Source organism: Eretmochelys imbricata, chromosome 17 (genome assembly GCF_965152235.1).
Source record: "Eretmochelys imbricata isolate rEreImb1 chromosome 17, rEreImb1.hap1, whole genome shotgun sequence".
NCBI classification, from domain to species: Eukaryota; Metazoa; Chordata; order Testudines; family Cheloniidae; genus Eretmochelys; species Eretmochelys imbricata.
In genome coordinates, this window is record NC_135588.1 from 25,247,970 (window position 1) to 25,390,394 (window position 142,425).

At 50.8% G+C, this 142,425-nt stretch overlaps 2 protein-coding genes across 3 annotated transcripts; both read right to left on the reverse strand.

The window, feature by feature from the left end:
• Window positions 1-6,056: 6,056 nt before the first annotated feature.
• On the reverse strand, window positions 6,057-31,593 carry TBL2 (transducin beta like 2). Of its 2 annotated transcripts, none has more exons than XM_077836854.1 (7): window positions 31,419-31,593; window positions 28,784-28,914; window positions 20,869-21,053; window positions 17,741-17,892; window positions 10,139-10,265; window positions 9,266-9,418; window positions 6,057-8,681 (listed from the first exon to the last, which is right to left on the reverse strand). In XM_077836854.1, exons 1-7 carry the CDS (start codon window positions 31,531-31,533, stop codon window positions 8,225-8,227), a joined length of 1,320 nt encoding a protein of 439 aa, XP_077692980.1. In that variant the 5' UTR covers window positions 31,534-31,593; the 3' UTR covers window positions 6,057-8,224. The 2 variants fall into 2 exon arrangements, with proteins under 2 accessions (XP_077692980.1, XP_077692981.1); XM_077836855.1 differs by lacking the exons at window positions 28,784-28,914; window positions 31,419-31,593 and adding exons at window positions 23,458-23,622; window positions 24,288-28,729.
• Window positions 31,594-34,755: 3,162 nt separating this feature from the next.
• Window positions 34,756-91,888, reverse strand: MLXIPL (MLX interacting protein like). The gene is made up of 17 exons (XM_077836638.1): window positions 91,593-91,888; window positions 75,039-75,145; window positions 74,628-74,710; window positions 74,077-74,166; window positions 72,939-72,983; window positions 70,607-70,805; window positions 68,920-69,000; window positions 56,915-57,114; window positions 56,112-56,682; window positions 53,468-53,535; window positions 46,018-46,192; window positions 44,029-44,141; window positions 43,645-43,764; window positions 43,022-43,149; window positions 41,583-41,706; window positions 37,493-37,622; window positions 34,756-36,551 (listed from the first exon to the last, which is right to left on the reverse strand). The coding sequence occupies exons 1-17, from the start codon at window positions 91,886-91,888 to the stop codon at window positions 36,430-36,432; spliced, it is 2,652 nt and encodes an 883-aa protein (XP_077692764.1). The 3' UTR covers window positions 34,756-36,429.
• Window positions 91,889-142,425: the final 50,537 nt, after the last annotated feature.

Here is a 142,425-nt window from a genome sequence, read left to right on the forward strand (position 1 = left end):
ACCATCATAGGGCCTAATCACATCAGCCACACCATCAGAGGCTCGTTCAGTTGTACATCTACCAATGTGATATATGCCATCATGTGCCAGCAGTGCCCCTCTGCTATGTACATTGATCAAACTGGACAGTCTCTACGTAAAAGAATAAATGGACCCAAATCAGATGTCAAGAATTATAACATTCAGAAACCAGTTGGAGAACACTTCAATCTCTTTGGTCACTCGATTACAGACCTAAAAGTGGCAATTCTTCAACAAAAAAAACTTCAAAAACAGACTCCAATGAGAGACTGCTGAATTAGAATTAATTTGCAAACTGGATACAATTAACTTAGGCTTGAATAAAGACTGGGAGTGGATGGCTCATTACACAAAGTAAAACTATTTCCCCATGTTTATTTCCCCCCCCACCCCACTGTTCCTCAGACGTTCTTGTCAACCGCTGGAAATGGCCCACCTTGATTATCACTACAAAATGTCCCCCCCCCCCCCCCGCCCCGCTCTCCTGCTGGTAATAGCTCACCTCACCTGATCACTCTCGTTACAGTGTGTATGGTAACACCCATTGTTTCATGTTTCATGCTTTCTGTGTATATAAATTTCCCCACTGTATTTTCCACTGAATTCATCCAATGAAGTGAGCTGTAGCTCACGAAAGCTTATGCTCAGATAAATTTGTTAGCCAGAAGTACTTCTTTTCTACTTGTGTCTGTGTCCCTCCTCCATGCTGATGGAACAGTTAGAACAGACAAAGCTGAATTAAGGCATCAGCTGGAAGCTCAAGCTAAAAGGAATCCATGAGCTAAGAGCATGTAACCAAGAACCACAGTGTACATCAGAAATGCCATTGCTATTGTGCAAATTATAGCTGGAGACAAATTCCACACATTTGATGAATTGGTTACTGAGTAGTTGGAGGCAGGTCCTAAAATGACTTGAAAACACTAATTCTTTAATTGAAGTCTTTGACAGATATGTTAACAGTAACTCTGTGAAAACTGCAGAAAGACAGTGGCAGAGAGGATCTAAGGCTGAATGCAAAAAATGCCAGATGATTGGTGGATGCCCTGTGCCTCCACAGCAAAAGGTTTCTAAACATGATAGCCATCAAGCAGTCACTTGTAAAATTTCTCTGAATATACCGTTCAAAATGCATCTGAGCATACCAAACACAAACAATGTTTGCTGGAGGCTTTTCTAGTTGTGAAGTAGCAAAGTCCATCACCAGTAGAGGTGTTGAAGAAAGCCAAGATTTGCACAGTACTCAAGAGGAAGCAGAGACGAGGATGCTTCTGCATGCTGTATGTGCCAATATGACGTTTTGGGTCTCTTGGTGTCCAAGGAACAGTAGTAATTAGATCACATGATACAGATGTTTTGGTCCTTGCTCTTCACTACTTTCCAAAATGGAACACACAGATGACAGGTGGACTGAAACAGGCACCATTACCAAAACAACTGACAAGCATAGTTTCATACTGTGCATGCAATTTGTGACACACTCACTCTTGACTTTGCAACATACTTCCTCGTGTGCGCACATTAATAGGATGTGACTGTCATCCCTGTTTGGTATTGGGAAAAAGTCTGTGTTTAGTGCTGTCAAAACAAAGGGAGCTTACCGCTTCAGAGATCTTGCAAAATTGGCAGAATATGAGAGCCAAGCCGCTCTTTCTGTGGCAAGGAAGTTGGTAGCAGTGATGGATGAGTAGAAGAAGAAAAAAAAAAAAAAAAAAAAGAGCCAAAAGACCTGAATTACTTGTACCTCTATCTACCATAAAAAAGGACAAGCCACTGGCCTAACTCCAACCATGTGAGGACGGTTTTGAAGAGTATGTCAAAAGACCATCTTGACAAACAAAGATTTGGATGTCTTCACACATAGGTAAACCAGATATTGGATCACCAGTGCAACATTGATGGAAAAATGTAAAAGTTGAACTACTTCCTGTATTCTTCAAGGATCCAGTGGCATCTGAGCATCTAACAGACCTTATTTGTGCCTGTCCAGTAGGGGCCATTGCACAATCAACTGTGTCCGTAGTCAGAACAATCTTCCATGCACAGAACTGTGTACCTGCCAAGTCATTGAAGACTGTGGTGACCCACACACTCTCAACAGAGATCATAATGATGAACAAGATCATGTTGACTAGAAATGCCACTGTGACTTTCCCCTCTGGTGTTATCCAGACTGGTGATCTGCTAGGTCACCCCAATCCTTGACTCTGGGAGCCAGCCTTACCCTGCTCTGCTGTGAGAACCCCCACTCCTGGGCTGTTCACGCATAGCCTCTGGCATGTAAGCTGCTCCCAGCTACTTGCAAGCGAATGATACTAGCCAATATCTCCGGTCCCAGACACAACCCTAGGAACTTCCGTCTTGCAGTGCCCAGTTATGCCCGCTGGATGCTGCAAGCTAATATGAGTTTGTCAATTTAACAAAGAAATTGATATGTACCAGGCTTGTTATCCCAAGGGGAGCCTCTGCTACCCTTCAAACCAAATGCACTGCTTCAGTAGAATAAACCAAACAAATTTATTAACTATAAAGATAAATCTTAAATGATTATAAGTCAAAGTGTAACAACTCAGAGTGGTTACCAAAATAAAATAAAATATAAGCATGCAGTCTAAACTTTCAACCCTGTTAGACTGGGCAGCAACTAGATTAGGGGTGGCCAGCCTGTGGTTCCGGAGCTGCATGTGGCTCTTCAGAAGTTAATATGCGGCTCCTTGCATAGGTGCCAACTCTGGGACTGGAGCTACAGGTGCTAACTTTCCAATGTGCAGGTGCTCACTGCTTAACCCCTGGTTCTACCCCAGGTCCTGACCCCACTCCACCCCTTCCCCCAAGACTCCTACCCCTTCCCCAGAGCCTGCCATGCCCTCACTCCTCCTCCTTCCCCCCCCACCCCCCGAGCCTCCTGCACGCTGTGAAACAGCCGATTGTGACGGGTGGGAGGCAGAGGGAGTCGCTGATTGGTGGGGCTGCAGGCAGACAGGAGGCACTGGGGGCAGGAGGTGGGGAGCTGATGGGGAGGCTGCTGACATATTACTGTGGCTCTTTGGCAATGTACATTGGAAAATTCTGGCTCCTTCTCAGTCTCCAATTAGCCACCCCTGAACTAGATTAAGCAGTTTTTCTCACCCCACTGGATATTGCAGTCTTTAACATATAGGTTTGTTCCTTAAACCTGGGCCAGTCTCCTGTGTTGTCTTCTCAGTGTCTTGGTTGCTTGCAGTAGAGGTGGGGGAAGGAGAAGGGCCTTGTATGTGTCCAGTCTGTCTGTTTTATGCTCTCAGTCCACGTCCTTGTAGAACACAAGTCCAGGCATGTCTGTGGGGCGTTGCTGAGTCTCTCCCAGCAAGGCTGAGCAATTCTCCTGATGGGGCTTCTTGCAGGTGAGTCATTGCACTGTAGCTCCCTTGCTGGACAATAGCTATTGATGGGCTGTGTCATAAATATAAAGGGAAGGGTAAACCCCTTTAAAATCCCTCCTGGCCAGAGGAAAAATCCTCTCACCTGTAAAGGGTTAAGAAGCTAAAGGTAACCTCGCTGGCACCTGACCAAAATGACCAATGAGGAGACAAGATACTTTCAAAAGTTGGGAGGAGGGAGAGAAACAAGGGTCTGTGTCTGTCTGTATGCTGCTTTTGCCGGGGATAGACCAGGAATGGAGTCTTAGAACTTTAGTAAGTAATCTAGCTAGGTATGTGTTAGATTATGATTTCTTTAAATGGCTGAGAAAAGAACTGTGCTGAATAGAATGATTATTCCTGTCTGTGTGTCTTTTTTGTAACTTAAGGTTTTGCCGAGAGGGATTCTCTGTTTTGAATCTAATTACCCTGTAAGGTATCTACCATCCTGATTTTACAGAGGTGATTCCTTTACTTCTATTAAAAGTCTTCTTGTAAGAAAACTGAATGCTTTTTCATTGTTCTCAGATCCAAGGGTTTGGGTCTGTGGTCACCTATGCAAATTGGTAAGGATTTTTACCAAACCTTCCCCAGGAAGTGGGGTGTAAGGGTTGGGAGGATTCTGGGGGGAAAGACGTGTCCAAACTACGTTTCCCAGTAAACCCAGTTAGAGTTTGGTGGTGGCAGTGGAGATCCAGGGACAAAGGATAAAATTAATTTGTACCTTGGGGAAGTTTTAACCTAAGCTGGTGAAAGTAAGCTTAGGAGGTTTTCATGCAGGTCCCCACATCTGTACCCTAGAGTTCAGAGTGGGGGAGGAACCTTGACAGGCTGTTTCACACCTCACCTGGACATTGGTCACTTTCCTTAATGTTGCCTCTGGGGAGCTAATATCTTGCTGATTCCCCCAACTTACAGCATGTTTTGTTAACAACCATACTACACAATTCTCAACTTCATATGCGTTAATGATACACATACATGGATAGAGAAATGACTTTCAGCAAATCATAACCTTTCCCCTGATACATATAAAGCATGTCTTGTAAGATAAGATCACAATTATATGAAAATGAGGAATATGGGGTTACAGCATGCTCCCTCAAGGTATAGGTATTGAGCTCAGTGGTTTGAGCATTGGCCTGCTAAACCCAGGGTTGTGAGTTCAATCCTTGAGGGGGCCATTTAGGGATCTGGGGCAAAAATTGGGGATTGGTCCCGCTTTGAGCAGGGGGTTGGACTAGATGACCTCCTGAGGTCCCTTCCAACTCTGATATTCTATGATAGTGTGTCACACCTCCCCCCTTAGTTTACTGCAAGAGGGTTAGTCACTGACTACTTTGAAGGCAGTTTGTTGTTATGGTTCTCTTGGCATCCAGCGATTAAGGCCATGAGGCAGTGTGCCTCAGTTTCTCCATTCACACTCAGCAAACCAGTTTTTTTATGGTTCCTCTGCTGTGATAAGCTTTAAATCTGTTTACATGTATTAATTGAGAACTAGCGTTACCATAACATTTAACATCTGTGTCAAAATTCTTATCCCCAAAACTTAACATTAATATCAAAATTTTATCTTAGGGCTTGGCTACACTTGCAAGTTACAGCGTATTAAAGGAGCCTGGGCGCAATAGTTCATTACCTATCCACACTGGTAAGGCACCTAGAGCACTCTGTCTCGGTGGCTACAGTGCTGCTGGTATTCCACCGCAGCGAGTGGAATAACGTCTGCTGCGCCACCGCTGAAGCGGCGCGACGCCAGTGTGGACGCCCTGGTCTCTTGTTGTGCTGTGATCCGCCTCCAGAAGTGTCCGGCAATGCCTGTTCTAGCCACTCTGGTCATCACTTTGAACTCTACTGCCTTGCCCTCAGGTGACCAACCATCAGACCCGCCCTTTAAATTCTCTGGGAATTTTGAAAATCCCCTTCCTGTTTGCTCAGCCAGGTGTGGACTGCTCTCAGCAAATCTTTCCAGGTGACCATGCCTCCATGCGCCAGGCGATCCCCAGTATGGAGCAGTGGCAAGGTGCTAGACTTCATCAGTGTTTGTGGGGAGGAAGCTGTCCAGTCCCAGCTGCGCTCCAGCCATAGGAATTACAATACCTTTGAGCAGATATCAAGGGATGTGATGGAAAGGGGCCATGACTGGGATGCACTGCAGTGCAGGGTTAAAGTGAAGGAGCTGTGGAATGCCTACCGGAAAGCCCACAAGGCAAACCGCCGCTCTGGTGCTGCCCCTGCGACCTGCCATTTCTACGAAGAACTGGATGTGATACTTGGGGCCGACCCCACCTCCAATCTGAGTACCACTGTCAAGGTTCCTTCCCCACCCTGAACTCTAGGGTACAGATGTGGGGACCTGCATGAAAACCCCCTAAGCTTATTTTTACCAGCTTAGGTTAAAACTTCCCCAAGGTACAAACTATTTTACCTTTTGCCCTTGGACTTTATTGCTGCCACCACCAAGCGTCTAACAAATATATAACAGGAAAAGAGCCTGCTTGGAAACGTCTTTCCCCCCAAAATCCTCCCCAAACCCAACACCCCCTTTCCTGGTGAAGGCTTGATAAAAATCCTCACCCATTTGCATAGGTGAACACAGACCCAAACCCTTGGATCTTAAGAACAATGAAAAAGCAATCAGGTTCTTAAAAGAAGAATTTTAATTGAAGAAAAAAAGTAAAAGAATCACCTCTGTAAAATCAGGATGGTAAATACCTTACAGGGTAATCAGATTCAAAACATAGAGAATCCCTCTAGGCAAAACTTTAAGTTATAAAAAGAGACAAAAACAGGAATATACATTCCATTCAGCACAGCTTATTTTATCAGCCATTTAAACAAAACAGAATCTAACGCATATCTAGCTAGATTACTTACTGAGTTCTAAGACTCCATTCCTTTTCTGTTCCCAGCAAAAGCATCACACAGACAGAGAGAACCTTTGTTTCTCCCCTGCTCCAGCTTTGGAAGTATCTTGACTCCTGACTGGTCATTTTGGTCAGGTGCCAGCAAGGTTATCCTAGTTTCTTAACCCTTTACAGATGAAAGGGTTTTTCCTCTGGCCAGGAGGATTTTAAAGGTGTTCACCCTTCCCTTTATATTTATGACAACCACCATAGACACTTCAGAGCCCAATTCAACAAGGCGGGAGGAGGAGGAGGAGAAGCAAAGCAGGTGCTGAGGTGGAGGAAGATACCCCAGAATCCCTAGATGCATGCAGCCTGGAGCTGTTCTCAAGCCAGGAGGAAGGTAGCCAGTCGTGGCGGCCGGTGTTTGGGGAAGGACAAACACCAGAGGAGGTTCCTGGTAAATGGCTTGTATTTTGGGAAGGAAGTTATTCGGTGCGGGCTCTTGGGGTGAGGAGGGTTAGGGCTGCATGCATGCCAGATGCAGAATAGGGCACTGATGTGCTCTCTCACATCGTGGTAATCGGCCTCAGTGATCTCTTCAAAAGTCTCATCCAGAACTTGGGCAATGCGCTTGCACAGGTTTCTCAGGAGAGCCCCTGTGTTCTTTGTCCTGGTAAGGCTAACTTGTCTGCGCCACTGTGCCGTGAGGGGAGACCATTGCTGCAAACAGACAAGCTGCATATGGGCCAGGGCGGAATCCGCATTGCTTCCCAGGTCACCCTTAGCAGTGAGTTATCTTCCAGGACTAACTCCTGTGGAAAATGTGGGGACAATTCAAGCTCAGCAGTTTCTCGTTGGAGTCTGTTTTTGAAGCTTTTCTGAAGCAAATACTCACCAGCAACCACACACCAAAAACACTAACCTAGGAACCTGTCCTTGCAACAAAGCCCAATGCCAACTCTGTCCACATATTTATTCAAGTGACACCATCATAGGATCTAATCACATTAGCCACGGCATCAGGGGCTCATTCACCTGCACATCTAGCAATGTGATCTATGCCATCATATGCTAGCAATGCCCCTCTGCCATGTACATTGGCCAAACCGGACAGTCTCTATGCAAAAGAATAAATGGACACAAATCTGACATCAGGAATCATAACATTCAAAAACCGGTAAGAGAACACTTCACCCTCTGTGGTCACTCAGTAAAAGATTTAAGGGTGGCAATTTTGCAACAGAAAAGCTTCAAAAACGGACTCCAACGAGAAACTGCTGAGCTTGAATTAATATGCAAACTAAATACCATTAACTTGGGTTTGAATAGAGACTGGGAGTGGCTGGGTCATTACACATATTGAATCTATTTCCTTAAGTGAAGTATCCTCACACCTTCTTGTCAATTGTCTAAATGGGCCATCTTGATTATCACTTCAAAAGTTTTTTTGTCCTGCTGATAATAGCTCATCTTAACTAATTAGCCTCTCACAGTTTGTATGGTAACGTCCAACTTTTTTTCTTACTATATGTTCCATTCTGTGCATCCGATGAAGTGAGCTGTAGCTCACAAAAGTTTATGCTCTAATAAATTTGTTAGTCTCTAAGGTGCCACAAGTACTCCTGTTCTCATTTGGCACAAAATCTCTCATGCTGTGGCTCAGGCTTGAGGTGCAGTTTATCAGTAGTCTTCCTTCTCTCAGTTCTCCTCCCCAGGCAGCTAATTCCCAGTATGGAGCCCCACTAATCTCCCCAGACAAAGTAAAAAGCAGCAGCCACTCAGCTCTGTAACTCTCCATTCAACACTGTACAGAAATGACAAAAGGCAACCGCAAGGGGGCTGAGGCTGTCAGTAAACTCATTTATTACAACTCATTCAGTTATTAAAAACCCACCACACAGAGCATGAGGCTCCCTGACCTGGAGGAGTCTGCACATACCCAGGTCCCAGAGGGATTTAGTCCTTCTTGGCATAGATACCATCCAGCGCATTCTGGGCATCTGTGATCTGCTGCTGCAGTCTCTCTCTGGTAGCCTCGTTAATAGCTTTTTTCAGCATGCCTTTCATTTCTTCCACGACAGCCCGGTAACCCGCCGTGTTGTGGAACACCCGGACGGCCCGATCCCCACACGACACAAGGTAGCGACTGTTAATGTCAAAGGCCAAGTCCGTGATGTACTCTCCATGGACGTTGACAAAGTGTTCCTCCTTCTCTCCCCTCCGGGTGTTGTACACAGTGATGCTGGTGCAGCTCGAGATGGCCAGCACACGAGCATCAGGGGACAGGGCAATGCGACAAGGCTCCATCACTTCACACTTCCCTGTCAAGAGCAGATAAGGATCCTGTTGCTTCTTGTATTCTACATCTGTGTCCCACAGCTTCCAGGTGCCATCCTTCGAAACAGTCGCCATCCTATGGCAGGAGAGAGCACACACATCACAGCTGCAAACAGACGAGGCGGCACCATTCCTCTCTCCACCCCCACAAACCACAGCCCCTGGTATGGAACAGAAAGAAGAAACAACTCTCCTGAACAGTGCAGACTGCAAGTAGAGAGCAGCTGACCCCATTATCTGGGGAGAGGGGAAGGTTAGTGCTCATAAAAGCAATTCCCTTCAAACATGAGCATATGGGCCTGTCACCAATTGGGTCAAAACTGACGGAAAAGGAAATCTCAAATGTTAATATAAACACGAGTCTTCATTCTCCATCCAAGTGGGGAAGAATGGTTATGTACCAAGGTTAGCGCAATCTATCTGGAGTGGGGGAGGAAGAAGTGGGACCCTCCCTGGGTGAGCGCAGTCTCCATGCTGACTTAGAGATTTGCTTCCATGGATTCCTTTTCCCAAGCTTCCTATTGGTCAGGATGGACAGTTTTGGGGCACACTGCTGAGAAAGAGGAGTCCATACAGACTTACTGCTTCTAGACATTAGAAGGGGCCAGCTAACAAGCCACAAGGGAATGGGATACCGGTATTTTTCGGGTAGCTCCTTACCGTCTGGAGTCATTGGAGAAAGAGAAGAAGTACACACCAGCAGCATGGCCCTTCAGCTCAAACGCCCTGGTCACCTCCCGGAAGTCTCCTCCCTTGCCAAAGCACACCTCCCATACCTTCACATCAGGGGTGAAACCACATGATGCTACAAACCTTGGGAGGGGAGAAAGAGCATGCATGTTCATCAATTATGCCAGCCCAGTCACTAAGCATCTCCCAGGCCTGTGACGGCGTCAGCCCTCGGGTCAGATCCTCTAGTGCCTAAGCTTGGAGCCTAATGAGCCCATGGTCTCACTGGTGAGAGATCATTACAGAGTGATCTTGGTTAGTGGACAACGTCCACTACGAAAATCACATTTCCATCAGAAGATTTGGTAAAAGTAACCCCTACAATATTCTTAAACTTGAAAAAACAGAAACACAGCTGCACCTCTGACAGCACAAGTCTAGTCAGTCTCAGATCTGATGACATAAGCTTTTTCCCAGACTTCAGGAGAGTGGTTCGCAGTAACAGCAGCAGCAATGCTGAAGGTGAACAGGAAGCAAGCAGATGTAGAAAGGGAAGGAGAGATGAGCCAGAACATGCCTGGTGGTACCACTTTTAGACCTGCCCAAAGGCCCTTCTAAACAGGCAGGGGAACATAACCTTCCATAACTTCTCAAGGGTTTTTAGGGGTATGATGTACTGTTTAAAAGTGGATCTTTGAAATTTTAAAAAAAATCAATCAACTGCAAACAATTCGCGTTGATGCCCCTTTGGGAAAGGAGTGATGCTCCTGGCCCGTTCTATTTCTTTTGCCCCTCACACTCTCCGATGGGAGCAGATAGCATCCTAATCCCCCATCCCCTTGGCAGCTGTCTTGGGTTCCTCACCGCCCACAAGGAGATACAGCTGCAAAGGCATTGTTCATCTGGTTAGTGTTGATGTTGGCCAGGACTTCACCCTTCAGGTCCCAGATCAGGATGGTTGTGTCGCTGGAAGCTGTCATGATGAACTTCCCTAGGGAATGAAGGACAAAGATTAGTAGTCTCCAAAGTCTAGTGTTAGTCTGGCCACACAGAAGAACATGCTAGCAGCCAAACAGTCAGATCACTCAAGCTTCCTATGGGCTGTCCCACCCACCGCCAGGAGAGGCATGTCTAGTCTAGAAAGTGATCCATTCCTAGACATCAGGGAGCGGAAGGAAAAAGCAAAAGAACCCCACAATTCTGAGTGCTGTGGGGTGGGGAGAGATCCACTCTGAGCTCCCCTCTTCCTGGATGCAATAGCAGAGAGAGGCACAAGGCTAGCAAATGCTCATTAAGAGAAGGCAGTTTCAGCTGCCCTAGGACCAAAACTCTCCCCTCTGAGCAGGACCGCTGCACTTGACTGGGCTTAACATTTTTTGGAGGGGGGGAGGAGTTGTAAAGAAAAGGGCAGGAACTAAAGGTCCCAAATGCTTCTGTCCCGGGGCATGCTCCTTTTTGTAGCTAAGCAGACCATGGCCTTTCTGCATTCAGCCAGATAAAGCTTTCCAATAGTGCACAGAATATGCCAACCAGATTCTACAAGCTTCAGTGACATAAGGCTGTAAGTGTGTCCTCCTTGCTCATCACAGTCTTGTGAAAAGCACTTGCAAGAAGGCTCAGTTCCTGAGTCTGCACTGATGCTCAGTCCCTTTAGTTTCCACAGGGTGCACCAGGCTAGGAATGGTTGACTTTGAAATAAGACAGTTACCTTTTTCCGTAACTGTTGTTCTTCGAGATGCACTGCTCATAGCCATTCAACTTAGGTGCGTGTGCTCGCCACACGCACCGGTGCCGGAAGCTTTTCCCTCAGCAGTATCCACAGGGGACCAGCTCTGGTGCCCCTTGAAGTGGCGCGCACATGTCACAGCATATAGGGCGCTGCCGGCCCCCTCCACCTTCAGTTCCTTCTTGCTGGAAACTCCAACAGTGGGGAAGGAGGGCGGGTCATTGAATGGACATGAGCAACACATCTCGAAGAACACCAGTTATGGAAAAAGGTAACTGTCTTTTCTTCTTTGAGTGATTGCTCATGTCCATTCAACTTAGGTGACTCCAAGCAGTACCCCGGAGACAAGTAAGGAGTTCACGGACATGTAGATTACAACACAGCTCTGCTGAACCCAGCATCGTCCTTGGCCTGCTGCGTGATGGCATAGTGGGTAGTGAACATGTGAACCAAGGACCACGTCATGGCTTTACAGATGTCCTGGATTGGAACATGTGCCAGGAAGGCTGCCGAGGATGCCTACACCCTAGTTGAGTGGACACTTCCTGTTCTGCCTGGTGGTGAACAGATCCACTTGGGGAGATCCCCACCTCTGGAAGATCGCGCAGGCTACCTCTGGGTGAAGCACCCACTCGAGATGAGAGGAGAAGTCCTTGCTTAGGTGATCTGCTAACGTGTTCTTGACTCCTGGGAGGTGACATGCTTCTAGATGGATTCCGTGGTCGATGCAGAAGTCCCAAAGACGGAGTGCCTCTTGGCATAGGGCTGAGGACTGAGCTTCCCTAGTGTGTTGATATAGAACATAGAGGCTGTGTTGTCTGTCAAGACTCTGACCGACAGGTGACAAAGGAAGACTGCGCAAACCCTGCAGACCACCCTGAGCTCTTTGACATTTATGTGTAACGTCATCTCTTCCGGGGACCACGTACCCTGGGTCTGGAGATCGCTGAGGTGTGCCCCGAACCAAGATCCGAGGCATCCGAGACCAACTTGACCAAGAAGGGAGTGCTGTCAAAGGGGACTCCTTCCAGGACATTCCAAGGGTTGGATCACCATTGGAGTGAGGTATCGTTGTGAAAACGGTGACAATCTTTTCCAGGTGGTGCCTGGACTGGGAGTAGACAGTTGCCAGCCATTGCTGCAGGGTTCGCATCTGTAGCCTGGCATGGTACACAACATATATGCACACTGCTATGTGACCTAGGAGGTGCAGGCAAACCCTGGCCGTGGTCAGGGGAAATGCGGAGATTTCTGCGATGAGGTCCGCTAACGCCCTGAACCTATCCAGCAGCATGAACGCTCTGGCGGAGGCTGAGTCGAGCACTGCTCTGATTAACTGTATCCTCTGTACCTGAACCAATGTGGATTTTGTGTTGTTCACCAACAGTCAAGGCGATGGCACGTGCCCAACAGAACTGCAACATCCCCTTGGACCTGGAGTTGCCCTTGACGAGCCAGTCATCGAGGTACGGGTAGATCTGGATACCCGGACATCTGAAGTAAGCCGCCACCACCAGCATGCACTTGGTAAATACCCATGGTGGTGTTGCTAGGCCAAACGGAAGGACCGCGAACTGACAGTGGTTGGGACCTACCTTGAACCAGAGGAAGCATCTGGGTCCCTCAGAGATGACGATGTGGAAGTATGCATCTTTCAGATAGAGGGCAGCGTACCAGTCTCCCAGGGAAGGGATGATGGAGGCCAGGGAGACCACGTGGAACTTCAGTTTCACTAAGTAGCGGTTCAAGCTCCACAGGTCGAGTATGGGCCACAGACCACCCTTGGCCTTGGGGATTAAAAAGTATCAGGAATAGAACCCCTTGTTCCTGTACTTCACAGGAACTACCTCCACCACACCCAGGTGCGGTAGACCCTCTGCCTCCTGCATGAGAAGACTCTCGTGAGAATGATCCATGAAGAGGGACGGGGAGAGAGGGTAGAAAGTAACCGTAGGGTGTAACCCTGCACCACCATATTGAGGACCTGTCGGTCCGATGTTATAGACGCCCAGGAAGGAAGAAAGGTGATTGGCAAACACAGGGGAGAAAGGTAGTCTGCATTGTAGGTATCGGAGCTTATCCTGCAGCTAGGGAACCTCGCTCTGAACCTGAGCTAGAGCCCAAGTGATCTCTCCCCTGGGACCAAGATGGGGTTGAGAGGTGGGTCTGTCCTGATTGGTATACCGGTCACGCCTCCCGGAGTTGGATCTGGCTGACTTCGACGAGCGCCTGGATCGGGGCCTCAGTGACCAACGGCGCTCGGCAGATCCGCGACGGCCTTGGGCCAGCAATCTATGCCTCACGCTTAACGAATGGTACCAGGAACCAGAGCGGGCATGGCATCATGAAGATGAAGCTGCATGCGGTGATGCCGCCCTGGAGGATTGGTAATGGTCCAGAAAACGGTATCATCGGTTCCTCGACCTATCCCTGGAGTGGTACCAGTGCCGCGGAGATTCCAGGCACCAACTCCGAAACTCCTGCCAGGGGACGCGTGCCTCCAGAAGTCTGCACCCGGCAGAGCCACACCTCAAGTCTCTCTGCCCTTGTCCGAGGTCTGAAGACCAGATGGGGATGCGAAATTTCTCCCTATCATGGTCAGAAGCGTGTTGGCTGCGAGAGGGCGAGTGTTGGCAGGATGTCCCCAGTGACAGGGAGTATTGCCATAGAGGTGGAGACTGGGATGGTTCAAATGTGGGTTTACTCTATGACTGGGACCCCACAGAAACCGGAGTGGGAGGAACATAATCTCTTGCGCTGCTTGCAGGGCCTCCGGTGTGGACGGCACCTGGAGCTGATAAGGACCTCCATTGCTATCCGGGGTAGCCAGCGGGGAGAGGGCTGGGCAACACCGCTCAACGTGAGCTGGGGCCTGAGATCCTGAAAGGGATGAAGAGGTGCCCAAGACAGGGCCTTGATCCACCCCAGACTTGTCCTTTCCCTTGCGGGAAGCTGGAGACCTTCTTCACTCCGTCTTCTTGGCTAGTGCCACGTAAGGGGACCGGTGCCAGCTCACAGATGGTACTGACAGGGCACTGCGCACCGAGGTCACAGTGCTCGGCATCAAATCAGAGCGCGGTTCCGGCATCAGGGTAAGGGCAGACTCAATAAGGAGTGCTTTCAAGCGAATGTCACGCTCCTTCTTCATCCTGGCTTGATTCTGCAGAACTTGCAGATTCTGCACGTATCACTAATGTGACCTACACCCAAGCACTGTAAACAACTGTTATGTGGATGGCTAATGGGCATGGGCCTTTTACAGCAATCGCAGGGCTTCAAGCCTGGGGACCGGGACATGCCCAGTCCCGATGCGAAGTCCCATTCGGGACCGACTAAGTCTCTAACAAATAGGGAAACTAAAACTAGAGAGAAACTATATACAATAATATACAACAGGTAAATGGGTTTGAACAAATGAGACGCAACAGTGCTAGCTAAAGCAGCAACAGTTCTATGCACCGTCACTTGTAGCAAGAAGGAACTGAGAGTGGAGGGGGCCGGCGGTGCCCTATATGCCACGGCATATGCGCACCACTCCAGGGGGCACCAGAGCCGATCCGCTCCGGATACTGCTGAGGGAAAAACTTCCAGCACCTGTGCATGTGGCAAGCACACATACCTAAGTTGAATGGACATGAGCAATCACTGGAAGAAGAAGCCAATGTACAGGCTGCCATCAGTCTGAATTCTGAGCACTGCCTGGGAAGTCACATCAGCTTCTTGGGCCTGGTGCCTCTCAGAATCCATTGTCAGAGTTGGAGTCTACAGAGGCGGCAGGATAACGATGCAGTTAAAAGACTTGACTCCCCACAAGAAACTCACCCCAACAGGTGCAGGTAATTGAAGGGACGCTGCCCTCTTAAAAGTCATGGATAAAGAAACTGATTTGGTTACAACCCATGCTACTAATGCACTGCAGATTGCTGCTGATGCCATTTACTTCGTGTATTTCTCTCAGCTTGGACACAATGAATGTTTCCCATTTGTTCAGAGACAAAAGGTGGATGATGTAATGGCTTTTATTGGACCAACTTCCATTGGTGAGAGAAATAATCTTTTGAGCTTACACATAGCTCTTCTTCAGGTCTGGGAAACTTACTCAGGCCATGTCTGCACTTGGCATGCTGAATCAGCGCAGCTGCGCCACTTAAGTGAAGATGCTCCTACGCCAATCGGAAAGAGCTCTCCCATCGGTGTAGTTAAACCACCTCCCTGAGAGGAGGCAGCAACTCTCCCATCAACATAGCACTGTCTACATGGAGGATTAAGGTCAGTGTACCTATGTTGCTCAGGGGTGTGGATTTTTAACCCCCCTGAACAACTTAGTTATACTGACATAGCTCTGTAGCGTGGACCTGGCCTCAGAGTGTCACAGCTAAATACATGGTGAAACAAATTGTTTAGCGTTAAGTAGGTAGTTAACCCAAGGGACCATTCAAGGTGAAGTAGCCCATTAACACCCCTCCAATCACAGAGAGGAAAGGAAGGGTGGGAAGAGCAGGTGGGGGGCGGAGGGGGTGTGTTAGTGGGCTGGTTATAGATTGTTATAATAAGCCATAAATCCAGTGTTTATTCAGTCCATGATTCCTAGTGTCTAGTAGAGTTGATTTTAAGCTCCCAAGCTTGTGTTTTGAAAGTGTTGCATAGGTTTCCTTTGAAGATGAGGACTGACAGGTCAGACAGAGTGACTGTTGTGGTGAGAGGGTCTTTTTGTCTGTTACCATTTTCTGTTACCATAGTGATTGTCTGCCTTCACCCACATAGTTGCTATTGGGGCACTTAGTGCACTGGATGAGGTACACTGCGTGTGGCGATAGACATGTATAGGACCATGGATCTTGAAAGGTGCGTTGTGGGGGGCTGTTGATCGCTGTAGCAGTGGAGATAGGTCTGCAGGTTTTGCATCTGTTGTTCTGGCAGGGTCTGGCGCTGCTTTGCGTTGGGAGTCCCCTGGGCTGTAGGGAGCTTGCTTCTGATGATAAGCTTGGAGACATCATCTGAAGGCTAGAGGAGGGGGTTCAGGAAAGATTTCTTTCAGGATGGGGTCCCCATCGAGTATGGGTTGTATTTGTTTGATGGTACCCCACATGGATTCCAGTGTGGAGTGGTAGATGACAAGTGGGGTATGTTGTCAGAGGGGGTTTTATTTCTGTATTGAAGCATGTTCTCTCAGGGTAGCTGGGTGGCCTGTTCCATGATGCGATCTATTTCTCTGGTGGAGCGTCTGTGTTTGGTGAAGGCAGTTTTGAGTGTATTATGGTGGGGTATGTTGCTGACGAAAGCTTATCCTCAAATAAATTTGTTAGTCTCTAAGGTGCCACAAGTACTCATTTTCTTTTTGTGAATACAGACTAACACGGCTGCTACTCTGAAACCTATCCTCAGACAGGTGCACACAGGCATTTTCCTGCCAATGTGACTCAGTCTAGAGCTGGAAAGCCCAAGTCTCAGGTCAAACGGTAGTTCAGTATAAAGCCTTCTCCAACTGCAGTCATTCTAAGGAGACAGCCACCAAAGGAGCTAATTATGCAGTTATGAGCTTCTTATGGCACTAGAGTCCCAACAATAGCACCTCACAGTTGGGAAACAGGGTGGACAGCAGAGTTTTCCCACAGTAAAACACATTCATAGGGCTAGAGTGACGCTAGCCACCCTGGGATGGGGTTACTTTGACTTGGGTCTGTTCACTGCACAGCCCTCAGTTTGAGCATGGGACAGAAAATCCTTAGCTTAGGGTTAAAATGCAGTGTAGATGCTCAAGCCCAGAGTTCTCCGATACAGGTCAGCTGACTCGAATCCCACTAACCCTAGGCTTACATTGCTGTGTAGACATACCCTCTAAGTTTCCCAGACTTGAAGTAGAGCTCTGTATAAGCTTGAAAGCTTGCGTCTCTCACTAACAGAAGTTGGCCAATGAAAGATATTACCTCACCCACCTTGTCTCTCTAACATCCTGGGACTGACACAGCTACAACATCCCATTTGTTCAGTCAGGTTTGCCCTCAGATTGTTTGCTGCAATACTTGGGATTCCAACATCACAGCCAAGTGCTGTATTAAAAACTAACATTTCTCCACAACTCTAAAAACAGAAATCCAGTGAAAATACTCATTTCACTCGGGAGTCACACACAGTTCAACAGTGTCCCTTGAAATGCTAGGGCTCCTACAAACAATGATGTGACCCCTCTTGCAGCCACAACTCTGAGCAGGGTCACAGTACGTTCAGAGGTAAGTCTTAATCCATCAGGACCTGTGTGTATTAACAGTACAACAGCTGAGTTCCCACCATTGGGAACAATGTTTTGTTACATGGATCCCAGAAGCTCACGGTGAGCACCCCCTTCCTCATCCTATCAGCCTGCACTTGGAGATTCTTACCAGTTAAAACCACATCTGTGTGTCAGAATACAGCGTATACAGTTTTAGAGACCAGACCTCTTTGCAAGCAGAATCTCTGAAGAGTCAAGAAGAGAGAACATGTGCACTAGGAAGTGAATTTGAATGTTCCTGGTTCTTACAGGAAGAACTCTCTTTGTGGACATTAAATATAAGCACTTAACACATGAGAAGTGGAGACAGAAGCGTTAAGTGACTTCTCCAAGGTCACTCAGTCAGTTACTGAGCTGCAATTAGATCTGAGGTGTGACCAATGCTCAAACCAGCAGCTGCTGCTCTTCAGAAAGTACAAGGCAGATGGCTCACAAGCCCAGATGAAAGGGGGCAGCCCTGTCTCTGTACCTGTCTCAGCAATTCCGATGTTGATGATGGGGGCTTTGTGCTTCTTTGGGAAGTCTTCAAGGGCTGCAGTGAAAGTGAAGTTGCCATCCTCCTTCTTGGTCATTTTAAATACACGAATGGTCTCTCCGTTTGCCAGCCAGGTGATGAAGGCTCTGAATGAAGGAAGGACAGTCATTTCCTGGAGCCAACACAACGAACAAACCACTGCAGAATGTCATAGACCACATGTAGGCGTGCTCATCTCACACTAAGTTTATTTTTGTGCACCTTGCTAGATTGCAAGGGATATAGCTGGGTGACTAGAGGCAACCAATCCAGGAACTTGCTTAGAGCTTTCCTAGCCTGTCTCCCATTTGCAATGGTCTGAGTGTAGCTCTTTATATAGAATTTAGTGCTGGTGAGAAGTGCTAGATGGCAACTCTGATGACTGAATCCGCCGTTTGTCCCCAGAGTATGTACAACATGGGCAGCAGCAGCAGGGCAAGCTTCCCCATCACTACAGCTCTGAGATGCCTCTTCTCAGACACAGTCAAATAGGCCCCATAGCTCCTACTCCCTTTGTGAGAATGCCAAGTGTGACGCCTAGTGCCCATTTTGATGGTGGTTTTGATGATAACCCTAACCAAGACCCCCAGCTCACTCCATACAGGTCAAACAGTCATAGAATTATAGAATATCAGGGTTGGAAGGGACCTCAGGAGGTCATCTAGTCCAACCCCCTGCTCAAAGCAGGACCAAACCCCAACTAAATCATCCCAGCCAGGACTTTGTCAAGCCTGACCTTAAAAACATCTAAGGAAGGAGATTCTACCACCTCCCTAGGTAACGCATTCCAGTGTTTCACCACCCTCCCAGTGAAAAAGTTTTTCCTAATATACAGCCTAAACCTCCCCCACTGCAACTTGAGACCATTACTCCTTGTTCTGTCATCAGCTACCACTGAGAACAGTCTAGATCCATCCAGTCTAGATCCATTCCTCTTCCATCCTGCGGAAGAGAAGAATGAGGGGGGATTTGATAGCTGCTTTCAACTACCTGAAAGGGGGTTCCAAAGAGGATGGCTCTAGACTGTTCTCAATGGTAGCAGATGACAGAACGAGGAGTAATGGTCTCAAGTTGCAGTGGGGGAGGTTTAGATTGGATATTAGGAAAAACTTTTTCACTATGAGGGTGGTGAAACACTGGAATGCGTTACCTAGGGAGGTGGTAGAATCTCCTTCCTTAGAGGTTTTTAAGGTCAGGCTTGACAAAGCCCTGGCTGGGATGATTTAACTGGGAATTGGTCCTGCTTCGAGCAGGGGGTTGGACTAGATGACCTTCTGGGGTCCCCTCCAACCTTGATATTCTATTCTATGATTCTTTGGAACCCCCTTTCAGGTAGTTGAAAGCAGCAATCAAATCCCCCCTCATTCTTCTCTTCTGCAGACTAAACAATCCCAGTTCCCTCAGCCTCTCCTCATAAGTCATGTGTTCCAGTCCCCTAATCATTTTTGTTGCCCTCCGCTGGACGCTTTCCAATTTTTCCACATCTTCTTGTAGTGTGGGACCCAACACTGGACACAGTACTCCAGATGAGGCCTCACCAATGTCGAATAGAGGGGAACGATCACGTCTCTCGATCTGCTGGCAATGCCCCTACTTATACATCCCAAAATGCCATTGGCCTTCTTGGCAACAAGGGCACACTGTTGACTCATATCCAGCTTCTCGTCCACTGTAACCCCAGGTCCTTTTCTGCAGGACTGCTGCCGAGCCATTCGGTCCCTAGTCTGTAGCGGTGCATGGGACTCTTCCTCCCTAAGTGCAGGACTCTGCACTTGTCCTTGTTGAACCTCATCAGATTTCTTTTGGCCCAATCCTTTAATTTGTCTAGGGCCCTCTGTATCCTATCCCTACCCTCCAGCGAACTCTCCTCCCAGTTTAGTGTCATCTGCAAACTTGCTGAGGGTGCAATCCATGCCATCCTCCAGATCATTAATGAAGATATTGAACAAAACCGGCCCCAGGACCGACCCTTGGGGCACTGCATTTGATACCGGCTGCCAGCTAGACATGGAGCCATTGATCACTACCCGTTGAGCCCGACAATTTAGCCAACTTTCTATCCACCTTATAGTCTATTCATCCAGCCCATACTTCTTTAACTTGCTGGCAAGAATACTGTGGGAGACCATGTCAAATGCTTTGCTAAAGTCAAGGAACAACACGTCCACTGCTTTCCCCTCATCCACAAAGCCAGTTATCTCGTCATAGAAGGCAATTAGATTAGTCAGGCATGACTTGTCCTGACTTGTTAGTCGACTTGTAGAGATAACTTTTGATTCCTACAATCTGTGCTGGATTCAAACCAATAAGGTACAGGGTTACAGCTACATGTGATCAGGCACAACCTAGGAGAGATGGCTGGGGTCATTACTACAGTTAAGGGGTTTGGCCATTTTTTATATTTAAAGACCACAGCTTATCATGCTGACCAATATTCTCGCATTGTTTCCTTGGGTACACAGAGATGGGAATACATCTCATGTCTCGTCTTGCACTTCAACTGTAAACCTCTTGAGGCAAAGATGGTCTTTTTGTTGTTTGTACAGCGCCCAGAACAATGGGGGCTGGGTCCATGGCTGGGGCTTCTAGGAGCTACATTAATACAGGTCATAAAACAAAGACTCCAGGATCATTTGCACTTTGTGTGATGTAAACATGCTGAGAAACAGCTGCAGCTCTGCTCACAGCACTGGCCTGAGAGCCTGGGAAGTGCTGCAGCTCGCCAGCCTGCATAGTTAACCTGTTGCCAGGCCCAGACAGTGGGGAGAGGGAAAAAGAAGCTGAAGTCAGAGCCCAGCTTCTGGGACACTGGAAGCCTGCAGGAGTAGGAACAGGCCAATTCTGAACTCACTAAACCCTGTGAAAAAAGAGGAACTAATTTTCAGGTAAGGGAATTTATTTGTTCAGATCAGCAAGGACCTAATAAATCTTCAGGGGCAGAGTGTGCTGGACAAGATCCTGCTCCCCCACTTAGGCCTTTGGTAATAAGAAGAGCTATCCTGTCAAGCTAGGAAAAGAAAACCCTTCCTTTTTAAGTCTCGTGCTTTCATTTCCCAGCCCCACCCACAGCAGTCACTTCTCACCTGGAATCTGGGCTGAAGCAGACCAGTGTAGCATGGTCCAGTTCCACATTGGCTCGCATGCAGCGGTGCTCACGCTCCAGGAAGTCTTTGGTGCTCCAGATCCGGACAGTGCGGTCATCAGCGCAGGACACCAAGTACTTGCCGTTGCTACTGAAGTTGAGGCAGGTTACACTCCCACTGTGACCCTGTCGAAAACAAGCATGATCAGCACCAGCTTTTTGCGTGATGAATGGAACAGGTAATCTGCCTGTTCCATCCCAGGGCTCCAAGGCCTGCTGAAAGGAAATGTGGGAAACAAGCAGGGAGAACTGGAAGTCCTGACACAGTCAAGGAATTATGAGGTGATTGGAATAACAGACTTGGTGAGATAACTCACATGACTGGAGTACTGTCATGGATGGATATAAACTGTTCAGGAAGGACAAGTGGGGCAGAAAAGGTGGGGGAGTTGCACCGTATGTAAGGGCATGGCTACACTTGCAGATGCGCAGTGTGTTAAACCCGCCTTCATACAGCGCAGTAGAGAAAGCGCTGCAGTCTGTCCACACTGACAGCTGCAAGTGCACTGGCGTGGCCACATTTGCAGCACCTGCAGCAGCACTGGGAGCGGTGCATTGTGGGCAGCTATCCCACAGAGCACCTCTTCCCATTCTGGCGCTGTGGATTGTGGGAAGGGGGCAGGAAGTGCAGGGCATTCTGGGTCCTGTCCCAATGCCCCGTGATGCATCGGTTCGCATCCCAGCATTCCCTTTGCTTCTGTCCACATTTGGCGCCATCTTTCAATGGTTTTTGTATGGCGCGCTCTGTCTTCCCTTTCGGTCTGCGGGAATGGAGCCTGAACTGCTGAGGAATATGCTGACGAGTCTCACCAGCATGTCACGTTTGGCAGTTGAGTTATTCCTTAAGATCCAAAGTGACAGTGAGGACTCCGACGAGGATATCGACTAGAGTAACGCAAACGACACAAGTTTGCTTGTGGCATTCACGGACATGCTCACCACCGTGGAACGCTGCTTTTGGGCTCAGGAAACAAGCACTGAGTGATGGGATCACAGCATCATGCAAGTCTGGGATGACAAGCAGTGGCTGCAGAACTTTTGGATGAGAAAAGCCACTTTCATGGGACTGTGTGAGGAGCTCGCCCCCACCCTGCAGTGCAAGGACACTAGATTGAGAGCTGCCCTGACAGTGGAGAAGTGGGTGGCTATTGCAATCTGGAAGCTGGCAACTCCAGACAGCTACCGATCAGTCGCTAACTAATTTGGAGTGGGGAAGTCGACCGTTGGAATCATGTTGATGCAAGTTTGCAGGGCCATTAATCGCATCCTGCTCAAAAGAACCATGACTAAGTAACGTGTATGACATTGTGGCTGGCTTTGCACAAATGGGTTTCCCTAACTGCGGAGGGGCGATAGATGGCACACATATTCCAATTCTGGCACCAGCCCACCTAGCCTCCAAGTATGTTAATCGGAAAGGGTATTTCTCTATGGTTCTACAAGCGCTTGTGGATTACTATTGGCCTTTCATTGACATTAACGCAGGCTGGCCTGGAAAGGTGCATGACGCACGCATCTTTCAGAACATTGGCCTGTTCAAGAAGCTGCAGGCCGGGACTTTTTTCCCAGACCAGATCACAGTAGGGGGAAGTCGAAATGCCCCTTGCGATCCTTGGAGATCCCGCTTACCCTTTAATGCCGTGGCTCATGAAACCCTACACAGGGAGTCTTGACAGCAGCAAGGAGTGGTTCAACAACAGGCTGAGCCAGTGCAGAATGACTGTGGAGTGTGCTTTTGGTCGTTTAAAGGGCTGCTGGCACTCTCTGTATGGGAAGCTGGACCTGGCTGACGACAGCATCCCTGCAGTTATATCCACGTGCTGTACCCGCCATAACATTTGTGAAGGGAAGGGTGAACAATTTGCTCAGGCATGGAACTTGGAGGTTCAACACCTGGAGACTGAATTTGAACAACCAGAGAGCAGGGCTATTAGAGGGGCCCAGTGCGGAGCTGCAAGGATTAGGGATGCCTTGAGGGAGCAATTTGAGGCTGAAAGCCAACAGTAATGTCTGGCGTGGTGCCCTGCATGGGAGTGAAGTGCGGTAGGAATCTGTATTTGCTACGTATGATACACTGACTTGCAGTGCCTGTTGCTTTCCTGGGCTAAGGTTTCTTTTACATTATGCTATAATAAAGAAGGTTTTCAAAGCCAAAAAAAATCAAGAAACAAATGCTTGGGAAACAGAAAGGGCAAGGGGGTGGGGTAGGGAATGGTAAAATCACAGATTTGCGTATGGCCTGTCTGGAGTGCTGTGCAATGCAGGCTGCACTTCAGGATGATGGGGGTTCAGTGCTGTGGATAAAGGCTGTAGTTTTCAGGGCTGGGTGGTGAAGCTACAAGTGTTGGAGGCAGCGGGTGGAACCCAGATGTTGGGAAAACATGCTGGCACCAGGGCTGCAGGGGGTGCAGGCGTGGTAGTGCTCTGCCTGCATGGCTATGAGCGCCTGGATCGAGTCTGCTTGGTGCTCCATGATGCTTATCAGCTGCTCTGTGCTTTGATGCCGGTGATCCGCATTCTGCTGGCATACCCTCCTTTCACTCTCCCGCCACTCCTGCACTTTATTTTATTTTCATTAGTTGAATGCTACATGACTTCATGTAGCATGTCCTCTTGCTTCTATGTGGCCTCTTCCTGATTCTTTGCAGCCTCTTGGCCATTGATAACACGAACGGCTGAGATCTCAAGGCTGCATCTGTAAAGGTAAATGCAACACTTAACAGAGGCAACATTGTTCACACCAGACAGAGCAAGGATCCCCCAGTACTCAAGGGCAAGCACAGTCTGCACAATAGCATAATTTGCTCGTCCCAAAGCAAGCACACATAACCCACCGAAGCCCCAAAATGGAGAGTAAGCACAGGGGCAAGCGTGACTGATTGTTTCACGGCTGTACTGTCCTCTGGGCGTCTATGCCTTGGGGAGAGCCAACAGCGGCAGGGGGCCCCTAGATTGAACACTTTCCCCACATTTTTCACAGGAGTTCATCCTGGAAGAGATCTCGCTGCTAAGCGTGACCAGGGAAGCAAGGGAGGGTCTTCTACTGCAATGCGGATTCCGCCCTGGCTCATATGCAGCTTGCTTGTGTGCAGCAATGGTCCCCCCGCCCCTCATGGCACAGTGGCACGGACGAGTTAGCCTTACCGGGACGAGGACAACAGTGGCTCTCCCAAAAAACCCGTGCAAGCCATTGCCCAAGTTCTGGCAGAGATCTTTGAAGAGATCACTGAGGCCGATTACCGCGATGTGAGGGAGCACATCAACGCCCTATTCCGCTTCTAGGCATGCATGCAGCCCTAACCCTCCTCGCCCCAAGAGCCAGCACCAAATAACTTCCTTCCCAAAATAAAAGCCGCTTACCAGGAACCTCCTCTGGTGTTTGTCCCTCCCCAAGCACCGGCCGCCGCGACTGGCTACCTTCCTCCTGGCTTGAGAGCAGCTCCTGGCTGCATGCATCTAGGGATTCCAGGGTGTCTTCCTCCACTGGAGCACCCTCACTCCCGCTTTGCTGCTCCTCCTCCCGCCTTGTCGAACTGGGCTCTGAAGTTTCCATGGTGGTACTCAGAGTGGAGGTGGGGTCGGCCCCAAGTATCGCGTCCAGTTCTTTGTAGAAACGGCAGGTCACAGGGGCAGCATCAGAGTGGCAGTTTGCCTTGCGGGCTTTCCAGTAGGCATTCCACAGCTCCTTCACTTTAACGCTGCACTGCAGTGCGTCCTGGTCATGGCCCCTTTCCATCACATCCTTGATATCTGCTCGAAGGTACTGTAATTCCTACGGCTGGAGAGCAGGTGGGACTGGACAGATTCTTCCCCACAAACACTGATGAGGTCCAGCACCTTGCCACTGCTCCATACTGGGGATCGCCTGGCGCATGGAGGCATGGTCACCTGGAAAGATTTGCAGAGAGCACTCCACGCCTGGCTGAGCAAACAGGAAGGGGATTTTCAAAATTCCCAGATAATTTAAAGGGCGGGTCTGACAGTTGGTCACCTGAGGGCTGGGCAGTAGAGTTCAAAGTGATGACCAGAGTGGCTAGAACAGGCATTGCAGGACACTTCTGGAGGCGGATCACAGCACAACAAGAGACCAGGGCGTCCACACTGGCGCCGCGGTGGTCCAGCAGTGGCTCAGCAAACGTTATTCCACTTGCCGAGGTGGAATACCAGCAGCACTGTAGCCGCAGAGACAGAGCACTCTGGGTGCCTTACCAGTGTGGACAGGTAGTGAGCTCGGGCGCCGAGGGCTCCTTTCTTGCGCTGTAACTTGCAAGTTTAGCCAAGCCCTAAGAGAGCAGTATGACTGCTCAGAGTTCCAGTATGAAGCTTCAGAAAAACCTGAGTCTCTGGATTAAGTTTAGAAGTATGAACAACAAGAGTGATATCGTTGTGGAAATCTGCTATAGACCACCGGACCAGGGGGATGAGGCTTTCTTCAGGCAATTAACAGAAGTTACTAGATTGCAGGCCCTGGTTCTCATGGGAGACTTCAATCACCCCGATATCTGCTGGGAGAACAATACAGCAGTGCACAGACAATCCAGGAAGTTTTTGGAAAGTGTATGGAACAATTCCCTGGTGCAAGTGCTGGAGGAACCAACTAGGCATAGGTCTTCTCGACCTGCTGCTCACAAACAGGGAAGAATTAGTAGGGGAAGCAAAAGTGGAGGGGAACCTGGGAAGCAGTGACTATGAGATGGTCGAGTTCAGGATCCTGACACAAGGAAGGAAGGAGAGCAGCAGAATACGGACTCTGGACTTCAGAAAAAGCAGACTTTGAGTCCCTCAGGGAGCTGATGGGCAGGATCCCCTGGGAGAATAACATGAGGGGGAAAGGAGTCCGGGAGAGATGGCTGTATTTTAAAGAATCCTTATTGAGGTTGCAGGAACAAGAAAGAATAATAAATATGGCAAGCGACCAGCTTGGCTTCACAGTGAAATCCTTGCTGATCTTAAACACAAAAAAGAAGCTTACAAGAAGTGGAAGATTGGACAAATGACCAGCGAGGAGTATAAAAATATTGCTCGTGGATGCAGGAATGAAATTAGGAAGGCCAAATCACACTTGGAGTTGCAGCTAGCAAGAGATGTTAAGAGAAACAAGAAGGCTTTCTACCGGTATGTTAGCAACAAGAAGGTCAAGGAAAGTGTGGGCCCCTTACTGAATGGGGGAGGCAACCTAGTGACAGAGGATGTGGAAAAAGCTAAGGTACTCAATGCTCTTTTCCCCTGTCTTCACAAACAAGGTCAGCTCCCAGACTACTGCACTGGGCAGCACAGTAGGAGGAGGAGATGACCAGCCCTCTGTGGAGAAAGAAGTGGTTCAGGACTATTTAGAAAAGCTGGATGAGCACAAGTCCATGAGGCCGGATGCACTGAATCCGAGGGTGCTAAAGGAGCTGGCGGCTGTGATTGCAGAGCCATTGGCCATTATCTTTGAAAACTCATGGCGATCGGGCAAGGTCCTGGGTGACTGGAAAAAGGCTAATGAAGTGCCCATCTTTAAAAAAGGGAAGGAGGAGGAGGATCCAGGGAACTACAGGCTGGTCAGCCTCACCTCAGTCCCTGGAAAAATCATAGGGCAGGTTCTCAAGGAATCAATTCTGAAGCACTTAGATGAGAGGAAAGTGATCAGGAACAGTCAGCATGGATTTACCAACGGCAAGTCATGCCTGACTAATCTAATTGCCTTCTATGACAAGATAACTGGCTCTGTGGACGAGGGGAAAGCAGTGGACGTGTTATTCCTTGACTTTAGCAAAGCTTTTGACAGGGTCTCCCACAGTATTCTTGCCAGCAAGTTAAAGTAGTATGGGCTGGATGAATGGACTATAAAGTGGACAGAAAGCTGGCTAGATCATCGGGCAGTGATCAATGGCTCCATGTCTAGTTGGCAGCCGGTATCAAGCGAAGTGCCCCAAGGGTCGGTCCTGGGGCCTGTTCAGTATCTTCATTAATGATCTGGAGGATGGTGTGCATTTGCACCCTCAGCAAGTTTGCAGATGACACTAAACTGAGAGGAGCAGTAGATACGCTGGAGGGTATGGATAGGGTACAGAGGGACCTAGACAAGTTAGAGGATTGGTCCAAAAGTTCAACAAGGACAAGTGCAGAGTCCTACACTTAGGAAGGAAGAATCCCATGCACTGCTACGGACTAGGGACCAAGTGGCTAGGCAGCAGTTCTGCAGAAAGGGACCTAGGGGTTACAGTGAACGAGAAGCTGGATATGAATCAACAGTGCCCTTGCTGCCAAGAAGGCTAACGGCATTTTGGGCTGTATAAGAAGGAGCACTGGCAGCAGATCGAGGGACATGATCATTCCCCTCTATTCGGCATTGGTGAGGCCTCATCTGGAGTATTGTGTCCAGTTTTGGGCCCCACACTACAAGAAGGATGTGAAAAAATTGGAAAACATCCAGCAGAGGGCAATAAAAATGATTAGGGGGCTGAAGCACATGACTTATGAGGAGAGGCTGAGGGAACTGGGATTATTTAGTCTGCAGAAGAGAAGAATGAAGGGGGATTTGATAACTGCTTTCAACTACCTGAAAGGGGGTTCCAAAGAGGATGGATATAGACTGTTCTCAGTGGTAGCTGATGACAGAACAAGGAGTAATGGTCTCAAGTTGCAGTGGGGGAGGTTTAGGCTGGATATTAGGAAAAACTTTTTCACTGGGAGGGTGGTGAAACACTGGAATGCGTTACTTAGGGAGGTGGTAGAATCTCCTTTCTTAGATATTTTTAAGGTCAGGCTTGACAAAGATCTGGCTGGGATGATTTAGTTGGGGACTGGTCCTGCTTTGAGAAGGGGGTTGGACTAGATGACCTCCTGAGGTCCCTTCCAACCCTGATATTCTATTTCTATGGCCACAGCTGAGAGAGAGAGAGAGAGAAAACCATGTATATGAATCCCATCTGCTTCAAGGGCAAAAACCCACAGGACAGAGACCTTCTTCCCACCCAAGCATAGCAATGACCATCCCTTGGTCCTCACACCCATTCTCCTTCCTCCTGCTCTTCTTCTGTTCCAGGGCATACCTTTCACAGCCGATTCTCCAGGGCACTGGGCAAGTGAGACAGAGGGAATGTACACAGGATTGTGTGTGAAGAATGAGATGGGCTACAATAGCAAGAATAATAATTTCTAGCACTTACACAATGCTAGATCTCAGAGCACTTCAAAAAGGAGTTTGGGATAATTATCCCCATTTTACAGATGGGGAAACTTAGGCACAAGCAAGTCAAGGTCACTAAGCAGGCCAGTGTTAGAGCTGGAAACTGAACCCAGGTCTCCTGAGTCCCAATCCAGTGCCCTCTCCACTAGGCTACACTGCTTTCCAAAAATACCACCAAGCTGTTATGTAGCATTTTTCATATCATGTCATGCTACCCCTTGCCTGTGTGACTGCCTACAGCACCTCCTGCAGCTTGATTTCAGGAGGCAGCTGCTGACAAAACGAGACATATACCCATCATTAAGGAACTCTCAGCATTTCAGTGGGGACTGAAGAGAAGAGAAGAGCCTAGCAGAGGAATGCAGAGGCAATGAGCTCTGTGAGGAGCTGCAGCAATCACAGACTGGGATGGGGACAGGGACGTGACAAGAAGTGTTCACTTTTCAAGTGCCCAGGAGGAGCTGCTGGGGGTCACAGACATTAAACGAAACAGTCCCAAAGAAGGCACATCCGGGAATGGGCAGGGAACTTGTGCCTCATGCTTGAATGGCAGATCTCTGAGCAGGTGTGCGCAGATGCATGGAAGTCTGTTGGTACCTGTCCCCGTACATAACAGTAGGTCAATGTTTGTTGCCAGGCAAAAAAACAGGTGCTGATGCTCACCAACTGATACGCCAGTTACCTTGAGAGCAGCAGCTAGGAGTGGATGTGTGAAGTTGTGTTGCTGGGGCTTATCCTTGCGGCTTCGTTGGTGCTGCTTCTGTCTCTTTGGTCCTGATGTCTTACTTACTGCTTCTCCATTTACTTTCTGGTCTAGAAAAAAACAAGAGGAGAGACAAGCATCAAGGTGATTTCCTGACATCTGTATCTCATTAGGAAACAAAGAGACACACAAATCGAGTAAACCAGAGCCACCATGCGCACCGGGACACACAAAAGAGTTATGAAGCAGCTCTGATGCTAAGACGTTCTCTAGAAAGCCTGCTCCCTCCTCTTTGCTAAGAGATTCCCACTTGATAGATGGCTTAGACAGCCCCTAAAATGATATTCTCACAGTAAAGTGAAATACATCAGTTGTTTTTGGGTAGGGTGTGAGAAATTAATTTCCCCCTTAACTTGCCCTGACTTATCTAGGTATGAAAGCTTGTACATAACATAAGGAGCAATTGCTTGCACCACTTACTGTTAGAAACATAAAACTGCAAATTATTCTCAGTAGTTAACATACCATGCTATGGTATGCTAGAGTTCGGGTTGAGAGTTTTTAATCCGTAATTTGCAGATGCAAAGTTGTAGAAGAACATTGTAGTTATATGAAAAAAATCACCACTAGGAATTCAGCCTAGACTCCCCTTCCCAAGCTGACGGTATTCCACCAGTCATCCTGCACTAATATCCCTGTCCTTCTCCACATGTAGTATGAAAAAAAAGGCTCTTGGATTTCCACTTGAAGCAAAAATATGACTAAATAAGTCTACTGGTCTCTTTTTATCCTGGACACTAAGGCAGACAGGCTCCTGCCCTAAGCAAGGAGAGCAGAGTGTATTTACTGAAGAAAAGAACACAAAACAAGATTTTTCCAGAGGTAAAGAGAATAAGGTGATGTTAGCAAATTAAACACACACCACTATTCCGAAGAGTCACCTTGCTCCAGGGTGTGATGGAAACGATTTAACTCAGGTTTGCCTGGTACATTATCCTGCTCCACAAGCAGTGACTGAAGCTACATCAAGGTGGCGTACTGCACTATTAATGTCAGTCCTCCAGATTATGAGGACTGATATTAATATTCAATAGCTTCTGGGTCCCAGACCCAAAGAAACAGATAGAAGGCTTCTCTCCAGAAGGAAGAAAGCACTCACACCCTGGCAAGCAGATCTGGATCTTCCTAGATGTGGGTCATGACACCCAAGGCCAGCCACCATCAGTTCCTGGCAAACATTTACTTTTTTGAGCAAAATAATCTGGCTAGCGCCAGCAAAGCTACAAATTCCCACCAGAGCAAGAATGCATTTTTGGGGATCCCAGGAAAGGTACAGTCCTATTAAGAGTGTAATCAAGAGAGGGCAAAGCTACAGTGTAAGGTGGTGTCTCAGAGAAGGACTAAAACATCTGCACATGATGCTCTCTTGCTATGAGGCCTGTTAATTTAGTGGGTTTAGGCCTTGTCTACACTTAGAAGTTTTGCTGTTTTAACTGTAGTTAAGGCAGCAAACCCCCCGTAATGTAGATGCAGCTACACCACTGTAAAAGTACTTCTGGCAGTTAGTGGTACAGCTCATTTAGGTTTGGCAAAGTACCATATACCAGTATATCAGATCTACACTAGCGCTTTTATCAGCATAACTACACTGGTTAAAAAAAAAACCACAAAAATACAAAACGGCATGCCTTGGTCTGAATGCTGCTGTTACCAATCAGGTGGACAGCAGAAGGTGGATTTTTGAGTTCTGTCCTTCATCAAAACCTGCTATCCATTCTAGAGCAGTGGTTTTCAAACTGTGGGTCACGATCCAGTACTCACAAAAAGAAAAGGAGTACCTGTGGCACCTTAGAGACTAACAAATTTATCTGAGCATAAGCTTTCGTGAGCTACAGCTCACTTCATCGGATGCATTCAGTGGAAAAAACTTTCAACAGTTTTCTTCAACTGGGTCACCAGAAAAAAAGTCTGAAAACCACTGTTCTAGGCAGCTTTCCTGACCTGGAGAGCAGGCTTGTTTCACAGAGCAGGGTGATTTCGGGACTGTGGGTACACAGGCAGGCAGAACTTGGGGAGAAGGATGGCACTGGGGCTGAGGTACAGAATTAGGGGGTCGGAAACTCGGGTCTCCCAGTCCTGGGTGATTAGAAGAGCCCGAGTCTCTGGCTCCGGGCTGGAGGATACCCTGGCTCTGCCGGCCGGATGTCTGGGAAGCGCTGAGAGGAGCTAGCACCCTGGCTTTACCTCCAGGGGGCCTTCGCCTCTCTCCGTCCCCCTCGGGCTCTGCTCCCGAGCCGGAGGATCCCGCACCCCAGCCGGGCGCACCCAGCCACGTTTCCCGGGAACCGCATCCACCCCGGCAGCCCGCGTGCCCCTCAGTGGGGGCTGGCCTGGCTCCTCGGGGGTCGCCCGGTTCCGCTAGCTCCCTCGGCAGCGCCTGGTCCCCGCCGCTCTCGCAGGCAGACCGCTGGGCTGGATGGACCCAGCCTGGCTGGGCGTGGAGCCGCCTCCACCAGCCCGCCCCAGGCCCGCGAGCTCCCAGCCTTGCCGGGCTGGCGCGTCCCGCCCCCTCCGCGCACGGGGCCCGATCGACGGCGGCCGCGGCCCCGCTTACCGGCCGGCTCCCCGGTACCCGGCGGCGAGCCCCGGCCCAGCGCCGCCAGCAGCAGCAGGATCAGGGCGCCCAGGAACAGCGAGACCGCGATCAGCGCCTCCGCCGCCGCCTCCATCTTCCCGCCACCGCCACCTCAGCGCGCGGGGCCGAGCACGGCGCGGCAGCAACGCGCACGCAGAGGCCACGCCGGGGGCATTGCGATCCAATGGGCAGGAAACGACCCGCGCACGCGCAGTTCTCGCATAGTCTGGAAAGAGGCTATCATCACCAGCGGTTGTTTGTACGCCTGCGCGGAGAGGCTAGTGTGGGATGAGCCACTCCTGCGGACAAAGCGACCCGTGCCGAAGGAGGGCTGCACTGCAGCCAGTCCCCTTTGGGCATGCGCTCTGGAGGCAACGGGGGGACGCTTGGTGCGCGGCAAGGGTCCTGTGAGGGGCGAAGGCTGGAAACGGGGGTTCGGATACCAGCTCCGCCGCAGACTTCTGTGTGACCCTGGCAGGGTCTGTCCCGCATCTGCACCGGCGGGGAAGGGTGTCGTGTGGTTCTTGGTAGCAGTGCCCTGCGCCCTTCCCTCACCCTCCTGCACAGCACCCTCCCCAGGAGGCTGGTTCTATTAGCCTTGTTTGGCAGATGGGGAAACTGAGGCACAAAATGATGACATGACCGCCACGACTAGAACCCAGCACCCCTGTGTGCCAGACCAGTACCACCCTGGGCCACCAGAGCCGCTCTCCTACCTGCTGTTTTCTAGCTTCATGCCCTTCCCTCTGTGCACAGAGACAGTGGTAAAAACTTCAAACCCACTGTGACGTTGCACTCCATATGTTTTATGGAAATATGTTTATGTGTGAATATAATGTAACTGGAATATGCTTTATGCAAAAGGTCTTTTGTAAGGTATCATTACAAAGCTTATAATCTACTAAGTGTTTTCATCCTATTTGTATGAATGTATCATTCTTGTATCTAAAGCTAGAAATATGAAGTATTACTCTGAAGTCCTATTGTAACTATGCAAAGCGTGGGCCATTAATGCTGGCTTAGGATCTTGATGACTGCCATTGACTAGGAAAATTGGTTGTGAATGGGTTTATTTACCTGCAAGCCTTCCTGTGTACCTGACATGTGTAATGAAGAGTGAGGTCCACATGATATTGGAATCCATCTTAAACCTGGTGCTTTTCCATTTAGAAGGAGGGGTGGGGACCCAGAGAGACCAAGGATTCCTGCCTTGTGCCAAAGCTATAAAGGGGATGGAGCAGGACAAAGCGGTCCCAGTCATGAAAAAGCCCCTGCTTTTCACCTAAGATGCCTGCTGGAACTAACAAGGACCGTACCAGGGGAAAGGATTAGGCCCAGACTAGGAAGGAGTCTGGTCTGTGAAAGAAGGTAATTGGAAAATCTCTGAGGGTGAGATTTACCTGTATTCAGTTTCTTAATGTAGACGCAAAAAGAAAAGGAGTACTTGTGGCACCTTAAAGACTAACCAATATATTCGAGCATAAGCTTTCGTGAGCTACAGCTCACTTCATCGGATGTAGACGCTTAGACTTGCATGTTTTTGCTTTATTTTGCTTCGTGACTTACTTTGTTCTGTCTGTTATCATTTGAAACCACTTAAATCCTACTTTTTATACTTAATAAAATCACTTTTGTTTATTAACAAACCCAGAGTAAGTGATTAATACCTGGGGGAGCAAACAGCTGTGCATATCTCTCTATCAGTGTTATAGAGGGTGGACAATTCATGAGTTTACCCTGAATAAGCTTTATACAGAGTAAAACAGATTTATTTGGGGTTTGGATCCTACTGGGAACTGGGTGTCTGGGTGCTGGAGATAGGTAACCTGCTGAGTGGTTTTCAATTAAAGCCTGCAGCTTTGGGGACGTGGTTCAGATCTGGGTCTGTGTTGCAACAGGGTAGCGTGTCTTGCTCAACAAGGCAGGATTCTGGAGAGTCCCCAGCCATCAGGGAAAATGGGTTCAGAGGTAATTTCATTATGTCAGGTGACAGTCCCACCCGGGGTCTCTGTGACCGAGCCCATCACACCCACCCCGGGCTGTTCTCAGGAGATGCCGTGGAGAAACACCAACCCTGTAGGCAGCAATGCCAAGCAAGGGGAGCTCTGGGGGCTCCAGCACGGGGGTGGTGAGTGTGGGAAGGAGGCATGGGGAGGAAAAGGCACAGTCCAGGAAGGAGGGTGCAGGGGTGCATCACTACTGGCAGAAATGGCTCTGGTCTGGTGAGTGGCTTCCCTATCCCACTGCCCTGCGTGTGGCCTGCGTCCCTGGCTCCTCCTCTCCCAGAGCTATTATTATTCCCTGTAGTTGGACTTTCTCCTAATTTGTGACTCTTTTGCACCTTATATAATATGGGAGCATTTCCCCTGCTTCTTACACAGGTTGTGGCTCTAGCTCTTGGACCAGCAGGTCATATGCAGGCACAGTGTGCCCTTGTTGCCAAGAAAGCCAGTGGCATTTTGGGATGTATAAGTAGGGGCATTGCCAGCAGATCGAGGGATGTGATCGTTCCCCTCTATTCGACACTGGTGAGGCCTCATCTGGAGTACTGTGTCCAGTTTTGGGCCCCACATTACAAGAAGGATGTGGAAAAATTGGAAAGAGTCCAGCGGAGGGCAACAAAAATGATTAGGGGACTGGAACACATGACTTATGAGGAGAGGCTGAGGGAACTGGGATTGTTTAGTCTGCGGAAGAGAAGAATGAGGGGGGATTTGATAGCTGCTTTCAACTACCTGAAAGGGGGTTCCAAAGAGGATATGATCTAGACTGTTCTCAGTGGTAGCTGATGACAGAACAAGGAGTAATGGTCTCAAATTGCAGTGGGGGAGATTTAGGTTGGATATTAGGAAAAACTTTTTCACTAGGAGGGTGGCGAAACACTGGAATGTGTTACCTAGGGAGGTGGTGGAATCTCCTTCCTTAGAAGTTTTTAAGGTCAGGCTTGACAAAGCCCTGGCTGGGATGATTTAGTTGGTGTTGGTCCTGCTTTGAGCAGGGGGTTGGACTAGATGACCTCCTGAGGTCCCTTCCAACCCTGATATTCTATGATTCTATGACAGCAGATGGAGACACCTGCATAGTCATAAGCACCTGAAATCTGCCTGGGGCTGGTGCAGGGTTACTCTGCACGCTCCTTTGCAAATCATCTATTCACAGTATGTTCCACTTGGAGTATTACAGAGCCCAGGGAAAAGAGGAATCCTTTGTTGTGGGCTTTTGGCAGCAGGAGCCCCGTTGCTCAGTTCTGTGTATTTTTCCAGAGGCAGCAACAGGGTGAGAAATGCTGAAAAACTTAAGAAACACACCACCAAAATGGGAAGGAACAAAGTCTCTTTATCACAAAGGATCTGCCATTGCTTACAGAGCCAGGGCATGCAGCATGGGATATAGGAACAGGACATTCCTTTGGCAACATGACATCAAACAACATTCATGGGAAAACTCCTGCATTCTAGAACATCCTAAAATTAAAAGACAAAGAACCTTTGCTTGGGAAACACCCATGAAGGGGAAATCCAGCAGCTGCCTTTGAGCTACTGTTCCAGACATGAGAGACAAGAAGACACGTTGCTCACATTACAGGAAAAGGAGCGAAAGAGCAACAAAATGCAGCAGGAGACAACCGAGCAGCCCAATTATTCAGCTTAGCACAACAACAATATGACCAAGAGCTTTCTGTTGATTTGTACAGTATTCTCCACTCCAGAAGCCAGCTTCTGAGTTCAAATTGGACTGAAAGGGAGGTGGGGATTGACCAGATGTGACCAGAACAACCACTGCTTAGAATTTAACACCCACCAGCCAGAGTCGCTCAGACCTAGTGTGGACATGGGAGCTATTAACAATGGGCCGGAGACTAAAGCAAACACACACAGACTCTGGATAGAGTTGGTTATCCAGAGTCTAGGCCCTCCCATACTGAATGGAAGCAGCCATATTTGTGAAGATAAGGCTTGGGCAATGAGAGATGCTGACCTTCTCATGGGGCATCCTCCATGGAACCACAAAGAACTTCATGCACTAGCCTCATCATCAGCAACTCTCCAGGGGCCCTTCCATCCCTAGGGCCAGTGGGGGATGAGGCACTAGCATCTTGCTGCTGAGGTGGGCTTTTCTGCAGCTCTTGTGGTCTCTCTGTCCCTTGATCTCTGGGGATGCAGTACCAGGTTCCATTGCTTGCTTCAGAAAGCAAGGCTTCAGGAAGACTGAAGGCCCAAATCTTTCTCCTCAGGAACCAGAGGCAGCCGAGTAATTCCCTCCCATGGTCAGCGGTTGCTGCCTCTAGAGCTGAGCAGTGAGTAGGGGAAGGTGCTCTCCTCTCAGTGGGCACCCTGGGCTCCTCTGAGCTCCTTGGGGCCCTGCTCTCACTGGTCATCATCATAGCTTGTCGCTCCAAAACTGCAGCCAAGACCTGGTGTTCTCACTAATCTCAAACAGTTCCTTGGGAGTACAGGATGTTGCCAGGGCACTCCATCAGGCAGTGTTCAAATGTTTGCCTAAGCTCTCCACGTTCACATCTGGGGTCGTCCCTCAGCTTCCACTTGGTGATAGTCACCAGCCTTTGCCACTCCGCCTCTTGTTCAAGTTAGAGTACACCAGTGTTTTTGTTCGAAGTCAGCACCTGGAGGGAGTTGTTGTGAAGGAACAAGGTTCTCCAAGATCGTCAGCATTTCCCATCATTTTGTTACTCTGTAGCCTTGCACGGTGCTATTTTCAGGTAAGGGATTTTCCGAGGGAAAGTTCTTCTGGACGTCAGCATCTTGGGTGGTGGAACGTGTCCATGCAGCAGGTGTCCTGGATCATGCACTGATTTTGTCTCTCCTTTTGCTGATGGCCTCCCGCCGCATGGATGGGGGTGCAGTCCCCGGGAGACAGGATGGCAATGGCGGGACCAAGACTGCAATAGGAGACTCTTGCTGGTGAAGGTGAATGGTTGTTCTGCAGAAATGAATCATCTTACCATGTGTGAAGGGCCCCTCCCTTGTAACTAGGAGGAGTTGTTGCTGCGGTCTGTCCCCATCACTGCCTGGGTGGCCTGCTCGGGTACACATGCCGGGTCGGTCAGGATGGAGGTGGAAATGCTCAGCTGGCGGAGAGAGCTCAGGACAGCTGCGGAGACCAAACCAAATGGGACAAGTCAGTGTTCTCTGCTGATAGGCTCTGAGCTGCTTCAGGCAGTCTGTCTACTCACCACAGGGCCCGCCATGCCAGCCATCTAGCCCATATCCCAGCTCTCACACTGGCCTGGGCCAACTGCTGCACAGGAAGATCCCTGTTAATGGGCAGCTATGGCATAACCTGTCCCATGGGAGGTGTCCTCCCAACCCCTGGCAGGGCTTAAATCCTGTCCCATGTACTCATGGCTCTTCTCATTATCTGCACCTTTGTCCAATCCCCTAATTGAATCCTGCTAAGCTTGACCTTGGGGAGCTCATGTGGAAGGGAATTCCACAGGCTAATTGTGTGATGTGAAAAGTATTGCTCCTCCCTCTGGGTTTGCAATGTGCAGCCTTTCCCTTTGCCCACAGTATGAGACTGGAAAACCATTGATGTCTCTGTGCCATAGCTGCAGACCAGGACACTGTACATCCAACAAGCCAGTCTTCCCTTCCCATCCTTCCAATCCTGACCTTGCTCCCGGAACCACATCCCAGTGTGGCGGGTCCCTGCCGCTGAACCCCAGCTAGAGTAGAGATTGAACCTCCCTCTGACCAAGCTCAGGAGCCGGAGAACCAGGGCCAAATGGAGCTAGGAAGTGAATCCCTTGCTGACCCCAAGGAAGGGGGGAAGAGCATTGCCAGAGCAGCTTTGGGCAGCCCCAGAGCTGGCCCTGAGAGCACCACGCCTCCAAGACAGCATCCCCCCCTCCATGCAAGCACAGCCCCCTCACATGTCCCCCTCACAGTGCAGTTCTTCTGACCACGGCACTTAGCCGACCTCCCACCCAGCTCAGGCACGAACAGCAGGGGTTGCAAGCTAGGAGCACATGGCAGGCAGGGCCAGCCCCTGCCTTCTCCAGGGCAGGCAAGGGACAAAGTGGGACTACGTACTGGGCCGAAGTGCTGGGAGGGAGCAATACTGGTCCAGCCAGGCTAGTGATGTCTGGCTGAGGCTGTCTATGCTGGCTGTGGAGACCATGCCATTGAAGGACTCAAACAGAGGCCGGATGATGATGCTGAACTGATGCAAACAGAGCAGTTAAGGACTCCTCATCACAAGGCAGAACTGACTGACCAGCCCTCATGTCCCTCCCTCTGCTGCTGCCCCTTTCCTGCTGACTCCTGGCACTTGGGGAGTGACATGGCAGGCTGCAGAGTTAGTGCCACCCCGTGTGGTGCCAGACCAGGCCAAGGCTCATCTTGGGGGCAGGAACATGAGCTCTAAGCCCACAGCATCCTGCTGGGAACAAGAACTGGTGTCCGGGGACCAACACCGGGGGGTTGAACTACAGGGGATGTGGATAGCAAGAGTGGGGTGGGGGGGTCAGGTGATACCCTGTACCCCATGTTCACCACTTGTGTTCTGATACGTTTTGTACAAAACATGCAGTGCAAGGTATCATTTGAAAACTCAGGATCTACTGACTATCGCTGTGCTGTTAAAATGCGTATCGTCATTGTGGAGCGAGGCATGAGATTTTGCTATATGTTTGTTACTGAAAACCACTGTGAGTCTGAAGAATGCCCACAGACTAGGTCCTTCAAAATAACGAAAGGGCTGTAAACAAAGGCCTTGCATGTCATCCCTGAAGACACTTCAAACGTCAAGAACACAGATGGTGTCAGCAAGAAATTTATAATTTACCTGAAAGGGGCTTCAAATCTCATGGACACCAGAGTGATGGTCTGCACCCCAGCTGGGGGTGGGTGTTCCTCACAGAGAGGAGGAGGGTATAAAATAAGACAATGGCTTCCCCATTACCTTTCCTCTCTCACCTCTGCACATGGAAGCCAGATCGTTTGAAAGAGCGAGAGGGATCATTGAAGGGCGAAGGGGTCATAGGCACCAACTCCCTGGCTGCTCTGGGGCTGGAGCAGTGACAAGGCAGCCCCTCTACCAGAGCCACCCACCCCAGCGCCTCCCACCCACCGCCCGGCCTGTCCCTCAGCGTCTCCCACTCCCTCCCAGGCCTCCGGCCGGCCTGTCCCTCAGCGCCTCCCGCTCCCTCCCAGGCCTCCCGCCCGCCGGCCGGCCTGTCCCTCAGCACCTCCCGCTCCCTCCCAGGCCTCCCGCCCGCCGGCCGGCCTGTCCCTCAGCGCCTCCCGCTCCCTCCCAGGCCTCCCGCCCGCCGGCCTGTCCCTCAGCGCCTCCCGCTCCCTCCCAGGCCTCCCGCCCGCCGGCCTGTCCCTCAGCGCCTCCCGCTCCCTCCCAGGCCTCCGGCCGGCCTGTCCCTCAGCGCCTCCCACTCCCTCCCAGGCCTCCCGCCCGCCGGCCTGTCCCTCAGCGCCTCCCGCTCCCTCCCAGGCCTCCCGGCCGGCCTGTCCCTCAGCGCCTCCCGCTCCCTCCCAGGCCTCCCGGCCGGCCCGTCCCTCAGCGCCTCCCGCTCCCTCCCAGGCCTCCGGCCGGCCTGTCCCTCAGCGCCTCCCACTCCCTCCCAGGCCTCCCGCCCGCCGGCCTGTCCCTCAGCGCCTCCCGCTCCCTCCCAGGCCTCCCGGCCGGCCCGTCCCTCAGCGCCTCCCGCTCCCTCCCAGGCCTCCCGGCCGGCCCGTCCCTCAGCGTCTCCCACTCCCTCCCAGGCCTCCGGCCGGCCTGTCCCTCAGCGCCTCCCGCTCCCTCCCAGGCCTCCCGCCCGCCGGCCTGTCCCTCAGCGCCTCCCGCTCCCTCCCAGGCCTCCCGCCCGCCGGCCGGCCTGTCCCTCAGCGCCTCCCGCTCCCTCCCAGGCCTCCCGCCCGCCGGCCTGTCCCTCAGCGCCTCCCGCTCCCTCCCAGGCCTCCCGGCCTCCCGGTCCCTCAGCGCCTCCCGCTCCCTCCCAGGCCTCCCGGCCGCCGCGGATCAGCTGTTGGGCGGCGTCAGACTCCGCAGGCGTTGGGGGGAAGCAAGCGCAGCAGCGTTGGGGGCGGGTAGAACTGGGCACAGGCGGCAACTTTTTTCTGCGCCAGTGGGTGCTCCCCCCCCCCGCTGTCCCTATTGGACCCCTCCCCCAATCCCCGCCCCGGCCCCGCCTCCTCCCCCGAGCCTGCCGCGTTCCTCCTCCCAGGCGTGCCGGGCGCTCGGGGGAGGGGGACGAGGCAGAGGTGAGCTGGGCGGGGGGAGCTCAGCACCCACCAATTTTTCCCCCGGGTGCTCCAGCCCCCGAGCACCCACGGAGTCGGCGCCGAGGGAACTGGGTGGGGTGAGGGCAGGAAGCGATGGGGCGGGCCAGAGGCGGGAAGAAGCAGGGCGGGGGCGGAGCCTTGGGGGAAGCATTAGGAGGGGGGGGCCTGGGCGGAGCCAGGGAGAGCACCCCCCCGCAGATTAGACACTGGGCGCCCCTGGCAGGATTGTCCCAGGCTGAGAGGAAACAGCCTGTGAAATGTGTCGCAGTTTACGGTGGGACAAGCGGCTTTGCTTTTAGCTCTCTTGGCAGGGCCAGATTAAGGCAGGGGCTTAGGGGCCGCGGCTCAGAGCTGCGGACTGCGGGGGCCCTGCAGGCAGATGCGGCCGCTGCTTCTTCCATTCGGCCCGCGGGAAGTCTGCGCGCTGGCTGCAGCCGCGAGCACCCACTCATCGCTACGTCCCTGCGGCCCCCAAGCGAGGGGCGTCCGGGGAACCTCTGCGCGCTGCCCCGCCCCCAGCACTGGCTCCGCAGCTCGCACTGGCCTGGTACCGCAGCCAAGGGGAGCTGCGTGGGGCGCCAGCGGGCACGGGCAGCGTGCACTGTGCAGAGTGGCCTGGCCCCCTCTGCAAAGGGACCAGACATGCCGGACATCTCGGGGAGCAGAGCAGCGCGGAGCCCGGACAGGCAGGGATCCTGCCTTAGCCCTGCTGCACTGCTGACCAGGAGCTGCCCAAACTAAGCGCCTCCCGGCCAGAGCCTAGATCCCACACCCCATCCTGCAGCCCAACCTCCTACCCCAGCCTGGAACCCCCGCCTGCACCCAAACTCCCTCCCAGAACCTGCACCATGAACCTCCTGCTGAACCCCAACCCCCATCCCATCCCTGGCTCCACTCCAGAGCCCACCCCCATTAGAGCTGCACCCCCTCCTGCACCCCAATCCCCTGCCCCAGCCCTGAGCCCACTCCCCCACTCCAAACCCCCAGGGGCCCAACAAAATCTAATAGCCCCGGGCCCACAGGAGGATTAATCCAGTCCTGACTATTAGCTTACATTGGTCAAGGGGGTCTTGAGCAGTGCGAGATGCACATTTCTGAGGTGCAACGCTGGGGCTGGGGGATTTGCGGATGTCATCCTATATACAGTTAATGAGTGGCTGTGAGAGCATTCATGTAATTTGCTGGGTGTGCCTTCACATGCTTTTGGCTGTGTGAGTAGAGCCTGGATGGGCTGCTTTTCATCAGCAGAGCAGTGTAAGAGACACCCTGGGCTGGAGCAGTAAGGGCCTCATCCTCCCTGATTGAACTAACCTTGTTATCCCTAGCCTGATTCTTGCTTGCATATTTACACCTGCCTCTGGGAATTTCCACTATATGCATCCGACGAAGAGGGTATTCACCCACGAAAGCTTATGCTCCAATACGTCTGTTAGTCTATAAGGTGCCACAGGACTCTGCAGCTTTTAAGGGGACACTGCTGTTCAAAAGTCCAGCTTGGACCCTAGGTGATGTCACTGGGGCTGCAGAGGGGATCTGGAGACTAGCATAGGGGAGTGGGCTTCAAAGTCTTGAAAACCTCCAGCTGGCTCCAGGAAGCAGGCTGATACCTGTGGTCCCAGTGCGTGGGGTGCATGAGCGGGGCATAGAAGCCAGGGACTCAGAGCCATTTTCTAACACCCAGACTCTAGCAGGCACAGGGAACACAGGGCCCTGGTGTCTCCCCTCTAGAAGTGATGGAAGAGGGGAGGAGCTGTGAGGTGTCTGCCTCCAGGAGGCTGTCACCATGGTAACATCTTTGGCCCTCCTCAGCACCCTAAGAAGCTGCAGGGACCCCACATGTTTGGGCAGGGGGCAGTGGGGTGGGGCGCCCATCTCCAAAGGATACAACCCAGAACTTCCAGTTCTTCAGCGTGCAGGAGCGGACGTACTCGTCAAACATGTCACGCATCTGGTCGAAGCGCTGGCGGGTGATGGGCACTCCTGTAGCAGGCAGCTGCTGCTGGCACAGGCTGCAGGGGCACAAGAAGATGGTGCCTGTCTGCCTCGGTTGACAGGCACACACACAGAGAGATCGGCACTGGGGAAAACAGTCAACGTCCCGCCCCCAGGCCTAGCTCTCCAGCCACCCTCACCCCCTGCTGTGCTCCAGCCTCGTCCAGGAAGGATGCTGTGGCAGGGAGCGATTGACTGGCACCGTGCCCTAGGCATGGCCGAGCTGATCACCAGCGATTAGCAATTCCATGGCTGATGGTCACCTGGGGAAAGCCCCACTTCTGAGATGTGTCAGCAAGAAGTGGTGGTGGGCAGCACCCCCATTCCTGTGGCAGCAGGCGGCTCCTGCCCACCTCCCCGTGCACTTTCTCCCGCTGAGGGCTGCCCCATACTGATGGCCATGCCAGGCTCTCTAAGAGGTGCCAGGCTCCTGGTGCCACCCTCCACCTGGCCATGGGGGACAGGGCTATGGGGGTGGGGAGAGGGGGCTAATGCTTGCATCCGGGTGAAGCTGGCTGGGGCCCACCCATTGCTCCCCTTCCTGTACCTGCCTGTGCACAGCATCCTGCTCTCATCCTGCCCCTGGTACCTAGGGCCCACTGGGGTGGGCTGGTCAGGCTCCTCGGTTCCCCTCGGGGGGGGGGGTGATCCTTCCCAAGGCCCCTGTGTGTGGGCTCCAGGTTCTGCCCCTCTCTGGAAGGGCTGGCTCCCAGGGCTGTAGCAGAGGCAGCATCAAGCCCATTTCCTGCAGCCCCAGCCTCCCAGCATGACTACGTGGGGCATTTACAATCAAACCGGAGCGAATGAATTGTGGAGAGAGGAGCTGGGGCTGTATGGGGAGCTGTGCCCACACAGGCTAATCCACCCCGCATTGGCACCATGGCAGGTTGAGTGCTTCAGGGAAGGGGGCAGCGCACCTTGGCTCCATTAATAATAACCCTGCATTGCTGGGGCATTCTCCATCTCCGGGCCCCAAAATGCATTACAAACATAGTGGGAAACCTCCTCCCACATGACTGATGTGCCACCGCTTCTGGGGTGGAACACAGCAGCTGCTGATAGCACACACAGCACAGCAACACTGCACCGCCAGCTTCACAGGAAGGGCCCCCTTTTAGATGTGACATCTCATTCAGCAGACAGCAGCCTAGTACCCCTTTGCATCACGCTAGGGGATTAAGTTCAGCACTGACAAGGGAAGAGCACCCCCGATTGAGTGGTCACCCTTTGCAGCACACTCCTTGTCCGCTCCCCTCCCCAGCTTGGCTCCCTGCCCGTCTCTGCCCTTCCCGTCCTTTGGCCTGGCTCCCCTCCCTTCTCCCCCTATCCTACTTGATGGTTGTGTTGAGCTCCTCGATCTGCTCCCGCAACCGCTGCGTCTCATCCTGCAGGGCAGCCCTCTCCTGCTGCAACTTGTAGATGTACTCTGCTGTCTTCTGCAGCGTGGTGGCCTTGCTGACCTGAGGGGCCAGATGTGGGGGCTGAGTGACGCTGATCTCCTGTGGCTGTCTCTCAGCCCCCTCCCACCGCTCTGCCTCCCAGGAGGAAGGAGCTGCCCAGCAGGGTGCTGGGCCTTTCAGGGTTTTGGAGAGACATGGCCTCGCTCAGCCACCCCTACAGGGTCTCCGAGACCTAGGTGGTTGGACAGCACAGAAAGCCCCATTCCATGATGGGAGGGCCAAGGGACAGTCTATAGCTGGGGAAAGGTGCTGAGGGGAGCGGTTGGCTGGGGGCCTAGAGCTGCAGGGACACACAAGAGCTGCCTGGCCAGGGCAAAGCTGAATCACTGATGCAGCCCGAGCCTGGCACTCCCACTCCCAGCTCTGGGGACTCTCCTGGGGGTCTGGGGCACCGTAATTATGAGAGGTTTGGTACTTTGGGCACTGGGTGTCCCCTGGGGAGCTGCCAGTCCTGCCCTCAGTGCCCACTTTGGGGTTTGTTCCCCTCTCACTCACCTTGATGCTAGGCTGGGCACTCAAGGTGCTCACCAGCCCGTGGAGGGTGTCAAAGCCCAGCTTGATGTTGAAGCGTCTCTTCTGCTCGGCGGAGATGTGCGTGATGCGGCGGCTCTCTGTCTGCAGGGCAGGGGCAGAATCAGGCACCCCAAGGGGTGTGGGGGAGACGCCCAGAACCCCCAACCTGAGCCAAGGCCAGGACAGACCCATAGATGTTGCAACAGGGGGAGTGGGTGCGATGTGATGGGAGCACAAGGGATGTGAAGCAGGGCAATCTGGAGCCCTGAAGGGGCGGGGAGGAGAGGGCTGTGCCTGTTGGGTGGGCAGAGAGGAGACACCCCCAGGGAGGAGCTGTCCCCCTGGGAGCCCTGGACTGTTGCGTACCTTGCTGGACTCTGGCCTGCCCTGGCTGGGGGTGGAGTGATGCGGTGAGATCCTGGCAGTCAGCACTCCGACTGGCACTGGGGAGACTCGTCCAGGCTTCGGCCAGTCACTGGCTGGAAGATAAAACGAGACTGTTGGGCGGGGCTGAGTGGGCAGCGCCTACTGGCTCCAGGACCTGCCCCAGTGCAGGGGCTGAGATGGGGGCATGACTGCCTAGGCTGGGTCCTGCGAGCCTCCCACACAGGCAGGCTCAGGGTCCCGTCCCACTGCGCAACAGAGACAGAAGGACAGGTGCCCTGGAGCAGACCGAGAGCCCCACTGGTGCAGCGGCCCGGCACTGACTGGCCAATGCCAGGGACTTCAGGGAAAGGGATCACCTCTCCATAATGCACCACACTGAGCAAGGTGGAGCTGGGGATGGGAGGCATTGCTTCCTGACCACGCAGTGATAGAGCAGTCTGTGCCCTGAAGCAAGGAGATGATGGCCCTTGACACTGATCCCAGACACTGTCCCTGCCAATCCTAGCCTCACTCAAGTCACAGTCTAATCACTGCTGAATCTCACAAAGCCATGCGCCTCCATAATGTCCTGCAGCAGTGAGTCCCACAGATTATACACTGCATCCAAAGAAAGGAGTCATTCTATCCATTCTATGGTGCCTCCTAGGTTCACCATGAGTCCCCGTGTTCCCATATTGGGGTGTGTGTAAATTCATTCCTCTCTCCATACCTCTGTCAAAGCTCCCTGTGCTCCTTTCTGATCCCAACAGGCCTTGTCTTTGACATGCTAATAGCACCGTATCCATCGGTAGTGCTTTCCATCAGAGGAACCTCAGTGCTTTTACCGACTCTTCTCAATCCCACCAGGAGGCAGGCATGAGCTATTATCATTAGACAAGTTAAGTGATTTGCCCAAGTTCACACAGCAGGTCAGTAGCAGAGCCGGGAGAGATCCTACAAGCTCTTATGCTAACCAGTAGTGGTGCCCCTAGTACTTTTCATTGCCCCTTTCTGTTCTCGCTGTGATGGGTGATCCATTGTGGGCACAGGAACCCAGCAGGGGTGGGAGTGGGAAGATTACCACGAATTTCAGAGCTGCTTGAAAAATGCCTGTTATGTTCCCTGAGAAATTTTGAACTTTTGGGGGGTTTTTCTCCCAAAACTTTCAGCAAAAAATGTGGATTTTCAAAGAAAACCTGAAACCACCTAAAAAGGTTTGTTTTAAAAAATAACATTTCAGGCAAACGTTTTTGGTTTTTGAAAACTAAACATTGAATTACTTTTTCCAAAAAAACATACATTTTAACTCAAGTTGATATTTTTACTGAAAGAATAGTGATTTCTTTTTTTTTTCCATTGTAAAAGCAGAACCTTTCAAGCAGAAGGAAGAGTTACTGCAAGCATTTTCCATTTGGTGAAAGGCATATTTTTGCAGAAAAAATATTGAGAAAAAGACTCCAACCAGCTGCCCTGGGTTGCCCTGTTGGCGACCGACCCTCCAGCATTTTGCACCAGTTCCCCCTGGAACTGCCCACTGACCTTGCATGCAGTTGCCCACCAGGACCCTGTCAGCTAAGTCAAGCTGATTCAAGTTGTCTGCATGGTTCTGCCACTCTAGGGCAGCAGTATGGCAGCAAGGCTGGCTCTGGTGTCGTGTCCCTGGTGTGGCTCTGTGTCCTGGCTTTTCTGGGTCTCTCTTTTCTCACCTGCCTGCCTAGTCTCTGCTAACCTCAATCTCTCTGTATTGTCAACACCCACCCATCCATCTCCTGGGTTAATAAACAGAACTGAGGGGTGGGGTGGATCTTCAAGAGGATCTCAGGGGGGCAGCACCAGCAACCTGCTCAGCTCTGACTCTGGCAATACAGGGGGGAGCCTTCTTCAGCTGGATTTCCCCCACTGAAAGGTTGCTGAGCCTGCATGACCTACAGGGGTGTTTGCTCTCTCTGGTAATCAAAGAGAAGTTGTCAAAGACGCCGCACTGCTCACCACAGGCCGACGGGGGGGAGAGCTGCTCCGTCTTGGGGACGAGCAGGGATCCCGGCTGTGCCACAGCCAGTATGATGGGGACAGACTGGGAAGGGCTGGAGCCAGGAGACAGCCCCGGACTCAGCTGGGCCATGCGGGGCAGGAAGTCAGAGGGGACTTCGGCAAGGCCCCCTTCCTGCGAAGAGAGAAGCCAGAGAGAAGGAGTTTGCACTTTGGGCTCCCTGGCTGAAAGTCTCAGGCCTGCGACCCACAAGGCCAAGGGCGAAAAGGGGCCAGGGCTTTTCCCCAACCAGCACACAGGAGACAGTCTTTAAAGTACCTACAGCAGCTTGACTCTTGTAGATAAGGAGAGCTGGTCACTGCCCGTGAGGGTCATGGTCAAACTAGACCTACTCCATGAAGGGGATGGCGAGAAGGAAGGGCCCCCAACTCCTCACAAGGTTACAGCAACATGGCATGAGCCCTGGGGCTCCCAGGGACTGGACAAAGATCAGGCCCTGAGAACCCCATGGTCGGAAAGCTGACTGTGTGCTGGGCTGGTGGTTGGGCACTGCATAACTGGTGCTGCTGGGGGAGCCCTCTCCAGGGGAGCAGCGCCATGTGAGACGGCCCCCATGGGCGGCCAAGGGACCCTTTGCCAGCCCTGAGCCAGGCAGGGGGAAACGGGATTTTCTTTAACCTGAGGAAATGCTCTCCACTTGGAAATACAGGGCATAAAATACCATCCTGAGTGCCCCCCGAGCTCTGCCAGTGCCCCTCACTCCTGGGCTGGTACAGCCTGGGTTTGTCCAGTCCCCAGTGCCCCCCAAGCTCTGCTGATACCCCTCGCTCCTGCCCTGACACACCCCATGCTTGTCCATCCCCAATGTCCCCCCAGCTCTGTCAATGCCCCTCACTCTTGCCCTGACCCACCCCCTGCTTGTCCAGCCCCAATTCCCCCCAGCTCCACCAATGCCCCTCGCTCCTGCCCTGATGGTGTCACCGGGCACTTTGGTTTCCTCGATCATGGAATCCTGTTGTGAGAAGAAGGGCTGCTGAGCAGAGATGGGGGTCCACCTGTCTTGGAAGGGGAAGAGTGTCTTCAGATGCAGACTGGCTAAACTAGTGAGGGGGCTTTAAACTAGGTCCAACAGGGGTAGCAGACAAAAGCCCACAGGTAAATCTAGAACAAAGAGACTTGGGTGAAGCATCTGAATCTGGGGGGGAACATGGGAAATCACAGCATGGACAAAGGAGAGACCAGAGGGAATATAGAGGGGAAATGTAATAAACATGTCCATTGTCTGTATACTAATGCAAGAAATATGGGGAATAAACAGGAAGAACTAGAAATACTAGTGAGTAATCATAAATAGAACAGAACTGGCATCACAGAAACTTGGTGGCATTAGTCACATGACTGGAATACTGGTATAGAAGGGTACAGCTTGTTCAGGAAGGCCAGGCAGGAGAGGAGTAGTTGCCTTGTATATCAAAGATATCTACACTTGCCCTGAGACTGAGACAACAGTGGGAGGCAGACCTGTTGAAAGTCTCCGAGAAAGGATAAAAGGGGTAAAAAACAAGGGTGATGTCATGGTAAGGAGTCTACCTGGAAGAAGAGGTGTATGACACTGTTTTTTAGACAACTAATAAAATCATCCAAAGCACAGGACTTGGTGGTGATGGGGGACTTCAGCTACTCAGATATCTGTTGGGAAAATAACACAGCAGGGCACAGATTATCCAATGGGTTCTTGGGATGCATTGGAGACAACTTTTTATTAGAGAAGGTGGAGAAAGCGACTAGGGGAGAGGCTGTTCTGGATTTGATTCTGACAAACAAGGAGGAACTAGCTGAGAATCTGAAGGTGGAAGGTAGCTTGGGTGAAGGTGACCATAAAATGACAGAGTTTGTGGTTCTAAGGCAGAGGTGGGCAAACTACGGCCCGTGGGCCACATCCGGCCCGCGGAACCCTCCTGCCCAGCTCCTGAGCTCCTGGCCCGGGAGGCTCGCCCCCGGCCCCTCCCCCGCTGTCCCCCCTCCCCCACAGCCTCAGCGCACTGTGCTGCCAGTGCGATGCTCCAGGCGGGGGGGCTGCGAGCTCCTGGGGCAGCACAGCTGCAGAGCCCGGCCTGACCCAGTCTCTGTGCCATGCAGCGCAGCTGCCTGACCCAGTCTCTGGGCTGTGCAGTGCGTGGCTGGCTGCAGCTGGGTACCGCGGCTGCCTGTCCTGGTGCAGCCACATCACCAGCCACCGGTGCTCCAGGCAGCATGGTAAGGGGGCAGGGAGTGGGGGAGGGGAGTTGGCGAGGGGGCAGGGGAATTCGGGGTGGTGGTCAGGGGGCGGGGGTGTGAATAGGGGTCAGGGCTGTCAGAGGGCGGGGAACAGGGTGGTTGAATGGGGGCACGAGTCCTGGGGGTGGCAGTAAGGAAGGAGGGGGGGTTGGATGGGGCAGTCAGGGGCGGAGGTTCCAGGGACGGTCAAGGAGAAGGGGTGGTTGGATGGGGCAGGGGTCCTGGGGGGCAGTCAGGAAGGAGAGGGGAGTTGGATGGGGCGGCGGGGGGCAGTTAGGGGTGGGGGGTCTGGGGGCAGTCAGGGGACAGAGAGTGGGGGGTGGATGGGGCAGGGGTCCCGGGGGGGCCGTCAGGGAACAGGGGAGTTGGATGGGGCAGGAGTCCCAGGGGGCCATCAGAGGGCGAGAAGCACGGGGGGGTCGGATAGGGGGCGGGGGCCAGGCCATGCCTGGCTGTTTGGAGAGGCACAGCCTCTCCTAACCGGCACTCCATACAATTTCAAAAAAAGAAAAGGAGGACTTGTGGCACCTTAGCGACTAACCAATTTATTTGAGCATGAGCTTTCGTGAGCTACAGCTCACTTCATCGGATACATTCAGTGGAAAATGAATGATGAAATCATTAGTTAGTCTCTAAGGTGCCACAAGTACTCCTTTTCTTTTTGCGAATACAGACTAACATGGCTGCTACTCTGAAACCATACAATTTCAGAAACCCGATGTGGCCCTCAGGCCAAAAAGTTTGCCCATCCCTGTTCTAAGGAATGGTAGGAGGGAGAACAGCTGAATAAAGACAATGGACTTCAAGAAGGCAGACTTTACCAGACACAGAGAACTGGTAGGTAAGATCCCATGGGAAGCCAGTCTAAGAGAAAAAAGAGTTCAGGAGAGTTCGCCGTTTTTCAAAGGGACATCGTTAAGGTCACAAGAGCAAACTATTCCACTGCGTAGGAAAGATAGGAAGTATGATTAAGAAGCCACCCTGGCTTAACCAGGAGATCTGCAATGACCTGAAACTCAAAAAAGTGTCATACAAGAAGTGGAAACTCGGTAAAATTACAAAGGATGAATATAAACAAACAACACAAGCATATAGGGACAACATTATAAAGGCCAAGAAACAAAATAAGACTAAACTAGCTAGGGATATAAAGGGTAACAGGAAAGTATTTTACAAATACATGAGAAGCAACAGGAAGACCAGGGACAGGGTAGGCCTTTTATTAAATGAGCAAGGAAAGACAATAACAGAAAATGCAGCATTGGTTGAAGCGTTAAATGCCTTTTTATTTATAATGCATCCGATGAAGTGAGCTGTAGCTCACAAAAGCTTACGCTCAAATAAATTTGTTAGTCTCTAAGGTGCCACAAGTACTCCTTTTCTTTTTGCGGATACAGACTAATATGGCTACTACTCTGAAACCTTTTTTATTTCAGTTTTCACCAAAAAAGTTAGCAATGATCAGACAACTAACATAGAGAACATCAGTGTAAATGGGGCAGGATTTGAGGCTAAAATAGGAAAAGAACAAGTTAAGAATTCCTTAGACAAGTTAGAAGTCTTCAAACTTGATGAAATACATCCTAGAATACTCAAAGAACTGACTGAAGAGATCTTTGAGCCATTAGCGATTATATTTGAGAACTCATGGAGGACGGGAAAGATCCCAGAGGACAGGAAAGGGCAAATATAGTATCTGTCTATAAAAAGGGGAATAAGAAAACCCAGGGAATCACAGATCAGTCAGTTTAACTTCTGTACCCGGAAAGATAATGGAGCAAATAATCAAACAATCAATTTGTTAAGCACCTATAAGATAATAAGATGATAAGTAATAGTCAACATGGATTTGTCAAGAACAAATCATGTCAAACCAATATAATATCCTTCTTTGACATGGTAACAAGCCTTGTGGATGAGGGGAAATGATAGATGTGGTATATCTTGACTTTAGTAAGGCTTTTGATACTGTCTCACATGACCTCATAAACAAACTAGGGAAATACAACCTAGATGAACCTACTATAAGGTGGGTGCACAACTGGCTGCAAAACTGCACATAGAGAGTGGTTATCAATGGCTCACAATCAAGCTGGAAGGGCATATCGAGTGTGGTCCCACAAGGATCTGGCCTGGGTCTGGTTCTAATCAATATCTTTACCAATGATTGCATACAGAGTACACTTATAAAGTTTGCGAATGATACTAAACTGGGAGGTGTTGCAAGTGCTTTGGAGGGTAGGATTATAATTCAAAATGTTCTGGACAAACTGGAGAAATGATCTAAAGTAAATAGGAGGAAATTCAATAAGGACAAATGCAAAGTTCTCCACTTAGGAAGGAATAAACAACTGCACAAATACAAAATGGAAAATGACTGCCTAGGAAGGAGTACTGCAGAAAAGGATCTGGGGGTTATAGTGGATCACAAACTGAATATGGATCAACAATGTAATACTTGTTACAAAAAAAGCAAACATTATTCTGGGCTGTATTAACTGGAGTGTTGTAAGCAAGACACAGGAAATAATTATTTCACTCTACTCTGCATTGATTAGTCCTCAGCTGAAGTATTGTGTCCAGTTCTGAGCACCATACTTTGGGAAAGATGTGGACAAACTGGAGAAAGTCTAGAGAAGAGCAACAAAAATGACTAACGGTCTAGAAAACATGACCTATGTTTAAGAAGGATGAATTCAAACTGGAACAGGTACAGAGAAGGGCTAGTAGGATGATCCGAGGAATGGAAAACTTGTCTTATGAAAGGAGACTCAAGGAGCTTGGCTTGTTTAGCCTAACTAAAAGAAGGTTGAGGGGAGATATGATTGCGCTTTATAAATATATCAGAGGGATAAATACCGGAGAGGGAGAGGAATTATTTAAGCTCAGTACCAATGTGGACACAAGAACAAATGGATATAAACTGGCCACCAGGAAATTTAGACTAGAAATTAGACGAAGGTTTCTAATCATCAGAGGAGTGAAGTTTTGGAATAGCCTTCCAAGGGAAGCAGTGGGGGCAAAAGATCTATCTGGCTTTAAGATTAAACTCAATAAGTTTATGGAGGAGATGGTATGATGGGATAAGATGGTTTTGGTAATTAAATATTCATGGTAAATAGGCCCAATGGTCTGTGATGGGATATTAGATGGGGTGGGATCCGAGTTACAAAGGAAAGAATTTTCTGTAGTATCTGGCTGATGAATCTTGCCCATATGCTCAGGATTTAGCTGATTGCCATATTTGGGGTGGGGAAGGAATTTTCTTCCAGGGCAGATTGGAAGAGGGCCTGGAGGTTTTTCGCCTTCCTCTGTAGCATGGGGCATGGGTCACTTGCTGGAGGATTCTCTGCTCCTTGAAGTCTTTAAACTACGATTTGAGGACTTCAATAGCACAGGTATAGGTGTGAGGTTTTTTGCAGGAGTGGTGGGTGAAATTCTGTGGCCTGCGTTGTGCAGGAGGTCAGACTAGATGATCATAATGGTCCCTTCTGACCTAAATATCTATGAATCTAAGATTGAAAAAATTGGGTTTGTTTAGTCTGGAGAAGAGAAGACTGGGGGGTGGTGGTGTACTGAGACAAGGTGGGCGAGGTAATATCCTTTATTGGACCAACTTCTGTTGGTGAGAGAGACAAGCTTTTGAGACCTGCAGAGCTCTTCTTCAGGTCTGGCAATGGGGGACATGATAACAGTCTTCAGGTACCTAAAAGGTTGTCATAAACAGGAGGGTGATAAATTGTTCTCCTTAGCCACTGAAGACAGGAAAAGAAGCAATAGGATTAAATTGCAGCAAGTGAGGATTAGGTTGGACACTAGGAAGAATTTCCTGAATGTCAGGGGGGTTAAGCACTGGAATAAATTGCCTAGGGAGGTTGTGGAATCTCCATCATTGGAGGTTTTTAGATCAGATTAGACAAACACCTGTCAGGGACAGTCAAGCTAATACTTAATCCTGCCTCAGTGCAGGGGACAGACTAGACAACATCTCAAGGTGCCTTCATGCCCTACATTTCTGTGATTTATGATCTGATGTCCCCCTTGTTCGCCCAGCCCAAATGTCCCCCAGCTCCACCAATGCTCCTTGCTCCTGCCCTGACCCACCCCCTCCTCATCCAGCCCCAATGACCCCCCAGCTCTGCCAATGCCCCTCACTCCTGCCCTGACGCACACCCTGCTCATCCAGCCCCAATGCCCCCAGCTCTGCCAATGGCCCTCGCTCTTGCCCTGACGCACACCCTGCTCATCCAGCCCCAATGCCCCCAGCTCTGCCAATGCCCCTCACTCCTGCCCTGACACTCCCCTGCTCATCCAGCCCCAATGCCCCCAGCTCTGCCAATGCCCCTCGCTCCTGCCCTGAGACACCCCCTGCTCATCCAGCTCCAATGCCCCCCATCTCCACCAGTGCTCCTCACTCCTGCCCTGACCGACCCCCGGCTCATCCAGCTCCAATGCCCCTCACTCCTGCCCTGACCCACCCCAGGCTCATCCAGCGCCAATGCCCCCAGCTCTGCCAATGCCCCTCACTCCTGCCCTGACCCACCCCCGGCTCATCCAGCCCCAATGCCCCCAGCTCTGCCAATGCCCCTCGCTCCTGCCCTGAGACACCCCCTGCTCATCCAGCTCCAATGCCCCCCAGCTCCACCAGTGCCCCTCACTCCTGCCCTGACACCCCCGGGTTCATCCAGCGCCAATGCCCCCAGCTCTGCCAATGCCCCTCGCTCCTGCCCTGACACTCCCCTGTTCATCCAGCCCCAATGCCCCCCATCTCCACCAGTGCCCCTCACTCCTGCCCTGACCCACCCCCGGCTCATCAAGCCCCAATGCCCCCAGCTCTGCCAATGCCCCTCACTCCTGCCCTGACCCACCCCCGGCTCATCCAGCCCCAATGCCCCCAGCTCTGCCAATGCCCCTCGCTCCTGCCCTGAGACACCCCCTGCTCATCCAGCTCCAATGCCCCCCAGCTCCACCAGTGCCCCTCACTCCTGCCCTGACACCCCCGGCTCATCCAGCTCTGTCTGTTGTTAGGACTGAGGCACACAGAAGCGACCATCTCACTGCAGTCCCTTGCCTATTGTTGCTTGCCAGAGCACATGTCTGAACCCAGCATGTGGCAGTGAAAGGCCGATGCCCTTGGCTGCCCAGCAGATGGTGTTGCTGGTGAGCTCTTACCGGGGAGGCCAGCGACATGAGGGTGGTACTGGGAGTGGAGGGAGGGTCCAGGACCAGCTCTGGTTTAGCTGCAAGACAGAAGGCAGCAGACAGTGAGCATGCAGAATGACAGCAAAGCCAGGCTGGGGCTTCCTGACGTCCCCTTCCACCAGAGTGAGCGGCCAGCATCAGGAAGCCTTGCAGGGAGATGCAGACTGACTCCTGCTGCCACCTCCTGGTTCTCAGGGTAGAGGGTCTGGGCCCAACAGCCCCAGGGAGGTGCTGCAGGGACTGACCAAGCCTGGGAAGTAGGGTAGGGCTGGAATGCAGATTCCAGCCTTTGTTTCTTTGCAAATCAAGCCAAACAGGGAAGGGGCAGGGGGCTGAGTGCTGACATGCCACAGCTGATCTGGACTGTGTTGACCTACTCACAGGTACTCCTGGGACCTGGGTACCTGGTGTTACAGAGACAGAGCTACAGGCCCAGGAAACTGCAGGATTTGTCAGTAGAATGAGGCACCGCATCCAGGCAGGGCAGGGCTGGCAAGAGGTTTGAGGTGATCACCAAACGTGGCAATCCATGATCCCTCTGCATGCTGGCACAGACCTTGTCATGTGCTCACATTGACATTGGCTGCAGACCCCAAGGCTTGGCATGGAGCAGGTAGCAGGTTTAGAACAAACAAAAGGAACATTTCTTCACACAACGCGCAGTCAACCAAAGGAACTCTTTGCCAGAGGATGTTGTGAAGGCCAAGACTATATAACAAGAAAAGAAGTACTTGTGGCACCTTAGAGACTAACAAATTTTGAACTATAGGGTACAGATATGGGGACCCGCATGAAAGACCCCCTAAGCTTATTCTTACCAGCTTAGGTTAAAAACTTCCCCAAGGTACAAACTTTGCCTTGTCCTTGAACAGTATGCTGCCACCACCAAGCGTTTTAAACAAAGAACAGGGAAAGAGCTCACTTGGAGATGTCTTTCCCCAAAATATCCCCCTCCCCCAAGCCCTACACACCCCCTTTCCTGGGGAGGCTTGAAAATAATACCCTCACCAATTTGTCTCGGGCTGCCCCTTCTGCTATTCGCTCCAACTGCTACTCGTTTTTTTTCTTTTCTGCCACCTCCACCCATTTGGCTCCAACCTCTCCAGCCTCGATTACAGTTTTGGTCTTCCCATCTAGGATGTACCTTTCTATTTCCTCAGGAACACCCTGCATGCATCCGATGAAGTGAGCTGTAGCTCACGAAAACTTATGCTCAAATAAATTTGTTAGTCTCTAAGGTGCCACAAGTCCTCCTTTTATTTTTGCGGATACAGACAAACACGGCTGCTACTCTGAAACCTGTCAAGACTATAACAGTGTTCAAAGAAGAACTAGTTAAATTCATGGAGGACAGGTCCATCAATGGCTATAAGCCAGGATGGGCAGGGATGGTGTTCCTAGCCTCTGTCTGCCAGAAGCTGGCAATGGGCGACAGGGGATGGATCACTTGATGGTGACCTGTTCTGTTTATTCCCTCTGGGGCACCAGTCTTTGACCACTGTTGGAAGACAGGACACTGGGCTAAATGGACCTTTGGTCTGACCCAGTATGACCATTCTTATGTTCTTATGAATGTCTGGCCCAGACTGTGCCTACTGAGGTACTGCAGCCATTGAGCTCCTCCTCTCTTCCGGGTGGTCACCCAGACCAGAGGGGCCACAGTACCCAGCCTGGGGCAGAGCAGCTCCCCCCATATTTCTCAGCATGCGGGGCCCCTGGCTCTCCCAAGAGGATGGGTTCCCTCACTGTCATGGGTTCTGGGGCAGGGCGCTGCACGGGGAGGTGAATGATCCCAGGTGGTGAAACAGCAGCGCTAACCAAGCTCCCAATCTGTGTGACTAGCATTGGGCCCAGGGTTCAGATCCTGCCCCACAGCTGGGCACTCACAGCACCCTATGGACAACTGTACCCGTCCTGCCCTTGCCAGGGTCGCCAATGGCCTCCTCCCAGCCAAGGTGGAGTCACCGCAGCCCTGCGCTCTTCTGGGTCTCCCTGCAGCCTTGGATACAGGTGCTGTGATCACCCGTCCTCACCTGCCTGCTGAGACACCGCTGCCCTGTCAGCACCCCGTGCCCTTAGCCAGCGGCTCAGGGCTCTCACTCCCAGTGCCTCCTGCAGGCAGCGATTCCCAAACTCAAGCTCCCGGGTGACTCCTCCTACAGTTCAGCCACCATCTCAGACTCATTTCTCTGTACTCCTCCTCCTCTGCCGAGCTCCTGCTCCCCCCAGCTCTCTCCTGCCCTGGATGCTTCTTCCACATCATGGTAGCCTGTGGATCAGCGGGCCAGGGAAAGAGCGTCGCTGGCATGAACAGAGGAGGCCAGGTGCCTGCAGCAACACAATGCCATGGAGTGGGGTGTGGCAGGGGAGTGGCATCAAATGAGATGAGTAATGAGCCCAAAGATGGGGTGCTACCAGCCCATGCCCAGATATCAGTTCCCCTTCCCCTCTCTGGAAAGCAGGGTCAGCCCATCTGCCACCATCCTCCGGCCGAACAGCCTGGTACCAGCTTCCCACTCCATCTGAATGAAACCAGCTGGCCAGATGGGGGCAGTCAGACGCCCTGAGCCAGCGGCAAATGGCAACCCCCCAAAGCAATCCCCCACCCTGTTACCTGCAGTCAGGAGCTGGGTCAGGCAGGGGTTGGGCACAGCCATGCGTGGGGGCACAGGGAGTCCCATGGGTCTCTTTGTCTTGGGGCTAGCTGGCTTCACCATTGGCCTGCTGCCCCCAGGCGGCGACTGCTCTTTGGGGGTGGCAAACCTGGGGCCGCTCAGCATCACGGGGGGCAGGGGCTGGGCTCTGGACAGAGCAGGGTATGCTGTTGGCAGAAGGTCCACGCTGTAGCCCAGGCCTGGTGCGTGCTGGGTAGAGGATGGCATGGAGAGCGAAGAGCCACTAATGGAGCCGGAGTAATGGAATTTGGATCTCGGTGCTGAAGCCGGTGGGTACAGGGGGTCCTGACCCAGCAGGAAGGCGCCTGGGGGGGCTGCTGGGGTGCAGTAGGAAGGGCCGAAGGGCTCCATGCTGAGACTGTTGCTGGGGAGCCCATAATGGAGCGGGGGCTTGTGCTTGAGGTCAGCGCACAGGCCGCTGCAGGGGTCCACGGGCTGCGGGGCTGGCTGGAAATCGGGGCTGAGGAAGGAGCCAGGCAGGCAGAGCTGGGAGGAGCAGTTGCTGCTAGACTGAAAGAGACAGAGGCAGATTACAGAGCATATGCTCCTGGACTGCTGGATTGGACCAGGACCGAGAGGGGCAGGGATAACAGACTGCACGGGAGATGGGGACAGAGCCCGCTGTGCAGCAGCACGGCAGCCTGGCACCATTGCTCTGGTGAAGAAAACACAGAGGGCAGAGCAAACCCAGGGCCAGAGAGAAGCAGATCAGGACGTGATCCCTGCCTGGAGACCTGCTCACCTGTAGGTGGCCATTGGGTGGGACTGGGGCATCAACGTAGCTGGCAGGCAGGGCTCTGGAGGCCATCAGTGGGTTGGTGTGGCTGGCAGGTGGGACACTGCTGCTGCTGTATAGGGTGTCAGCCATGGGCGTGAAGCAGGGCTGCTCTTGGTAGTTCAGATGCATCTGTGAAGGCAGTGGGCGGTGGCCGGTGAAGAGATCTGCAAGGCAAAACAGAGATATGTAGACCCCCACCTCCTGAGGCAGCCCAAGCCCATGCTAGCCAGCCCCATGAGCAGGTACAGAGTTTACCCTTACAGCACAGTCCCAGCCAGAGCACTGGGCCACCCGAGCTGACAGCCTGCCTCCCGCAGCAGCCCACCCTGGTGCAGAGAAAATGTCCCATGAGCCTGAGCAGTTGTGCAAGAATCGACATGGGGAAAATCATTCCTCCCTGCCCCCTGCAGGGCAGCTCACCCCTGCCCCCCAGCCCCTGGCAAGGGACCATTATCCTTCTGTCAGAGACCAGCTCCACACATTTAAAGCCATGCAGGCCTCCAGCCCACCTTAACCCAGCTACAGTATGTACTCCCCAGGCTCCTGCCTGCCAAGGACCAGCCCCCTTCATATCTCCTGTCTGAGAGCGGCTGGGGGGGTTCTCAGGGGGAGGGGCTGCTTGGCTCACTCTCCCCTTCCCAGCATCATCCCTCCATCAGTCCCCCAAAGTGCCTCCTTCCCAGGCCCCATCAGCCTGGGCTTTGCACCCTTTCCTGGCCCAGGCAGCAGCACAGTGGGGCGGGGTGTTACTATCGCACGGGGGGAGCTCTCTGCGGGGATGCTGGGAGCGGGGAAGACACACTCCCTAAAGCAAGAGGCAAGGCTGGTGTGCTGGGCCAGGTCCTGCCAGATACGACCTGGCTTGTGGCAGGACTCCATGCTGAGCTCCCAACCAGTCCTGGTTAGCGTGCCTGGCCCAGGTTTGGCAGCACAGTCCAGACACTGCTGGGACTCACAGTCCAGGCCGGTCAGAGACAGCTGCTGCCCCACATGCCCAGACTGGAGGAGCAGTGTGCCCACCTGCCCCATGCTCAGACAGGCACAGTGGGCTACGCCGACAGCTGCCTGTGCCCTGGCATTCCAAGCCTCCAATAACCAGGAGTTGTAATACCCGCCCCAGCCACCTTGGGCTTTTCTGCCCAGTGTCCCCACTGGGAGCAAGGACCAGCTGCCCTGCTTCTCACTCACCCCACAGAACTTTCTTTCCCAAATTCAGAAGCAGCCTCGCGTGCCCCCACCCCCACGTGGACAGGCCCATCAGAGGCATTTCAGCGTCTCCTCATGGCTAGGGGAGGCTTATGATGGCAGGGATGGAGGTCTTCCAGAGTAGCCATGGTTTTGCTCACCAATTTTTCTGCCTCTAGCTGAGGTGAAGGGGTGTCAGCATCCCCTGGCTCTCCCTCGTGGGTTCTGGGGGATCGGGGTAGTGGGGTGGGGCTAAGGGAGTTCCTAGCTCCCCATGCTCTATGTGGCAGCAGCAATTGTGAAATGCTGGAGTTTCTGGTGCAAAGAGGAAAGAGGCAGCTCTGTGCAGCCCCTACGCCAGGGGCCCAGCCGTGCTGCACACAGGGAGAGGTACACAGGAAAACCCTCCCATGCCGCAGGGGAGCCACCGCCTGCAGCAGGGCGGGACCCTTCTTCCTCTCCCATCCGTCCAGCCATGGCAAGCATGGTCCTCGGGGCGAGGCCAGCCTGCAGCAGGGCTGAGCCCCTCTGGGCTTCATCCTGCACCAGCCTGAGCAGAGCGGGAAGCCCCTGGAGAACAGAAGGGAGATATCACCCAGCTCTGCAGCTCCAGCTCCAGCCTCCAATTCCACGGGCTGGTGGGATCAGCATGTGTGCTGCTGTGTGGGGTGTAACCAGCTCGGACAGCCCTGGGTCCCATGTGTGTCCCCTCCCCCAGCCTTGGGTCCCAGGCATGTCCCCCTCCCCCAGCTCAGCCAACCCTGGGTCCCACATGTGTCATCTCCCCCAGCCCTGGGTCCCACATGTGCCCCTCCTCCAGCCTTGGGTCCCATGTGTGTCCCCTCCACCAGACCTGGGTCCCATGTGTGTCCCCTCCTTTGGCTTTGGGTCCCACATGTGTCCCTTCCCGCAGCTCGGCCAGCCCAGGTCCCTCATGTGCTGGGTGCCATGTTAACTCCTGCATACATTCCCCATCACCCTGGTGAGCTTTATCCCACTGAGGCTCCTGGCCTAAGAGCGGTGCTGGGGGATAGGGCCCTGCCTAGCATGGCAGTGCCAGGCTAACGCCCCGCCGGCGGTCTGGGTGGAGATTTATTTTCATTGTAGGCTTTGAGTCCCCCATGTCCGTGCTGTAACCTTGCGTGTGGCCTGTGGCTAACCACATCCTGTGGCCTTCCCGAAGCCAGGCCCCATGACCCTGCTGCGACTCTGCTCTCCCTTCCTGTCCCCATACCCAAACCCGCTACTTCCGCAGGCTCAGACAGGCACAGCACAAAGTGCTGGGCAGGCATTTTTGGGCCTGCCACCTCCATGCGGGGCATGACCTTCACCCTGTAACCCCCCTTCCCTCTGGGGCAGTGCCTGGTCTGCGGGGCTCCTGGGCTTCTAATGGGCCTGGCTGAGCACCTAGCCCCAGCCACTGATCATGCTAGTGCCTCAGGCCCCTTTGGAAGGGGCCCTGTGCCACACGCTGCCCTCTGGGGCCCTGTTAGGGGCAGATCAGAGGAAGGAGGGCCAGGGCGGAGTTGGCCTGGGTTGTGCACTGTGCAAACCAGTGTGCTGAGGCCATGTGCTCAGGTCTCTGACAGGGGTCGGGGTGCTGCTAGCCCAACAACAGGTTTGCTGGAGAGGAGGCAGCCTCATGCTACGTGTGAAGGCAGGCATGCAAGGGCAGCCAGCTGCCCAAGCGGGGTTGTGCCCAGGCATCTGTACACATGGCACAGGGCCATGTCTGACACAAGCCCTGGCCGTGGGTCTCACTAAGATCAGCCTCTCCGGACAGGAGGGATTTGAGAGGCTTGGGCTCCACCATAGAAACATAGAATCATAGAATATCAGGGTTGGAAGGGACCTCAGGAGGTCATCTAGTCCAACCCCCTGCTCAAAAGCAGGACCCATCCCCAATTAAATCATCCCAGCCAAGGCTTTGTCAAGCCTGACCTTAAAAACTTCTAAGGAAGGAGATTCCACCACCTCCCTAGGCAACGCATTCCAGTGTTTCACCACCCTCCTAGTGAAAAAGTTTTTCCTAATATCCAACCTAAACCTCCCCCACTGCAACTTGAGACCATTACTCCTTGCCTGTCCTCTTCCATCACTGAGAATAGTCTAGAACCATCCTCTCTGGAACTACCTCTCAGGTAGTTGAAAGCAGCTATCAAATCCCCCCTCATTCTTCTCTTCTGCAGACTAAACAATCCCAGTTCCCTCAGCCTCTCCTCATAACTCATGTGTTCCAGACCCCTAATCATTTTTGTTGCCCTTCGCTGGACTCTCTCCAATTTATCCACATCCTTCTTGTAGTGTGGGGCCCAAAACTGGACACAGTACTCCAGATGAGGCCTCACCAATGTCGAATAGAGGGGGACGATCACGTCCCTCGATCTGCTCGCTATGCCCCTACTTATACATCCCCAAATGCCATTGGCCTTCTTGGCAACAAGGGCACACTGCTGACTCATATCCAGCTTCTCGTCCACTGTCACCCCTAGGTCCTTTTCCGCAGAACTGCTGCCCAGACATTCGGTCCCTAGTCTGTAGCTGTGCATTGGGTTCTTCCGTCCTAAGTGCAGGACCCTGCACTTATCCTTATTGAACCTCATCAGATCTCTTTTGGCCCAATCCTCCAATTTGTCTAGGTCCCTCTGGATCCTATCCCTGCCCTCCAGCGTATCTACCACTCCTCCCAGTTTAGTATCATCCGCAAATTTGCTGAGTGCAATCCACACCATCCTCCAGATCATTTATGAAGATATTGAACAAAACCGGCCCCAGGACCGACCCCTGGGGCACTCCACTTGACACCGGCTGCCAACTAGACATGGAGCCATTGATCACTACCCGTTGAGCCCGACAATCTAGCCAACTTTCTACCCACCTTATAGTGCATTCATCCAGCCCATACTTCTTTAACTTGCTGACAAGAATACTACAACCATGACTGTACCTCGGTCCTACAGCCAAGTTGCTGTCCCCCTGGAAGCTGACCGTCTGCCCACCCAGCCTGGCAGAGATTCCTCAGCCCCTTCACATGTACACCTGCAGCTCTCCAGCACCTGGTGCCCCTGGGCAGGCTGCTGGATATCTGCTGCCTGCTGCCTTCCCGCTTCCCCTTCCACTGCCCCATGAGTGCTGTTTATGGCACAGCACTGCCTAGCAAGAACCCTTGGCCAGGAGCCCAACCCCTGACCTTGTGTGGGTGCTGGTCCCCAGGTGCCTGCTGCAGGGTGTTCGCCATCTGCTGGATCCAGGGATGCCACAGGCTCCGTCAAAACCCAAGCCCCAGATCTCAGCACTGCCCTGGCTGGGAAGAGCTGACTGGTTCTCTCTAGGGTTCATCTACACTGCAATTCCCAGCTCAGGTAGATGTACATGGGCTAGCTCTGATGGAGCTGCCGTGCTGAGAACAGCAGCGTAGCCAGTGCAGGCTGGCTGCCTGATGACAACCCGATCTCAGGTCCCAGGTACGTGCTCAGGTGGCTAGCCGCACTGCTGCTGCTACTCTGCTAGTCGTCTCATGCTAGCTCAGTCAAAGCACCAGTGCACATATGTCTGTCTGAGCTGGGACTTACACCTCCCCCTGCAGCAAAGCCGTACCCTAGAGACCAGAGGCACTGTGTCTAGCAGGGAATGCACTAAGGGACGGGGATCCCAGTAGAGCCAAGAGCTTGTTTTGGTACCAGCTACCCTAGGGGAACCCCGGCATTAACCAGTCACAGGCCAACCCCACCACTAACCATCCCACTCAGCCTCATGTCCATTGCAAACTCATCAGGGCAGCAGGGTCCTAGTCTCTACGGCTCAGCTCCCAGCAGCTGGGCAGATAGTTCTGAATGGGACTCCCGGGGCTCTGACATTTCCTCAGGCTGAGGCCATCTGGGGAGTGAGCCCTGTGGTACTGCCTCGGAAAATGCTTCTCTTCTCTACAGAGCTGGTAACCCCAGAGGCCCCACTTTCACTTGTGTAAAGTTGCCTCCTTTAGGGACACACTGGTGAGTGTAGGGGCCCAAGGAGGAGAGAGGAGAGACCCAGCTCTGCCCTGCCCACAGCGGATGTGCAAGGCAGCCATTCTGCACCCACTTTGCACAGGTGTAAGTAACTCAGAGTCAGGAGCCCAGCCCCAACCTGTGCCATTCAGCCATGTTCATGGGGGAGGTGCTGTCGTGGGCGTCTCGGGTTACTCGGCGCAGTATCCCAGGATCTCAGCCATACAAAGTGCGAAGCCCCATGATCACCCAGAGATGCCAAAGCCAGCCTCCCCCACCTGCTCTTCTCTGGCAGAGGGGCTGGGCTGTTCCCATGGCCAGGGGAATGAGCTGCCGGCACAGTGTATATTTTAGGCATTTCCCTGGTGCTCAATTCGATTCCTCAGGGGACCTCTCTGAGTGCACAACAGAGACAGGCAGCAAGCCCTGCCCAATTGCTTCTCAGTGCAGAGACGGTATGTGCCCCCTTATTCCCCAGGACAGACTAATACTCTCCCCAGACCCTTCTGTCCCAGTCACACCTCCCCTCCTTTCCTAGCACATGGTCCTGGGCACCGGCTGCTGTGTCCCCCTGGGCTGGTGAAGGTAACCATGATGGGCTGGAGTGCTAGCTTAGAGCAGGAGCTCATGCTGACAGCCCAATACCTGAGCTCCCAAGCCCTTTGCCCCAGTGGCAAGAGTACTGGGGCTGTCCTCAGTAGAGTCCTGGGGGCGGTACAGTTCCTTCTTGTGTCTTTTCCACCCTCCCCAGCTTCCAAATCAAAGCCTCTTCAGTGCCATCCCTGGGCTTTAACCCTCTCGCCCCCAGTCCATGGAGAACGGAGGGGCTGTCCTTCGGGAGAGCCAGGCTAGCCCAGCCCCGCAGCAGTCCCAAGAGCAAAGAGTGGGGTCCTACCTGAAGCAGGGTGCAGGCAGCAGTCAGACACCAGGCCCAGCTGCTCCCCTGGCTCTGCCATCAGGACTTCTCCATCTGACTCTGACCCCTCTCTCATACACCCTAAGGGCACGGGGTGGTTCCTCATTCCAGACTGGCTTCTGCTCCTTGACTGACAGGCACACAGCACCGTGACAGGGCCAGGGCTTATCCTCGGCTCAGGCTTTGTGTCTCCCTCTTAGGCTTTGCTTGTTTTATTCCGCTGTGAGGTACTGACCGGCCTGATCCTAGCGATGGTGCCAGCAACCCCCTGGGCCCACCTCACTCTCCCCATAGCCCGCATTCTGCGCATTTCGGTCTCCCAGCACTAGGATAGGCATCTCCCAGGAAACTCAGGGCCAGATTTCCAGAGCAGCTCAGCTCCCACTCAGTCTGCTCAGCCAAGTGACCAGATTGTCAAAAGCAGTGGGCACCCAGCAGCTCCTGTTGAGAACAGTGCTGAGCACCTGGAATTTTGGCGCCAGAAGCCTTCCTGGCGACAGGGGTGTTGCGATGTCCCCTACCCCACCCTCCCCAACAGACACCTCTATGCAGCCCACCACACATACGCACTCACACTTCAGGTTTTTTCAGGGTCTGTGATCCTGGATTATAACCTTTTTGGGGCAAGGGATGCACCATTCCCTTGCACTGGGTACAGGACCGGCTCTAGGCACTAGCAAAGGAAGCACGTGCTTGGGCAGTTGCGTTCTCTGAGCTTGGGGCGGCAAATTTTTTGCTGGGGAGGCAAAAAACCTAGAGCTGGCCCTGACTGGGTAGAGTCCTGGCTCTGAACAATTCTCTTCCTATTTGCATGCAGCGAGCTCCCGCACTACACCTTTGCCTCTCCCTCCATCCCAGGCCTCATAGCACTGGCCAGGTGGCACTGGGCTTTTTGTGCCCACTAGAAATATGGCCTAAGCCAGCCAGCCCCTCCCAGCAGGAGGGTATTTTCCTCTCTGACTGTACTCAGCAGAAATGCTACGACTTGCGACAGTCTCCGTGCAAAAGCAGCAGCAGCAGCACAAGCCCAGAGAGAGTGAGCATGAAGGGACCAAACTGAACTGTTGCTTCAGCTCAGAGCCCTTGCTGGGCTGAGTGATCACTCTGCCTGTCCAGCACACCCAGCTCCCCCCAGGAAAGACAAGAAAGGAACATCTTGGAGAGTGTTCCGTAGAGTCGTCCCTTCCCACACATCACTGCCCCTCAATCACATAACCTCTGCAGGGCAGCAGCAGAGAACAGGAAAGGGAGCTTGTTCTTCCATTCATGCATTTTAGCAGCTGGAAATACCACTTCCCAGCCTGCCCTCCACAGAGCCCAAGCCACATGTTCCACAGACCGCAGGCTAGGAATGGCTGATGTAGGCCACGGTTCAGGAGTGCTGGCTGTGGGGAGCTCCCAGCAGAGCGAGTTGGAAAATAGGGAAAGGGGTGAGGGGTCATGGAAAATGTTGAGTTTTCAGCCAAATATTAAACCAAAAAAGTGAAATATTCTGATTCAAACTATTGCCATGGTGCCTTATGGGAGTTGTAGTTTGGGTGCCTTATGCTAGAACCCCTTTCTCCCTCTTGGTAGGGCTGTCAAGAAAAATGCAGAAAAGGCAGAAGTGCTTAATATATATTGCTGTTCTGTATTTGGGAAAAAACACAGCCGGTGTAGTCATGTCAGAGATGATGATGAGGATGAAGATTAAGACGAAATACTTTCCATTCCCATAGCAACACAAGAATATGTTTAACAGCAACTACTAAAGTCAGATATTTTTAAATCAGCAGGATTGGATAACATAATCCAAGAGTTTTAACGGAGCAGGCCAAGAAACTCGCTGGACCATTAATGTTGATTTTCAATAACTCTAGGAGTCTTGGGGGAAGTTCCAGAGGACAGGAAGGAAGCACAGGTTGATGGAAAATAGCTCCCATCAAACTAATGATATCTTTTGATGAGATGACAAGTTTGGTCGATAAAAGTAATAGTGTTGATGTAATATACTTAGGCTCCTGTAAGGTGTTTGACTTGATACTGAAAAGCACTTTGATTAAAAAATCAGAATATACAAAATTAACATGGCACACATTAAATGGATTAAAAACTGGCTAATTGATAGGGCTCAAAATATAAATGTAAATGGGAAATCACCATTGAGCAGGTGTGTTTCCAGTGGGGTCCCACAGGGACTGGTTCTTGGCCCTACACATTTTAACAGTTTTGTCAGTTACATGGAAGAAAACAAAATAATCCCTGATGAAGTTTGCAGACAACACAAAGATAGAGGGGACGGTAAAAAATGACCAGGACAGGTCACTGATACACAGTGATTTGGATCACTTGGTAAGCTGAATGCAGCAAACAATATGCAATTTAACTTGGCCAAATGTAAAGTCATACATCTAGGACTACAGAATGTAGACCATACTTACAGGACAGGGGACTCTGAGAAGCAGTGACTCTGAAAAAGATGTGGGGGTCATGATGGATAATCACCTGAAGATGAGCTCCCAGTGTGACACTGTGGCCAAAAGGGCTAATGTGATCCGGAGATGTACAAACAGGGGAATCTCGAGTACAAGTAGAGAGGTTATTTTACCTCTGCATTTGGCAGTGGTGGAATACTGTGTCCAGTTCTGACATCTACCACTCAAGAAGGATGTTGATAATTTGGAGAGGATTCAGAGAAGAGCCATGAAAATGATTAAAGGTTTGGAAAACCTGCCTTCTAGTGACACATTCAAGGAGTTCAATCTATCTATTATAGTTTTTAGGTACTTCTGTGGGGAATAAAACTTTGCCAGTGTGTTCTCCAATCTAGCAGACAAAGGCAGAACAAGATCAAATGGCTGGAGGTGGAAGCTAGACAAATTCAGTCTAGACATAAAGTGCAAATGTTTAACAATGAGGGTAATTAACCTTTGGAATAATTTACCGGGGGTAGTGGTGGATTCTCCAACACTCACAATTGGTACATCTGTTTTTTCTAAAAGCTCTGCTCTAGTTCAACCAGGAATTAATTCAGGGCAGGTCTCTGGCCTGCGTTATACAGGTCAGATCCCAGGGATCACTTGTGACCTTCTAATCTCGGAATCTCAGGTTCCCTGCCCATGGTGCAGCATGAGCGATGGAGTCAGACACCACGGCCCATGAAGGAGAATGGGCGCGTGAGGCATGCACGCAACAATTCCCATGAGGCACCATGGCGTCATGTGTAACAGAGGTAGTTCTGTTTCTCAGTGACGTGGGAATTTTCCATGGAAAGCAGACTCTCTTTGGGAGCATTCTGCTGAAAATCCCATTTTCCATCGAAAAACAATTTCAGCAGAAAATTTCCCACCAGCCCTAGTTCCCAGCTGCAGGAGCCCTGGCCGTGGGGAGCTTCCAGCTGCTCCAGTCCTGGCCTCTCCCCTCAGGAGATGCTGTAGGAAACAAATTAGCGGGGACTGGCCAGAGCTGGGGCACCCGCAGTGTCTCCAGCAAGTGGGGCTGCAGGAAGTGGTGCAAGAGCGCAGAATCTGCATTCACTTCCCCCATGTCTGGCTCGTCCAGAGGGTGCCCCAGGGCTGCACCTGCAGGCTGCACTCACGTCTGCCGTCCCAGCCTTGCTTTCTGCCAGCAACTGGTCTTGCATCAGCCAGCAGTCAAATGATGCAAGGTCACTTGTTTCCTCCCAAGGAGGAAAGTGGGAAGTGGATACTGGCAGCAGAGCTCCTGGAGGCCCAAGCCAATCAGCCTCCACAAAGGTCAGCCCTGAGCCCACAGGAAGCTGCAGGCGCAAGAGCTGTGGCGATGCCCAGGCCATTCCACTAGGACAGGACTCCCAGCTGCCCCTGGTTTGTGAGATACGGTGCAGCCAAAATGTAGCCCTTTACATAGCTCCTTATGGACCTCTACCGAGCTCAGCAGGTTGTGCTGGCCGGGCACCTTCCAAGTTCATAGCTAGGGCATTTCCAGAGCTTCCTCCCTGGAGCTGAAGCCCAAAGCTACAGGTTGGTTTGGGGACAAGTTGGGCCCATCAATGGCAAGGGGCCATGCTGGAGCCTTGGGATGGGGCTGCCCCATGGCTGAAAAAAGTGCAGAGGGACCTGAGCTGTATCTCTCATTTGTGTTCCTCCCCCTGGCTTCCTACCCCACTCTTCAGCGCTGCTCAGTGTCTCGCTCCCGCCCAGTTTGCAGGGCTGTGAGCAGGGATCTCTGCTCTCCCTGACCAGTCTCTAGAGCTGGGTTTCCTTTAGCCCAACTTTCATGGCTTGACTCTGTCCCGATTCCGGCCTGCAAACTCTTTCCCGCATATTCTCACTCCCCCACCCACACGCTCTTAGCCTCCTCTGCAGCGTCTCTCCTCCGAGCCCCCCTCCAGCAGGGGAGGGAGAGGACCCCAGATGCTCACACTCCCGCCCCCCACCCGGCTGGGGCACCCCATGACTCCCACCCCTTAAAAGCCCTTGCACCCCTGCTCTCAGGTTGGGCTGTTCTCCTCTGCAGAGCTGGTGGCGTGAGCACCATGGGGCAGGGTCCACCATTTACTATTGCCCCATAGCTCAGTGGCCCAGTCTGGCCTCACTTTCCCTCCCTCTGGGGCAGAGTTGGAGGCTGAGCTGCTGGAGCGCAATGGAGAAGTCCAGCACCGAGTGGATGCGCTCCCTCCCCTTCCTTCCCCTCCCTTGCACAGGTGGCCCATGACCCGCCTGCAAGCCTAATCCCCGGATGACAAGGCTGGTTCTGTGAGCAGCACTTGTAGGACGGCATTGCCCAGGGGATGCAGGAACAGCCCCCTGCGGGGTCAGTCACCATATCCATATGCACTGCCCTCCCCTGGCAGCAAATCACTGCCTGGCCCCATCAGCACCTGATCCCCTGGGGACCACCATCAGGACCCCATTTCCTTTCCTCTCAGCTGCAAGGGGCAGCTGTCACAGGGCTGCACCTCTGTCCAGGCCCTGAACCATACACGGTGACCAGGAGATCCCTGTTCCCTAAGGCCTGGTCCCCCCAGCCTGAGGGTCCTGCGCTCCCATGCAGCCAGACGCAGGCTGTTTCAATGGCCTAGGGGTGCGGGGGCAGATAGGGGAGTTCCAGGAGCAATGAGGGGACCCCTCCAAAATCTCCCCCCCCCACCCAGGCTCCTGCCCCCATCCTTCCCCTCAACCCCGGCAGCACAGCAGACAGCTGCTCGCCCCCTAGAGATTTCCTCTTTCTTGTGGGGAGAAAGAAAAGGAGGACTTGTGGCACCTTAGAGACTAACCAATTTATTTGAGCATAAGCTTTCATGAGCTATAGCTCACTTCATCGGATTTCGTAGCTGTAGCTCACAAAAGCTTAAGCTCAAATAAATTGGTTAGTCTCTAAGGTGCCACAAGTACTCCTTTTCTTTTTGCGAATACAGACTAACACGGCTGCTACTCTGAAACTTGTGGGGAGAGTTTTCCTTCCTCTGTCTGCAGCCAAACCCCCTTGTGGTTTCACATTCCTGTAAAGAGAGCTACATTTGGAGAAATTCAGTTTCCCCAGGACCTGGCTTCCTGCCCTCCTGCCCCAGCACAGCTCGGCTCCCCAGAACCTGCTGTATGCTCCGTCCTTGCTCTGTTTGCAATTCCCCCCAGCTTAGTACCATCAGGGCATTTCACCACAGTGCCACTGCTTCCCTCCTTCAGTTCATTGGTGTGAAATCCCAGAGGCCCCGCTTCCCCCACCCCCCACCCCACCCCCATCAGCTCTACCCACTGCCATTTGTCAGCCCCCTCTGTTGCCAGGCCGGGGACAGCACTCAGCTCCAGCCCACTGCGGCTAAGCTCTCTGAGGCAGTGGGGAGATGGGGCATTTGTCCCCATCCCCGCTACACAAATCCAGCTTCCGCAAATAGCTGGTCCCCTGCCAGGGCTGGCTCCTACCTGAGATTTCCATAAAATCATCAAGATTTGGCTGCAATGGGATCAAGCCTGGCTGGATCATGTCGGCGTTCCCAGTGTAGGCTGCAAAAGGGCAGAACCAGCCCATCAGTTGCCCGTTCCCTTGGACCCCAATTCCTGCTCCCTGTAGTCCTCTACTTGTGTTCCACATTCCCTGGCTCACTGTTACCAGCTTGTTAGCCCTCAAGGAGCCTCCTGCCCTGCCTCTCTACATCTGCCCCGTTATAGGGCTCTCCTGGGAGACCATTTGTCTCATGGCCTTGCAGAGAATGTATCTGTGCCACAAGCCAGTAGAAGGGGGGCAGCTGAGAACTCATCGGCTCCAGCACTAATGCTGGGCAGCCTCCCCACCGAGAATCCTCTGCTTTTCCCCCCATGGCCTGAAGCCACTATCATCTGCACAAGGGATGGGAGGGATTTCCCAGCCCTGGGTGCTGGATCCCCTCTTCCTGCTGGTTGAGGGAGACAGAAGCCCAGGAGGGGCTGCTGCATTCTGGTAGCAGGTTCTCCTTCCCTCAGGCAGGAGGGGACGGCTGAGAAGGCAGGGTCCCTGGAGCAGGAGGGAGAGGACCTGCCCTGCACAGACCAGGGTGGGCTCAGCCAGGCAGGAGTACGTGGCAGGGGAGAACTGTCCTGAAAGGGGAGATATTAACAATAAACTCCAGCCCCTATCCAGCACCTTTCAGTCACGGGTCTCAGCACATTGAAAAGGAGGCCAGTGTCATTATACCCATTTTATAGATGGGGAAACCGAGGCATGAGAAGGGACATGACTTGTCCATGGTCACTCAGCAGCAGAGGCGGGAGTAGCACCCAGGGGTCTTGAGTCCCAGCCTAGTGTGCCAGCTTCTAGGCCACACTGCCTCCCTACAGGGCCAGTAGTGACTTTGCTCCCCCTATTGTAAAGCACTGGCAGCTTGAAGAACCTCCCTGGGCCTCTGCCCCACTGGGGCTCTTACAGCAGCTGCTAAAGAACACTCCTGTCTCAGCCTCACCTCTCCCACTGACCTCCTGAGACATGCCCATGGCCCTGGCCACTGGAGGGAGGGGGGGGCTACCAAAGAGGCTACCAATCAGCACGTTAGCCTGCTCCCACTCCAGGCTTTACATGCGCCCACTTTCAGCAGGGCATGGCATTCTCTGCCTGCCATTCTAGTTTGCTGTGCAGTGGTACACAAGGGCCACGTTCCACCCCAGAGGGGACTGCATGACTGTGGTGGCTGAGCGGAGCCCTGGGGTCCCCTGGCAGGAAGGTGCTCTGGAAGTGTATTCTGTTATTATTAGCACTGGGCCATTGCTCCTGGGACTAGCACCCTCCGTCTGTATTGTTTGCTCCGTTGCATGCATGGGAAGTGCTGCCCCTGCCCCACCTGAGTGGCTCGTGGGCTGCCGGGTGGGGGCAGGGCACTGAAGGAAAGGGAGTGGGCACTGCCTGTGGCATCTCATTAACCTGACCTTGCTGCTTTGGGAGGAGCCGCACTGGGGAGATCGCTCTGGAGACCAGGCCTGGCTAGTGCAGGACAGGACCAGAGCTCCTCGTTTGAGGGGGGGATGCTAAGAAAACGTGAAGAAGCTAATGCAACTAGGGCAGGACCCCGCCAGAACCCCTCAGCCACCCCCCACTACCCCATTGAGGTTCATGGGTGAGAACGCAGTCTGAGGGACGTACCGTCTTCTGGGAGCGTCTGGTGGGAGCACAGGGGCTGCGTCATGGTAAAGAGCGTGTCTGAGATGTCCGAGAGGAAGCTGTCCAAGTCAAAGAGCTGCCGCCCTCCAGCCTCCTCATTCTCATCCCCCAGCAGCATGGGCACCACGCTGGAGAACAGCTGGTTGCACCATTTCTCCGATGGCTTCCACACACCCTCATCCTGCACAAGAGAGTTCATCAAAGGAGCCCCCCCAGATACCTCTCCCTGGGCAGAATCCAGGCACCTCTCCCTGGGCACCTCTCCCCGGGCACCCACCCAGCCCCTCTCCTCTGGCAGCTCCCTGGCCCCTCTCCCCTGGCAGCCCCCGGCCTTCCCTGGTCCCTCTCCACCGGCAGTCTCTCCCCTGGCAGGCCCCCTCCTGCTCTGACAGAGCACCATCTCTATAGTGCTGGGTGGCTGGTGCTGGTTCCAGGTCCTCTGCCCTCGTAGCCATTGTAGTCATCAGGGAGTCTTTAATCCGGAGGACAGGGGGTTGTTAACCTCCCTGCCCTGGCCACACACTAACTCTGGCAAAGCCCTTCCATTGCTCTCCATCCCATCCCCCTGCAGTTTGATCTGACACCCATCCTGCCTGTCCCAGAGTGCTGTGGGGGCGTAGCTATGCAGGGGAACTGTTGCCCTCCCCTAGCCCAGAAGTGGCTGCATGTCATGATGGGAAATGATTCTTGTACTAGAGCCTTCCCCAGCAGGTTGGGCTGCCATAGCTCCTGTACCCCAGACCCCTCTTTGAAGAAAGTTTTCCTGGTTCATTCAAGATCACATCCCTTGTTTCAACCGAGAGAGTCTGGGATAGTCAAAGCAAAATGCATCCAGCTGGAATTTTTGAGCATTGGGGGAATTCCCTTCCCTTGTCTTAGTGGAGCCATCCAACGTGTGGGGCTGGCCAGCCATGGCCCTCCTGGAGGCAGCTGGGCTGCAGGGTGGGACAGGACAATCTGGACCTGCAGAGCTGGCCGCAGGGCCCTCTGAACCCAGAGGAATCAGTGCTGGAGTGAGGGTCACTTGACATTCGCCTGACTCCGGACACAGAAGGGCCCAAACTCAAACCACAGGGCCAAGTCCAAGAGACCTTGAAGCTCAGGCTCCGCTCTCATCCAACCATGGCAGCAAATGGAACAATATCACCCCTCTCCCTACCCCCCCAGCCCTTTGATTACGCACAAACATACAGTCTGTCCAACCCCGCCCGACCACATTTACAGACACACATTTACAGACAAGGAACAGTCCCCTCTGACTCACAGCCAGCCAGTCTGGGGAGCATAATTAGCCTGTGTGTAGGGCTATACATCTGCATTTACCAACACAAGTCTCCCTTCATCCTGACAGCCCCACTTACAGATGGGGACGTGGCGGCCCAGAGAGACACTTGTTGAATGTCACTGTGTCTCCCAGTCACACACTCAGGCCTCAAGCTCTCTCTGACCCTGGTCTGAATCCCCTCTTTTGGGGGACAAGATGGGGGTCTGCCATAGTTCTACCACTTCTCTCTCCGCGGGACCAGTGCTCCAGCTCCCAGACCTGGCAGGTTTGTACAGCCAGCTGAGAGGCGTCTCTTCCCTGCTTTTGGTGGACGCAGCGTGGGGCAGGATGGCTGAAGTCTGGAACTGGACTCTTCTCTCCCTTTCAGGTCCCCTTTCTTGGAGCTGAATTCAGCCCAGGTGGTGAAGCAGTGCTCCAGCTGGGTCCCCGGGGGCATGCTGGCCAGGCTTCAAAACATTCCCAAAGGCAGCTCTGAAGCTGCAGAAATGCTTCCCCTGCCAGCACCCCTGTGCTGTGTAGGGGGCTTAGCCGATCACGCCAGTTTTAACCGAATGAATATTTACCTGCCCAGGACTTTATTTAACCCTTCATTTCCAGGACATTGCTCCTGTTAATTTCATACATTCCAACTGGGAAGATGAGGCTCCAGCATCTCCAGCCGCACGAACTCCAAAGAGTTGGGTCCCAAAAAATCATGAGACTGGCTTAAAAGCCAGGAGCCCTTTAGAAAAGACCACTGCATGCGGGGCGTGTGGTATTTGCGTTCTGGGATCTGAGCCTTCTGGAGGCACTTTCCAGCGTTTTCACACAGCCACGAGGGCTAGAAACGTACTTTTTAAAAGACACCAAAGCTGAGATGATAGAGTAATCACCAGACTCCAGCAGCTGGGGCTTTAAGAAAACACCAAGTATCATGAGACAAGTGATCAAACCATGAGAGCTGGCAATGCTTGGGATCTGGAGTGAGCGCCACTCCTCCCACCACTTCCTCTTGCAGAAGGCCGCCCCTCACCCCTGTGGGGGACTCACCTGCTTTGAGCTGGAGATCTCACCCTCCCGGCTGGACTTTCGAAGCTGCATGGAAAACATGACCTGTCAGCCCCTTCTCCTGATAGGGGAGTCAAGCTGGGGCGAGGTTGGCAGTGCACCCCAAGCAGCCAACAAGGGAGGTGGAAAAGGGCACCATGGCTCTTCCCTTTGGGCAGGGCTGACGAGACTGCAGTGGTCTTCAGCCCAGGGGTGGGGTGCCCTGGGAGGGGGCAGTTCTGTATGGTGGCATCTGGACCCTGGCACCCCAAAGTAGACACTCTGGCCACCCTCAGCATGGATAACCTCCCATTACTGGCCAGGACCATGACCCCACGCACTGGCCAAGTGACAGTGTCATTTTTATTTGTATTTATTTTATAAAGACTCTGATCCTTCCTCCCAAAACCCCAGCAGGATCACGAGTGGGCTTCCCAGGGAATATAAGGGATATCACAGACACCTGGCAGCGCCCTCCCCTTGTCTTGCTGGAACGCTGGCTCCAGTAGGTAAGCAGCAGGGAATGAGAGATCCTTCCCCCTGCCCCTGGGAGAGCAGCTGCTCCTCCTGGCTTATGCAGCCAGCCACTGCTGCACTCCAAAATGGGAGACACTGGAGACAGGGCATGTGCCAGGAACCTTAAACAACCACTAGGTGGCATCACCACCCTGCCTGGCATCAGTAGATTTCCGCAGAACCCTTTGGTTGCTGATTTTCCCTCCTTCACTCTGTCCCAGGTCACCTGCTCCTGAGGTGGCTGATGGGGGCAATGGGGCCCATCAGCGCCCGGCAAAGCACAGCCCTGGGGATCCCGCTGCGGGCAGGCCAGTCCAGGCCATGTGGGGTCTGGGGGAGTGAGTTGTGCCAGGCTGCTGAGAAACCTGAGGCCTGCCCTCTATCAGAGACCAGGGGACATCTGCAATCCGCCCTACACAGTGATAGGTGCAGCCCTCAGCCTCCCAGCAAGCGGCCTTCACAGACAGTGTCCCTAAGCAAGGCCAGGAGCCCAGGGGCTGGCTCAGGATCTGTGCATGTCAAGCATGCCCAGAGCTGTAGTGTCTGGGCCCTGCCACCCACGAGTGCCCTGCTCTGGCCTCACAGCCCCAAAGCAATGAGCACTGCAGGGAAAGGAGACGCTGACCCGCTTCTTGTAGTAAATCCTCCACTTGTGATACTCCTTCATCACCACCTCGATCCGACGCTTCCAGTAGTTCCCCTCCAGCACAACAGCCTGGCAAGGACACAGCCAGCACACAGGTCACAGGCACCCTCAGCAAGCACCTGGGGCTTAGCACCCCCCACAGCCCGCACTCCTGCACCCTCCCAACAGCACCCTCTGCTGGGAGAGGCTGGAACTGGCATAGCTGGGAGCTCCCACAACAGCCAACGCTCCTGCCCTGCTCCCCACAGCGCCCCCTGCTGGGTGAGGCATGACACACACATTTCCCTTTCCCCAGCTGCAGGAGTGCAATGTGGCTCCCACCTGGGCGCTTGGCCTCAGGGCTGGTTTTCCTCAGCCAAAAGAGAAGCCATTGAACCCTGGGAACTGCAGAAACAACCCCCACCACCCCATCACTGCCCCCAGCCTGTCAGAGCCAGACCAATAGAGACCTTCAGCCCAGACCCAGGCAACTGGCTGCAGATCTATCCCCCTGACCCCAATGTGGCTGGGAAGAGCCCTTGTGTACATACCTCGGGTTTCCGGTGCTCTTCCGCCTCGGAGCCCTCCAGGGGGGTCACAAACCCACACACGGGGCTCTTCCTCCTCTCCACATCTGCCCACAAGAGGCTAGAGTCAGGGTCTAGTCGCCCCTCCCCACACCATCCAGGGACAGGCCTTGCCCCCACCTGGGGACAGGACCTGCCCCCTCCACCACCTCATCCAGGGAGAGGACTTGCCCTTTTCACTCAGTCACCCACCCACTCGGAGTCTCTCCTCAGGGTGAAGATCTGCCCCTCCCCCACTGTGGGAGAGACTTCTCCCACTCCCCAGAGTCATTCCCCCAGCGTCCCCAGATGAGGGCCAGGTTCTCGGAGCCATAGGTCTGGCTGCAGGGGGAGGATTCAGGGCCCGGCCCAAGGGCAGCTGGGCCGTGTACTCACATTGGATGTACCAGGCTCTCCAGATAGCGTTGTTGAGGCGGATTTTATCCCGGCAAAGCAGCCTCAGACCCTTGAAATTCTTCCACTTTGGAGACACCAGCTTCCCACTGAAACACGCACAGGAAAGGGATGGGATGGGATTGGGAGAAGGCTGGTCCTAGTAGAATTGGCCATTGGAGGAGTTCCCAGGGCTTTATAAATGAGCAGTAATGGTGCCTCACAAACCCTGGGAGTTGGGTAAGGGATGCATAGTATCGCCTTCTCTGGCCCTGAAATGCAGCCACTTCTGGGGTGGGGCAAGGCAGCTGTTCACAGCTCCCAGGTACACTACTGCACAATGTGGGTACATAGCCAAAGGAAACTACAGGGCAGTCAGAGATCGTGCACTGCTCTGGGGCTGAACGCGGTGCTGGGCTGTGCCACGTTCAGCGCTGCTAAGGTCTGTGCAGCTCCATCTGTGGTGCTTTATGGCCATTACTTGAAAATCTGCAGGATTTTTCAAAAGCTCCCCCTCATCTCCACCTCCCCTGGGTCTAGGCCTGCTCTCTGCCTCCCTTCCTTTCCCCTCCCTGCTTCCAGGGCCTGGCCTGCACCCTTTCTCCCCGTATCCAGGCTCCCAAAGGCAGCCGTGTTTGTTTTACAGCTTGTTGTGGTGGCTGCGTGCCCCTAATGGGCCTGTAGTGCTGGCAGCCTCATTACACTAATCCATGCACCCGGGCTCAGGAGAGTACATCCATTTCCAGCCCAGAGAGCAGCTGGGCAGCCACAGCCCTGGGAGACCATGTCTGGCAGCAAAGTTCAGGGCGGTCACCCCAAGTGTAACTTCAGTCAGGGGCTTCCAGGCTGCTTGTGCACAGCAAGAGTGTGCCAAGGCCCAGGGAGGGGCAGGCTCTGGGGCTGGGGATATGGGACTGCTGGAGCCCGGAATGGCGCAGGCTCCCAGGCTGGGGGGTATGGGACAACCAGGGCCTGGGGCAGGGCAGGCTCCCAGGCTGGGGGTATGGGACAGCTGCGGCCAGGGCTCATTAAATATGTCAGCCTTCCTAGTCACAGGCCCGGCTCACCAATGGCTTCTTGCTCCTCCCTCCAGAGGGCTCGGGGGAGCTGCTCGTTGGCAGGGGTCAAAGTAACACTCAACACTTAGTGGTACGGGGGCTGGCTCCGTCCTGCAGAAGTGGCGGGGCTGGGGGTCAGTGTCCCACAGCCAGCCTGTCCAAACTCCCTGGCCCACGCCACCCAGGGCTCCAGCAGCGATTTAAAGGGCCCGGGGTTCCGGCCGCCACTAGTGCAGTAGCTGCAGCAGCAGCCAGAGACCCGGGCCCTTTTAAATCGCTGGCCCTGGGGCAGCTGCTTCTTTTGTCCCCGCTGTTGGCGGCCTGTGGGGGCAGAAGGGGCAACGACGGTAAAGCGCTGCCGCAGCAATGTTTTGCCGCGGCAGCGCTTTAGCATCGGCTGGTACCGGTGGCCACTGTTTACTGATACGCCGTACCGACGCACTTTCCCCCGGCTCATTGGCCACTTGAACCCCTGGCTGCAAGGAAAGTCTGGGGCCTGTGGGTGCTCAGCTCTGCAGCCCCTGCTTTGGGAGCCTGAAGTCTGCTGTGTCTCTCCTCCCCAAGCCTCGGAGACACAGAGCTGGCTGGGGCCAAGCTCACAGCATCCCCGCCTGGAGAGGATTGGAATGACGTAGGGCTTGGGGCAACAGTGGATGCATGGAGCAGCACAGCTGGAGAGCACCATGTCTGCCCCGGGTACTGTGCAGTTGTGCTGCCCTTTGCCAGAAGAGTTCACCCCTATCGGGTCTTAGTGGGTCCCTGGTTGCTCCTGGATTATCACTTAGCAGCAGTTCCCCATAGCTCCCTCCCAGCAACAGCTGCCCAACTGACTGATGCTTTGCACTCAGTGCTGCACTCCATTGCCTTCTCTAGCTCCTGGCTGGGTCACTGCACTGGCTTCAGTTTAGAATTCCCCTGGAAAATCAGCTAGTGCCCATCCTAAATGGAGCGAGCTGCAGTGAGCATGTGATGCCAGGGATCTGGAGTTCTTTTAGCTTCTGGATATCATTCAGGATTCTGGGTACAAGGCTAGGAAGGGTCCCTTGCAAGCAGGAGAGGCTATGTTTTGTCTGGCACTGGAGCAGGAATTCTACAGCCATCCCTTGGGAGTGGAGCTCGGTTTCTCCAGAGACTCCTCCTATGCACAGGATGTAGAAGCAGGAGGCATGGATCCTCTCTTTATACCGAGCAATGGGAGCAACACACCCTGCTGTTCCCAGCATTCCCCCAGCTTTCTACAGTTGCCCCACATGCAGTGCCCTGACAGGTCCTGAGAAGGCGCCATCCTGGTGTGTCTCTATGGCAATGTCATGGGAGCAAAGTCTATCCTGCCAAGAACATGGGAGACCCGAGGCAGGCTGCTCCTGCAGCTCTCTCCTTTGTCCATTCAAATCTACGAAATTCTCCTCCTGCATGATCGCCCCTGAAATCTATTTCCTGTGACCTAGGCTCTTGGAGCTTAGTTTCAGAAGAGATCAGCATCCAGTGTGCACTCACCATGCCGTGTCCTTAGAATCATAGAATATCAGGGTTGGAAGGGACCTCAGGAGGTCATCTAGTCCAACCCCCTGCTCAAAGCAGGGCCAATCCCCAGCTAAATCATTCCAGCCAGGGCTTTGTCAAGCCTGACCTTAAAAATATTTAAGGAAGGAGATTCCACCACCTCCCTAGGTAACGCATTCCAGTGCTTCACCAGCCTCCTAGTGAAAAAGTTTTTCCTAATATCTAACCTAAACCTCCCCCACTGCAACTTGAGACCATTACTCCTTGTTCTGTCTTCTGCTACCACTGAGAACAGTCTAGATCCATCCTCTTTGGAACCCCCCTTCAGGTAGTTGAAAGCAGCTATCAAATCCCCCCTCATTCTTCTCTTCTGCAAACTAAACAATCCCAGTTTCATCAGCCTCTCCTCATAAGTCATGTGTTCCAGTCCCCTAATCATTTTTGTTGCCCTCCGCTGGACGCTTTCCAATTTTTCCACATCCTTCTTGTAGTGTGGGGCCCAACACTGGACACAGTACTCCAGATGGGGCCTCGCCAATGTGGAATAGAGGGGAATGATCATGTCCCTCGATCTGCTGGCAATGCCCCTACTTATACAGCCCAAAATGCCATTAGTCTTCTTGGCAACAAGGGCACACTGCTGACTCATATCCAGCTTCTCGTCCACTGTCACCCCTAGGTCCTTTTCTGCAGAACTGCTGCCTAGCCATTCGGTCCCTAGTCTATAGCAGTGCATGGGATTCTTCTGTCCTAAGTGCAGGACTCTGCACTTGTCTTTGTTGAACCTCATCAGATTTCTTTTGGCCCAGTCCTCTAAAGGTGTCCTTCTGAACACCTGGCCCATGGTGTCTATGGTCAGTTCTGCACAGCGTCCCCAGGGCCATTGGCTGTGTTGCTGACAGAGGATGTGACAGGATCCTGCAAGAACCACATGCATCTGGAACCACTTCCTGGAGGGAGGCCAAAAAACCCCTGGGATTTCTGAGGCTCCAGCACATGGAGCTCCTGGCGGTGCACCCTTGCCGGAAGGCAGGCACACTAGCATTGCGCAGTCTCTGCTGGCTGCATGGTGGGGCTGCTCCCCGTGATTGCCCCTCCTCAGGGATGCTGCCCAGTCCTGGCACAGTGAGGCGTCTGCTTGTGAGTCCCAGGAGTGTCTCTCACAATGGCCCCTGTTATAATATAGAGTTGAGAACCCCCTTTCACTCTCCATGAACACACTAGGGAAGGGGGGGTGTCTCTCCATGTTCCATGCTGCCCCTCACCACACAACAACAAAAGACAGTGAGAAAGCAAACAGCTTATGGCTGCCTCCAGCTCTGTCTGGGCCTTTCCTGGCCCAGGGTGTGATAAGCCTGGGCCCTGGCTGAGAAAGGGCAAGTGCACTGGGGAGGAGCAATGGTCAGTGGCAGTGCGAAGCCGGTGGGCCCCGTGCAGTGGGGTTACACTCCGGGGCAGCTCCTGTGCCAATGGCACGAGTGTCACCTGCTCGCCAGAGTGCCCATCAAGGGCTGTGGAGAGGGAGGGGGGAATCAGGCAGACAGGAGTGAGGTACACAGAGGGGTATCTCTGCTATCACCAGGGAATTTGAACTTTCCCCAGAGCTACAAAGCAAACACCCTGCCAGTGCCAGGCGGGTGAGCCAATTGAGTTGCAGAATTTCCTGGGTGCTTGGCTAGTGCCAGCCGGCCAAGGTTACCCAGGCTCAGTCACTGCCAAAAGTGTTGAACTTTGACCCCTTAAAGAGACAGCAACTCACCCTTCCACAAAAGGCTTTAAAGAATCCCCTATGCCCACACTGGACATGGTGCCAGCCTCTTTCCCCATGGCACACGGAGCTCCCCTTAGAAGCATGGAGGCAAGAGGGAGATGGATTTAGAGCTTATTATCCTTATGTTGTTTCCCAACATTAATTATCATGTAATCATTTGTCAAGTTCATCAGGCTGATCTTTGCTCCCTGATTCACTCTTGAAGACGGCCTTACCCCTTCAGAAACAGCTCCTGGACGAGAGCAAGGCTGAGCTGTGGAGCGGGACTTGAAGAGATAGATGGGCCACTGGGCTGGCCACCTGAAACTCAGAAAGGAAAAGCCCAGCTCCTGATCACAGGCATGTCATGGAGGGCCAGAGGCGGCTTCCCCTTCATGGACTGGGCCTGAGATGGGAAATGGTTGGGATTCTTTTCAAGCCAGACAGTCAGTTCCCCATGGTGTCATTACCTTGCATAGAGAGTGGGTTCAACCAAACTGGGAAATGTATCTTGGTGCCTAGGAAGTGCCAGTCCCCAGAGAATAGGCACACCAATAAGGCCATAATGGAAAAGGGAAGGAACTGGAACACAGGACTCCTGGGTTCTATCCCTAGCTTTGCCATCGACTCACTGTGTAATGTAGGGCAAGTCACTTAACTTCTGTGCCTCAGTTTCCCACCTGTAAAATGGGGACCAACATACTTACAGAGATTGGGAGCTTTGGGGTGGGGGGGAATCTATGGTCAAAAAGTGCTAAGCCTGAAGATTATTCCTGAGTACAGCTCAGTGAAGGAGGATCCTGGGTGGGCACTAACTTCAGCTGTGCCCAGACCGATGCATGCACCCCTCCCACCCTGCAAAACACCCCCAACTGCACAAGCACAACAGCCACGCCACAGCGCTTTCCCAGGCTCACACAGAGAACGTTGGTGCCGACTACACAGCATGGGAGGCAGGAGCAACAGAGAGACCAGAAACAGGGTCAGGAAACAGAACGAGATCCATTGTGATAAACACGAGTGAATCCCCCAGTGCAAGGCTGTAACCAGAGGGAGAGAAATCCTGGCCTGAGAATACAGGGTGAGAGTGGAGAGTGATTAAAGGGAATGTAATCGTGACAGGCCCAGGGAAAGGGCTGGAGGCATCACGTCATAGAAGAGGTAGGGGACAGGTCGGTGGTTCTCTTGGCTCTGGTTCAACTGCCCCTGGAACATCACATTCAAATCGGGACCTCCCAAAACTAGATAGATACAGACAATTGGGAGGGAGCTCTGAGAAGAAGCAACAAAAATGGAGGGAATGCAGGAAAAGTGAAAAACTAGATCTGCAGACTCAGCTAAATGACTTCCCATGGGGTGGGGAATATGATCTAACCCTCTGTGCACACCTGACGGGGATAAATACCGGGAGTGGGGGGCAGGAATTAATCAAGTTAGGGCTCAGGGCTGGACCAAGGAGAAGTGGGATGAAATGAAGAAAGGGAACGTTTAGGCTGAATATCAGGAAAATCTTCCTTCCTGTCAGTGAGATCCAGGGGCCTGGGGGAAGCAGGAGCCCCAGGACTTGAGCCATTTAAATAAGACCAGACAAAGCACCTAGCAATGCACCAATGAGACCATCCAGCTCTTGGGTCTCCGGGAGAATGGATGAGGTGGAGCTGCACAAGACTCCTTCAGGCCCTCCTGACTGTTTTCCTGGGATAAAACAGCACTTAAATTAAACATGATGCTAACCACACATACAGCCACCCCAGCCTTGTCTGGCAGTAATGAGAATGGCTGTCAGGTCACATGATAAATCCTTGGTCTCAGAATACAGCCTTCCACAGGCCTGTTCAACAGCTGAGCCTGATCCTTCACCTGAATCCTGTGTTTGTTGCTCCTGAACCAAAGACCCCGCCAGTGCATAACAAATGGGCACCCCTTCCATTAATACCCCATTTCCCCCTGCAGAGAGCTCTCACCATGCCCAGGGCTCACATCCTGGCACCAGGGCAAACACTCCTTAAGGCGCATTGGGAGACCCAGAAAGCTAATGGTTGCCCTCCCCATGCACCCGAGAGCGCAGGTTCCATGGTGCATTTAGAACCCTGAAATACCCTGTAACTATGTCAGTAAACTGTTAATGTTCCTCATCGCGTCTCTGCCGGTGGCTCTCTGAGCTGCCTCTGCAGGTCTATCCCAGATCCTCGTCTCATCCTCTTTCCCTGCCATATCCTCCAGCTAAGATAAACATAGCCACAACCCTGCTTTGCATTGTTTCCCCTAAAACTCTCTATTCGCCATTGCCACAGCAGACACCATGCTCCCTGGTTCTCAGGCTCACAACCTTGGATTCATCTTCAAACCCCCTCCCTACGTACACACATCCTCACTGCATTTCCCTCCTTAATGTAGCAAAAATCTAGCCCTTTCTTCCTGTTCACACAGATACAACACATGTTCATGCCCTAGTTATCTTCTGCCGTGACTACCAGCTCCTCCTCCCTGGCCTCCTCAATGCTCACGTTTAGCATCCTACATAGAGAGGAAGTGTTAGGGCGCTAACCTGGGACTCAGAAGACCCATGTTGAATTCGCTGCACTGCCACAGACTTCCTGGGTGACCCTGGACAAGTTACTCAGGCCTGGTCTGCACTTAGAACTTAGTTTGCTGAAATCCACACCCTGAGTGCTGTAACTATACCGACGTAAACCCCAGAGAAGACACAGCTAGATTGATAGAAGAATCTGTCAAACTAGCTACAGTCACTTGGGGAGGTGGAGCTCCTAAAATGACGGAAAAACCCCTTCCTTGGCTGTAGTCTGTGTCTACACGACAGGGTTACAGAGGTATAGCTACAGCACTGTAGCTAGGCTGCCATAGCACCCCAGTGTATCATAGAATCATAGAATATTAGGGTTGGAAGGGACCTCAGGAGGTCATCTAGTCCAATCCCCTGCTCAAAGCAGGACCGACACCAACTAAATCACCCCAGCCAGGGCTTTGTCAAGCCAGGCCTTAAAAACCTCTAAGGATGGAGATTCCACCACCTCCCTAGGGAACCCATTCCAGTGCTTCACCACCCTCATAGTTATTCCTAATATCCAATCTAGACCTCCCGCACTGCACCGTGAGACCATTGCTTCTTGTTCTGTCATATGCCACCACTGAGAACAACCGAGCTCCATCCTCTTTGGAACCCCCCTTCAGGTAGCTGAAGGCTGCTATCACATCCCCCCTCACTCTTCTCTTCTGCACAGTTCCCTCAGCCTCTCCTTGTAAGTCATGTGCCCCAGCCCCCTAATCATTTTCGTTGCCCTCCACTGAACTCTCTCCAATTTGTCCACATCCCTTCTGTAATCGGGGGACCAAAACTGGACGCAATACTCCAGGTGTGGCCTCACCAGTGCCGAATAGAGGGGAATAATCACTGCCCTCAATCTGCTGGCAATGCTCCTACTAATGCAGCCCAATATCATAGAATATCAGGGTTGGAAGGGACTTCAGGAGGTCATCTAGTCCAACCCCCTGCTCAAAGCAGGACCAATCCCCAATTAAATCGTCCCAGCCAGGGTTTTGTCAAGCCTGACCTTAAAAACTTCTAAGGAAGGAGATTCCACCACCTCCCTAGGTAACGCATTCCAGTGTTTCACCACCCTCCTAGTGAAAAAGTTTTTCCTAATATCCAACCTAAATCTCGCCCACTGCAACTTGAGACCATTACTCCTTGTCCTGTCATCCGCTACCACTGAGAACAGTCTAGATCCATCCTCTGTGGAACCACCTTTCAGGAGGTTGAAAGCAGCTATCAAATAATATGCCGTTAGCCTTCTTGACAACAAGGGCACACTGCTGACTCATATCCAGCTTCTCGTCCACTGTAATCCCTAGGTCCTTTTCTGCAGAACTGCTGCTTAGCCAGTTGGTCCCCAGCCTGTAGCGGTGCATGGGATTCTTCTGTCCTAAGTGCAGGACTCTGCACTAGTCCTTGTTGAACCTCATCAGATTTCTTTTGGCCCAATTCTCCAATTTGTCTAGGTCACTCTGGACCCTATCCCTACCCTCCAGCATATCTACCTCTCCCACCAGCTTAGTGTCATCTGTGAACTTGCTGAGTGTGCAATGCATCCCATCATCCAGATCATTAATGAATTAATGTAGGCATGGGCTTAGTCTCTCTGCCTCCACGCCCCATCCGCTCTTCCCACCCTACTCTGTGTGTTAAAGATAGAGAGGTGCACAGAAACTATAATAATGGGGCCCATATAAGAACCTATGTATGCCAGAGCTTTCCCTCTCCCTCTACGTTGTACACATAGAGCAGTATGTTGTGTAAATATAGTTGGCCAAGCGAAGCGAGGTCTCACTCTCAATTCGATGGCATTTCTCTGTCTGAAATGTGATAACGTATGACCGCTGCATCCAATGCATTCCAACATTTCAGGGACTATTCTACGCATATAAGGGCAGAGCCCTAGTGATTGTGGTGAAAATCAGAAAACTAGAAGGGGGAATGGTGGGGACATATGGAGTCCATGGTGTCCGAGTTTCAGGGAAAGTGCACCTGTATTCCCAGATGGTGGGTGGCACAGATGTCAAATTATTTCTTCGCTTTAGGAGTGGGATGACATGGGTGTGTTTCTAAATGCTTTTGAAGTGGGGTGTGAATAGAACAAAGTGGGGCAGAAGGACATGGTCTGGTATCTGGCTCCAGATCTTAGACATTTTCACCCTTATGGATAGAGAGGACTACATAGATTATGAGCAATGTAAACAAGCTCTGTTGCAAAAGTTTAAATTGACCCCTGAAGCATACAGGAAAAGGGAACCCAGGGAGCTGAGATGATTTTATTGCCACAAGTCTGGCCATAAGGCAACACACTGCCCGGTGCTAGGGAGACCAGGGGCTAGTGGTAACCCACAGCAGGTCCAGGTAGCAGTGACCTCACCACTGATGGAACCAGCCCCAATGGTCCCAGCAGAAACCTGACGTTGTCAGACCCCAAAGGGGAATCAGCTTCCCGGTGGCAGTGGATGGGGAAAGGCCCAGTGATGGAGGGATGCTGGGGCCCAGGTAACTCTGGCTCACCAAAGGGTGCTGGCCCCTTGAGCATTATCCCCAATAGATTCCTGACCAGTCAGGGACTAGTGGGACCCCCCTTCCTTGGTGGTTCAGATACATCTGAAATGGGGTGCCAGTAAAGGGCCTAAGGATGTTGGGTTACACTCCCAACTGCTGGGAGAGGTCTTGCTGGGAAATGACGAACGGTCCTGGGCCCAGGCCACTTGTGTGGTCTCCTGGAGCCAAAAGCCAACATCTGCAGCCCTAGGGTCTGACGCTGAGCTGCATGCTGGCAGTTGAGGAGCAGCTCTGAGTGGCTGTCTGATAGTGTGAGTGTGTGGCCACGGCCATGTAGAGTCCTGCTGATACGCTGACCTGAGGGGACTGGGGACAGGCCCCAGTGACCAGGCTGAGCAGAGAACCCCAGCTCCTGGTTTGGAATTGATTGCAAGTGATTGACCCCTCACTAGAAAAACCAAGGGCTTCAACAGACTCCCTTAGCAGCCCCTGACAGGAGAGCCCTTGGAAACATTTTCTGGGTCTGCTCCTTAGAGATTGGATGCCCCCTGGGAAAGCTGAGCCATGGGGAATACGGAGACGACTGGTGGTACCAAAAAAGTACTGCCTTGGATTACTCAGCCTGGCCCGTGATATACCCTTCTCAGGGCACATACGCAGAGCACCAAGCAGTGCTTACTACACATTTCCTACTGGCCTGGGGTTTGTGAGGCAGTGCAAAAATAGTGTAAGTCCTGTAACCCCTGCCAGAGGGTGGCAAAGGGCCAGGATATGGGCAAGACTGCCCTGATCCTCCTGCCCATCATAGTGGAACCTATTCAGAGGGTCATTGTGGGGCCCCTTAGAAAAGTTACCCAGTGGGAGAAAAGGCTATTCTGGCAGTAGTAGGTTACACTACCCTCTCTCCACAAGCAGCAGCTCTATCCTCCACAGAGGCAGATAAGTTGGCTGACACTTTGCTGGCACTATTCATCTGGGCTGAATTTCTGCAGGAGGTTTTGACTGACCAGGAGGAAAACTTTATGTCTGCCCTGCATGTCAGTCTATTGGAGAAACATGGAGTTCAGCACTTCCCGTCACCTCACTATCAACTCAAGGCTAACGAGCTGCTTGAAAGACTTAACGGGCCCCTTAAAATGATGCTGAAAACTTTTGTGGATCAGCCCCCTGTTGGCTGGAATAAAAGTGACCTTACCGGCTCTTTGCCTATTGGGAGGTTCCCCAGGAATCTGTAGGATTCTCCCTTTTGAACTGCTCTGTAGGAGGAGAGTATGGGGGCCCCTGAACCTAATGAGGGAAGAGTGGGAAGGTACAGCCTCTCCCAAAGGGAGTCCTTGCTGCAGTATGTGTTGGCCTTCTGGGAGGACTCACGGAACCCCTGGGTTTTGCCCAGGAGAATCCAGCAGTGCTCAGGAGAAACAGACAGCTTGGTCTGACCACACCACATGTGTCTGGATGTATGGCACAGGGACCGAGTGCTGGTTCTCAACCCACTGTGGGGGAATAAACTCCAGACTGCCTGGGAAGGGCCCTTTAAAACCATCAAACAGCTCAATGAGGTGACCACTCCCACCTCCACCAAGGGTAGCATGGGAACATGATGAACCCCTGTTCTGACCGAGAGACTCCAGCGCTGGCCGGGTCTGAGCACTAGGAGGACAAGAGAGATGATTCCTTAAGAGATCTGGTGGCAGAAACGGGGGCCTGCCCCTCCCCTGACTCCACAGCCCTCTGTGATCACTGAACCCCACACAGGAAGCGGAGATCAGGGATGTGCTGCAGGGTTACCACCAGGTATTTTCCAGTAAGCCTGGACAGGCATTGCTTTGCTGCCCACCAGCCCCAGTTAAAAGTCCACCCTTTGGGGTTACTGGGAAAACAGAGCAGAGCCTGGAGAAGGAAATCACTGACATTCTAGAATTAGGGGTCAGACACTCCGTGGGCATCCCCCTGTGCATTGGTGCCTAAGGATGGGTCAGTCAGATACTGTGGGATTGTAGAAAGCGCGCTACTGTCATTGCTGTGGATGTGTACCCCATGCCTAGAATGGACTAGTGTCCTACCAGACCAGGTGGGAGGGGCCAATTCCTGACCACAAGGGAGCTCACCCAGGTGTCTTTGGACTCAGGTGCCAGGTTCAAATTGGCATTTGCCACCCCGACTGGGCTCTTTGAGTTCCTGGTGCTCTCTTTTGGCTTCAAGAGGACCCTGATTCCCTTCCAGCAGCTGGTGGATCAGTGACTGGATAGGCTGGGGGAGTTTTGCCTAGCGTATATCAATGATGTTTGTGTTTTCACTCAGAGCCAGAAGGGCACAAGACCCAGGTCAGGACGGTGTTTCACAGCATTCAGACAGCAGGCCTGACTGTCAAGGCAGAGGAATGCAAGGTGGGGATGATGGCAGTGGGCTGTCCTGGCCATAGAGTGGGGAGCTGCTGTCTAAAACTAGAGCCTGCCAAAGCGTAGGGGATTACAGACTGGCCCGCTCCCCAGACAGGGAAACAGGTACCATCCTTTCCTGGCATAGCAGAGTGTCACTGGAGGTTTGTCCCTCTCACTGCCTGCTCCCCTCATTGATCTGTGTAAAAATGGTCAGCCACACACAAGGGTCCAAACAGTGCCAACAGGCCTTCTGCAAAAGGAAGTGTCACCCACAAGCTCAGGGTCTAACTGGTTGCCATATCTGGGATCAGGAAGGAATTTTCCCCCAGGTCAGATTGGCAGAGACCCTGGGGGGTTTTCACCTTCCCTGCAGCCTGGGACATGGATCACTTGCAGTTTTAAATTAGTGTAAATGGTGTATTCTCTGTAACTTGAAGTCTTTAAACCATGATTTGAGGCCTTCAGTAACACAGCCAGAGGTTAGGGGTCGATGTGCAGGAGGTTAGACCAGATGATCACAATGGTCCCTCCTGGCCTTAAGGTCTATGAGTCTATGAAGGAGGCCCTGAGCACAGACTCTGTTCTAGTAAGCCCAAACTTTGACAAGCCTTTTGTGGTGTTCGCAGATGCCTCTGACACAGGGCTTGCAGCTGTGCTGATGCAAACTGGTGAAAAGGGGAGACACACCCCTTAGGCACCTGAGCAAGAAATTGCTTCCCCAAGAGAAAAATTAGATGACAGTGGAAAAATAATGTTTGGCCATGCTGTGAGCACTCAGCAAATGATGGTCCTTGCTTACCATGTTCAGTTGCTTTACCATGTTCAGTGACCACTCCCCATGCACCCAGCTACAGCAAATGAAAGGGCTAGAGGCCAAACTGCTAAAATGGAGCCTAGTGCTTCAAGATTCTCTATGGATGTGACTCATGTTAAAGGGAATGCAAATTTGGTGCTGATGCTCTGTTCAGGAAACAAGTCAATGGGTCCTCCTATAATGCTGCACCCTATAACACTCATTTCTTTAGGCAGAGGTGAGACAGACATGGCAATATGCAGGATCTGATTGTATTAAGCATACATATTATTGTGGGCTGGGGTGTCTGTAACCTCTCTAGGGTGACAAATTTAAGATCTGAGAGTTCAAAAGGCTATACTGACAATGTACCAGACCAGAATGCAGGCTTTTCATCCCAAACTTGGAAAGCATCTGCTAAACTGCAGCTTGTCAGTGCAAAGCCTCGTCCTGGGGAACAGAACAAGCTTCTCTTAAAAACTTGTTTTGATAAAAAGTGCCGACCTTGACCCAGCATTGTGTTGTTTACTGAGTCCTTTCCTGGAAGTCACAGAGCTGAACTCTGGCAGCCTCGTTAGCAGAAGATGCTACACATGTATCTAGGTGAGACCTGTGCCTGTGCTGATGGGACTTAAAGGCATTAACGAAATGCATGTGAGAGATTAGGGAAACTCTATGGAAAAGGTTAGACACAAAGGCCTGACTCTCCAGTGCATGGCCCCTTGTACTGTCCTCACACAAGTGCAAAGGAAGTATAAAATGCTACCAGATCAGACTGGGAGCCCTTTACAGCCTGTGAAAGAGTTAATATAGGCCTGAAAGGCCACTTAACCTGTCTTCCTGCGTCTGGAGGGTGGGCCAGGCCTCATTAGAAGTACAGTCCAGCTGGGACAGAGATGACTCTCCCCATAAAGAGCTGGAGAACCCAGCAGTAGGGAGGAGACCCAGAGGAGGTGAGGTAGATTGTTCTTCCGAGGTTCTCTAGGAGGCAGCCAGAAAGACAGTTGAGAAGAGCAGACAGGCAGGCTGGCTCCTTCAGGGTGAGTGGGGCCCTGTAAAGCTGTAGCTGCCTGAACCCCTGAGTGAGGGGAGGGTGTGCCAGCCCCAGGAAGGGGCATTGATTGAAGCAGAGAACTCTGTGGTCACACAGGTGGAGAGTCTAGAGCAGCAGAGGTGCTCCCACCATGAGGTGACTGACAGCTGAGCGGAAGGTTTGATTTTGGTCAGGCTTTGGAGCCCCAGCAGGGGCAGGTGTCTGTAATGTGCTCTGGTGGGAGCACCAGGTTATTCCTGCCCTGGAGTCGGTATAGGAAGGTGGGAGAAACAGAGGCAAAAAGTGCTGCAATGCCACATCCAGCCAGGAGGGGTGTGTGTCGGGCAGTAAATTTGCCCCCCCGTACATATACACTCAAGGTGTAGGGCAACAGTGAATTGGACCCGATGAGTCTGGGCTCAGTTGCCCCCAGACGGTTGGCTGTCTCATTCACACCGGCATGTGCATTGAAGAATCATGTGGATTAAGCTCTCTTCTCTGACTGGGGGCTAGCTGAGCAGTGTAGTAGTGAGAGCAAGTTGCTCACCAGGAGGCTTGGTGCCCAGGCCCACTTGAACTAGCCCACACAGAGAGTGTTGTGAACAAGAGTGCCATACCACTCCATAGCAACTAGGAGAAATAGCCAGGGCACCAGTAGGAAAGAGGAGCAGACCATGTGTTCTAAAAACAAAGGGACCAACACAAAGGATGAGGGAAGGGGACTGTGTCTTGGCAACAGGAGCAAATACTCAGTGGGTCTGTAGCTGGGGTTTCTGCAAGTGCAATTGCCTGGGTGCAGTTCTCAACCCCTATGAAGGGAAACAGGATTTAGGACAGTTGTGTAAACAGAAAATCACACCAGAAATCACAAAGTCTGCATCACCAGTTTCTCTTTTAATAAGAAACTGACCCATTGCAAAGCCACAGAATCTGCTACCACTCTGCTGGGGGCTATGAGATCAGATTAGTACCAAACGAGCACATGGCAGCCTTAACATGCAAAGGTTTCTCCCTGCCAATTTCAACCTCGGTATGTTCAGTTGCAGGGCTCTTCTGCAAGAAAAACAAGGCGGCTGCTGGAGCTATTTTCTAATGGGAAAAGTGACTGTGGGGTGAACCATGGCCAAAAGCACCTGTACTAGTTGCGTTTTGGATACAGATCCCCATAGACAATAGAGGTGCTTGATGCCTAAGACTGGGCCGTAGGCCAGGCTTACACAGAGTTTGCCTGGGTAGAGCTATTGTGGCTAGGGGTGTGATTTTTTTTTTAATTACATTACCAAAATAGTTATAGCAGTCCATCTGCCGGTGTGGCTGCAGGTATGCCCGTGTAAGGGTGCTGTGCATTGGTACAGGTCTTCCTGGGGAGACTAAGCGGAATTAGCCATACTGCTATAAGCACAGCAGTATCAATGTGTCTGCACTAAGGGGTTGTACCACTTTAACTCTAGGGGTGTAAGTAAAGCAATGAAGGTTGTGTGTAGACGAGGTGAGAGATGCACAGACAAGTGTGGGGAGAAGAAGAGGACATGCTGTGAATGGTCACTAATGTGGGTTACAGAAGCATCTGGGCTTGATAGGAGAACAGGAGTTGATTCTAGTCTCCTCCTGTAACCAGAGAGGAAAGCTGATCTCTGGGGTGGGAAAGGGTAGGAGTAAATAGGTGTGTCAGGTGTTTGCTTTTATCATCTTTGTTCTCTAATGTTTTGTTCCAGTTGCTAAGTAAAAATAATTCAAGAGACCGGTGGTCAGTGTCACTGATCGCAGGTGTCCAAAACGCAGTGGGACCTGCAGGGTAGTAATGGTTGGTGAACACCGGGTAAGGTACTTGTGTCCCGGTCTAAGAGCGGAAGAATTGCAAGATTCTGCCAAGCTGTAGCAACCCCTGCCGTGTAGTATATGGGCCCTGAGACAGGTAGGGGCAGGAGTCCTAAGATGTGAGGTGTGTGCACTATTAGGGACAGAGGCATAACTAGCCCTGGAAAGGTGACAATACTGGCTTCCCACTCTGCTTCTCAGATGCAGACAACTGGCTCCTCCTCAAAATGATCCAAACACAAACAACCCCCCTGGGTCAGAGACCAGGCCTGGAAGTGCAGAGGGACTATAAACGGGGTTAGAATGGGAGATGGGCTAAAGCCTGAATAAGGCAAATGCAAAACAAGACCCAATTCTCCTCTGTCCCACTAGCCAGTGTGGGAAAGGGAGCAAGCCTGTTTGGTGTGGGTTTGTGGGGTGTCCAGCTGGCTGAGGGCAGAGAAGGGGAGGGGGAAAAAAAGACAGTAGAAACACTAGGGCTTTCTTTCCCCTGCCCCATGCTCAGACTCCAGCTGAGCTAGCGGGAGCCTCGGAGCCCAGTGTGAACGCTGGCTGAGTTCAGTGCTGTGCAGAGTGCAAGGCTGAAGCTTACGGCTCCAACCCAGAGCCGCCAGGGCTCCATTCAGCCTCCTGCCCCAGGCACAGCTGAGGGCAGCCCTGAAATCTGCTGTACCCGGCTTTCCACGGGTCCCTATGGAACTAGTGGCAGCCAGGCTGTAGTTGCCACAGCCATACCCTTTTCTACCTCTGGAACGCTCCTCACTCACCTAGAATCTGCCCTAAGCCCAGGAGCCCTGTGGGGAGGTCCAGAGCTAGCAGAACCTGCTCTGCACTGGGCAGGGTGACCCTACTGCCCCTGGGGCATTCCCCAAGGGTCTGTGCGGCTGCTTTACAGGCATTAAGGAGCTGCAAAGGGCTGCAGGGTGACAGGGAATCTGGGCAGCCAAATGGGGCTTCCTGGGCCTTTGCTGTATCCTCTCTTTTGGTTAAGAGGGAGAAGGTCGGTGGGGGAAAATTCCTAAGCAGACTCCTTAGTCTGTCCCTCCTCCTCCACATCCCACGTATCCTGGGCCAGGAGGCTTATTCTGGGGGAGTGGGATCACTGATCCCAGGGGAGAGGGAAGCCAGGGGTCCCAGGCAAAAGGATCCTCAGACTTACCTGTAGGCCAGGCTCATGCACTCAAAGAGCCGGGTGAGGGTCAGGTCGATGGTGCGGGGATCAGCTGGCTCTGACTCAGTACCATGGTGGCGTCGGCGGGGCACCGAGTCGCTGTGTGGCGAGGAGACCATGAAGTGGCCGCTGTGGATGACCTGTGAGTGGGACAGGGAGCCTGAGCCTGGCCCAGCACTGCCCGAGCCCAGACCCTCTGAGTCTGAATCAGAGTCAGAGTCAGGGCCTGACCCAACCTGCGGGTCCGGGAATGGTCCATGCAGCCCCACCTGTGTTCCAGCCATTGTGCCCAGTGTTGGTGGCAAGTAGCCGCCTGCAAGTAAACCTGTCTGAGTACCTAGACAGCCCACATCACAGCAGCCCCACACATGCCAATTAGCATAATGTGTGCTCACCACACCCCCTGGTCAGCCTGTTGCTTCCACACCCTTTCTGTTGCTTGATCTGTCTCCTCTAAGACTCCCTGCTAAGCTTGCAGTTCCCCTGCTGTCTCCCAGTGAGTCCTATTTATAGGGTGTAACCCCACCCCTGCCTCAGCGCTCAGCCTAGCTTCTTTACCCCAGCCATGCGCTTGGGTGGGGCTAGGGGTGGGCACAGGAGTTGAGCAGGGAGTTAACTCCTTATCTGCTGTATCTTGGGAAAAGGTGGGGCCTCTGGGTCACACTAGATTTTATTTCCTTAACAAGCTGCCTAAATTTAAAGGAGAAGCTGCTCCAGCTTCCTCCTGTTCCCAACCCCCCCTAGCTGGGAAGCCAGAGAAAGGACTCACAAGCAGCAGGTCCTCACCCTGCTGCTAGAGAGCTCAGTCAGCTTTGTTTACCTTGGCTCAGTGGCCGCTCTGCCTGCGTGTGGAAGAAAAATACATGGTATTTACCTAGCGCCTCTGTACTAATGTATCCCCCAACACTTCCCGGGGAACAAATACAGATTAAGGGACAAAAACAGAGGAGATTATAGCAACCAGGGTCCAGCTCAGCACAAAGCAGGGAACAATTCACTGAGCCATGCCCCAGGGCCCTGGAAACAGGGTGAGAACCTGCTTTAAATTGGCTTCTCCAGGGTCTTCCTCTGAGCCAAGGAGAGGGCAGGGGCAAAGATACAGACAGGGTCTCCCTGGGGACCTCTGAGGAGGCAAGGACTCAGAGAAAGATCAGTAGACCTAGTCCATTCAGGGCCTGAAAAGTTAAAACAAAAAAGTCTTTGAAAATCTCCCCCTAAGATGGATCCTACCTGCTTCTGGCTTTCAGCGGGAATCAGGCAGCTGGCTCCATGGGTGCCGTTGAGAATCTCCCCCTTAGACCCAGGAGGTGTCTACAGGGCAGCCAATGAAGGTAGCAGTGGGCAGGCAGGACCCTCTGCCCAAGTCTCCATGCTCTGTGTTGGCTGTGGATGATAGTCTGCATAGGGGGAAGTCTAAAGGGGGTGCGGTGCTGTAGCCAGACCTCAACTGAATAATTAATATTAATGAGAAGAATTGCCCTAGCACCACAGAGCTGCCAACAGAAAAACAGCTAACAGGAGTTTGGAGGAGTGTAGAGAGAGGGAGTGGGAGAGGTTTTCCTTCCAGGTTCAGCATCACATGCGATATCAAAATGGCCAGCAATGGAACAGATCCCTATGGAACAGAATTCTATGAGATGTTAAGAGTAACAAGAAGGGTTTATTCAGGTATGTTAGCAACAAGAAAGTAGTCAAGGAAAGCGTGGGCCCCTCACTGAATGAGGGAGGCAACCTAGTGCCAGAGGATGTGGAAAAAGCTAATGTACTCAATGCTTTTTTGCCTCTGTCTTCACGAAGCTCAGCTCCCAGACTACTGCACTGGGCAGCACAGCACTGGGAGGAGGGGACCAGCCCTCTGTGGAGAAAGAAGTGGTTCAGGACTATTTAGAAAAGCTGGACGAGCACAAGCCCATGGGGCCAGATGCGTTGCATCCGAGAGTGCTAAAGGAGTTGGCGGCTGTGATTGCAGAGCCATTGGCCATTATCTTTGAAAACTCATGGCGATCGGGGGAAGTCCCAGACGACTGGAAAAAGGCTAATTTAGTGCCAATCTTTAAGAAAGGGAAGGAGGATGATCCTGGGAACTACAGGCCAGTCAGCCTCACCTCAGTCCCTGGAAAAAATCATGGAGCAGGTCCTCAAGGAATCAATTCTGAAGCACTTACATGAGAGGAAAGTGATCAGGAACAGTCAGCATGGATTCACCAAGGGAAGGTCATGCCTGACTAATTGCCTTCTATGACGAGATAACTGGCTCTGTGGATGTGGGGAAAACAGTGGACGTGTTGTTCCTTGACTTTAGCAAAGCTCTTGGTACGGTCTCCCACAGTATTCTTGCCAGCAAATTATAGTCCATTCATCCAGCCCATACTACTCTAAGGTGGATAGAAAGCTGGCTAGATCATCGGGCTCAACGGGTAGTGATCAATGGCTCCATGTCTAGTTGGCAGCTGGTATCAAGTTGGAGTGCCCCAAGTGTTGGTCCTCGGGCTGGTTTTGTTCAATATCTTCATTAATACCTTCATCTGGAGGATGGCATGGACTGCACCCTCAGCAAGTTTGCAGATGAAACTAAACTGGGAGGACAGGTAGATATGCTGGAGGGTAGGATACAGAGGGCCCTAGACAAATTAGAGGATTGGGCCAAAAGAAATCTGAGGTTCAACAAGGACAAGTGCAGAGTTCTGCATTTAGGAAGGAAGAATCCCATGCACCGCTACAGACTAGGGACCAAATGGCTAGGCAGCAGTTCTGCAGAAGAGGACCTAGGGGCTACAGTGGATGAGAAGCTCGATAGGAGTCAACAATTTGCCCTTGTTGTCAAGAAGGCCAATGGCATTTTGGGATGTATAAGTAGGGGCATTGCAAGCAGATTGAGGGACGTGATCATTCCCCTCTATTCCACATTGGTGAGGCCTCATCTGGAGTACTGTGTCCAGTGTTGGGCCCAACACTACAAGGAGGATGTGGAAAAATTGGAAAGCATCCAGCAGAGGACAACAAAACTGTTTAGGGGACTGGAACACATGACATATGAGGAGAGGCTGAGGGAACTGGGATTGTTTAGTCTGCAGAAGAGAAGAATGAGGGGGGATTTGATAGCTGCTTTCAACTTCCTGAAAGGGGGTTCCAAAGAGGATGGATCTAGACTGTTCTCAGTGGTAGCAGATGACAAAACAAGGAGTAATGGTCTCAAGTTGCAGTGGGGGAGGTTTAGGTTGTATATTAGGAAAAACTTTTTCACTGGGAGGGTGGTGAAACACTGGAATGCGTTACCTAGGGAGGTGGTAGAATCTCCTTCCTTAGAAGTTTTTAAGGTTAGGTTTGACAGAGCCCTGGCTGGGATGATTTAGCTGGGGATTGGTCCTGCTTTGAGCATAGGGCTGGACTAGATGGCCTCCTGAGGTCCCTTCCAACCCTGATATTCTATGATTCTCTGTGCCTGCCATGCTTTGTCTCCTGTGCATGAAATGCAAGTTGGTGGCTGTCAAGGTTCCTCCCCCACTCTGAACTCTAGGGTACAGATGTGGGGACCTGCATGAAAAACCTCCTAAGCTTATCTTTACCAGCTTAGATCAAAACTTCCCCAAGGTACAAAATATTCCACCCATTCTCCTTGGATTGGCCACTACCACCACCAAACTAATACTGGTTACTGGGGAAGAGCTGTTTGGACGCGTCTTTCCCCCCAAAATACTTCCCAAAACCTTGCACCCCACTTCCTGGACCAGGTTTGGTAAAAAGCCTCACCAATTTGCCTAGGTGACTACAGACCCAGACCCTTGGATATTAACAATGAACAAGCCTCCTAACACTTGCACCCCCCCTTTCCTGGGAAATGTTGGATAAAAAACCTCACCAATTTGCATAGGTGACCACAGACCCAAACCCTTGGATCCGAGAACAAATAACAATAGAAGTAAATAGAAATAAAGAAATCCCCCCTGTAAAATCAGGATGGTAGATATCTTACAGGGTAATTAGATTCAAAACCATAGAGAACCCCTCTAGGCAAAACCTTAAGTTACAAAAAAGATACACAGACAGAAATAGTTATTCTATTCAGCACAATTCTTTTCTCAGCCATTTAAAGAAATCATAATCTAACACATACCTAGCTAGATTACTTACTAAAAGTTCTAAGACTCCATTCCTGGTCTATCCCCGGCAGAAACCAGCATATAGACAGACCCACAGACCCTTTGTTTCTCTCCCTCCTCCCAGCTTTTGAAAGTATCTTGTCTCCTCATTGGTCATTTTGGTCAGGTGCCAGCGAGGTTACCTTTAGCTTCTTAACCCTTTACAGGTGAGAGGAGCTTTCCCCTGGCCAGGAGGGATTTCAAAGGGGTTTACCCTTCCCTTTATATTTATGACACGCCCCCCAAATCTCAGCTAGGGTGAAACACTGGCTGGGATTTCTTCCCGGAGCTCTAGGAAAAACAGAGTTAATAAGACACATGCATCTCTAAATATACTACCAAGTACATAAAGACTAACAATATTTTCCACATCTCAAGGACGATTTTAACCAGTTGATTCTGGGAAACTTTCACGGGAGAGTGCATCAGCCACTTTGTTAGAAGCTCCTGAGATGTGTTGGATGTCGAAATCAGAATCTTGGAGAGCTAAACTCCACCGAAGAAGTTTTGTTAGTTTCCTTGACGGTGTGAAGCCACTTCAGTGCAGCATGGTCGGTTTGCAGGTGGAAACGCCGTCCCCAAACATAGGGGCGTAGCTTTTCCAGAGTATAGACAATGGCGTAACATTCTTTTTCAGTGACTGACCAGTTGCTTTCCCTCTCAGACAGTTTTTTTGCTGAGAAACACTTCAGGGTGGAATTCTTGATTAGGTCCTTTCTGCATTAAAACTGCTCCCATACCACGCTCGGACGCATCTGTGGTTACTAGGAACGGTTTGTCAAAGTCTGGGGCCCTTAGTACGGGGTCAGAGATGAGTGTCGCTTTAAGCTTGTTAAAGGCCTTCTGACACTTTTCGGTCCACTGAACAGCATTTGGCTGTCTCTTTTTGGTTAGGTCTGTCAGTGGGGCAGCGATTTGGCTGTAGTGCGGTACAAATCGTCTGTAATAACCGGCCAAGCCTAAGAAGGATTGAACCTGTTTTTGTTGACTTTGGGACAGGCCACTTTTGGATAGCATCCACTTTGGCCTGTAGGGGGCTGATAGAGTTCCTTGACCCACCTGGTGTCCAAGGTAAGTCACTCTGTTTAGGCCTATTTGACACTTCTTAGCCTTAACAGTTAGTCCTGCCTCCCTTATGCGCTCAAGGACTTTGTGTAGATGTTCCAGGTGGTCTGCCCAGGAATCCGAAAATATGGCCACATTGTCAAAGTAGGCGACTGCATATTCTCCTAATCCCGCTAGGAGACCATCTACAAGTCTTTGGAAAGTGGCGGGTGCATTTCACAGCCCGAAAGGGAGTACATTAAATTAATACAGCCTGAGATGTGTGATGAAGGCTGACCTTTCCTTGGCAGATTCATCTAGCGGTACCTGCCAGTACCCCTTGGTTAAGTCCAAGGTAGAGATGAACTGGGCCCGTCCCAGTTTCTCTAATAGTTCATCTGTGCGTGGCATTGGATAGTTGTCTGGGCGAGTTACAGCATTTAGCTTATGGTAGTCCATGCAAAAACGTATTTCCCCATCTGGTTTGGGAACTAGAACCACTGGAGATGCCCATGCACTTTCAGAGGGGCGGATTACACCCATCTGTAACATATCCTGGATCTCCTGTTCTATAGCAGTTTTAGCGTGAGGAGACACCCGGTAAGGGTGGACCCTAATTGGGGGAGCATTACCTGTGTCAATGGAGTGGTATGCCCGTTCAGTCAGTCCTGGGGTGGCTGAGAACGTTGGCGCGTAGCTAGTGCACAGCTCCTTGATCTGCTGTCGCTGCATACGCCCAAGGGTCATGGAGAGGTTCACCTCTTCCACACCACCACCACCACCACCACATTTCCCTTCGTAGTAGACACCTTTGGGCCACTCAGCGTCGTCTCCTCCGTGGGCTGTAAACTGACAAACCTTTAATTCTCTGGAATAAAAGGGCTTTAGAGAATTAATATGGTACACCTTAGGCTTTCGGTTGGAGGTGGGGAATGCTATGAGATAATTAACAGCTCCCAGGCGCTCCTGGACCGTGAATGGCCCTTCCCACGATGCTTCCATTTTATGGGCCTGGAGCGCCTTTAAGACCATGACCTGGTCTCCTACTTTGAAGGAACGCTCTCTGGCATGTTTATCATACCAGGCTTTTTGCTCTTTTTGAGCATCCTGTAAGTTTTCTCTAGCAAGGGCTAAAGAGGTTCGGAGGGTGTTTTGTAGGTTGGTTACAAAGTCCAGAATGTTAGTTCCTGGAGAAGGTGTAAATCCCTCCCATTGCTGCTTCACCAACTGCAATGGCCCCTTAACCTCACGGCCATATACAAGTTCAAATGGGGAAAACCCTAAACTGGGATGTGGTACAGCTCTGTAGGCAAAGAGCAACTGCTGCAACACTAGGTCCCAATCATTGGCGTGCTCATTTATGAATTTACATATCATGGCCCCCAAAGTTCCATTAAACTTCTCCACCATGCCATTTGTTTGATGGTGGTAAGGAGTGGCAACCAAGTGATTTACCCCAGGAGCTTCCCAAAGGTTTTTCATAGTTCCTGCCAGGAAATTAGTCCCTGCATCTGTGAGGATGTCGGAGGGCCAACCTACCCTGGCAAAAATGTCTGCTAGTGCCTGGCACACACTTTTAGCCCTGGTGTTGCTTAGAGCTACTGCTTCCGGCCATCGGGTGGCAAAATCTATGAAAGTCAGTATGTACTGCTTTCCTCTGGGTGTCTTTTTCGGAAAAGGACCCAGAATATCCACAGCTACTCGCTGAAATGGAACTTCAATGATGGGGAGTGGCTGGAGAGGGGCTTTGACCTGGTCTTGGGGTTTTTCCACTCTTTGGCACACCTCACAAGACCGGACATAGGTAGAAACATCCTGGCCCATTCCCTCCCAGTGGAATGACCCCCCCCAAACGGTCTTTGGTCCTGTTCACCCCAGCATGGCCACTAGGGTGATCGTGGACTAAGCTCAAGAGCTTGGCCCGGTATTTAGTTGGAACTACCAACTGTCTCTGAGGATGCCAGTCTTCCTGGTGTCCCCCAGAAAGAGTTTCCTTGTATAAAAGTCCTCTTTCTACAACAAACATGGATCGATTAGAAGAGCTGAGAGGCGGTGGGTTGCTCCGTGCCACCGTCCAAGCTCCCTGGAGGCTTTCATCTGCTTCCTGTTCAGTCTGGAACTGTTCCCTTGATGCTGGAGACATCAGTCCCTCATTGGATTGTGGACCTAGGCTTGGTCCCTCTGGAAGAGATATAGGGGATGGAGCTGTTTCTGTTGACTGTGAACCGCTCTCCGCTGGTGCACTATGTTGGGATTCAGGCTCCGGCTGAGCCTCTTGTGTCAGGCTATCGGCTGCTGCCAGTTCAGGGTCGGTGGGGCCCTCTGGTGTTGAGGTTGCAAGTACTGGATTCAGTGCTGACACGGGGTCTGATGTTGGTTGTTCGGCTGGTTCCGGTTCTGGGACTGGTTCCGTCTGGGTCTCTGGGACTGGATCCACTACTGCTGTTGCAGACATTGGCCTGGGGTCTGGGTCCATCACCTCTGACTGGGTCCTGATAGAAGTTTCCGGAACAGAGCTAAGCCTCACAGCTTGTTTAGCCTGGCTGCGGGTGACCATTCCCACCCTCTTGGCCTGCTTCACATGATTGGCCAAGTCTTCCCCCAACAGCATGGGGATGGGATAATCATCATAGACTGCAAAAGTCCACATTCCTGACCAGCCCTTGTACTGGACAGGCAACTTGGCTGTAGGCAAATTGAAAGAGTTGGACTTGAAGGGTTGAATCGTCACTTGGATCTCTGGGTTGATTAAATTGGGGTCCACTAAGAAAGCATGGATAGCTGACACTTGTGCTCCGGTGTCCCTCCACGCGGTGACCGTCTTCCCGCCCACACTCACAGTTTCCCTCCGCTCCAAGGGTATCTGGGAGGTATCTGGGCCTGTGGAGTGATTCTGGTGCAATGAACTGTAATCTGTTGGGGTTCTTGGGGCAGTTGGCCTTTACATGCCCCAGCTCGTTACATTTAAAACATCATCCAGCTGACGGGTCACTGGGACGAGGAGGGTTGCTGGAGAACGGGGTGGTGGGATGATAAGGGGTCTGGAGGGTTCTTTGGGAGGTAGGTGGGGCTTTGGGTGGCCCCCGGTGATAGGGTGGGGTCTGGGGTTGTCCCTTCTGGTCTCCGCTCCAACTGCGACCAGTTTTCTTCTTCTCTGCCACCTCCAGCCATCTGGCTCCAATCTCTCCTGCCTTGATTACAGTTTTGGGTTTCCCATCTAGGATGTATCTTTCTATTTCCTCAGGAACACCCTCTAAGAATTGTTCCATTTGCATTAGGAAGGGCAAATTTACTGGAGAGTCAACACTTGCTCCTGATATCCAGGCATCCCAATGTTTCACAATGTGGTAGGCATGTCGGGTAAATGACATGTCTGGTTTCCACCTTAGGGCTCTGAACCTCCGACGAGACTGCTCGGGTGTTATCCCCATTCTGACTCTCGCCTTGGATTTAAACAGTTCATACTTGTTCATGTGTTCTTTAGGCATTTCAGCTGCCACCTCAGCTAAGGGTCCACTGAGCTGTGGCCTCAGCTCTACCATGTATTGGTCAGTAGAGATGTTGTACCCAAGGCAGGCCCTTTCGAAGTTTTCTAAGAAGGCCTCAGTATCATCACCTGCCTTGTAGGCGGGGAACTTTCTGGGATGGGAAGTGGTACCTGGAGAAGGATTGCTAGGGTTTGTTGGTATATTCTGCTGGGCCTTTATCCTCTCCACCTCTTCCACATGCTTCCTCTCTTTTTCCTTCTCCTCCTCCACATGCTTCCTTGCTTCCATTTCCCTCTTGTGGGCAGCCTCCTGTACCTCCTTCTCCAGCCACATGAGTTCTATCTGTCTTTCATGTTCCCTTTGTTTTTCCTCAGCCTGAAATTTGGCTAATTCCAGCTGTAGTTGAGCTGCGGATTTTGTCATTCTAGCCTCTGTTTTTAACTAACTTTACACCCAAGGTTTAGAAATAAACAAAAAAAACTTGGCTGTAAAATTTTGCTGTGCTGGAATAGAATACCTATTCTCTGATAGTGATTGTCAGCCTACAGAAAGAGACAATTCCCTTGTCTCTGCTCTGGGCCCAAATTAAAGCAAAAAACCTCCAACTACTTGGAAACCTGCTTACCCAGCCCAAAGAAAAAGCAAATGGGTAGAACACACACCCCCTATTTACTTTTAGGAAGAAAAGAAAAAAAAAAACTCTGGGTTGGAAGACTGTGAATTTCCCTGCAGGAGTTAAGTACCCTGCCTCCAGGCAAAGAAAACCTGCAATTCACGAAGATAATCCCCTTTTGTCTCTGCTTGGCCACAAAGCAGAGAAAAAACAAGCTGCTTTCAGGACTTCCTTTCCAAAGGAAAAAAAACCTTCCTTTTTAAAATCTGTATTTCGAGATTTTTTTGAACTAAACTGGATCTCAAAATGATTTCAGGTTAATCCCACCACTATGCCACCATGTCAAGGTTCCTCCCCCACTCTGAACTCTAGGGTACAGATGTGGGGACCTGCATGAAAAACCTCCTAAGCTTATCTTTACCAGCTTAGGTCAAAACTTCCCCAAGGTACAAAGTATTCCACCCGTTGTCCTTGGATTGGCCGCTACCACCACCAAACTAATACTGGTTACTGGGGAAGAGCTGTTTGGACGCGTCTTTCCCCCCAAAATACTTCCCAAAACCTTGCAGCCCACTTCCTGGACCAGGTTTGGTAAAAAGCCTCACCAATTTGCCTAGGTGACTACAGACCCAGACCCTTGGATATTAAGAACAATGAACAATCCTCCCAACACTTGCACCCCCCCTTTCCTGGGAAATGTTGGATAAAAAGCCTCACCAATTTGCATAGGTGACCACAGACCCAAACCCTTGGATCTGAGAACAAATAACAATAGAAGTAAATAGAAATAAAGAAATCCCCCCTGTAAAATCAGGATGGTAGATATCTTACAGGGTAATTAGATTCAAAACCATAGAGAACCCCTCTAGGCAAAACCTTAAGTTACAAAAAAGATACACAGACAGAAATAGTTATTCTATTCAGCACAATTCTTTTCTCAGCCATTTAAAGAAATCATAATCTAACACATACCTAGCTAGATTACTTACTAAAAGTTTTAAGACTCCATTCCTGGTCTATCCCCGGCAGAAACCAGCATATAGACAGACCCACAGACCCTTTGTTTCTCTCCCTCCTCCCAGCTTTTGAAAGTATCTTGTCTCCTCATTGGTCATTTTGGTCAGGTGCCAGCGAGATTACCTTTAGCTTCTTAACCCTTTACAGGTGAGAGGAGCTTTTCCCTGGCCAGGAGGGATTTCAAAGGGGTTTACCCTTCCCTATATATTTTTTGACAGTGGCTGTGCTGGAGGAAAAGATTATTGGATTGGAGAGGCGAGTAGAGATGCTGCTGAGAAGCTGAGATGTTCCTAGACTGTCAGGTTTGGGAAACACCAGTAGCTCAGGTTCAAAGAAGAATGGAGCTGGCTATCAAGGAATTGGGGAGAGAGACAGAGAGATGGCCCGGCAGTTCATAACCACCAGAGACAAGAGGTCACGGCAGCATTCTGCACAGATGGAGACATGGGAGCTAGGCAGGCTGTGGCCACCAGTGAGAAGGACCAAGAGGAATTCCACACAGCTAGAAGTTTCCAGTCGACAACAGGGCCTCCATGTGGAAACTTTGGAAGGTGCCGGTCAAGATTTTGCAGGGGCAAGGGGAGGGAGAGATGTATGGGACACACCTGGGGATGGCAGCTTAGCCCAACCTGTATAAAAAAAAAAAAAAGCAAGCTTGCCCACAACGAGGTCTCCAGTCATCCAAGGAAGACAGACAATTCTTGTTGGAGATTCAATACTCAGAAAGAATCAAAAGAAGATTGTTCAAGGGACAGGCAGACCACAGGTTGGCCAAGACATGAGATGTCACTCTCCAATTGGCTAGGCTTCTGAAGTCAATGGCTCATATCAGCACTAATGACCCTGTGTCATGGGATATTTTACAGATAGTAGGTGACTTCAGGGAACTTGGAAGCGTGTTGAAGAAGAAAAGTGTCCAAGTGATCTTCTCTGAGATCCTTCCAGTCCCAGAAGCCATAAGTGGGTGGGTCAGGTTTTGTGGCCTGCAGTGTGCAGGAGGTCAGACTAGATGCTCATGATGGTCCCATCTGACCTTAAAATCTATGCCAAGGAAGACAGATGGCAGGAGATTCTGGAAGTGAAGCGCTAGATGAGTAATTAGTGTAGGGTAGAGGGTTTTGTGGAACATTGATCTACCCTCTATGTGGGGGGGGGGGAATGTATAATTTGGATGTCCTCCACCTCAGTAGAAGGGGGAACCAACCTCCTCAGGGACAGGCTGGCTAGAGTAGACAGAAGGGTGTTAAACTAATAACAAAAGGGGAGGAAGATATAAACAGCACAAAATTGAGATGTTTAGAACAAAATTAATCAAGGAATCAAAGGACATGAAGAGAAGGAATTACTGAATTGCCTACACAACAGTGCTAGGAGCCTGGGTGACAAACAAGAGGAATTGCTCATTTAGGAGCCTACATTTGCTCTAGTTCGTACTTACACGTCCGTTTATCTGGAACACTTATCTGAACCTCCACGCTATCCAAGTCCCTTCCTTGTCCCCCAGCTGGAGACAGATGCTGCAGAGGGCATGGATCTCATGCTGGGGGACAAGGAAAGGATTGGATGACGCAGAAGTTCAGATAACAGAGCAGACCCCGATCAGGACTATGAGGAGGAGGACGGGCCCCCGCTGAGAGGAGGCCACCCTGCAGCTGAACGGCTCCTGTGGCAGTTCAGGGAACCCTCTCAACCCCTGCTGTCATGGAGAGAGAGAGCGGGCCAAGCAGAGGACCACCCCCCCACCCCTAGCCAGGGCTGCGAGGAGGAGGAGGCGGCGGTGGCAGCCCTGGCCAAGGGGAGGCCACCCTGCTGCTGAATGGCTCAATGGCTCCTGCCCTCTCGATTATCTGAATCAAATCCATGTCCTCCAGGTTATTCGGATCATTGGGATCATGCTGTATCACTGACGCCTGGTGGGATGATTTGCGCCATTGGAATGTTGAAATCAATGGTTGTAACCTATGTAGGAAGGATCAAAAAGGGAGGGCAAGTGGCACTCTGTCAAAAAATGCCATGACCTGTTTCCAAGTCACTGATAGCTTGGAAGAAAATGATCTGGAATGCTTATGGAGTAATGTCCTAACAGAACAGGGTATTAGTTGGTGTGTGCTACAGACCACCGAATCACACGAGGTGCCTCCTTACACACTTATCTATAATGTGTAGGGGAAAAGCTGCGTGATCGTGGGGGACTTCAATCTGAGTGACACATGCTGGAGGGCTCATGCTGCCAGCACTAAAACATCCTTGGAGTTTCTGAGTTAGGAAATTGTCATTTCTAAAGTTCGAAAGTCTTGCAACCAACATGGGGGAATTTTCTATTAGACCTTGTCCTAACAGATAAATAGGAACGGATCACAGAACTAAAAATTAATGGTAGCCTGTAAAAACCAGTATAGCTGTCCAATTTTTTTAAAAACATTGGACAGATATGTCTGTTCTGATAAACATACATATATAGAGATTTCACTCATTTTTTAAATAAACTCACTAGAAACAACGTAGGTGTTGAAATGGTGCTCACACTGTAATATGGTAACATCCTGTTAAATAGAAAGATCTGATTACTATATTCCTGTATAACATCTCTTTAAACAAAAGCTTTGTTGTAATGATTGTTTTGTTTCTGATATTTACATGGCAAGGATTTGTAAACTTAACACTTCCTAAATAAATAGTTTAAAAAAATTAATGGTAGCTTAAGTACAAGCTATCATATATTTTGTAATGTGCAAGCAGAAATAAACTCCAGACCAATAATATATATACACTTGGTACTTTAACAGCACCAGTTTCACAAAGCCAATAACAATTGTGAGCCAGATCAGCTAGGAGGAAGAATTTAATCAGAAAAATATGAACGATAATTGGTAATTGTTTAAGAACACCTTCTAGATGCACAAAAAGCCAAAATCCCACAACTGAGGAAGAAAGCTGTGCGGGTTAAAAAAAAACCCACCCGATTTAGAGGGGGAAGTGAAAGCAGCTATAAAAAGATAACAAATGGAAGAAAAGGGAAATTGATAGTAATGAATATAAATCAGAAGTTATGAACTGTAGAAGATTAATAAGGGACACAAGGAGAAATCTATGGCCAACAATGCTAAGGACAATAAGAAGGAGTTTTAAAAATATATTAGGAACAAAAAGAATCCTGACAATATACAATGAACATGGCACACATTAAATGGACTAAAAACTGGCTAACTGATAGGTCTCAGCGGGTAATTATACATGGGGAATCATTATCGAGCAGGTATGTTTCTAGTGGGATAGTTCTTGGCCCTAGGCTATTTAACATTTTTATCAATGACCTGGAAGGAAATATAAAATTATCAGTGAAAATGTTTGCAGATGACACAAAGATTGCATGAGTGGTAAATGAATAAGAGGACAGGTCACTGAATCAGAGTGATCTGGATCACTTGGTAAACTGGTAAACAATATGAATTTTAATACAGCTAAATATAAATGTATACATTTAGGAACAAAGAATGTCAGCCATACTTACACAATGGGGGACTTTATCCTGAGAAGCAGTGACTCTGAAAAAGATCTTGGGGTCATGGTGGATAATCAGCTGAACATGAGCTCCCAGTGTGATGCTGTGGCCAAAAACAGATCATGTAATTCTGGGCTGTATAAACTGGGAATCCTGAGTAGGAACAGAGAGGTTATTTTATCTCTGTGTAGCAAATCGAGCACTCACTGGCATGGCACCTCCTGCTGGTTACCTCAGGAATTAGCTCTTTTCCAGCCCTTGGAATGCCTCCTGTTGGCCGGTGTCTCACCTGCCCCAGGCCCTCCCAGACCCCAGTGCCCCTTACTTCAGGGTTCTCCCCCAGCAGTCCCCACACTCTGTGTCTCCCCTCCCAGGGGAACCTCCCCTGCCCACCTTGCCTCAGTGGTTACTGCCAGTCGTCATCTAGCCCCTTCTCACTAGGGCAAACTGCAGTCTGTAATGGCCACTCATCACTGACAAGGGGGGTTAGACCAGCTGCCTTTCCCTGCAGCCCCAGTACCTCCCTAGGCCTTTACCAAGGCCTCAGTCTGGGGAGTTGCCAGGCTGGAGCTCCCCAGCTCCTTTTGCCCTTCCCAGCTTCCGATACCCTATGCTCCCAGGCAGCTAGGTCAGTCTCACTCCAGGGCTTGAGTGAGAATCTGATCCAGCTCCTCCCTCACAGCCCTCTTATCAGGGCCAGCTGGGCCCTGATTGAGCTGGCCACACCTGTGGTCAGCTACTCAGTCAGCTTCCCTCAGCTGTTTGCACTCCTCTTATCTCAGGAGTGGGGTAACTGCTCCGCTACACTCTGTATTTGGCAGTAGTGCGACTGCTGCTGGAATCTTATGTCCCGTTCTGGTGCTCACAATTCAAGAAAAATGTTGGTAAATTGGAAAGGGATCAGAGAAGATCCACAAGAGTGAATAAAAGATTAGAAAACCTGCCTGATAGTGAAAGACTCAAGGAGCTCGATCTACTTAGCTTACCAAAGAGAAGGTTAAGGGGTGACTTTATTACAGTCTATAAGTACGTACAGGGGGAACTAATATTTAATAATGGTCTCTTCAGTCTAGCAGAGAAAGGTCTAACAATGCAATGGCTAGAAGATGAAGCTCAACAAATTCAGGCTGGAAATAAGGTGTAAACTTTTAACAGTGAGGGTAATTAACCACTGGAACAATTTACCAAGGGTTGTGGTGGATTCTGTATCACTGGCCATTTAAAAATCAATATTGGCTGTTTCTAGGAATTATTTAGGTTCAGGTCTCTGGCCTGTGCTATACAGGAGGTCAGACTAGATGATCACAGTGGTCCCTGCTGGGCTTGGAATCTATGAATCTATTAATTTTTCTGGCGCCACGCAGACTTGAACGAATGTCACCATGTCACCATAAGAACGGCCATGCTGGTTCAGACCAATGGTCCAATGCCAGGTGCTTCAGAGGGAATGAACAGAACAGGTAATCATCAAGTGGTCCATCCCCTGTTGCCCATTCCTAGCTTCTGGCAAACAGAGGGTAAGGACACTCAGAGCATGGTTTTGCATCCCTGCCCATCCTGGCTAATAGGCATTGGTGGATGTATCTTCCATGAACTTATCTAGTTCTTTTTTAAACCCTGTTAGTGTCTTGGCCTTCGCAACATCCTCTGGCAAAGAGTTCCACAGGTTGACTGTGCTGTGTGTGAAGAAATACTTCCTTTTGTTTGTTTTAAACCTGTTGCCTGTCAATTTCATTTGGTGACCCCTAGTTCTTGTATTATGAGGCGTAAATAACACTTCCTTATTTCCTTTCTCCATACCAGTCATGATTTTATAGACCTCTACCATATCCCCCCTTAGTCTCCTCTTTTCCAAGATGAAAAATCCCAGTCTTATTAATCTCTCCTCATATGGAAGCTGTTCCATGCCCCTTATCATTTTTGTTGCCCTTTTCTGAACCTTTTCCAATTCCAATATACCTTTTTTGAGATGGGGCAACCAGATCTGCATGCAATGTTCAAGATGTGGGCATACCATGGATTTATATAGAAGCAACATAATATTTTCTGTCTTATTGTCTATTCCTTTCCTAATGATTCCCAACATTCTGTTCACTTTTTTGATTGCCACTGCACATTGAGTGGATGTTTTCAGAGAACTATCCACAATGACTCCAAGATCTCTTTCTTGAGTGATAACGGCTAAGTTAGACCCCCATCATTTTATATGTGTAGTTGGGGTTTCCAATCTGCATTACTTTGCATTTATCAGCATTGAATTTCATCTGCCATTTTGTTGGCCAGTCACCCAGTTTTGCCTCCCCACTGTCACTAGATCAGCAGGGGGGTGAATTGGTCAGAGATTCTTATTTTAATCACTTTTTCCCCAATTTATTAATAATAAATATACAAGAACAACATGGATCAGCCCCAGCAAAGGCATACAGAAGTGTCCAGCTCAGCTACTCCTGGCATAGCCCCCTAATTATAACGAGGGCAAACAGTGACATAAAGCTGGGGTCAGTCTCACAGGGCCTGATTTCCAAATGGAGGGCCAGATCCTGTGAGGGGCTGAGTAGCCTCAACTCCCACTGAGAGATCAACCTTGCAAATCTGCACTCAGATGAGTAGTCCCTGCCCAGGTGAGTAGTCTCCATGACATTCAGTAAGGAGGTCATTGTTGAGAGCTGGGTGAATAACATGCACAGAGAGTTTATTTGACTGACTTTTCTATTGATTGGCACAAGCCTCATTCAGGAATCATTTCTTCATTCTCCAACCAGCTCTTCATTCGCTCACAATTCAGAGAAAAACAAGCCTGGACCTCACCACTGTGCCCCGCGGATTCATTACAACACTGGGAGCATCTCATAGACTAGCCGCTGAGAAGTTAAAGGGAAATGTTTTTTAAAAAATCCTATCTGGAGACATTTGAAAGCCATGGTGAGCAGGCTTGGTGCCCTTGGAGACTCGGGATTAGCTATTTACCAGAGGAAAAGGGAAATGGAAGAGATGTACTGTGACTGAGTGCCTGGAGGGGCTACATGGAGAATGCCACACTCAGGGCAGACTGCAAGGAATAGGGCAGACAATCCTCCAAACTGGTGGTTTATTCTAGAATTAGATTCACCAAGCCAGTAACGAAACAGCTTCTGCAATATCAGACTGGTTACCAATGTGGAAGAAAACCAGTCCTCACTCTGCATTTGTTAGCAACAAGTCAGAGACAGCTTATTATGAGCAATTGCAAGGGAAGACTGCGGTTGGACTGGGGGGGGGGTCCCCTGACCTTAGGCAGATCTTCCCCCTACAAGCAGTATAAGACAACTATTTATACTTTCAGCGGCTAACAGTTATCCTTTGTTTATAAAAATTCCCTCCAGACACTACCTTATCTCAAGGTTTCTGCTGAAGTCAGCATTCCATCCTTATCAACTAAAAGCAATGGCACCAGCATCTCTTACAACTCTTGCATTGTTAGGGTTAGGGTTAGGGTTTCCTGTCACTCTGTCCTTAAATTGACTAAGACCTCTACCTCCAGATCCTCTAGTTTTGTTTTTTTTTCTTTTTCTACTTCCATATTCCCCCCTTTTGTGTTTATAGCACAACTAATGTTGTTAAATCTCTATTTTCATTAGACATTGTATTTCTGTTTCCAGATTAGTGAGACTGACCTTATAAATTTCAGCTGGTTGAAACGGTAACGGTAATACATAATTAGCATCAACATGAAAGCTATTTCCATTAGTACACCTCTTGCAACAACAATAAAACATTCCTAGGATAAACAAAAACAATAAAATTTTTAACATCCTGTGGTTGTTCCAGAACTTTAGTTACATAACATGATATATCATAATTAGTACACAAGAGAGATGTTCTGTAGGTGGTATGGAAAGCATGTTTTTCAATTTGATGTATATTTTGGAGTACATGAATTTGACCTTGTAATTCAGAGATTTTCTGTACTTCTGGTAGGAGGGAAAGCAAGTTTTGGAATCGATCAGGTACTAAAATAATCAATTTAAAGGGTATTTGGAACCTAAGGGTTGACCGTAAGACTCGGTCTGCAGGCCAATAGATAATATAGCTTCCTGCAGCAGTGGTAAGATTAAAATGTATCTCTTGCAAAAGGAAGCTCTTAACATATACACAACTGTCATTAGCCTGAAAGATCGGGTACCCTGCCAGGGTTGTTCCTAGTCCCATGCCTTCCCAACAAACGTTGTCATGAACCGTGACAACCTCTCCTTGTTTCAATTTTCGTACACACTGAAGCTGCAGGGGTTCTAGAGGCCAGAGTGTCCATTGGCTTCCTATCCCTATCCAAATATTGGGTGTTATTCCAGGAGCACCGACTATAAATTGGCTAGGCTCACCAGGTGGTTTAATTTCCCAAATATCACAGTGAATTACCCAGTCCCACATGCATCCTCCCCAAGGACCCAGCAGGATTCGGTATGTGGGAGCCCACACCCTTCCGTCTGGCCCATATGCTGGAAGGAGCACTGCGAGTGTCTGCATTTCCACCCTGACACCCTCCAAGTATGTCTACAAGGCCACAACTCAGATGGCACCCCCGAAGCATTAGTAAGGGCAGTGGGCCAAGTCTGATGCTCAAGATCACTCCAAATGGCCATGAGCTGGTCGCTCAGGAAATCCTGAATCTCCGAATAGGCCAAATCCCATCGCAATACCTTTCGTGCCTCAGTGATGTTTAATACCATCCTTGTCAGTAGTTCCTGGGTTATTGAGCTGAGGGTGGACATAACATGCAATTCACTGATTCCAGCCTGTATCTGGGTTAACTGTGCTCCAGTAATAAGTCCCGTGGCTTTCTCCAGCTGCCCTAGTTTTTCCTCACGTTGTTGGCCCTTGTAAATATTCCAAATTGCCGCTGTGCTATTGGCACCATCCCATAGGCATCCGTCCAAGTCCCTTTTCCTTCTAGAGAAGACCCATGCCCTTTGCTCTGCTAACCGAATGGCAGCCCCCTTGGAGCAATTTGGGTATAAAGAGGTAACCTGAAAACTGGATAACGGCAGTGTAAATTTTACAATCCCTAGCATAGCATTAACTATTATCCATCGATATCCTAGCACATCTCTCTCTGGTACAGTGTCATACCACATCTGTTGGTTAACAATTCTCATATAGTTCTGGGAAATATCAACATTATTGGCATAGGAAGGAGAATATTGCAATATGGTGCAGGTTAAGTTATTGGTTATCAGGATTAATTCAGTACAGGTTGTGACATGGTCAGGCCAGAAGGGTACAGGAGAGTGTTAGAAGGCAGATATATTAGTCCCAGATTGAGCAGGTCCCTTTTCCCTGGGTCAGGTAACAGGGGCAGTTTTTGAAACAGAAGGAACTTGCTGGAACAAATTCAGGCAGGCAGGCTAATTAGGACACCTGGATCCAATTAAGAAGCTGCTAGAATCAATTAGGGCAGACTGGCTAATCAGGGCACCTGAGTTTAAAAAGGACCTCACTTCAGTTTGTGGCGTGCCTGCGAGGAGCTGGGAGCAAGAGGCACTAGGAGCTGAGAGTGAGAAGGCGTACTGCTGGAGGACTGAGGAGTACAAGCATTATCAGACACCAGGAGGAAGATCCTGTGGTGAGGATAAAGAAGGTGTTGGGAGGAGGCCATGGGGAAGTAGCCCAGGGAGTTGAAGCTGTCACACAGCTGTTCCAGGAGGCACTCAGACAGCTGCATTCCACAGGGCCCTGAGCTGGAACCCGGAGTAGAGGGCGAGCCCGGGTTCCCCCCAAACCTCCCAACTCCTGATCAGATACAGGAGGAGTTGACCTGGACTGTGGGTTCCACCAGAGGGGAGGTCTCTGGGCTGTTCCCCAACCCACATGGTGGATCATCAGAGACTGCGGGGATTGTTCTCCTTCCTTTTTCCCATGCTGGCCAGCAGTGAGGTTAGCTGAGTGAATGGCACGTTTGAGCCACTAGCAAAAGTGGCCAAACTGAGGGCTGCTGTGAATCTCTGAGGCAAGCAAATCCACCAATAAGTGCAGGACCCACCAAGGCAGAGTAGGAACTTTGTCACAAAATTTCCATTAGTGGAGCACACCTTTTGAGTATAAATTTGATTATTTACTAATTACTAATACTAATAACTAACTAATTATTTAGTTAACAGTAAAGCCCCCTTTTTTCCAACATTTTGCAGGCTCTGGGAATGGCATCATGTCAACCCCACTATGAAACCCACTAATCTCAATGTCGGATTCTTGAGACTCATTTGTAGTGATATCATACACTTCTACTTCTATTGACCCGTCTGTTTTCCACTCAATCGTTCGCTTGTATGAGAAATTCTGAACTTTAAAGAATAAATTTTCCAAACAATATTTAAATATATCACTAAGATTTGAAGGCCTTGGCCATTGGGTTTCATCAGAAGATATGGTATTGTTGATATTTGGGTGAGTTACAGGGGTGGCAGTGGTGGTGGAGGAGCTGGCAGGGGTAGTGTTCATGGCAGCAAGGTACTTTTGGTACTCATCATCCAGACGCCAATTAGGGAGGGCAGTGCATTTTGATGGTACTTGTCCGTAAGCACAGAGCCCAGCCCCCGGAAGAAACCCAAACCACCGCTCAACCCCACATTCCCAAGAACGGTCCCTGCAAGTCCCTCCCTGCCAATGTACAATACTGCATTTCCTCCACCGTGGCCAATTCTTAATGTCTTTTGTAGTCAGGAATCCCTGGCCTTTGGCGGTTTCGGTGGAACGAGTGTTCCTTCTTCTTTCTCAGAGTAGTCATGGTGCAGGATCATGCAGGGGAGAGGTTACCAGCACCTCACCCTGTGGTGGTTTGGTTCCTTTAACAGATGCTGGATATATGGTGGTTCCATGAGTGGACAAGGGAGAGGTTACTAGCACTTCACCTTGTCTTTGTTTCCTGCTGTCCAGGAGGAGGGAAAGAAGTACCAGAAGGAGAGAGAGGCTGATCAGCAGTCAGAGTAGAATCATCTCGAGGCAGTGTGGCCCTTTTGCAGTGAGAAGCCTGGGTCCAGGCAGTCAGTCCTTGGCACTTCACAGCAGTGTTGGCAGTCAACAGAACTTAAGGGCCTTTCCACCGCGGGGTTAGAATGGTCCTTCATTGATGGACCTTTATGTAGACCCAGTCCCCTGGTTCCAACGAATGACAGGGTTGCTCACGATCCTTAGCTAGTGCTTCTTTCAGCTGTGAATAAAAAGACCTCCAATTCAGCAGTCTCTCGTTGGAGTCAGAATTAATTTGCAAACTGGATACAATTAACTTAGGCTTGAATAAAGACTGGGAGTGGATGGGTCATTACACAAAGGAAAACTATTTCCCCATGTTTATCTCCCCCCACCCCCAACTGTTCCTCAGACATTCTTGTCAACTGCTGGAAATGGCCCACCTTGATTATCACTACAAAAGGTTCCCCCGCTCCCCCGCTCTCCTGCAGGTAATAGCTCACCTTACCTGATCACTCTCGTTACAGTGTGTATGGTAACACCCATTGTTTCATGTTCTCTGTGTATATAAATCTCCCCACTGTACTTTCCACTGAATGCATCCAATGAAGTGAGCTGTAGCTCACGAAAGCTTATGCCCAAATAAATTTATTAGTCTCTAAGGTGTCACAAGTACGCCTTTTCTTTTTTCAAAGGACCTTAAAGCTGATCTGCTAGCACCAGTATCTACAAGACAAGCTGCAGGTTGTCCTTCGATTTCACATTTTACACATGGGCTTTTTTGATCAAGAGGAATTAAAGGTTGCATGATGCAGTTACGTTCCCTCAGGGTGTACTAATAGGAATTATTTTGTGGAGAAAAAGCAGGCACATCAGGGTTTGGGAATGGGGGTGGGGGGGATTTGAGGAGGTTGGTTTGGGCATTCATTTTTCCAATGCCCTTCCTGGCCACAGTAATGGCACGTATTGTTCCCTGTTGAGTCAGGGCATGAGGGACCTCTCCCTCTTCCTCTTCCCCAACTTCATCCTCTCCCACCCCTCATTACCCCACGGCCTCTATGTTAATAAGTCCGCAATTTCACGGCCAGTAGTTTTGTTTCAGAACTTTCTTTCTTCTTCTTTATGCAAGCTATACAATGGTTGGCAACTTTCACCAGTTCAGAAAGGGGCTTAGTTTGCCAGCTGATGCAGATCAACTTTAACTGCTGTTGAACCTTTGGCAAGAGTCCTTGAACAAAAGCAGCCACCACTGCCTCTCTGGCACTGTTAGCTGGCTGGGCAATCCCCAAATATTGTTCAAACACTTTTGTCAATTTATCTAAATAATCGGTAGGAGACTCGCCTTTGTTCTGTTTACAGTTGTTGATCTTTGTCCAGTCCGTTTTCCTAGGCAAATTTCCGGAATGGCAATCACGAGGCTATTCCTAGCCTGAACCAGGACATCTCCAATTCCTGGGTCAGCACTGGGCCAATGGGCCTGAGTGAGTAGCCGTTGTTGAACTTCAGATGACAGAACTATTCGCAAGAGTTGGTTAACGTCTGCCCATGATGGATTGTAACACTGAATCATTGTCTGGAGTTCCTCTCTAAATTTTTCTGGTTCCTCTCTAATATTAGGAAATTCCTTAACTAAATTTCTAAGGTCCCCTGGTGTCCAGGGGGCATGATCTCCTTCACCAGGCAATTGCCTTAAGGGGGTCTGGCACACTACTGACTGGTCTTGTCAGCTCCTAGTGTTTTTGGAGACTGGGCTGCAAGTATCAGAACTGAGCGATATGTTGGACAGATCAGGAACAGCCCTCGGCTGCTGATGTGGATAGGGCGGCCAAGGGGGAGCTTCTTCTCCAGAATGAACGGCCTGTGTAGCCTGCACGTGTGGTGATGTTGATGGCACTACTGTTAAGAAGCCATCAGAAGGGATGGTCTGTGTGGCCCCGAGGTGCTGGGAGGAAGATGGCGGTGGCCACTGCTTGTGTCCTGCTGGAGGCACAGCTCGCTGAGAAGCACTGTTAAAAAAATCCACAATGTCCTCGGCTGTCTCCTCCTTGCTCTCAGTCTTTACTAATTGGGGCTATAAAGGAGCCGAGGAGGTTGATGAGGTAGTTTGGATAGGGGGACATCAGGATGCCTTGCATTTAGTTTTTAAATCCTGCACTTGGGTTTTTAACTTTTCCTGGGAGTCCTTTAGACTACGCACTCAAGACTCATGGAGTCTCTTTGTGGCTTCCTGCCACCAATAGACAAATTGTTCCCACTGTATGTCAGGGATTTTTGGTAATTCAAGAGCTCCTCTGAGATGTATGATCTTATCTAAATTGAAGGTTACCTTTTAGCGGAAATTGTTTTGATGGATTATCATGCGTGTAAAAATTCCAGTTATCTAGATACTTACAAGTCCTAGGACCATAATGCCCGTACATGTAGTACACATGGGTGCCTTTTGGTGGTGTGGGAATATTCTTAGACTGATCACTACTCATTTTTCAGGCACTCAGGGAATGCTCACTGGGCCACGGGGTTCGGCTGACTTCCCTTGCTTTCAGAACTCCCACATGGGGTAGTCTTGGGGCGGCTGAAGTCAGCTTAAGTCCCAGACCTGGTCAACAAATAAGTAAGGGAAGACTTTTGCTTTCTTGTGCTCCGGGGAAAGGGTCTACTGGGTCACGGGGTTCCACCGTTCAGCGGCTTGAGTCCCAGACCTGGTCAGCAGACTTGACAAGGGAAATCTTCTGCTGGGTCAGAAGATTCGGCTGACTCCTCCTGCATGGGGTAGTTCTGGGGCAGCTGGAGTCAGCTTAAGTCTTTAGACCTGGTCAGCGGCATTCACTCCTCACTCATTCACTCAGTCTTATTCATTCCTCCCATACCTGCATGCATCTCATTTAACCATAACCTTAATTCCTTACGTCCAGATTTATCACAACCCTTTCCTTATGTGAGGCAGCAATCTGCTCAGCACCGATATGCAGCTGCAACATGTCCCTTATTTGAGACAGCAATCTCCTGAGCACCGCTTTGCATCTGACCTTGTTGCAAATCAATAAGTTCGCATGGCGTAAGCCCAAGAGAGACAGACACCCCCACGGGCAGTCCTCCTCTGAACCCCATTAGAGATTTCAAAGGGTCTCTTACCGCTTGTCTGGTGCCTTGGGGTTCAAAGAGGAACGGTCTGTAGTGATTGCCGCTGTCTCAGGCGGGTGTTGCCATCCGAGTCACGGCACCAAATTGTGGAAGAAAACCAGTCCTCACTCTGCGTTTGTTAGCAACAAGTCAGAGACAGTTTGTTATGAGCAATTGCAAGGGAAGACTGTGGTCAGACAGGGGGGTCCCCTGACCTTAGGCAGATCTTCCCCCTACAAGCAGTATAAGACAAGTATTTATACTTTCCCATTACATACATCAACGGCTAATGGTCATCCTTTGTTTATACAAATTCCCTCCAGACACTACCTTATCTTAAGGTTTCTGCTTAAGTCAGCATCTCATCCTTATCAACTAAAAGCAAAGGTACCAGCATCTCTTATAACTCTCGCGTTGTTAGGGTTAGGGTTTCCTGTCACTCTATCCTTAAATTGACTAAGACATCTACCCCCAGATCCTCTAGTTTTGTTTTTTTCTTTTTCTGCTTCCACATCAAGAAGTCAAATACAGTCCCCTTTAAGCATTCCGACTCTTGATCCCCATCTAGACAGCCAAGTCTAATATAGTGAGTGGTTACTGAAAACCGGATTCCTCTTATGTTCAGTCCACCAGTCCTAAATAACCAGACGCTGATCCCCAGCTCAATGTGCATCTGAGATCTTACCTAATAATCACACAGATGTCAACCCTTTAGTAACTAAAACTAGAAAGAAACAGAAAGAAGAGAGTTGCAGTGGTTAATAGATCAATATACATACAGGTATGGGGAAAGTCCTTAGGTCAGTTTCACAGCAGAGATGGCAAGGCTACTGATTTATAACATCTCTCTGGAATCAATTTAAAAGGTTATACTCCAATAGGCAGTCCAAGTGTAGAGTTTGTTCAGATTCTTTCATGAGAATCCCAGGGTAAATCCAGAGTAAACCTGGAGACCTCAGTCTTGTGGCTTAGAGCATCCCTCTCAAAGTTTAAGCAGACCTGAGATAAAAGGGATCAGGCCCTGGGCTTTTTCTGTATAGTTTTCTAGCAAGCTGATAAGCCTCTTGACAGCAATTGTCACAGCAGGACTTTCCTGGATGAAGAATAGGCAGCACATATTGCTGCTTAGAAGCTAAACTTTTATTTCCTATGCATATACAGATAAACTAGTGGCATTCATTTACATAAGGCAACTAGCCATTCAAACTATCAAGACAGTTGATTTTGCCTAGATAATTAAGCTGAAGACAAAGTGAATTATATTATTGATTCCTACAGTATCTTACACCTTTGATCTTAAGGTTAACTGAACCATCCACATGCATAATATAATGCCATTAAGACATGAAAGGGAATTAGATTCTATAAGCTGATCTGGTTACATTGTTGAACTTCCAAGAAGATACAGGTAAACACAGAAAAATACACTTAGCATCTACCCTGGATTTCTATCACTACAAATAAATGGGTTAATGATTTCTGGTTTAGTACACCTCTTTGAAATTCACATACAAGTAGATTGTCTTGATTAGATTTCAATGCCTGTTGTTATGGGTCACACCCAGTTGACCAGTCTGTCAGTGTCACACATATCAACTTTGAGCACAGTTGTCAAGGTTCCTCCCCCACTCTGAACTCTAGGGTACAGATGTGGGGACCTGCATGAAAAACCTCCTAAGCTTATCTTTACCAGCTTAGGTCAAAACTTCCCCAAGGTACAAAATATTCCCCCCGTTGTCCTTGGACTGGCTGCTACCACCACCAAACTAATACTGGTTACTGGGGAAGAGCTGTTTGGACGCGTCCTTCCCCCCAAAATACTTCCCAAAACCTTGCACCCCACTTCCTGGACCAGGTTTGGTAAAAAGCCTCACCAATTTGCCTAGGTGACTACAGACCCAGACCCTTGGATCTTAAGAACAATGAACAATCCTCCCAACACTTGCACCCCCCCTTTCCTGGGAAATGTTGGATAAAAAGCCTCACCAATTTGCATAGGTGACCATAGACCCAAACCCTTGGATCTGAGAACAATGAAAAAGCATTCAGTTTTCTTACAAGAAGACTTTTAATAACAATAGAAGTAAATAGAAATAAAGAAATCCCCCCTGTAAAATCAGGATGGTAGATATCTTACAGGGTAATTAGATTCAAAAACATAGAGAACCCCTCTAGGCAAAACCTTAAGTTACAAAAAAGATACACAGACAGAAATAGTTATTCTATTCAGCACAATTCTTTTCTCAGCCATTTAAAGAAATCATAATCTAACACATACCTAGCTAGATTACTTACTAAAAGTTCTAAGACTCCATTCCTGGTCTATCCCCGGCAAAGACCCAGCATACAGACAGACACAGACCCTTTGTTTCTCTCTCTCCTCCCAGCTTTTGAAAGTATCTTGTCTCCTCATTGGTCATTTTGGTCAGGTGCCAGCGAGGTTACCTTTAGCTTCTTAACCCTTTACAGGTGAGAGGAGCTTTCCCCTGGCCAGGAGGGATTTCAAAGGGGTTTACCCTTCCCTTTATATTTATGACAACAGTCCTTCCTGTAATCAGTACAATAGGACTCTTCTATATCAGGGCTTGTCTAGTTCTTTCCTCCTAGGGCACTTACAGAGAAAGATCCCCAGGTGAACAGCTTCCTCCCAACCCACACTACATGCGTTTCGAAGTGTTTCAGTCTGCAAAGAACCAGGAAAGGCTCCATGGACCATAGTCTGGGAGCTGTGGTGGTAGAAGACTACCGATAAGTGCAATACCCTACGAGGAGAAACGGTTACTTACCTGATAGTAACTGTTGTTCTTGGAGATGTTTTGTTCGTGTGGCTCCCATACAGGGAGTGGCAGTGCCCCTTGTCCAGGAGTTCAGGAGTTCAAACAGCAGTTCATGCCCTTGCATCCCACCTCACAGGCATAAGGGGGCAGCATGACCCTTCACCCTCAGTTCCTTTGCTGTCCACAGTCTCCAGAGGAGTCTCTGAGCTGCAAGGATGGAGGATGGATGAGCACAGAACATCTCAAAGATCAACAGTTTGTATAAGGTAAGTCATTGTTTCTTCCTCTTCTAGTTCCTGTCCATGTGCATGGGTGGTGAGTATAATAGGCCAGGGGAGGCTCTGCCTCCCCAGCACTGCTGCAGCAGCTGGAACCCCAGTGGCAGGGTTTTGGGGGAGGGAAGTTTTTGTTTTATTATGCCCCATGCAGATTCTGGGGCAGCTGGGGAGTTGGTATGTGCTATTCATCTTCCTGGGTTCATCAATAACTTTCCTGGACTCCAGAGAGATTACTGAGGAATGCAGGAAGCAAATACCGCCTCCTCAGCCACCCTGGAACCTGCATGGGACATAGCAAAAGCATCTTCATGAGAGTGAGACGCTTTTCCCCAGGGCAGGTTGGGGTCTGGGGAGGGGAGGTGTGGCACGGCTGTGGCTGGCTTGGGGCTTCTTCAGGCAGGTGGGGGGGACTTGGGGCTTCAGCCAGCAGGGGCAGAGGGTCTCAGAGCACTGGCCCTGGGTGAAAGGGGCAGAGCCAGGGGCTATTCTCCCTGAAGGGGGGCTCCACCTGCCACCCATGTCTACATGTCACTCACTTACAGGGATTTACCAGCAGTTTGGTGAATTAGGTGGTGGGAGCTGGGAGCCCATCTGCACACAGATTGCAGAAGCTGAGTATCCACTCTAAATGCTGATACTGAAGAGTAAGGTTCTGTGGTATATACTGAGGACCATGTCGCTGCTCTACAGATTTAGATGATTGGAAGTCTACTGAAGCCTGCTGCTGAGGTAACTTGGGCCTGGTAGAATAAGCAATTGCTTGATCTGGTATCTGGAACAAATTTTGAAAGAGAAAGTGGTTAAAGATGTAGAGGTAAACGGTAACTGGGATAAAATACAATAGGGTTTTACAAAAGATAGATCATGCCAGACCAACTTGATCTCCTTCTTTGAGAAGATAACCAATTTTTTTGACAAAGGAAATACAGTAGATCTAATCTACCTTGATTCCAATAAGGCCTTTGACACAATTCCACATGGGAAATTATTAGTTACATTGGAGAAGATGGGGATTGACATGAGAATTGAAAGGAGGATAAGGGACTGGTTAAAGGAACACTACAGTTGGTCATACTGAAAGGTCAACTGTCAGGCTGGAGGGAGGTCACTAGTGGAGTTCCTCAGGGATCTGGCTTGGGACCAATCTTATTTAACATTTTCATTCATGACCTTGGTACAGAAAGTGGGATTGCACTAAGAAAATTTGGGGATGAAACAAAGTTGGGAGGTATTGCCAATATGGAGGGGGACTAGAATATCGTACGAGAAGATCTGGATGACCTTGAAAACTGGAGTAATAGAACTGGGATGAAATTTAATAGTGCAAAGTGCAAGATCATACACTTAGAGACTAACAACAAGAATTTTTTGCTGCAAGCTGGGGACATATCCATTGAAAGTTACAGTGGAGGAGAAAGATCTGGGTGTATTGGTCATTCACAGGATGACTATGAGCTGCCAATGTGATGTGGCCTTGAAAAAGGATAATGCAGTCCAAGGATGCATCAGGTGAGGTAATTCCAGTAGAGACAGAGAAGTATTAGTATCGTTAAAAAGGCACTGGTGAGACCTCATCTGGAATACTGTGTGCAATTCTGTTCTCCTATGTTTAAGAAAGATGAATTCAGACTGGGACAGGTGCAGAGAAAGGCTTATAGGATGATCTGAGGAATGGAAAACCTACCTCACAGGAAGAGATTCAAAGAGCCTGGCTGGTTTAGCCTAACCAAACGAAGGCTGAGGGGAGATATGATTTCTCTCTATAAATACATCCAAGGATAAATACCAGGAATGGAGAAGAGTTAAGTGCCAATGTGGACACAAGAACAAATGGTTATAAAGTGGCCATCAACAAATTTAGGTTTGAAATTAGGCAAATGTTTCTAACCAGCAGAGGAGTGAAATTCTGGAACAGCCTTCCAAGGGGGTAGTGGAGGTAAAAACCTAACTGGCTTCAAGACTGAGTTTAATAAGTTTATGGAGGGGCTTGTGTGATGAGACTGCCTACAATGGCATGTGGCCCATCTGTGACTGCTAGCAGCAAATATCTCCAGTGGCTTGTGATGGGACACTGGATGGGGAGGGCTCTGAGCTACTACAGAGAATTCTTTCCCAGGTTTCTGGCTGGTGGATCTTGCCCACATGCTCAAGGTCCTATTGATCACCATATTTGGGGTTCAGGAAAGAATTTCCGCCCGGGTCAGATTAACAGAGACCTTGGTGGTTTTTTGCCTTCCTTTGCAGCCTGGAGCCTGGGTCACTTGCAGCTTGAAACTAGTGTAACTGGTGGATTGTCCATAACTTGAAGTCTTTAAATAATGAATTGAGGACTTCAGTAACTCAGCCAGAGGTTAGGGGGTCTATCACAGGAGGGGTTAGTGAGGTTCTATGGCCTGCAGTGCGCACGATGATCCCTTCTGGCCTTAAAGTCTTAAAGTCTATGAGTTGTAATTTATTAATGATGTTAGAAATCTTGATGCAATCCACAGTCCATATGGATAAATCCTGAGAACAGGTTGGTTTACCCTTTAATGCACTGCCATATGCTGCGAAGAGTCTAGGAGATTTTCTAACCACTCTTATTCTAGGGTTGTCAAGGTTCCTTCCCCACTCTGAACTCTAGGGTACAGATGTGGGAACCTGCATGAAAACCTCCTAAGCATACTTTTACCAGCTTAGGTTAAAACTTCCCCAAGGTACAAACTATTTTACCCTTTGCCATTGGACTTCCACTGCCACCACCAAACATTTATCCGGGTTTATTTTATTAGGAAAGCGTTGTTTGGAAATGTCTTTCCCCCCCAAATCCTCCCAACCCTTGCACCCCACTTCCTGGGGAAGGTTTGGTAAAAATCCTCACCAATTTGCATAGGTGACCACAGACCCAAACCCTTGGATCTTAAGAACAATGAAAAAAGCAATCAGTTCTTGAAAAGAAGAATTTTAATAGAAGAAACAGTAAAAAAGAATCACCTCTGTAAAATCAGGATGGTAAATACCTTACAGGGTAATTAGATTCAAAACATAGAGAATCCCTCTAGGCAAAACCTTAAGTTACAAAAAGACACACAGACAGGAATATCCATTCTATTCAGCACAGCTTATTTTCTCAGCCATTTAAAGAAATCATAATCTAACACATATCTAGCTAGATTACTTACTAAGTTCTAAGACTCCATTCCTGTTCTGTCCCCGGCAAAAGCATCACACAGACAGACACAGACCCTTTGTTTTTCTCCCTCCTCCCAGCTTTTGAAAGTATCTTGTCTCCTCATTGGTCATTTTGGTCAGGTGCCAGCGAGGTTACCTTTAGCTTCTTAACCCTTTACAGGTGAAAGGATTTTTCCTCTGGCCAGGAGGGATTTTAAAGGTGTTTACCCTTTCCTTTATATTTATAACAAGGGTGCTGTCATAAATATAAAGGGAAGGGTAAACCCCTTTGAAATCCCTCCTGGCCAGGGGAAAGCTCCTCTCACCTGTAAAGGGTTAAGAAGCTAAAGGTAACCTCGCTGGCACCTGACCAAAATGACCAATGAGGAGACAAGATACTTTCAAAAGCTGGGAGGAGAGAGAGAAACAAAGGGTCTGTGTCTGTCTGTATGCTGGGTCTTTGCCGGGGATAGACCAGGAATGGAGTCTTAGAACTTTTAGTAAGTAATCTAGCTAGGTATGTGTTAGATTATGATTTCTTTAAATGGCTGAGAAAAGAATTGTGCTGAATAGAATAACTATTTCTGTCTGTGTATCTTTTTTGTAACTTAAGGTTTTGCCTAGAGGGGTTCTCTATGTTTTTGAATCTAATTACCCTGTAAGATATCTACCATCCTGATTTTACAGGGGGGATTTCTTTATTTCTATTTACTTCTATTGTTATTAAAAGTCTTCTTGTAAGAAAACTGAATGCTTTTTCATTGTTCTCAGATCCAAGGGTTTGGGTCTGTGGTCACCTATGCACATTGGTGAGGCTTTTTATCCAACATTTCCCAGGAAAGGGGGGGTGCAAGTGTTGGGAGGATTGTTCATTGTTCTTAAGATCCAAGGGTCTGGGTCTGTAGTCACCTAGGCAAATTGGTGAGGCTTTTTACCAAACCTGGTCCAGGAAGTGGGGTGCAAGGTTTTGGGAAGTATTTTGGGGGGAAGGACGCGTCCAAACAGCTCTTCCCCAGTAACCAGTATTAGTTTGGTGGTGGTAGTGGCCAGTCCAAGGACAACGGGGGGAATATTTTGTACCTTGGGGAAGTTTTGACCTAAGCTGGTAAAGATAAGCTTAGGAGGTTTTTCATGCAGGTCCCCACATCTGTACCCTAGAGTTCAGAGTGGGGGAGGAACCTTGACATGGTGGCATAGTGGTGGGATTAACCTGAAATCATTTTGAGATCCAGTTTAGTTCAAAAAAATCTCGAAATACAGATTTTAAAAAGGAAGGTTTTTTTTTCCTTTGGAAAGGAAGTCCTGAAAGCAGCTTGTTTTTTCTCTGCTTTGTGGCCAAGCAGAGACAAAAGGGGATTATCTTCGTGAATTGCAGGTTTTCTTTGCCTGGAGGCAGGGTACTTAACTCCTGCAGGGAAATTCACAGTCTTCCAACCCAGAGTTTTTTTTTTTCTTTTCTTCCTAAAAGTAAATAGGGGGTGTGTGTTCTACCCATTTGCTTTTTCTTTGGGCTGGGTAAGCAGGTTTCCAAGTAGTTGGAGGTTTTTTGCTTTAATTTGGGCCCAGAGCAGAGACAAGGGAATTGTCTCTTTCTGTAGGCTGACAATCACTATCAGAGAATAGGTATTCTATTCCAGCACAGCAAAATTTTACAGCCAAGTTTTTTTTGTTTATTTCTAAACCTCGGGTGTAAAGTTAGTTAAAAACAGAGAGGTTAGAATGACCAAATCCGCAGCTCGACTACAGCTGGAATTAGCCAAATTTCAGGCTGAGGAAAAACAAAGGGAACATGAAAGACAGATAGAACTCATGTGGTTGGAGAAGGAGGTACAGGAGGCTGCCCACAAGAGGGAAATGGAGGCAAGGAAGCATGTGGAGGAGGAGAAGGAAAAAGAGAGGAAGCATGTGGAGGAGGAGAAGGAAAAAGAGAGGAAGCATGTGGAGGAGGTGGAGAGGATAAAGGCCCAGCAGAATATACCAACAAACCCTAGCAATCCTTCTCCAGGTACCACTTCCCATCCCAGAAAGTTCCCCATCTACAAGGCAGGTGATGATACTGAGGCCTTCTTAGAAAACTTCGAAAGGGCCTGCCTTGGGTACAACATCTCTACTGACCAATACATGGTAGAGCTGAGGCCGCAGCTCAGTGGACCCTTAGCTGAGGTGGCAACTGAAATGCCTAAAGAACACATGAACAAGTATGAACTGTTTAAATCCAAGGCGAGAGTCAGAATGGGGATAACACCCGAGCAGTCTCGTCGGAGGTTCAGAGCCCTAAGGTGGAAACCAGACATGTCATTTACCCGACATGCCTACCACATTGTGAAACATTGGGATGCCTGGATATCAGGAGCAAGTGTTGACTCTCCAGTAAATTTGCCCTTCCTAATGCAAATGGAACAATTCTTAGAGGGTGTTCCCGAGGAAATAGAAAGATACATCCTAGATGGGAAACCCAAAACTGTAATCGAGGCAGGAGAGATTGGAGCCAGATGGGTGGAGGTGGCAGAGAAGAAGAAAACTGGTCGCAGTTGGAGCGGAGACCAGAAGGGACCACCCCAGACCACACCCTATTACTGGGGGCAGCCCAAGGCCCCACCTACCTCCCAAAGAACCCTCCAGACCCCTTATTGTCCTGCCACCCCGTTCTCCAGCAACCCTCCTCGCCCCAGTGACCCGTCAGCTGGACGATGTTTTAAATGTAACGAGCTGGGGCATATAAAGGCCAACTGCCCCAAGAACCCCAACAGATTACAGTTCATTGCACCGGAATCACACCAGAGGTCCACAGGCCCAGATACCTCCCAGATACCCTTGGAGCGGAGGGAAACTGTGAGTGTGGGCGGGAAGAAGGTCACCGCGTGGAGGGGCACCGGAGCACAAGTGTCAGCTATCCATGCTTCCTTAGTGGACCCCAATTTAATCAACCCAGAGATCCAAGTGACGATTCAACCCTTCAAGTCCAACTCTTTCAATTTGCCTACAGCCAAGTTGCCTGTCCAGTACAAGGGCTGGTCAGGAATGTGGACTTTTGCAGTCTATGATGATTATCCCATCCCCATGCTGTTGGGGGAAGACTTGGCCAATCATGTGAAGCAGGCCAAGAGGGTGGGAACAGTCACCCGCAGCCAGGCTAAACAAGCCATGAGGCCTAGCTCTGTTCCGGAAACTTCTATCAGGACCCAGTCAGAGGTGATGGACCCGGACCCCAGGCCAATGTCTGCAACAGCAGTAGTGGATCCAGTCATAGAATCATAGAATATCAGGGTTGGAAGGGACCCCTGAAGGTCATCTAGTCCAACCCCCTGCTTGAAGCAGGACCAATTCCCAGTTAAATCATCCCAGCCAGGGCTTTGTCAAGCCTGACCTTAAAAACCTCTAAGGAAGGAGATTCTACCACCTCCCTAGGTAACGCATTCCAGTGTTTCACCACCCTCTTAGTGAAAAAGTTTTTCCTAATATCCAATCTAAACCTCCCCCACTGCAACTTGAGACCATTACTCCTCGTTCTGTCATCTGCTACCATTGAGAACAGTCTAGAGCAATCCTCTTTGGAACCCCCTTTCAGGTAGTTGAAAGCAGCTATCAAATCCCCCCTCATTCTTCTCTTCTGCAGGCTAAACAATCCCAGCTCCCTCAGCCTCTCCTCATAAGTCATGTGTTCTAGACCCCTAATCATTTTTGTTGCCCTTCGCTGGACTCTCTCCAATTTATCCACATCCTTCTTGTAGTGTGGGGCCCAAAACTGGACACAGTACTCCAGTTGAGGCCTCACCAATGTCGAATAGAGGGGGACGATCACGTCCCTCGATCTGCTCGCTATGCCCCTACTTATACATCCCAAAACGCCATTGGCCTTCTTGGCAACAAGGGCACACTGCTGACTCATATCCAGCTTCTCGTCCACTGTCACCCCTAGGTCCTTTCCCGCAGAACTGCTGCCTAGCCATTCGGTCCCTAGTCTGTAGCGGTGCATTGGATTCTTCCATCCTAAGTGCAGGACCCTGCACTTATCCTTATTGAACCTCATCAGATTTCTTTTGGCCCAATCCTCCAATATGTTTAGGTCCTTCTGTATCCTATCCCTCCCCTCCAGCGTATCTACCACTCCTCCTAGTTTAGTATCATCCGCAAATTTGCTGAGAGTGCAATCCACACCATCCTCCAGATCATTTATGAAGATATTGAACAAAACCGGCCCCAGGACTGACCCTTGGGGCACTCCACTTGATACCGGCTGCCAACTAGACATGGAGCCATTGATCACTACCCGTTGAGCCCAACAATCTAGCCAGCTTTCTACCCACCTTATAGTGCATTCATCCAGCCCATACTTCCTTAACTTGCTGACAAGAATACTGTGGGAGACCGTGTCAAAAGCTTTGCTAAAGTCAAGAAACAATACATCCACTGCTTTCCCTTCATCCACAGAACCAGTAATCTCATCATAAAAGGCGATTAGATTAGTCAGGCATGACCTTCCCTTGGTGAATCCATGCTGGCTGTTCCTGATCACTTTCCTCTCATGCAAGTGCATCAGGATTGATTCTTTGAGGACCTGCTCCATGATTTTTCCAGGGACTGAGGTGAGGCTGACTGGCCTGTAGTTCCCAGGATCCTCCTTCTTCCCTTTTTTAAAGATTGGCACTACATTAGCCTTTTTCCAGTCATCCGGGACTTCTCCCGTTCACCACGAGTTTTCAAAGATAATGGCCAATGGCTCTGCAATCACAGCCGCCAATTCCTTCAGCACTCTCGGATGCAACTCGTCCGGCCCCATGGACTTGTGCACGTCCAGCTTTTCTAAATAGTCCCTAACCACCTCTATCTCCACAGAGGGCTGGCCATCTCTTCCCCATTTTGTGATGCCCAGCGCAGCAGTCTGGGAGCTGACCTTGTTAGTGAAAACAGAGGCAAAAAAAGCATTGAGTACATTAGCTTTTTCCACATCCTCTGTCACTAGGTTGCCTCCCTCATTCAGTAAGGGGCCCACACTTTCCTTGGCTTTCTTCTTGTTGCCAACATACCTGAAAAAACCCTTCTTGTTACTCTTGACATCTCTTGCTAGCTGCAGCTCCAGGTGCGATTTGGCCCTCCTGATTTCATTCCTACATGCCCAAGCAATATTTTTATACTCTTCCCTGGTCATATGTCCAACCTTCCACTTCTTGTAAGCTTCTTTTTTATGTTTAAGATCCGCTAGGATTTCACCATTAAGCCAAGCTGGTCGCCTGCCATATTTACTATTCTTTCGACTCATTGGGATGGTTTGTCCCTGTAACCTCAACAGGGATTCCTTGAGATACAGCCAGCTCTCCTGGACTCCTTTCCCCTTCAAGTTAGTCCCCCAGGGGATCCTGGCCATCCATTCCCTGAGGGAGTCGAAGTCTGCTTTCCTGAAGTCCAGGGTCCGTATCCTGCTGCTTACCTTTCTTCCCTGCCTCAGGATCCTGAACTCAACCAACTCATGGTCACTGCCTCCCAGATTCCCATCCACTTTTGCTTCCCCCACTAATTCTACCCGGTTTGTGAGCAGCAGGTCAAGAAAAGCGCCCCCCCTAGTTGGCTCCTCTAGCACTTGCGCCAGGAAATTGTCCCCTACGCTTTCCAAAATCTTCCTGGATTGTCTATGCACCGCTGTATTGCTCTCCCAGCAGATATCAGGAAAATTAAAGTCACCCATGAGAATCAGGGCATGCGACCCAGTCCCAGAGACCCAGACGGAAACAGTCCCAGAACCGGAACCAGCCGAACAACCAACACCAGACCCCGTGTCAGCACTGAATCCAGTACTTGCAACCTCAACACCAGAGGGCCCCACCGACCCTGAACTGGCAGCAGCCGATAACCCTACACAAGAGGCTCAGCCGGAGCCTGAATCCCAACATAGTGCACCAGCGGAGAGCGGTTCACAGTCAAGAGAAACAGCACCATCCCCTATATCGCTTCCAGAGGGACCAAGCCTAGGTCCCCCATCCAAGGAGGAACTGATGTCTCCAGCATCAAGGGAACAGTTCCAGACTGAACAGGAAGCAGATGAAAGCCTCCAGAGAGCTTGGACGGCGGCACGGAGCAACCCCCCGCCTCTCAGCTCTTCTAATCGATCCAGGTTTGTTGTAGAAAGAGGACTTTTATACAAGGAAACTCTTTCTGGGGGACACCAGGAAGACTGGCATCCTCAGAGACAGTTGGTAGTTCCAACTAAATACCAGGCCAAGCTCTTGAGCTTAGTCCACGATCACCCTAGTGGCCATGCTGGGGTGAACAGGACCAAAGACTGTTTGGGGGGGTCATTCCACTGGGAGGGAATGGGCCAGGATGTTTCTACCTAAGTGGATGCTATCCAAAAGTGGCCTGTCCCAAAGTCAAAGAAACAGGTTCAATCCTGTATAAGCTGAGGAGGTTTTTCATGCAGGTCCCCAACATCTGTACCCTAGAGTTCAGAGTGGGGGAGGAACCTTGACAGGTGCATAACCTCATCTCATCCAGGGACAGGTGAGGCCTTGGACAGAATACCGGTAAGCAGTGGTGAGCTGGAGCCGGTTCACACTGGTTCACTGGAATGGGTTGTTAAATTTAGAAGCCCTTTTAGAACCAGAAAACCAGTTCTAAAAGGGCTTCTAAATTTAACAACTGGCCAAAAGTGGCGCTTTAGGCCCCAACTCCGTGGGTGCTCTGGGGATGGAGCACCAACGGGGAAAATTTGGTGGGTGCAGAGCACCCACTGGCAGCTCCCTGCCCAGCCCCAGCTCACCTCACCTCCGCTCTGCCTCCACTCCTCCCCTGAACGCGCCACCCCGCTCTGCTTCTCCACACCCCCCCTGATTTCCTGCGAATCAGCTGGCCACGCGGGAAGCCTGGGAGGGCTGAGAAGCAAGCGGCAGCAGGCCCACAGAGGCGGAGGCGAGCTGGGGCAGGAAACGGTTCCCCTGCGTGCCCCCCGGGTTACCTGCTGCAGCACGGGCGGCCCTCCTCGCGTCCCCCCACCCCAACTCACCTCTGCTGTACTTCTGCCTCCCTGGGCCTTAGCGCAAAGCTGCCGCTTGCTTCTCACCTCCCCACCCCGGGCTTCCCGCGCAAACAGCTGATTCATGGGAAGCCAGGGGGCAGAGAAGCAGAGTGGGGCGGCGCGTTCAGGGGAGGAGCTGGAGCCAGAGAGGAGGTGGGCTGGGGCCAGGCATGGGGCGGGGAGCTGCCGGTGGGGGCTCCATGGACAGTGCCTAAGGTGCCACTTTTGATGTGATCAGTGGGGGGAGAAGCCACTCCCCCTGCTCCGCCCCTAGCTATGCTACCCCGCCCCTAGGAGCCAGAGGGACCTGCTGGATGCCTCCTGGGAGCCACCCCAGACAAGCACTGCTGGGACTCCCCACCTCACCCCCTGCAGGTCCCTCTGGCTCTTAGGGGCAGGGTGGGCACCCACTATGGTGGCCCATGAGACCCTCCTGCCCGGTTTTGGGAGTAGTCAGGGGACAGGGGAGGAGGGTGGATGGGGCAGGGGTCCCGGGGGGGGCATCAAGGAATGTAGGGGGTTGGATGGGGCAGGAGTCCCAGGGGGTGGGGACGGGGCACGACCCCCTCGTGGTGTGAGGAGGGAACTGGTTGTTAAGATTTTGGCAGCTCATCACTGCCTGTAAGTATATGTATCAATTAATATGAAAGTTTGAGACAATCTTAGGGATAAACCTAGGGTGAGGTTACATAGTTACTCTGTCTGCAAGGTATACTGCATATGGAGGAGCAGGCATAAATGCCTGGATCTCACTTACTGTACATGCCAAAATGATTGCCACCACAAATGCCATTTTAATTGATAAATGGCAATAAGAACAGCAGGCCAGAGCTTCCAAAGGGAGCTCCACAAGTGAAGGGAAAACTAAGTTTAAGTCCCAAGAAGGTGACATTTCTCTTATTGGCAGATACATGAGCAATAAATCCGTAAGGAATCCTATGACTGGTGCCTGAGAAAAACCCAAGGAATCTTGACTAGGAGGATAAAAGACCGAAATCTCAGGTAATTAAGCAAAAGTTCTGGCTGGTTTAGCAACAAAAGATCGTCCAGGATTTGTGGAATAGATGATTGAAGAGAAGCAGAATGCATCCATAGGGAAAAACTCCTCTATTTAGCCAAATCTGCTCCCTAGTCGAAGGCTTTCTACTTTCCATGATAATGCTCTGTATCTCATGAAAACAGCCTTTACCCAGTGATGATAACCAGAGAGTTCCCAGGCCCAGCGGTGAACAGGGGTGCAGAGGGACGTTGCACCCTGCGCAGTTAAGTCTGGCTGAGGCGGAAGAGTTACGAATTGATGATTGGATAGACGCAGTAGGTCTGGATAGCAGAAGTGATAAGGCCACGCTGGGGCCACCAGGATCAGCTGAGCCCTCTACAACCTCTCTGTCTGTAGCTTCCTGGGAATCTAAGACGTGGGTGAAATGTCAACCCTGAGGCCTGAAACCTACCACAGGAGGGAGGTATCGGTGAGCTCTCTGAGGACACCCATGGGAGAGCAAGGGGAGTTAGACGAGTGAGGCAGCGCCTCATTTAAATATCAGCTGTGTTCTCTAGTGCCATCTACTGGAGAGCACGGGGTTTGGACTGAGAGAGGCAGTACCTTATTTGCCTATTACTATAACTGTAGATAGTTTGGGGACATCGGGTATAATTGCATTAAGTTTTGTGTTTGGGGCCCATATTTTTGAGATGATTCTGTTGAGAACCCACCTGGGCAAAGCCTGGCCAATGACTGGGTGTGGGGTCACCCTGATGATTGCTGATGTTTGCCGAGAGGGAGGGTGATAAGAGGCCCCAGACAAAGCTAGAGGGCAAAGAGTAGGAGTTTGCATCGTTCTTGGGTTGTTGCTGGGAACACCTCTCGGGTGGGGGGGGGGGGTGACAGGGACTCTGATGGGTGCCTAAGGCCACTGATCCCCTGTTATCTGAAAGAGCTGAGCCAAGCGCCATCCCTGCCGTATGCAGGCAGAGCTCCCCAGAGCGGCCAGTTGTCTAGCCAGCGGGACAGACGCCAGAGCCCAGCAGCAGTTCTGCTCACCTGAGCAGCAGGCAGAGCCAGGCAGCTGTTGGGCCCAACCGCAGCCCACAGCAGGCAGCGCAAAGTGCAGTTGGATTCAGCCACAGGCCACAGCCTCCAACAGATGGAGCATCAGAGTGATAGCAGTTGGGTGCACTCCAGAGGGAGCAGAGAAATCCATAGCAACTGTCCACATCAGCCTAGCACTCTGGTGAGGCCTCCCTGTCCTAGCTGCTGACATAATTATAGCAGGGCAGGAGATAGATCCCCAGCTGTCTACAAAACCGGCCTCCTGATTTTCCTGGACTCTTGGAACCACAGACTGTGAGTGCGGAAGTTGGGGGACCCACAAACTGAGAGTGGGAGGCCGAAAACTGCACCAGGGTCCAACTGTCTGGGACTGGCTTGTGCACCCTCAGGTAACTGGGATGAAAAGTTATAAAGTGTAAATAGTTATAAAGTGTAAATAGGTGCACAGACAATCCAAGAAGTTTTTGGAAAGGGTAGGGGACAATTTCCTGGTGCAAGTGCAGGGGGAACCAACTAGGGGCAGAGCTCTTCTTGACCTGCTGCTCACAAACCAGGAAGAATTAGTAGGGGAAGCAAAAGTGGAGGGGAACCTGGGAGGCAGTGACCATGAGATGGTTGAGTTCAGGATCCTGACACAGGGAAGAAAGGAGAGCAGCAGAATACGGACCCTGGACTTCAGAAAAGCAGACTTTGACTCCCTCAAGGAACAGATGGGCAGGATCCTCTGGGAGAATAACATGAGGGGGAAAGGAGTCCAGGAGAGCTGGCTGTATTTTAAACAATCTTTATTGAGGTTACAGGGACAAACTATCCTGATGTGTAGAAAGAATAGTAAATATGGCAGGCGGCCAGCTTGGCTTAACAGTGAAATCCTTGCTGATCTTGAACACAAAAAAGAAGCTTACAAGAAGTGGAAGATTGGACAAATGACCAGGGAAGAGTATAAAAATATTGCTTGCGGATGCAGGAGTGAAATCAGGAAGGCCAAATCACACCTGGAGTTGCAGCTAGCAAGAGGTGTTAAGAGTAACAAGAAGGGTTTCTTCAGGTATGTTGGCAACAAGAAGAAAGTCAAGGAAAGTGTGGGCCCCTTACTGAATGAGGGAGGCAACCTAGTGACAGAGGAAGTGGAAAAAGCTAATGTACTCAATGCTTTTTTTGCCTCTGTCTTCACGAACAAGGTCAGCTCCCAGACTACTGCACTGGGCAGCACAGCATGGGGAGGAGGTGAACAGCCCTCTGTGGAGAAAGAAGTGGTTCGGGACTATTTAGAAAAGTTGGACGAGCACAAGTCCATGGGGCCGGATGTGCTGCATCCGAGAGTGTTAAAGGAGTTGGAGGATGTGATTGCAGAGCCATTGGCCATTATCTTTGAAAACTCATGGCGATCGGGGGAAGTCCCGGACAACTGGAAAAAGGCTAATGTAGTGTCCATCTTAAAAAAAGGGAAGAAGAAGGATCCTGGGAACTACAGGCCAGTCAGCCTCACCTCAGTCCCTGGAAAAATCATGGAGCAGGTCCTCAAAGAATCAATTCTGAAGCACTTAGAGGAGAGGAAAGTGATCAGGAACAGTCAGCATGGATTCACCAACAGCAAGTCATGCCTGACTAATCTAATTGCCTTCTATGATGAGATAACTGGCTCTGTGGATGAGGGGAAAGCGGTGGACGTGTTGTTCCTTGACTTTAGCAAAGCTTTTGACAGGGTCTCCCACAGTATTCTTGCCAGCAAGTTGAAGAAGTGTGGGCTGGATGAATAGACTATAACGTGGATAGAAAGTTGGCTAGATTGTCAGGCTCAACGGGTAGTGATCAATGGCTCCATGTCTAGTTGGCAGCCGGTATCAAGTGGAGTGCCCCAAGGGTCAGTCCTGGGGCCGGTTTTGTTCAATATCTTCCTAAATGATCTGGAGGATGGTGTGGATTGCACCCTCAGCAAGTTTGCAGATGACACTAAAGTGGGAGGAGAGGTAGATACGCTGGAGGGTAGGGATAGGATACAGAGGGACCTAGACAAATTGGAGGATTAGGCCAAAAGAAATCTGATGAGGTTCAACAAGGACAAGTGCAGAGTCCTGCACTTAGGACGGAAGAACCCCATGCACCGCTACAGACTAGGGACCAAATGGCTCGGCAGCAGTTCTGCAGAAAAGGACCTAGGGGTGACAGTGGACGAGAAGCTGGATATGAGTCAGCAGTGTGCCCTTGTTGCCAAGAAGGCCAATGGCATTTTGGGATGTATACGTAGGGGCATAGCGAGCAGATCAAGGGACGTGATCGTTCCCCTCTATTTAACATTGGTGAGGCCTCATCTGGAGTAGTGTGTCCAGTTTTGGGCCTCACACTACAAGAAGGATGTGGAAAAATCAGAAAACATCCAGCGGAGGGCAACAAAAATGATTAGGGGACTGGAACACATGACTTATGAGGAGAGGCTGAGGGAACTGGGACTGTTTAGTCTGCGGAAAAGAAGAATGAGGGGGGATTTGATCGCTGCTTTCAACTACCCGAAAGGGGGTTCCAAAGAGGATGGATCTAGACTGTTCTCAGCGGTAGCAGATGACAGAACAAGGAGTAATGGTCTCAAGTTGCAGTGGGGGAGGTTTAGGTTGGATATTAGGAAAAACTTTTTCACTAGGAGGGTGGTGAAACACTGGAATGCATTAGCTAGGGAGGTGGTGGAATCTCCTTCCTTAGATATTTTTAAGGTCAGGCTTGACAAAGCCCTGACTGGGATTATTTAGTTGGGGATTGGTCCTGCTTTGAGCAGAGGGTTGGATTAGATGACCTCCTGAGGTCCCTTCCAACCCTGATATTCTATGATTCTATGATTCTCCCAGGTCAGCCTGGCCTTTCCCTTTTCTTCCACCTATCCCAATAAAGTTTGTTTGTTTAAACCTCTGTGCTTGCGAGTGGGTACGGATTTGCAGAGGTCCCCAGAGTGGTTATCGGTTCCCAGATTACTGGGTGGGGACTCGAGCCAAAAAATGAAAAAATAGTAGTGAATCCCCTGGAATAAGGACCATTGGCAGAATGGTTACATACAGGCCAAGTGACTGAACAGGAGATTAAAAACACATCTGCTAGAGCTCCGTGACTCCAATCCCTGTGAGAGCAAAACAGGGGTATTTTTTGTTGTTGTTGGATGCAAATAGATCTGTTTTCAGAAATCCAGTGTTCAGGAAGTGTCCATCAGTGCTGACTCCTTCAGAGACCATTTGCAAGTGCAACAACTTCCCCTGCTTGGTTTATCTGCCAGAACCTTCGATTTCCTGGGAGATGGATCAGTATGGGATATATGTGGTGACTGACACACCGTTCCCAGAGTAGAATGACTTCTTGACAGAGGGGGTCTGATCTGCCTCCTCCCTGTCTCTTTATACAATACACTGCTGTGGTGTTGTCTGTTTAATATCCTCACTGCTTGGTTTCTCGACAGTGGTAGGAATGTTTTGCAGGCTTAACAAATCACCCTCGGCTCCAATACTGCGAGCTGATGGATCTGCAGAGGTCCACAGGCTGTGACTGTGGAATTGAGCCAGATATGCACCCCAGCTACTTGTGGATGCATTGGTGACTAGTGTCTGGGTGGGAGAGATCAGACAGCTGTTCCTTGACAAACGTAGTCCTAATCTAACCACCAACTGAGGAATCCCGATACATTGGTTCAGGCTCAGATGTTATCCAGGACTGAAGAGATCTGTCTCAATCTGGCAAAGGGGGTCACCTGAGTGGAAGAGGCCATGCAACCTAGTAACCTCAAACCAGTTCTTATCAGTGTCTGTGGGTGTGAATGAAGATCAGATGGGATCCACTCTGAATTCTTTCTTGAGAGAGGTGAGCCCTTGTCAGCCTGGAATCCAGGAGAGTGCCTATAAACTCTATGGATTGGGATGGGCTCAAATGTGATTTCTTTAGGTTGATGTGATGTGGAGAGAATGATATGACATTGTCAGGTATACCCCTATTGAATGACCTGCAAGTCCCAATGATCTGAGATTCTTACAGTTCAGGCATCCCTAAAGAAAGGGGGGAACTAAATGGGCGTGGGATGGGATGGGGGAGAAAGGTGCAGATCCACATAGGCTGGCCTGGTATCCTCAACTGAAGCCTCAGATTTGTTGTTTCTGCAATTGGGATGCTTAAGAAGTAAATGGAGAAGCTGGTTTCCACATTAGGAACCTCTGTCTCTTCCTGAGCCGAACTCGTTTTGGTGATATCAGGTGGAAGATGAAAGAGATTGCTGTCAAGCGGTGTACTGAGGTTTATACTGTTTATTTTAAAGTTGGAAGGATAAAAGCCCAGAGATCAAAGCGTGGCCCAAGAATCTTTCGGGAGTGCAGCATGTCATCTGTTTTAGTACATAAAAACATAAGAGCATAAGAATGGCCATACTGGGTCAGACCAAGGTCCATCTAGCCCAGTATCCTGTCTTCCAACAGTGGTCAATGCCAGGAGCCCCAGAGGGAATGAACAGAACAGGTAATCATCAAGTGATGCGTTCCTTGTCACCCATTACCTGCTTCTGGCAAACAGAGGCTAGGGACACCTTCCCTGCCCATCCTGGCTAATAGCCATTGATGGACCAATCCTTCATGAACTTATCTAGTTCTTTTTTGAACCCTGTTATAGTTTTGGCCTTCACAATGTCCTCTGGCAAAGAGTTCCACAGACTGGTAATCCGTGTGAAGAAATACTTCCTTTTGTTTGTTTTAAACCTGCTGCCTATTAATTTCATTTGGTGACCCCTAGTTCTTGTGTTATGAAAAGGAGTAAATAACACTTCCTTATTTCCTTTCTCCACACCAGTCATGATTTACTAGACCTCTACCCATATCCCACTGTGGTGGGACGGTGCCCCACCCCCAGGCCAGATTGGGCTATAGCAGGCCAGAGCAGCTGCGCGGACAGGCAGCCAATCAGAGAGGGCCTGTGGGGAGCCAATCAGGGCTGAGCAAGAGGCAGCGAATCAGGGCCAGGCTAGGCCCTATATAAAGGCTGCTCAGGCAGGAGGCAGGGAGTCTCTTCAGAGGGTGAAGGTCTTTCTCCTGCTTGAGGAGACTAGCACCAGGGACAATGCAGTACTGGGCAGGCCGGGGGAGCAGAAGGGAACTCCAGCCCGGTACCTGCCAGGCTGCAGGCCCTGGGGAAAGGGCCTAGCCGGTGCAAAGGGGCCAAAGGGGAAACGGCCCAGGAGAGAGACGGACAAAGGGAGAGAAGGAGGGCAGGTAGGAAGGCTGCCGCAAAAGGGTTCCTGGGTTGGGACCCAGAGTAGAGGGCGGGCCTGGGTTCCCCCACTTCCCCCTTGCACTTACACCTGGCCATTAGGAGTGGCCATCACAGACTGCACCAGACCTCTGCCAAAAGGGGTTAGACTTTGGGGGTGTGGTTGGCCACGGTGGCTGGGATGAAGCGGAAGGATTGCTGTTAACCCCCCTCCTTCCCAGATGCCGCAAGAAAAGGGAGCAACGTAGGTCCAGATGCCAACAGAGGGCGAAAGACGGACGGGACACCACCAACGGAGGGCGCTCCACATGGACTGAGCTAATTCCCAGATGTACTAGTGGGAGGTGCTGCGGTGGTAAGTCCCCAACCCCGTCACACCCCCCTTCGTCATCTCTTTAGTAACCAAGTCTCTTCCATCAAACATTAAAACCTGTACCACATGCTGCAGCTCTTTTGATAATCCTGAAGTGGATAATCAAGAGCCTGTCCTTATGGCAATTCCAGTTGCCACTGATCAAGGCCCCGAGTCAGCCGAGTCTAAGGCTATATCTACACTACAAAGTTAAGTCAATTTAAATTATGTCGACGTACAGCCACAACTGTAATTAAGCCGCTGTTGCATGTCCACACTAGCTCCTTGTGTTGACTGAGCGCATCCACAGTGGTAGCTCTTGCATGGACACAGAGAGCAGAGCACTGTGGGTAGCTATCCCACTGTGCAAGTGGCTGAAGGGTGCTTTGGGAAGGGTTTGCAATTCCTCATGGGGGTAGGTTCAGCGTCACATGATACAGGTTGCTCAATTCCGTTGTTCCATGGGCTTCCTACTAGGTTTCCAGCTGCTTTTCAACTGCTCTGGTAACCTGTGAGCCAGCCATCAGCGTCAGAAAGCATGGATCCTGCACTGCTCTTCAGTCTTGTGCTGCGCGTTATGAACACAAGGCTATAGGAGGAGCTCCGTGGGGGCATATTCACCACCACCCTGACCCCAACCCCTTCCTCGTAGAAGCAGCATGTCTGTGGCTCTGCACCACAGTGACTATTTGCCTCTCTTGCCTCCTGCTATGCCTGCCACAGCTATTTGAGTTTTACACGGCACTGCTGCGTGTCCCTAGCATAGCCCTTCCCCTCCATGCCCTGAGCAAGTCCCTGCAGCTGGAGTGGAGCTCTACCTGCACAGCCTCCTCTCCCCACAGACCCAGGAGATCCACCACCACCTCCCGTGTACTCCAGGCAGGAGCACGTTTGCTGCACGGAGCCCAGGCTCAGCTGGGCAGTTGCTATGTGAGCTCGCTACACGGAGCAAACAGGAAGAGCAAGTTCAAAACTTCCTAGGGCTTTAACAGGGAAGGGGCTGTGTACCTGCGTACCTGGCTTCTGGGCAGCGGAGTTTGAGCTGGTGACCAGACCGGTCACGGTGGGCATTGTGGGATACCTCCTGGAGGCCATTTAGGTCCACGTAAATAATGCAGGGTCTACACTGACACTGTGTCACACTAACTATGTCATCCTACGCTCTCTGCCTCTCTTTGAGGTGGTTTTACTATGTCAGCATAGCCAGCAGGAGGAGCACTGCAGTCTGTACAAGCTGCCTTATGTCAATGAAACTGTTTAGTGTGGACATGGCCTACAGCTGCCTGAAGAGAGGTTCTGGCAATGAGCTGACCTGAGCAAATTGCATTCAACTCATCCATTAAGTCAGGTGGCAGCTTGCTAGAAAAAGCTGCTGTTGTGTCCCACTGACTATAACCATATTTGGTCAGCATACAGCTTGCAATTCTAACCGGAAGAGAAGCTGAAGGATACACCTTATGACCCAAACATCTCATGCTTGTGGCTCTCTCTTGAGGGGCAGATTTGTGAACTTGCTTGAGACGTTGGAATGCTTGCTTGGAATAACAGAGACTTGGTGGGATAACTCACGTGACTGGAGTACTGTCATGGATGGTTATAAACTGTTCAGGAAGGACAGGCAGGGCAGAAAAGGTGGGGGAGTAGCACTGTATGTAAGGGAGCAGTATGACTGCTCAGAGCTCCGGTACGAAACTGCAGAAAAACTTGAGTGTCTTTGGATTAAGTTTAGAAGTGTGAGCAACAAGGGTGATGTAGTGGTGGGAATCTGCTATAGACCACCGGACCAGGGGGATGAGGTGCATGAGGCTTTCTTCCGGCAACTCGCAGAAGCTACTAGATCGCACGCCCTGGTTCTCATGGGTGACTTTAATTTTCCTGATATCTGCTGGGAAAGCAATACAGCGGTGCATAGACAATCCAGGAAGTTTTTGGAAAGCGTAGGGGACAATTTCCTGGTGCAAGTGCTAAAGGAGCCAACTGAGGGGGAGCTTTTCTTGACCTGCTGCTCACAAACCGGGAAGAATTAGTAGGGGAAGCAAAAGTGGATGCGAATCTGGGAGGCAGTGACCATGAGTAGGTTGAGTTCAGGATCCTGACACAGGGAAGAAAGGTAAGCAGCAGGATACGGACCCTGGACTTCAGGAAAGCAGACTTCGACTCCCTCAGGGAATGGATGGGTAGGATCCCCTGGGGGACTAACATGAAGGGGAAAGGAGTCCAGGAGAGCTGGCTGTATTTCAAGGAATCCCTGTTGAGGTTACAGGGACAAACCATCTCGATGAGTCGAAAGAATAGTAAATATGGCAGGCGACCAGCTTGGCTTAACGGTGAAATCCTAGCAGATCTAAAACATAAAAAAGAAGCTTTCAAGAAGTGGAAGGTTGGACATATGACCAGGGAAGAGTATAAAAATATTGCTCGGGCATGTAGGAATGAAATCAGGAGGGCCAAATCGCACCTGGAGCTGCAGCTAGCAAGAGATGTTAAGAGTAACAAGAAGGGTTTCTTCAGGTATATTGGCAACAAGAAGAAAGCCAAGGAAAGTGTGGGCCCCTTACTGAATAAGGGAGGCAACCTAGTGACAGAGGATGTGGAAAAAGCTAATGTACTCAATGCTTTTTTTGCCTCTGTCTTCACTAACAAGGTCAGCTCCCAGACTGCTGCGTGGGGCATCACAACATGGGGAGTAGATGGCCAGCCCTCTGTGGAGAAAGAGGTGGTTAGGGACTATTTAGAAAAGCTGGATGTCACAAGTCCATGGGGCCGGACGAGTTGCATCCGAGAGTGCTAAAGGAAATGGCGGCTGTGATTGCAGAGCCATTGGCCATTATCTTTGAAAACTCGTGGCGAATGGGGGAAGTCCCAGATGACTGGAAAAAGGCTAATGTAGTGCCAATCTTTAAAAAGGGAAGAAGGAGGATCCTGGGAACTGCAGGCCAGTCAGCCTCACCTCAGTCCCCGGAAAAATCATGGAGCAGGTCCTCAAAGAATCAATCCTGAAGCACTTACATGAGAAGAAAGTGATCAGGAACATTCAGCATGGATTCACCAAGGGAAGGTCATGCCTGACTAATCTAATCATAGAATCATAGAATATCACGGTTGGAAGGGACCCCTGAAGGTCATCTAGTCCAACCCCCTGCTCGAAGCAGGACCAATTCCCAGTTAAATCATCCCAGCCAGGGCTTTGTCAAGCCTGACCTTAAAAACCTCTAAGGAAGGAGATTCAACCACCTCCCTAGGTAACGCATTCCAGTGTTTCACCACCCTCTTAGTGAAAAAGTTTTTCCTAATATCCAATCTAAACCTCCCCCACTGCAACTTGAGACCATTACTCCTCGTTCTGTCATCTGCTACCATTGAGAACAGTCTAGAGCCATCCTCTCTGGAACCACCTCTCAGGTAGTTGAAAGCAGCTATCAAATCCCCCCTTATTCTTCTCTTCTGCAGGCTAAACAATCCCAGCTCCCTCAGCCTCTCCTCATAAGCCATGTGTTCTAGACCCCTAATCATTTTTGTTGCCCTTCGCTGGACTCTCTCCAATTTATCCACATCCTTCTTGTAGTGTGAGGCCCAAAACTGGACACAGTACTCCAGATGAGGCCTCACCAATGTTAAATAGAGGGGAACGATCACGTCCCTCGATCTGCTCGCTATGCCCCTACTTATACATCCCAAAACGCCATTGGCCTTCTTGGCAACAAGGGCACACTGCTGACTCATATCCAGCTTCTCATCCACTGTCACCCCTAGGTCCTTTTCCGCAGAACTGCTGCCTAGCCATTCGGTCCCTAGTCTGTAGCGATGCATTGGATTCTTCCATCCTAAGTGCAGGACCCTGCACTTATCCTTATTGAACCTCATCAGATTTCTTTTGGCCCAATCCTCCAATTTGTCTAGGTCCTTCTGTATCCTATCCCTCCCCTCCAGCGTATCTACCACTCCTCCTAGTTTAGTATCATCCGCAAATTTGCTGAGGGTGCAATGCACACCATCCTCCAGATCATTTATGAAGATATTGAACAAAACCGGCCCCAGGACTGACCCTTGGGGCACTCCACTTGATACCGGCTGCCAACTAGACATGGAGCCATTGATCACTACCCGTTGAGCCCGACAATCTAGCCAGCTTTCTACCCACCTTATAGTCTATTCATCCAGCCCATACTTCCTTAACTTGCTGACAAGAATACTGTGGGAGACCGTGTCAAAAGCTTTGCTAAAGTCAAGAAACAATACATCCACTGCTTTCCCTTCATCCACAGAACCAGTAATCTCATCATAAAAGGCAATTAGATTAGTCAGGCATGACCTTCCCTTGGTGAATCCATGCTGGCTGTTCCTGATCACTTTCCTCTCATGCAAGTGCTTCAGGATTGATTCTTTGAGGACCTGCTCCATGATTTTTCCAGGGACTGAGGTGAGGCTGACTGGCCTGTAGTTCCCAGGATCCTCCTTCTTCCCTTTTTTAAAGATTGGCACTACATTAGCCTTTTTCCAGTCATCCGGGACTTCCCCCGTTCGCCATGAGTTTTCAAAGATAATGGCCAATGGCTCTGCAATCATAGCCGCCAATTCCTTCAGCACTCTCGGATGCAACTCGTCCGGCCCCATGGACTTGTGCACGTCCAGCTTTTCTAAATAGTCCCTAACCACCTCTATCTCCACAGAGGGCTGGCCATCTCTTCCCCATTTTGTGATGCCCCACGCAGCAGTCTGGGAGCTGACCTTGTTAGTGAAAACAGAAGCAAAAAAAGCATTGAGTACATTAGCTTTTTCCACATCCTCTGTCACTAGGTTGCCTCCCTCATTCAGTAAGGGGCCCACACTTTCCTTGGCTTTCTTCTTGTTGCCAACATACCTGAAGAAGCCCTTCTTGTTACTCTTAACATCTCTTGCTAGCTGCAGCTCCAGGTGCGATTTGGCCCTCCTGATTTCATTCCTACATGCCCGAGCAATATTTTTATACTCTTCCCTGGTCATATGTCCAACCTGCCACTTCTTGTAAGCTTCTTTTTTATGTTTAAGATCCGCTAGGATTTCACCATTAAGCCAAGCTGGTCACCTGCCATATTTACTATTCTTTCGACTCATTGGGATGGTTTGTCCCTGTAACCTCAACAGGGATTCCTTGAAATACAGCCAGCTCTCCTGGACTCCTTTCCCCTTCAAGTTAGTCCCCCAGGGGATCCTGGCCATCCGTTCCCTGAGGGAGCCGAAGTCTGCTTTCCTGAAGTCCAGGGTCCGTATCCTGCTGCTTACCTTTCTTCCCTGCCTCAGGATCCTGAACTCAACCAACTCATGGTCACTGCCTCCCAGATTCCCATCCACTTTTGCTTCCCCCACTAATTCTACCCGGTTTGTGAGCAGCAGGTCAAGAAAAGCGCCCCCCCTAGTTGGCTCCTCTAGCACTTGCGCCAGGAAATTGTCCCCTACGCTTTCCAAAAACTTCCTGGATTGTCTATGCACCGCTGTATTGCTCTCCCAGCAGATATCAGGAAAATTAAAGTCACCCATGAGAATCAGGGCATGCAATCTAGTAGCTTCCGTGAGCTGCCGGAAGAAAGCCTCATCTACCTCATCCCCCTGGTCCGGTGGTCTATAGCAGACTCCCACCACTACATCACTCTTGTTGCACACACTTCTAAACTTAATCCAGAGACACTCAGGTTTTTCTACAGTTTCGTACCGGAGCTCTGAGCAGTCATACTGCTCCCTACATACAGTGCTACTCCCCCACCTTTTCTGCACTGCCTGTCCTTCCTGAACAGTTTATAACCATCCATGACAGTACTCCAGTCATGTGAGTTATCCCACCAAGTCTCTGTTATTCCAATCACGTCATAGTTCTTTGACATCACCAGGACCTCCAGTTCTCCCTGCTTGTTACCAAGGCTTTGTGCATTTGTATATAAGCACTTGAGATAACCTGTTGATCGCCCCTCATTCCCAGTATGAGGCAGGAGCCCTCCCCTCACAGACATTCCTGCCTGTGCTTCCTCCCGGTATCCCGCTTTCCCACTTAGCTCAGGGCTTTGGTCTCCTTCCCCCGGTGAACCTAGTTTAAAGCCCTCCTCACTAGGTTAGCCAGCCTGCTGGCAAAGATGCTCTTCC

What these genes read in the sequence shown, in the direction of transcription:
- TBL2 (XM_077836854.1), bottom strand. Translation starts at nt 31,533, where the DNA reads ATGGAGGCGGCGGCGGAGGCGCTGATCGCGGTCTCGCTGTTCCTGGGC. An exon ending in GCTGTATCTCCTTGTGGGCG is followed by an intron (nt 9,419 to 10,138) that starts GTGAGGAACCCA and finishes TCCCCTCCCAAG; the next exon opens with GTTTGTAGCATCATGTGGTT. An exon ending in TTCTCCAATGACTCCAGACG is followed by an intron (nt 8,682 to 9,265) that starts GTAAGGAGCTAC and finishes CTCCTGCCATAG; the next exon opens with GATGGCGACTGTTTCGAAGG.
- MLXIPL (XM_077836638.1), bottom strand. Translation starts at nt 91,888, where the DNA reads ATGGCTGGAACACAGGTGGGGCTGCATGGACCATTCCCGGACCCGCAG. An exon ending in TCATGTCGCTGGCCTCCCCG is followed by an intron (nt 46,193 to 53,467) that starts GTAAGAGCTCAC and finishes CTCTCTTCGCAG; the next exon opens with GAAGGGGGCCTTGCCGAAGT. An exon ending in CCTCCCAGCACTTCGGCCCA is followed by an intron (nt 36,552 to 37,492) that starts GTACGTAGTCCC and finishes TGGTCTCCGCAG; the next exon opens with CTGTCCTGAGCTCTCTCCGC.